This window comes from Hyperoodon ampullatus (genome assembly GCF_949752795.1).
Source record: "Hyperoodon ampullatus genome assembly, chromosome: 6".
NCBI classification, from domain to species: Eukaryota; Metazoa; Chordata; class Mammalia; order Artiodactyla; family Ziphiidae; genus Hyperoodon; species Hyperoodon ampullatus.
This window is the reverse complement of record NC_136919.1, coordinates 86,953,510-87,097,688: the sequence shown is the minus strand read 5'-3', so window position 1 is coordinate 87,097,688 and position 144,179 is coordinate 86,953,510. Positions and strand designations below refer to the sequence as shown.

The 144,179-nt window shown below is 39.4% G+C and overlaps 1 pseudogene across 1 annotated transcript in view; it reads right to left on the bottom strand.

Moving 5' to 3' along the window:
• Nucleotides 1-760, bottom strand: part of LOC307054842 (leucine-rich repeat-containing protein 59-like) — a 1,020-nt pseudogene extending 260 nt beyond the window's left edge. Inside the window, exon 1 of the transcript in view lies at nt 1-760. This exon is cut by the window's left edge and continues 260 nt beyond it. The product of the transcript in view is annotated as a leucine-rich repeat-containing protein 59-like (transcript).
• Between the last annotated feature and the right edge of the window lie 143,419 nt (nt 761-144,179).

The window sequence follows — 144,179 nt, the reverse complement described above, 5'->3', positions numbered from 1 at the left end:
AGCGACGAGCCCGCCAGCCACACGCAACAGCAGCGGCAGCAACAGCCCCAGCACAGCCCAGGATCGAGTGTGGTTCCCGGGTGGTGGCTTCCAGGGCCGAGAGCCGGACTTAGATTTCGGGGCCTGATCTGTTTCCTTCTTAGGTTCCTTCTGCTCCCGCTTGGCTGCTTTGAGGGCGTCCTACTCCTTTCTCCGGCGCTCCTTCTCTTCCGTCTTCTCCCGCTTCCGCAGTTCCGCTCCGGAGCCTCCTTAGCTCGCTACTTGGCCTCCCACGTCTTCTCGGCCTCTCGATGTATTTCCAGCTGCCGCTGCCTCTCTCGCTCCTGATCGAGCTGCACCGCCTTCGTGTGCTCTAACGCCCTGTTGGCGCACTGCTTACGCTGCTTCTCGTCCAAGCAAGACAGGATCCAGGGGGTTATCCTTCAGGCCAGCCACTTCAGACTCCTGAGCTGAGCAAAGCTGACCGGCAGGGTGACCAGCCTGCTGTTGAGGTCCAGGTGCTGGAGGTTGACCAGGAGGCCGAAACCCGCTGGCTGCTGCTGCAGTTTGTTCTTACTCAGGTCCAGCTTCACCAGGTGTGTGAGGCCACGGAAATCCGACAGAAGGGTACTCAGTTTACTGCAGGACAGATCCAGTATGGTGGCCTTTGGGGGGCAGCCAACTCCTTGACCGGGACCTCATTCAGGTCGCTGAGGCTCAGGGCCAGCTTGTTGCTGTCCAGCTCGCGGAGGTTCCCGCCCTGGCTACCGGTCTTGGTCATGGTGATGCCGGCTGAACGGGGCTTCGACGGGCAAGAGAAGGGGTGAGAAGCCGCTCGGCGGACTCGCACCCAACCGACAATGCCTGCGTCCCCTGCCACCTATCCGCCCCCCAGTTGGCACTCTGAGCCTCACGCCCCATTCCCACCGGTGCAGCCGCGACAACGATGATGAAGTAACTCATCCCACCAAAGTCATTCAACTAAAATGTTCAGTCACCATGTGCACCTAGGTTTTTCTTTTTTTTTTAACAGTTTTTTGAGATGTAATTCACACACCATCCAAGTCACTCATTTACAGCCACTATGGAGAACAGTATGGAAGTTCCTTAAAAAACTAAAAATAGAACTACCATACGACCCAGCAATCCCACTGCTGGGCATATACCCTGAGAAAACCATAATTCAAAAAGGGTCATGTACCACAATGTTCACTGCAGCACTATTTACAATCACCAGGACATGGAAGCAACCTAAGTGTCCATCAACAGATGAATGGATAAAGAAGATGTGGCACATATATACAATGGAATATTACTCAACCATAAAAAGGAACGGAACTGGGTGACTTGTAGAGACATGGATGAACCTAGAGATTGTCATACAGAGTGAAGTAAGTCAGAAAGAGAAAAACAAATATCGTATATTAATGCATATATGTGGAATCTGAAAAAACTGGTATGGATAATCTTATTTACAAAGCAGAAGTAGAGACATAGATGTAGAGAACAAATGTATGGATACCATGGGGGAAGGGGGTAATGGGATGAATTGGGAGATTGGGATTGACATGTATACACTATTGATACTATGTATAAAATAGCTAACTAATGAGAACCTACTGTATAGCACAGGGAACTCTACTCAATACTCCGTAATGACCTATATGGGAATAGAATCTAAAGAAAGAGTGGTTATATGTATATGTATAGCTGATTCACTTTGCTGTACAGTAGAAACTAACACAACATTGTAAAGCAACTATACTCCAATTTTTTAAAAAGTGTATGATTCTGTGGCTTTTGGTATATTTACAGTTGTGCAATCATCACCACAGTCAGTTTTAGAATATTTTTACCACCCCAAAAAGAAACCCTGTACCCCTTGGCTGCCAGCTCCCAATTCCTCCATCCCTCCAGCTCTAGGCAACCATTAATCTGCTCTCTGTCTCCATATATTTGTCTGTTTTGAACATTTCATATAATGGAAGCATACAGTATGTGGCATTTGTGACTATTTCCTTCAATCAGTGTAAGATTTTTAAGGTTCATTCATGTTGTAGCATGTATCAATACCTCATTTATTTTCATGGCAGAATAACATTTTATTGTACAGATATGTCCCATTCTGTCTATCCATTCATCAGTTAGTGGACATTGGTCTGTTTCCACCTTTTGGCTGCTATGAAGAATGCTACTATGAATGTTTATGTACAAGATTTTGTGTAGACATATGGTTTCATTTCTCTTCGTTCTATACCCAGAAGTGAAAATGCTGGATTCTATGGTAACACTATGGTTAAGCTTTTGAAAACTGCCAGTTTTCTAAAGTGGCTGAATCATTTTTCATTCCCACCAGCAGTGTAGCAGAGTTCCAATTTCTCCACTTCCTCACCTACACTTGTTATTATCTGACTTTTTGATGATAGCCATCCTAGTAGGTATGAAACAGTATCTCATTTTGGTTTCTATTTGCATTTCCCTGATGGCTAATCCTAGGCTTTCTTTGAAGTGCATCTTAAAATATTTGTTACAGTTATTCAATTCAGTGTTAAAATCCTTGCTCTTAAAGCAATTCAAAAATCAATGAGAAAAAGGAGTGAATGTAAGCTGATAAGAATGTGTGTGCATATACATATGCACATGTGTGTGCCTCTTGCATGCATACATTTATTTACATGTAAACATGTATGTCTCAGAACTATGAAAGTGTGGGCTCTCAAGTTAAATTGCTTGAGGTCAAATCCAGGCACTGCTACATAGTACCTGAATGACCTGGAGTAAGTTGATTAATTGCTCTAAGCTCATTTTTCCTATCTATAAGTAGGGACAATAAAAACAGCATACATAATTTGCTTAGCATAGCGCTTCTAGATAGTTGATTTATAAATATTAGCTCAATATTTCTGTACTCATTGACTCTTTTACAATTAGGAGGCGTTTCATGTACTGCGCAATTTAAAAAAATCAATGAGGTTTACATTTTATCTTTGCACATACTTGTTTCTAAATATTTCTAGCCCACATTTTGGTTTAGCCTTTAATAGATTCCCTGTCGTGGATCAGTGTTCCGCCTTACCTAATTTCTCACCCTCCCCTTCAAAATACAATTATAAATTCCCCATACAAAAAAAAAAAAGAAATATCTTTATTGCAAAATAGCACCATCAGTTCTCATAGTAAAATGCATCCCATGTTGATACAGTTCTAAGAGAGGTCCCAAGGCAACCAAAAGAGGAAGAGGAAGCCCTCAGGGCCGGTGAGAGCATGTGCCCTTGAAGGGCAATAGAACTCTCCTTCCTTTCTCCTCCAAAGCCTCATGATTTAGTCCTTATACTCCCCACTCGTCAAACCAGGGGAGCAGTGGAAATAAGCAGCACAAATTACCAAATAATGCCCTTTATTTCCATATAGAAGCAGGTGCATTTTCCTCAGGATAAGTGGTGTGATGACACTGATCCACTCTGACAGGCCAGCTGATCTAAAATTACTCAGCACACAGCCCCTGGCTGGGGAGGCTTCTCCCAAGAGCTTATTCTGAAACTCTTCAATCCCCCAGGTACTAATTAAAATTTACTGGATAATATTTGCAAAGCTCAATGGCCCTAGTTACAGCAATTATCAGTTACTAAATGTTAGTGCCGGGGGTGTCACCTGATGATTGGCTTTTTTATTCAAGAGGATTGTCCCTCTTCCCCCACCCATGATTCTTTCCCTCCACTTCTTCAAGAATCCAAATGGGCTAAATGTTTCAAATGGCTTGAGAGGAGGAAAAAAATCATCATCCTACACTTAAAATAATTCTTTTTTCCTTGGACCACTAGGCACTGAGGGATCAGGGTTTTAAACACAAGGATCCCACTGTGGAAGTGAGGGGCTAAACTGGAGTTTCACCTCTGAGCCACCATCAAGGTGTACTCCTGGCTCATCCATTTGCCTCAGTGATTGCATCAGCAGGTAGACCAAAGGCCCTGACCAAAGCCCGCTAATCTTATCAGGTTATTGCAAATGACTGCTCTTGAAATGGGAGACAGTATGTCTAAACAAAGGAGAACCGACCAATTTATGGAGTTGGCACCAAAGGAGCCATAGGACAAGGACTCAGCCTGGTTACCATGCTCTGGCCCCGGCTTCTGCAGACCACACGAGGAGACAAGTATTGCAATGACATACAGAGGCATTTCCTGGGTTTAACTGAGTTCAAAATGTGCTTGATGGCCTTCATTAAGCAGATGAACTGTGACAAAAAATAAGATGGTCCAGATACTCTCTAAATAAATGACCTTAAAATTAATAGTCAAACTTCTTTACGTTCTAATTCAGGAAAGATGTCAGATCCAAGACCAGTTTAACTCAACCCCCTGATCTGGGGGCACCAGCGGCTTTTGCTCTTTGCTCATATACCAATGGCAACTTTTTACTAAGACACAGTGTTCTCAATTGTTTCTGTGTTTGTTTATTTGTTTCCAGAAGAACACTTTTCCAGAGTTCTCTTCCAAGAGAACTAATATTTGTGGAACATCTACTATTTGCCAGACATTAATGCTCGGCACGTTAAACAACCACATACAGCTTTCTTTGTCTTGGCCCAACTATAATGTCAGCTCTTCCCCTTCCCTTTTAAATAAATCTATTTTCAGAAGCAGAGGAAAAGATGATGGCCCAAATTTTTGATAGTCAGGGATATGTGTAAAAGAAATATAAAACAGTAGAAGAAAGACCAAACTTTGTGAGAGAAAATCCAAGGTTATTAAAAAACTCTTCCCCTTTCAATACCTCTGGCCTTCTCCAAGGCATTGAACATTCTGAGCCTAGAGGCACCTCACTGGGTCAAGATTAGACACTGCACGTGAAGGAGCTCAGAGAGAGGTGAGATGCTGTATAAAGTAGGAAGACTCTTACTCTAACCAGGAGGTCAATAGAAGTGAAATATTGAAGATCCTCACAAACACTTGCAATGCTCATAGAGATCAAACCAAAAGGTTACTGAGTTAAAAAGGCACAGCTGTGTATATCCTGCAGCAAATGACGATCATCAATAGTTAAAGTTGTTTCTGGTCCTGGCTGCATAAGGTTTTCTTCAGAACCAAGCAGGTTTAAAACTAACTTGCAGCAACAATTAATATTCTAGACCATTCTATTTCTTTCATTGTACAATATCATATAGAAACAAACTTTGCATCCTTTTGAAGTTTTATAGGAAATACATTGGGGTAAGGAAGAGAATGTAAGTTTGTTGTACAGTATATATAAGCATTCTCCTCCCTAAGCCCCCAATAAATCTCCTATAAAGTTTTGAAAGGATGAAACATGTCTAGCAAATGTCTTTTTTAAAGGCTTGGGGTCAAACATACTTGATTTTCCACTAGGTTAAAATAATTTTTGTATGTCCAATCTATTAAACCAAATAATGAAAAAGATGTACAAAGCAGCAATTTCATCTGCATTTTCAATAGCTGTTTCCCTGGGCTAACTTGTTGGCAAAGCAATTTGCATGAACATTACTAGCCTCAACCAGAAAACATTCAGCAAGTGTCAGATATTCGCTGGGAACTTCTTGGTACTGACTGATCTACAAATCATTTCAAATACATGGATACCTGAAGGATGGGAGGAAGGGACTTTAGCCAGGAAAAAGGGTGAGGAGGAACATTTCAGGAAAAGGAAGTAGCACATGCCCGTGGGAAGGAGAAACCGTGGCTGGAATAGAGTGAAGGGTGGGTGAGGTAGGCAGAGGTTAGATCATGCAGGACCTCAAGGTCCTAGGAGGAAACACAACTTATTCAGATGGTTTAATAATGAGATTTTAACAATAGGGATACTTTCAGATGTGTAGACAGTATTTCAGGAGTCAGCACCCAGAGAAAGCATAACAGGAAGCTCTCACCATCCCTAGGACAAGAAGGAGGAAGAGAAGTATTGGAGTCTGGTGGGAGCTGGAGCTGTGGAGGTGAGGCTACCCACACCTGCTGGCAGAGAAGAAAGGCAGAAACAGGGAAGCATCAGGAAATACCTCCAAACCCTCCGACTCTCCTAATGCTCTGCCAGTGCATCCCATCCAGTGTCTTTCTTGGGACACAGAGAAATTAGGGGAGGAAAAGATGGCAACCAGAGAATAACCAGCATACCGGACTTTTTATTTCATCCTAAGAAAAATGGGAAGCCTTTGAAAATTTTTAATCTAGGGAGTGAAGTGGTGAAATTGACAGCTTGGGTCTTTTCTGTTATAGGTTTTGTGAAACAGCATTCAAATGCACATTTTCTTCCATACTGATAATCGCTAGGCAAAAAGACGGGGGGGAGGGGAGGGAAAGAGAGGGAGGGAGAAAGGAAGAAAGAAGTGTGAGATGTTTCAGGTTTGTTACAAGTTTAAAAACAAATAGGAAGAGACTATCAAAACTAAAGGCAAATTTGGATACTCCAGGAACAGCCACAAGTTGACACTATGAAAATCTGTGGGTGATTCGTAGGACTTACTTAAGAGAATGGCAATGAACTCAGTGAAAGATCATGCTGAAGATGAGAGATTTCATTTATGTTCTCTTTTTCTGAGGAGTTAGTATTGCAAGTTTTCATCAAAGGATTTGCTAGAGCTCAGATGTTTCCTGTTTTTGTGAACTTGCAATAAGAGTTACAAAAGCTATTCTTTGGGGGCAGTTTTATTTTTCTTCATTGGGTAGTGTTGAAAGCAAAAAAGAGATGGACTCTTTAAAACCATTTAGGTTCCATGGATATAGGTTGATTTCCTGCTATAGTTAATTTTTGTGCCTTATTTCCCTAAAACATTTGGGATCTAAAAGCATTTTGAGGAAAACTCTAGACCTTTTAGTAAAAAAGATAGAAAGAAGGAAAGGAAGAAAGAAGGAAAGAAAGAAAGAAGGAAGGAAGGAAGGAAGGAAGGAAGAAAGAGAAAGAAAGAAAGAATATATAGCATGCATATTCTATAAATGAAGGAACCATGAAAAATCCAGTAAGTTTTCTAAATCAGATATCTTGCTATGTGTCCTCTATCATCTAGGGAGTTTTTTGTTTTTTTTTTTTTGCAGTACGCGGGTCTCTCACTGTTGTGGCCTCTCCCGTTGCGGAGCACAGGCTCTGGACATGCAGGCTCAGCGGCCATGGCTCACGGGCCCAGCCGCTCAGCAGCAAGTGGGATCTTCCCGCACCGGGGCACGAACCCGTGTCCCCTGCATCGGCAGGCAGACTCTCAACCACTGCGCCACCAGGGAAGCCCTAGGGAGATTTTTAACATTGTAAATTCCCAAGGGCCCCTGAAAACCAACTGAAATGAAATCTCTGAGTAAGACCTGGGGTTTTGCATTTAAAAGAAAATGTCCTCTCTGTGATTCTGACATGCAGCTATCTTTGGCAATCACCATAGATATAATTTAAGGTCCAAACCATGTTTATTTTAAAATTCCAGATAATTAAAATGCTGGTGATGTTAGTTTAATGAGTTTCCAGGTCCTTCCACTTACATCATTCTATTACTCTTGTTACTCAGTTTCAAATTTAAATGCATAAAGTCAATTCCTAGAATTGACTTGACCTCAATGGATTTTTTCCATGTTGTACAATGCCAGTGTGCACTTTTGGTAATGGGCTTTTTAAAATAACATATAATACATGATTTTAACTGTGTTTAAGTTTTGGTTTTTCATTATGAATATATTTTAAGTGGTTTCTGACATTCTCTGAGTACCTAGACTCAGGGTGGATACACTGAGATGGCTTAAGAAATAAAATGATTATTATTTACATACCACAGGAAATTTCTGGTCTAGTGCTTTACTTCAGAGCTACTTGCAATCTTCTCTGATGAAGGCTCCAATGGAACCTCAATCATTGTCAATAATCAGTATCCTGAAATCAACCAAAATCCTGTTCTTCAACATGGTTATTTTCTTCAAACTTCTTTCCTGGAATCAAATACTCATCTGTGTCCTGTGTTTTTTGGAAGAGGTTTTGTGTAAGAAGAACTGCTTGACTCATTCTGAAGAATTTCTCTGATTTGTATTCTAGCTCATTCTTTTTTTTTTTTTTTTTTTTTTTTTTTTTGTGGTATGCAGGCCTCTCACTGTTGTGGCCTCTCCTGTTGCGGAGCACAGGCTCCGGACCCGCAGGCTCAGCGGCCATGGCTCACGGGCCCAGCCGCTCAGCAGCAAGTGGGATCTTCCCAGACCGGGGCACGAACCCGTGTCCCCTGCATCGGCAGGCAGACTCTCAACCACTGCACCACCAGGGAAGCCCCTAGCTCATTCCTTATTATACAGTTGGCTCTCTCTCTCTCTCTCTCTCTCTCTCTTGGCTAACCAAGGACCAAACATTCAATACTCAACTTGGAATACAAATCAATTTCTGGAAATCTCATGCTTACCTTCCTACACCTGTCCTCTCACTATAATAGCAACACCAGAAGTAGACACAAACCATCACCATGTGTTTCTGTATAAACTACTTCTGACGTTTTTATTCTACAGTTTATACCCCTGCAACAGTATGATTTTCATTGCAAAGCAGAGTGGACTGATCACAAGCAACCACTTCCACCCTAGTCCAAAATCATTTGAAATGAAACCAAAGCTGTCTAAAATATTTTATGTTATTGAAAAACAAAAAAATTTGGTGAATTTCTGAAGAACAGAAAACCAATAGGAATGAAAGAGGAACTGAAAACGACATACAATTGTAATGAAAATACAGAGAGTAAATAAATGGTGTTGAGATCAGAGTAGGTTAGGAGGACACTGAGGGTCAAAGGATATAAGGAATGATAATGGAGCTTTAGGTAACTATCAACTCAAGCTGTCACCTTGTACAAATATCTTGAGAGGATACAGTAACTGAGTTTGCTTCCAAAAGGTATCAGCGAACAGAGCACTAAAACCAGAGAATTCCAGGTAGCTTGAAGGCACAGAGAGAGATGAAGGGGATGCTTTCAAAACCAAATTATAGGTTGCTGTCACACCATGTTCTTCAGTATTCATATCTCTCCAAAGACAAGCTTCTTTAGTCAAAACATGCATCCATAAGCAAGTAAGCAGGAAATAGTTCTGAAAATATGAGCAGATAAACTAAGAACCAGAAGATATCTGAGGAAAACCAAAACTATTAAAGAATGAACTCCAATTCAGTAAGTAGAAAACTAACATATGGAAAAATATTTAATGGAGCAAGTTAAGACTATAATGAGATTATGTGGATTTGTTTACCATTTCTATAAAACTAGAAGAATATTTATGAAAAAATCTGGAGAAGTTGTTAAGAAAAGTAGGTTCAAAAGGTGAGATGAATAGCAAAATGAATTAGGCTGAAGAGTAAATTAATGAGCTTAGACAATCACGCGAAAGGACTCACAGAACATGGTGTGAAAGGAAAAAATGATGGAAGATGCAATAAAATAAAGAGTTGCAGAGAAAAGATCTATTAGACCCAAAATCTATTCAATAGAATCATTGGGAAAAGGAAAGCTAGATAATCGAGAAAAATATATAATCAATGAAATAATAAAAGATTTTACAGAGCAGAAGAAAAGACCCAAAGGTATCAATCTGGAGAATGAGCACAAATCTACAACTAAACACATCAAATTCCACAAGCCAAGGCTTAAAAAATAACACTCCTAAATTATTCCAAAGAGAAAGAACAGCTTCCCTACAAAAGAAAAAGAATCATATGAACATCAGGCTTCTCCTTGACCACAATGCATACTTAAAGACAATAAAACAAAAAAATGGCAAATTTCTAATAAAAAAACTCCATTTTAAATATAATTGATTTTTATCTATTTTGAAAAGTTATAAGTAACTTCACTATCCACCAATGTATTAATAATAAGTGATGCTGAATAAGTATTATGAAATACTACTATATGACTTGATAAGGGGACAGCAATTAGCACTTGCAACAACTTTTCTCAATATGATCCTCAATTCCAAAGGCAGTGGCTGTACGATTGAGAAGCTGAGCAGAGCCTTCAATAGACTCACAGAGCTAAGACCCAAAAATGGCACCCAGGGCCTGCCAAGCAGGAGGGTCCTTGTAAATACCCAAACTTTTGAGGGGCACAGCAAGCAATGTTAAACCAGAAACAGCCTGGCCCTAACAGGAAACAAACTCCAGGTTCAAACAATTCTAAACCCTTTGGGGTTGAGGTGACCTGGGACTGTTAGTGCCCTTAGAATAACAGCCAATAGAAGCAAAGGGAAGGCTCACTGGAGAAAGAAAAGGGGTGGGATAGGGAGGGTGGGAGGGAGGCTCAAGAGGGAGGGGATACAGGGATATAGGTATACATACAGCCGATTCACTTTGTTGTACAGCAGAAACTAACACAGCATTGTAAAGCAATTATACTCCAATAAAGATTTTTAAAAAATCATCCCAAGCATTAGATTACTTCTAGTTTTTCATATACAATATTTAGCATTGTGGGGGAAGAAAAACAGGCAAAGGGAAACGCCAATCAGAACCACAATGAGATATCACTGCATACCTGTTAGGATGGCTGTTAACAAAAAGACAAGAGATGAGAGGTGTAGGCAAGGATGTGGAGAAAAGAGAACCCTTGTGCACTGTTGGTGGAAATGTAAATTGGTGCAGCCACTATGGAAAACAGTATGGAGGGCCCTCAAAAAATTAAAAATAGAACTACCATATGATCTGGCAATTCCAGTTCTGGGTATTTACCTGAAGAAAACAAAAACACTAACTTAGAAAGATATCTGCACCCCTCTGTTTATTTCAGTACTATTTACAATAGCCAAGATATGGAAACAACCTGTGTCAATTGATGAATGAATGGATAAAGAAAACGTGATATAGATATAGATATATAATGGAATATTATTCTGCCATAAAAAGAAGGAAATCCTGCCATTTTTGAAATATAATTGAGGTCATTGTGCCAAGTGAAGTAAGTCAGATAGAGAAAGATAAATACCATGTGATCTCACATGTGAAATCCAAAAGCAAAAACAAAACAAAAAAAATAAACTCATAGATACAGAGATTGGTTGCCAGAGGCAGGGGGCTGGGGGGTGGGCAAAATGGATGAAGGGGGTCAAAAAGTACAAACTTCCAGTTAAAAAATAAATAAGTCATGAGGATGTAATGTACAGCATGGTGACTACAGTTAAGAATACTGTACTGTGTATTTGAAAGTTGCTGAAAGATCTTAAAAGTTCTCATCACAAGAAAAAAATGTAACTATGTATGGTAAGTAATGTTAACTAGACTTATTGTGGCAATCATTTTATAATATATACAAATATTAAATCATTATTTGTACACCTGAAACCAATATAATGCTGCATGTCAATGACACCTCATTAAAAAAATCGTTTAAAGGTGATATTTAACCCAAGAACTGATTGGAGTAATCAAGTAGAATACCAAAGCCAGACAAGGACACTACTACAAGAAAAGAAAATACCCCTGATGTACATATGCACAAAAATCTTCCACGAAATACTAGCAAATAGAATTCAACAGCACATTAAAAGGATCATATACCATGGTCAAGTGGGATTTATCCCTAGGATGCAAGGATAATTCAACATATAAAAATCACTAAATGGGAGGCACCAACCACATCAATAGAATAAAGGATAAAAATATTATCATCTCAATGGATGCAGAAAAAGCATTTGACAAAATTCAAAATCATGTCACATTAGAAACCCTCAACAAATTAGGTATGGAAGGAATGTATCTCAACAAAATAGATGCCATGTACGACAAGCCCACAGCTAACATCATACTCAATGGTGAAAAGCTGAAAGCTTTTTCTCTAAGATCAGGAACAAGACAAGGATGCCCACTCTTGCCACTTTTATTCAACATAGTACTGGAAATCCTAGTTAGCCCAACTGGGCAAGGGAAAGAAAAAAGCATCCAAATCAGAAGGTAGAAGTAAAATTGTCTGTTTGCAGATGACATTATCTTTTTTTTTTTTTTTTTTTTTTTGCGGTACGTGGGCCTCTCTCTGTTGTGGCCTCTCCCGTTGCGGAGCGCAGGCTCAGCGGCCATAGCTCACGGGCCCAGCCGCTCCGCAGCATGTGGGATCCTCCCAGACCGGGCATGGACCCGCGTCCCCTGCATCGGCAGGTGGACTCCCAACCACTGCGCCACCAGGGAAGCCCGACATTATCTTATATAGAGAAAATTCTAAGAACTCCACCAAAAAAAGCTGTTAGAACAAATAAGTGAATTCAGTAAAGTTGCAAGATCCAAAAATCAGTATTAAAAAACCAGGTGTGATTCTATACACTAACAACAAATGATTAGAAGAGAAATTGAGAAAACAATCCCCTTTATAATAATATCAAAAACAATAAAATACCTAGGAATAAATTTAACCAAGGAGATGAAAGATCTGTACACTGGAAACTATAGACCTTAAAAACATAGAAAACAAGAAGATACTGATAAAAGAAATTAAAGAAGCACAAACAAATGGCTATTGTTCTTGAAGAGGGATGAAATATAGGACAGGCTGCTGTATAGTTTACTCTGTTATTGCATCTCCACGTCTCTTTCATGTCCCTGTATTCTTCTATAATATTCTCTTTCATACTGAGAATACATTCATATAATTTGGGGACAATTTATGTCCTGAAAAGTGTGCAAAAAGTAATTTTAAAATCTGCATGTTATTAATTAAAATATCAGACTCCCATGGTCTTAACTTTCACTAGAAGATATTACTTCATTTAATTCTAAATGTTCACATCATTTTATAATATGGAAAGAAACCAAAAGCAATAATGAAATCTACAAGTAAATGGATTTAAATTTTAATACAAAGTTAGTAAAATAAGCAAAACAAAATTTGTTTATGTATCATAATCAATCTACATAAAAATATGTGTCAGTGTGGATAAAACCAGGAAGAAAGCAAAATGAAAAGGGTTTTGATATCAGGCAAATAAGACTTTTTGCTATGGTTTTCTCCAAATTGTCTTTACTCTGGTTTACTCTTCTTATAATTAAAGATTCCATGAAAACAAAATGTGCAACATATTTTATGAAAGAAAAATAATGTCCTCCATTTTTATACCATTCTTACTTCTAAAAGTCAGGCATGAGATTTGGGAAATTAAGTGACATGAAGAACTTCACACAGATGGCTGTTAGTGAAGAATAAGAATTAGGTCACGGGTCTATTTAACTCATAGTGGAAAAAATTCAGTGTTTCTCCTACCTGCTAGTCATGCTGAGCAAGTTCTATGTCGGTATCCTGTTTCATACTACCTCATAATCTAGTAGATTTCCTTTATTCAATCAGGTCTAGAAGCTACTATAAATATTCCAATTTTTCGTATACTTTCTAATCTCAACAGAATATGAATTCTCACTAAAGAACTCTCCATTCTTCATGTTGCTGCTTTTACTCTCTACCACGTATCATCCGAAATGTTTGCACCTTTCCTTGTATTGTCACGTTTTGTTGATTTTCATTCTGTTCATCTTTTGACTTGTTGTTGTGATGGAGTGGTGACTCCAGCTCCTTACATAGGTAACTGTTGATTGCTTTTTAGTTTTTATATATACAGTATATACATATATATATATATATATATATATATATATATATATATATGATATGTATCTTTGATCTAGCCATAAAGAACATAGTAGCCCAAAGAGGGAAAAGAATCAGGGCTTGGAAAAGATTCACATCAATTTCAAAAGGAAATTTCCTTGTCTGTAATAAAGATAATTTTCTAAGCCAATGTTGTCATTATCTTCAGTGACATGAGTGTCCTGAATTACAGCTCTGCAGGTCTTAGGAATCCAGAATGAGGGGGTATTTGTGCTTTGTCGATAAATGGAAGGTAGTTAGGACTTCTGTTATACTGTCCACGTATTATGCTTTAGTAGACACAGTAAATTCATTTTAATATATACTCTAGGACCTGTTAACACTTGAATTCTGTCTGGAATTCTCATCCTTTTTATTAGCATAAGAAATCACTTTTCACTGGTGAAATGAGTGTTCAAAATATATGGTTGGTGAGAAGGATTATTCAGCCCCTGAGACCATTACATAAGAAAGGTATAGGAATGTTGCAGGCCTATGCTCTATATGGAACTTTCTAGAGAATGCTACGACTGACCCAAATAGATATTGGCTGAGACTGAGTCCCAGTATTGTGGTTTCTACCTCAGAATGCATCCTTCATAGGTGCTTATGGGATTACTTGAAAACAGAGAAAGTTTTCCCCACGCTTAACTAAAATAGGTTGTGCCTTCTCATTAGTAGGTTATTGTAGTTGGGTCTAAGATTTGTTTCCAATGTAAAATACCACCTGCTGAAGAGACCTCAGAGCTTCCATATATTTCCAGTCTCTTTCTGATATCTACCAAAATGCTTGAAAACTCCTGAAGGGCCAAATTGGCTTATGTCAATTCCTATCGCTCTCTATCTGGAGACAAATACAAAAATATTCCAGAATCTCTGTTTTTGAGGACTTTAGGGTTTCATCACTAGTTTACATTATTTTATTTGTAATTTGGTATAGTTTTAAGATGAGCCTCACTTGGAGGTAAAAGAAGTAACTACTGACTTGCTGGTTCAGTGACAAGAAGATTCCCATGCCATAAAAGTTTTTCCTGAATCAGTAGGTTGATTCTTAACATTCTATCATTAAAACATCACAGCACTAATATGTTTCATAATTGTTTTGTTATTGTTGTTTTTAAGCAGGAAATCTTATCACCAAGAAATAGATTTCTCTGGCAGTTTATCGTGATTGTTAGCTAAACAATTCTGTGTTATTTGTAGAATATGCTGTCCGCTGAGAGAGTTGTCATCCACAGATGTGTGTGTATGAGTGTGAATGTATGTTTTGGCTCTCACTGCGTTTGAAGAGTATTTGAAATAGTTATAAACACTAAAATTCAGAAAATTTCACATAAAAATTAAGATTTTCATGCCTACCCTAGAATCACTGGTCCTATGGATTCATATCTCATTTACTTAAACTCCCCCACCCTGCAATTGGACCTAGCCATTCTTTAAAATAGGGTGCATATAAAGCTGCAGTCCTTGCCTTAATTTTTCCCCAAAGAGGACACACTGCAGACAGTTCCATTAAATGGCCTGGCAATGTGGAACAGGACAGGGTACAAACATGTTCTACAGCAGAGGTTAGCATGTAGTTTCAATATCCATCCTGCCTGTTTCTTTCCCAGTGCCATCCTCAGACTGAATGCTCCTAAACAAGTTTCTTCCAGCCTGGAATTAAAGGGTTTCCTATCTGTGTCAATTTGCTTTTTATTTTTTGTTAATTCAAATGAAATCAGTAGTTTGATGGACTCTGTCAACAGAAAATAGCTCTGGTGCCCTTTTCCCCTTTCTATTGTGAAACATACTCAAAACAAAATAGTTCATTTTTGTACCAGGAAAGCCATCTTCAGATACATAAAATTAGCCATTCTTTACTCCCAGGAACTCACACATTTTAAAAATCTAGTGCCCAGCATCTTGTAGGAATAAAGTGGAAAAACAAGCCCAGATGAAAGAATCAGAAAGCTGGAATAGCTGACAATTATCATCAGAAGAGAGGATGGTGCTGGTTGAGGGTCTCAGGAGCCACTCACTCATCACCAAGGAGATGCTCCTTGGGTGTGGCCTTATCATAAGAGGGAAAGCAGGATACAGTGATCTTTGCTGGTCCTTTGTCATCTCTTTGAGTTCTTAAGTTGGAGTGTTGTAGTGCTCAGTCCTTAGGCCTCTTCTTTAATTACAACCATTTCTTTGATCATCTGTTGTAATCTCATGACCTAAAATGCCATCTGTACACTGTGTATCTGCAAATTTAGAATCCCAACCCACACCTTTCCAGTGAACTCAAGACTTGCGTGTACAGCTGCCTACACAACATTTCCCAGTGGATGTCTAACTGGCATCTCAAATTTATCCTCATGGATATTTAAACTCATGGCCATTACTCCTAACATTGCTCCTGCGTTTTCCCCCACGTCACTTGACATCATCTTCATCCTTCACTTCTCTCTTTGTGTTACACCCCACTTCCATCCACTGGGAAAACACGTTTGCTTTGCTTTCACTCTGCTCCCAGCCACAGGGCTGCCTTATTGTACCCTGAACACACTAGTCGTGCTCCCAACACAGGGCCTTTGCTGTTGTTTCCTGTGTCTGGAAGGCTCTTCCCTTAGGTATCTATGTGCTGCCCCTTCATCTCCTTAAGTCATTGTTCAGATGTTACCTTCTCAACGAGTTCTTTTTCAACCAACTTATATAAAATGGTAATGCCCATCTCCCTTATACTCTCTATTCTCTATCCTTGATTTATTTTTCTCCAAAACATTTATTGATTTCTAACTTGCCATATAATTCATTTTTAATATTTTTTATTGTCTCTTTCCCTTCAAAAAGAATGTAGGCTCTATGAGGCAGGTATTTTTGCCTGACATATAGTAGATGCTCAGTAAATATCTGCCGAATGAAGAAAGACTCAGAAGGACCCTAATCTCAATTTGACCTAAAACTAGCTGTGTGACCTTGGACAAGTCATTTGATCACTCTGGGCCTCAGTGTGTTTGCCTGTAAAAATGAGAAGACTAGATTAGGATAGCTTGGAAGTGGGAATAGCAGTCATGAGGGAGTAGAAACAAAAAGATCAGTTCCAGGGCTTCCCTGGTGGCGCAGTGGTTGAGAGTCCGTCTGCCGATGCAGGGGACACGGGTTCGTGCCCCGGTCCGGGAAGATCCCACATGCCGCGGAGCGGCTGGGCCCGTGAGCCATGGCCGCTGAGCCTGCGCGTCCGGAGCCTGTGCTCCGCAACGGGAGAGGCCACAACAGTGAGAGGCCCGCGTACCGCAAAAAAAAAAAAAAAAAAAAAAAGATCAGTTCCATCGAAGTCTCTGTGGCGTTGAATTTGCTCTGAGTTTAAGAAGGAACCAACTGGATTATGAGCCTTGGTGCCAGGCACTTGAGTAGTAAGTTGAGGCTCTCTGTGGCATTACAGGCAACAGGGCCAAGCTGGCAGCATCCCAGTGGTAACAATTCCCTTCTTATTTTCCTCAAGGACTGGTTCAGAAGCTGGCAGCCTCCCCTGATAGACATCACCAGAGTGAGCAGGAGAGGAGGAGACCCTGAGATACGGTGGCCAAGAGAACTGTGTTCAAATATACAAGAAACATCCCCTTAGGTCTCCTAGAAACAGTTGGCCAGGTGGGGAAGGAGAAAAAAGAGGGTATAGTTCCTGCAGTTTTAGATAGGGTTGAGCCAGAGAAATATGATTTGGGTAAAAGCATGATCTTATTTATACTCCTCGGATGGCATGGCCTGGAGAGACATTGCCTAAGGCTCATGGCTTCTTTCATCCTACCCCACTGCTCTATTAAATTCTGTTCCCTGCACCTTCAGAGCAAATCATTCCACATAACACTGTCTGCTTTCTTTGATCCGTGTGCCTGGAAGGATGGACCGTCAGCTCCCCTCCCCCACCAACCCCGCCATGGCCCAAGGCACAATCAATTTTAATATGCAGGGGAAATAGACCACACAGGATCTATGGCCTCCCAACAGGGACCTGACATATTAACTGTTGTAATACCTCTAATTCAGTCTATTTACTTTGGGAGAGGCCCGTCTTTCCTGCTCATCATCTTAACCCATACATCGGCTGTGTCATGACTATTTAGAGTGATGGGGGTGATGCTCCGGGCATAGTCATGAGAAGCCTGACGAAGGCACAGCTACAGCGAGCCCACATAGCTTCAGGGTAATGATGACTAATTCTGTTCACGTCCCTCACCCCTGCCTCGAAATCTTCTCTTGCTTTTTAAATTGGCGTCTGTCGGAGGGAATGAGTCTGCCGGTGTCACCGCTTGGTGCACTGACCCGGAGAAGGAACTCCTTCTTGTCACAAAGGGATGCAAGCGAGAGGAGTAAAGAACAGCAGGGGAGGGAGATGGGGGCCCCTGGGAGGATGAAAGATGAGCAGGGAGAGAAAGGGGGGAACCTCTTCAACCAAATGCCACTATTTTGATTTGAACACTTTTACAGCTTTTGTGACACAGAAGCGGATTATTGAGATGATCTCACCACATGTATGTCACAGCCCTACATAGCTCAAGTTGGTGTATTTTCCAGAAGGGATCTCTATGAGAAGCAAGTAAACGTCTCAGCAGGTGATTCCATACAGGCAACCATTCTCTTTAAACTGCTTAGAACCTACAACAGGGTTTTGACCCTTGATGCATACTTAATTAGCTACAGTGAAGGGAAATCTTTCCACTCAGTATATCTCTAGATCACCAATGTTGAGCTTTTTAGTGATGTAGTTAATTGTCTTTAGATAACAAATGACATGCTTGAGGTCACACTTGAAAATGGAAAAAAAAAAAAAAAACACGTAAAAAAACGCTTCTTCCGGGCGTCCCTGGTGGCGCAGTGGTTGAGAGTCCGCCTGCCGATGCAGGGGGTGCGGGTTCGTGCCCCGGTCCGGGAAGATCCCACATGCCGTGGAGCGGCTGGGCCCGTGAGCCATGGCCGCTGAGCCTGCGCGTCCGGAGCCTGTGCTCCGCAACGGGAGAGGCCACAACAGTGAGAGGCCCGCGTACCGCAAAAAAACAAAAACAAAAACAAAAAACGCTTCTTCCACTTTAAGTTGTGTCTCAATTATTTTCTTTTATTAGAGAGGGTTTTTTTCCCCTTTTACTTTTGTTTTGTTTAAACTCTGAACACCTGTAGGTTTTAGAAAACAAGCAGATTCAAGCTCTAGTTTGGCAGAATCTTCTATCCTCAGATGACATGGTAAAATGCCTTTAATTAATTTCACTCATCTAAGAATGTTTACGTCCTTTTAAAAGGAATGATCAAACATTGCGATGTTCTTATTACATGAACAAATCTCTGGGATTACCAAAAAAAAAGTTCCATTAATTTTGATCTAAGAACCCACTAAAGAAAGCCATGGTTGAGAGAGCTGGTTAATGTTTGGGTGATCCTTTCCTCACCTCTCATCTTGGAATAGGTTCTGGCTCAAAACCGATTCCCCAGCAAGACCTGAAAAGGCCTGAGGGAGTCTGGCCCAGCTCCCAGGCATTTTGGTTGGGCAATTCTCAGGAGGCCAGGGTGTTCCTGAGGATAACCCAGGCAGCTCACTGCTGGCCAGGATGAGTTCTGAAATCGTGATCTGGACTCATGCCTGTCAGTCCTGGAGAAAACCCAAAGCCATAGATCTGCTTTAGAATGAGTCTGATCTTCTGCCAGCAGAGAGAGCTGAGGTCAAGGGCAGGATTTTTGAGGTCTTTTTGCCCTCGGAGGAACTCCCTGCCCTCCTTCAGCCCAGACAGAGCCTGGCCAGGAGCAGGAAGGTGTAGATAAGTGACATTCTGCCACTGCCTGACCTGCTTAGGTGAAGGGCTTGAGTTCACGCCCCTTGGCTTGTGGCTCTGGCACACTCAAGACAATAAATAATGACAATATTTATTACAATTACTGAACAGCTTCTCTGCCAGGCACTGGGCTAGCTTAATTACAAACAACAGTCATGGTAAAAATTATTTTACCTTTGTTGTTGGTTTTTCCTGTCTGGACGGTAAACTCTTTGAGGAGGGAGTATTTTTTTTTTCTTTTTTTTTTTTTATCAGAGTGTCTAGTAGGAGGAGGAACTCCATAAAGATTCAATAAGCTTGAGAGGGCCACAAAGATACCCACGTTCACACAAGTAGCAAATAGCAGGGTCAAGATTCAAACCTAGGTTATAGAAAAGCAAAGTGGAAACTACCCACCTGCACTTCACCCTTATCCTGCCTCTGCCCTGTGTGGGCTCCAACAGGCCACCCTGACTTAGGTGCCCAGTCCTTGAAGAAGACCTCCAGAAAAGTGAAAAGGAGTGAGCTCACAAAGATACCAGCAATTCTGACAATATCAGTACTTCTACTGTACCCAGAACGGAGCCAAAGAATTGTAACTTATCCAAAGGTTGTAGTTCTTCTTCTTTCTCTAAACATGGAAAATCTGAAGAGAAGGGGAAGCTGTTGGCTGGCAAAGTCACTCCTTTTGGAGTTTTGGTTTTCTCTTGAGCAGGAACACTCAGATAATTATTAACATATTCACTTAAGCAACTTATTTCTCACTACTTCTACAAAATGATTAGCAATAGGATTGAGTCATGTTTATGAGTCCATAATGATTATGATGAAAATATTATATTTTCAGTCTTTATAACTTACAAAGAACTTCCACATGTATTTTTTTACCATTAGAACTATAGGCATGGAGAGTATTATTATCCCTATCATATGGGTAAGAAAACCAAAGTCCAGAGAGAGGGAGAGATTACATGATTCATTTGAAGTTACATGGCTAATAAAAAATAGAGGGTCAAAGTTCAGATCCTGATTCTAGTTTACTGTTCTGTTCACATTGGGAACAGAACAAGAATGGCTCCCAATCCTGGCTGGGTATTAGGATGATTCAAAGATTCTTATTTAATTGGTCTGGGATCAAGCCCAGGCAACAGTATTTTTGAAACAAACCCAGATATTTGTGCAGCCGGGACTGGGGAACGACCCCGTTATGATTCTGTCTGTTAATGATCAGCACACTTGCCCAGGCATAAACTGGGACCTACCATTTTGTCACTCTAACAGAAGCATCTCAATTATAAACTAATATTTGCAGAATTATTGATATAAGACATTAGTTTCACAAGAGCTATTGATTTTTCAAGGCACCTTAAGGGTAGTTTGCCGTTCTCTAGCATTTGTAAGACTGAAGATTTAATTACTAAGTTTATGATCATTCCCTCCATGACTAACCACACATAGAAAAATTTCCTGAGGCGAGAAACCATGTCTAATTAACCTAAGGGTTATTTAGACTAAAGAAAAGAACACTGAAAAGCAACTTAATGAGTCCAATTATATCCTTCAAGCCCAGGAAGGGCATTACCAACATGCTTCCCTTGGACACGAAGCAGGCAGACCTCCCTCTCAGCCTCTTTGCATTCTCTCCCCCAACAAACTGAAGCTTGGCTCAAGAGAGAGTGAGGTGGTGACTACTAATGGTGGTGGTAGTGGTTTTTATATGACTTTTCCAGAAAGTGAAAAGGATATGCCGAGTTAGAGTTTGTTCATGCAGAGAAGAGCCAAGAGAGTCAAGATGAATAGTAGAATACTGTTGATCGGATTAGTCAACATAGCTAGGCTATGCAGCAGTAGCAACAACACAAACTTCTAAATGGCTTAATATTCCTCAGGCACATTATGCGGTCCCTGTTGGTTGGTGAGGGAGCAGGGGCAGGGGCTCTGCTCCAGTCATCCTGTCACGCAGAGGGCCACCTTCTTGTGATTGGCCATCTGGAAAGTGCAGCCTTCTTGGTCGCCATGTTAGGGGAAAAGAGTAATAGATTGGAAATTATTCATGGACTTTTCACTCCTTCACTCTGTAATTGACACACATATATGGTCATCCTTTGTCCCTCAGTATCTTCAGGGGATTGGTTCCAGGACCGCCACAGAAACTACAATCGGTGGGTGCTCAAGTCCCTGTATATAAAGTAGTGTGGTATTTGCATATAACCTACACACATCCTCTCCTATACTTTAAGTCATCTCTAGATTACTTTTAAGAACGAATAGAATGTAAATGCTATGCAAATATTTGCTGGCAGAAAGTTCAAGTTTTGCTTTTTGGAACTTCCTGGAATTTTTGAAAAAAATATTTTCAATCCATGATTGGTTGAATCCTGGGATGTGAAACCTGTGGCCATGGAGGGCCGGTTGTACTGTTTTATTAAAAACATGTTTCAAAGTTGAAAAGGGAAAAAATACCTTAATGAATATGCTATTAAGTTTTCATGAAAAGCAGGAATTAAATCTTTTGTGCAGCCCACATGAGTCTAGGTTGGCTCCCTAGGACACCTCAAAAGGAGAACTTTTCTGCCTTTTTTAGAAGGGGGAGCAAGTCCCTCCCCAGTCACTTATCCTTAAGAGGGGAGTCGTAGAAGAGGTGATGAGAGGACCACTGTTGATTTCTACCCACTAAGAATAGACTAAGTGATGAAATACTTATCCTATTGGAAAAGGTGACTACACAGTGGCCCTGGTGCCTTTCATGTCTATTTGTTTATTCATTTATTCATTCATTCCTCATGGAATTTCCCCTAGAATTTAATAAATGGGTTTGCATTGCATGACTTATATACAGTCATGCCTAGATTTGGTAGCCTCTGGAGTGCCCTTCTGATTCCACTAAAGAACTGGAATTAGAAGATTTTTTTAATGAGCCAGGTTTTGCAAAGTTGAAGAAAATGTATAACAAAGAATAAACTAGAGAATTTTGAAAAGAGCATTACATTACTTTCCCTAGAATGCTGGAGGCTGCATTCTCAGGAAGCTCTCTGCTTAATGAGACACCCTTAGGAGAAAATAAGAGATCTTTTCCATAGTCTTTCCTTTTGGCAACACTTGTTCCCAGCATCCAAGTTTCTCTTCATAGAAGTAAGTGGGCCAACAGAAAGCAAGTAAGCCAATTTGATAACTTCGAGATGGTTTCTGAAATACCCTACCATTACGATGAGCAAGTCTGAGGACAGATCCTCTTCCAAAGCTATTCATGGCAGTTTTTTCACCATGAAAATTAGGCCCAAGACCTTTATTAAGGGTTGAGAATTCCATATGGAAGAGAAAAATAGAGTTGGAAAAAATTCAAATGACACTGATCAACTTTTAGTTTTGAAGAAAGAGTAAGACTTTGTTTTCTTATCAATTCATACTTAAAGGTAACAAAATCTGTATCCCTGCAAATAAGCAAGATATTTAAAAAATTCTGTGTCAGCGTGCTAATGATGTTGTTGCATGCAGTGCCTTGTAGGAACTAAGTCTTTGATTACTATAATTTATTAAGATATACTTTGAAACAATCTCACACAGGAAAACATTAATAATTTGGTGAACTATTTTAAAAGAATCAATCCATAGCAACACTGAGCATATACAAAATCTAGGTAAGCTATTCCATCAAAACTTTTTCTTTTTAATCAGAAATAGGATGCTTTACACACATAACATGTTCAAAACCACCTAGTTTATTGATAACAGTGGTTCTCATCCCTGGCTGCACATTAAAATCACTGAGGGAGGGCTTCCCTGGTGGCGCAGTGGTTGAGAGTCTGCTTGCCGATGCAGGGGACACGGGTTCGTGCCCCGGTCTGGGAAGATCCCACATGCCGCGGAGCAGCTGGGCCCGTGAGCCATGGCCACTGAGCCTGCGCGTCCGGAGCCTGTGCTCCGCAACGGGGGAGGCCACAACAGTGAGAGGCCCACGAACTGCAAAAAAAATAAAATAAAAATAAAAAAAATAAAAAAAATAAATAAATAAAATCACTGAGGGAGCTTTTAAAATTTAGTGCTGATTGAGTCCTGCCTAACCCACTTGAGTCAGAGTCTCTGGGAGGGAAGTCCAGACACTGATATTTTTCAGTGCTTCCCCCAGTGATTCTAACTTGCAATCAGGGTTGGCAGCCACTGCCACAGAACGCTTCTTATCTCTCCAGGCTGCAGCAATATTACGTTCTCCAAACTTCCTGTTTTTATACTTTCTCCCCTTTCTAAAAAGCAGATGTGTGCATATCGCTTCACCTCTCTTAAAGAGTAAGTTTCTGGAGGGTGGAATCCATTCCCCTGGTTTCTAGTAAGGCACTGGCAGGCGCCATGCTGAATAAGTATTAGATGACTGAGTGGCATACTATCTGATCATCTGCATAAATCTAATTCCAGATTTTTAATTTCATAGACTCTAGGGATCCTCTTTCAGTGGAGTAGGAAAGTAATGATCCATGAGGAAATGAAAAGTAAAAAATTAAGATTAGTAATTTGGTGACTCTTGTCCAGATAACACCTGAAATTTAATTGCAGGTGATTTTTCTGACATGTTCTTGGAGATAAAGAAACAAATGCTATAATGGTTTTCTTCGAAGACATTCTGTATAGCAAGTTTACAGTTGTCCTTAAAGCAATAATATCAATGAATGGAAAGGAGGTATTTAGGAGCTAGATAAAATCACTTTTTCCCTTCAGAAACTATAATAAAAAAGTGTTTAATATATAGTTGTATTTTGCTATTGTAAACTAAAAATAATAAATAAATGGATCAAAATTGACCAAAATGAAAGTAATGTTTATTTCTCAGTTACCCTTCAATTTACACATCCAAGAATCTGCTCTGTTTTTTACCACCTTCCATCTTGTTCAGGCAACTTACTTGTAACACAGCTCACAACTGGTAACCCTAACCAAATGAACACCAACCTAATGAACCAGTTCCTCAACCAAGGCAGCTGTATGTTCCTGCAGCAGGGGCAACTACTCTCCTACAGACTTATGGCTGAAGAGTTACCAATCCTTACTGCGTTATCAACAACAGTAGTTTTGTAGGATAGTCGTTCAAACACTAAGTTATCCAAGCACCATATTCAAGAATTTTGCCATATATTCACAATCTCTATACTACTTATAACTCGTTTATATTTTTAAGACAATTCACTTTTTTTAGTTAAATGGATTTCAGAAGAAAACTTCAAATTGCTGTCATAAATTGAAGGTGTTTCTAATAGGAGATACATAAATATTAAAATTAAATGGTTGTTCATCTTGTGTACCACCAATAGTATAAGAACCATCACACAATGGGAAATACCAGCATAAGTAAAATTACATTAAGTATCAATTGCATCCTATGCCAAGATTCATACCATTGCAAAAATACCTGAATTTAGAAATGCCTCTAAATTTTAATTAATACTGGGTAAACTTAGATGGGTAGATGAGAAGTGTAAGCCCCTGCCTATTTCCAGACTCCTGAAGAGGTAAGTAATTAAACTTTAATAAATTCTATGAAAAGGAAGACCACAGAACTCCCAACATGCTCCTTTGGAGGCATTTTACTGATGACCAAGCTGAATTTATAACATCCAGGCAGATATCAGAATATGAGCATTTTAGCATTTATCACAGATTGTAATCATTTATTTACACACCTAGTTTTATTTTGTTCACTGGTTTACTAACAATTCCTAGACCACCTCTAAGTTCTATGAGAGCAGGGACCACATTCAGCATTGGAGTTCCACTGGTAGGTACATAGTAATTGCTAAAGTAATGTTTATTACATAAATGACTAAATATTCTCTTTCACTCTCTAAAAATCTCCACTTCCAAAGTGAATGTCTTTTTTTTTTTTTTTTTTGCGGTACGCGGGCCTCTCACTGTTGTGGCCTCTCCCGTTGCGGAGCACAGGCTCCGGACGCGCAGGCTCAGCGGCCATGGCTCACGGGCCCAGCTGCTCCGCGGCATGTGGGATCTTCCCGGACCGGGGCATGAACCCGCGTCTCCTGCATGGGCAGGCGGACTCTCAACCACTGCGCCACCAGGGAAGCCCCTAAAGTGAACGTCTTCTTTACTCACATTCTGGTCTGATCTGAAATATATAACTTTCAACTCTACTCAGGTACATTTTTATACATCTCTTACAGCAATACCAAACTCATACTGTCACCAGCTCCCAACTCCCCACGGCCACCTTCTTCCCCACCTATAAAATCCTCACCGGCTAGGTTTGGTGTTGCATTACCAGTATGGCAATTTACTTCTCTACTCAGGCAAGCTTCTGTGAGCACCTGGAGACCCAGATCTCAGACTCTCAAGAGGCCATGCCATGGGAGGGGGTAACGACTGTAAAACACATTTTGTCATCTTACATTATAATCCAGGACAGCAGAAAACACAGGATTGGCTGGGCTTTCTGATGTCAAGGAATACAAATGATACAAGACTTGGCAAGTACCCTAAGTAACTTAGCAAGGCGCTTCCACTGCTGAAACAGTATCTTAAATGTTTCTTTCACCACTCTCTTTCCATTCATCCTTGTTCTGTCATCAGCAGCATCACCCTAACAAAGAGTCTAAGGAAAGTAGGGCAAGGGAGAAGCACTAACAGAGAGGGGGAGAGAGGGAGAGAAGAAGAGAGGGAAAGGTGGAGAGGGGGAGAGAGGGACAGTGGTGGGGGGAGAGAGAGAGAGACAGAGACAGAGAGAGAGGTGGGGAGGGGACATGAGGAACACCCTGCTATCCAACACCCATAAAAAATTTGTTTTTAATTCCCTGACTATCACAGATGGAGGCTGCTGCTAGCATTTAAGATAAGATTAGTTGGTGTTGTGCTATCAGCACCTCCACATTTTCCCTGCAGGGATTCCTTCTGACAGGCTGAAGCTGGAGGCATGTCTCAGGATTAACACGAGCTAATGATTATACACTAAAGCTTTGGAACTGTTGGACTAATAGGATTAAGCAATAGCAGATGCAGGTCCCCGTTCAGGTTAAAAATGCACTTTTTACATTACAAAGTCAGACAGATCCCTTTGAACATGCAATGAATATGGATGTTTTCAATTATCACAGTCTTCCAGGGCTATACGATATGGTAAATTAATCCCTTTAGAACATCGGAAACAGGACAAAATAGCCTTCTTGAAGCTGAAATCCCTCGTTTTAGATTTTCTTTCATGGGGATAAGCAGCGGTGCACCTCACATAATTAATCTTATTACAAACAAAGAGAAAGAAAAAAAATTTTTAATGTGTAAAAATTGTTTAAATATTTGAGAAACTGAGAAAAAAAGCACTTTGAAATCAACATCTCTTAATTAATATCCAAACAGTCAAACATACAAACATAAGGCGTGGCAAGCAAATGGCCGGATGTGTGTTGGGATGGGTTTGTATTTCTCTATGCCTCAGGCTGTTAGTGCAAAAAGGGGGAAGGGAAAAAAATTAAGGTCACTTAAAAAAATGAACAAAATAATAACTGCCAGTAGAAAGCACTATTTCTAAGATATTTGAGTTGATCTGATCTTATGTTCCAGGTCCTGGGAGGAAAGGGGAAGGAATAGGGCATAGTGAGGTATTTACATTTTGCTGCCACATGAAAGGGTCTCTGCTTCCCAGCAGATAAAACCATCCCTCAGAAGAGCTGGAATGTAAATCCCCATTATTGCAATTAAATGGGGCTGGATGTGGACATTAGTAGGGGGGTGAACCTCAGGAGTTTCACGTGTTTGATTGACTTAGAGAGGATGGAGGGGGGAAAAAACAACTATGTATAGGGAGGGCTTCCCAGAGAAAGCTGTTGGAGCCACCAGCAGGGAATGGAAGTCGTTTTACAACAATCAGAATAGAGCAGGCTTACCAGCATGGGTCTGATTCTTTGAAAATTCTAAAGCCAAATATCTTTATATTTGGCCTGAGCAGTTGGTATTAACCTTCATTAACAGGCCCTAGAATCATACTGCCTAATATCACTCCCCACTTCACAATGAGGACAAACTAACTGCATGGGTAGTTTCTCCAACAAACAGGAATCCCAGTCTTTCTTTTAATTGCAAAATGAAAGAGAAAAAGGAAAAAGGGAGACCATACCAGGTCCTTCATTGAGTCCATTCTTTGGTTTTTATTATGCCTGACATAGTTTGTTTCTAGGAAACTACTTGGATACTTCCACCCAGGATTCAAATAAAATCTGAATCAAACAGTTATGACAACTGAAGAAAAGCATGAGGTAACTATGGAGCATTCACTCAGATTCCAATATTCCGAGTCAAAAATACCCAGGTGTTGGGCTTCCCTGGTGGCGCAGTGGTTGAGAGTCCGCCTGCCGATGCAGGGGATATGGGTTCGTGCCCCAGTCCGGGAAGATCCCACATGCCGCGGAGAGGATGGGCCCGTGAGCTATGGCCACTGAGCCTGCGCGTCCGGAGCCTGTGCTCCGCAATGGGAGAGGCCACAACAGTGAGAGGCCCGCGTACTGCAAAAAAAAAAAAAAAAAACTCAGGTGTCAAACTCCTTCAGTTTCCCAGATGGTCCAGTACAACTAGATTGACCAGGACTTTCTATGAATATCAAAAGTCTAATGTGCCTGCTCTGTAAATACTACTTGGACAGACTAAACTACCTAAACTAAAGATGCTAGCAAACTTCCATAAACATTCATATTTTTTAAACTTTTAATTGAAAAAGTCACTTCTTGACAGAATGAAATAAATTATTATTTGAACTGGACTATTTGGCATTCCTTTTTTTTTTTTTTTTCATTGCTTCTCTGTCAACTGCACAATAAATTCAGAGGCTATAAACTAATTTTCAGATTTTAAAAAACTGCTCTTCCTGTGAAAGGCATCAAGAAAGCTGTTGTGTTAAACATGTACGTCTTCTCCTTTCTTGGAAGAAAATAGCGATTGATAATTTTTTCAAATGGACTTAATCTTCCATAATCATTATGCATTTTTCAATGACATACAGTAAGTCCCCTACATATGAACTTTCACGTTGCAAACTTTCAAAGATGTGAACGTGCTACTACCCAGACATCACTGGATGGGTTTTTCAAGAGGGTAGATAGAATTGAATCCAGCAAGGAGCAGAACCTGTGCCATCAATGTCAGGCATGAGTGAAACTGCAGCTTGCCCTCCGTCTCCTATTACTGACGATCCTTCAGCTCTACCATCTCCCACCTCCTCTCCCTCCTCCAGTCAGTAACTCTTCTTGTCTGTTCACTCGATGCCAGCCCCTGTATGCCAGTTGTTGTACTATACTACTGTACTTAGCAAGGTACTGTACTATAAGATTTAAAATGTTTTCTTTATTTTTTGTGTTTGTTTTTTACGTATTATTTGTGTGAGAAGTATTATAAACCTATTATAGTACAGTACTATACAGCCGATTGTGTTAGTTGGGTATCTAGGCTAAATTTGATGGACTTATGAACAAATTGGACTTACAAACGTGCTCTCAGAATGGAACTCGTTCGTATGTAAGGGACTTACTGTATGTTAAGATAAGTGCTACTCAGTTTTAATGTGCTTGGGAATCACCTGAGATTATTGCTAAAACGGAGTTGCTGTTGCAAAAGTCTGGGGTAGAGGCCTAGAGTCTGCAATTCCAACAAGCTCCCAGGTAACAGAAATGGTGATGGTCCAGGAGACCACACTTTGAGTAGCAACTCATTAAGATATCAAAGCCACTTAATGAATGATGTGTCACTCAGACTTGAGGAAATCACACATGCCGACTCCACACATTGCTCTTCTAGCAAAGTATAATATTATCAACTTAAGAGTGAATTTGATCAAAATCAAAACACCCCATTTCTTGGCCTTTTTCCTAAATATCAATCTCTTGTCCATTCTACCAGGCATATTAATTGGTTTAGTTATTCACCCTCCAAAATGATGTTATGATAGATTTATCATTTGAATAGCTTCTAAACCATCATCTTAATTAATTACAAGTGCATTATAATTTTTATTCCTCGACCATCTTAAAAACTGACGACACTGATGCTATCATTTTCAAGTGAAGTTGTTAGAGTACTACTGCATTTAGAGTCATTTTGTATATTATGCCAGTTTGATCTGCAAGACACACACTAAATATCCCCATGAACTGCTGGATTATTTTCAACAGTAAACAAACTTTAATTCTGATATCGATACTGAACCTTATTCCCTCTGAAATTTTTAAATAAAACCTAATTTTTCTCCCAAATTTGGTCCATTTAACAATGCGTATTAGGTGTTACTTAGCCATATATATATAGATATAGATATAGATATAGATATAGATATAATATGGCACTGGAAGGAGGAGGGTAGAGAAGGAGACAATGCTATAGCAAATGCAGACCTCATCTTTGCCATCCCAACAGTTCTTGTACTAGTAGGAGAAACAGAGAAACACACATTTATAAATCAATGTCATATATGCAATAATAAAGGTGAAACCAAAGCCTAATCAGAACACAAACAAGTAAATAAATAATTGTTGAGTAGAGCAAGAGAAAGGTATTGAAACGTTTTGAAGGATGAACAGAAAAGAAGTCCAGGGAAACGAAAATTGAAAGCACATTCTGTTAATATAGAAAACACAAAAATGCATCAACCAACATTGGGTAAGAAGATCAGGGTGGCTTCGAAGTGTATCAGGCTGCATATTTCAGTCCAGCACAGAATCCCTGCTGCAACACAGGTTTTCAGTAAAGAAGGGACAAAATAGATAAACAAATTCTGCTTCATTTCCTCTGCTTGGCTCCCTAGGGAACAGTAATGTGGTCTGTAGATTTAGGCCTATATCTCCCTGCTCCTTTGGCTTCACCATGAGTCTCTGTTTAAAGCACTCATGTTGCACAATGCTTAGCACGCAGAATGTCCAAGTCAGTTTGTAAAGTTTCATAATCGCCAGAAAGACTGGCCTGCCAAAATATGGCACGTTGGGAACCGCCACGGCATGCGCTTCCTTCCTATAATCATACCTTGTGTCCACAGGATGGGTGGGGAGTGAGAAGAATCATAGTGTCTTCCTCCTGCCTTAAACTTTGGACTCTGTGACAAACAACAATAATAGTAATACAACTTGGTGTTACACTCAAGGAGCTCAAAAATGACTTTAAAAATTCATTCATCAGCCGCCAACCACATACTCAGCACGATTCTTCAGCAGTTTGAGGAGGTAAAAGGGAAGAAAAGAAATGAGCGCCGCCTTCAAAGGAAGTGCAGATTAGCTGTGAAGGTAAGACACGAAGATACGAAAGAGGATTCATGATAACAGATTGGACCGTTATAATTTGGAAAGACCAGACATAAGAAATGGACACCACAGATGAAAGTCTTTGCCTACGCACGAACACTGCACAAAGTTTAATGTAAAAGCGGAAATAAGTCATTATATCTCTCACAATAGGCACGCACTGGATATAATGACAATCACTGAACAGTGAAAAGAAAGGTTATGTCAGAGAAAGTATTATTAGCGTCCTTGATATAGATGCAGGCACACAGTTAGAAGAAGAGCTACGCTCAACAGCTTGAAACCCTGCAGTTGCAGCATGTCCTCCTGTCACAATCACTTGCAATGCATGTGGTTTTTAAACAAAGTTTTATTATGAACCAATGTGCCATATTCCGTTTCCCTAACTGCCATCCCATTCTACTCTCACACTTCCCTCTGCATTCTGCTTTGCTTATTGTCTTTGAACTATGGGCCTTGTCAACATGAATCTTGTGAAGGTGGAAATGACTGGGTCCTCAATGATTTAAAACCCTCTAAACCCTATCTTCTCTGGCGCCTAAATCATTCCTTAAGTGGATGGCAGACACTTATTTCCAATCAGAGGTGTTCATTAAATAAGTGATTAGAAAGCATGGTAGATGTGGCTAATTGTTGAAGGGCCAAGAAAGGGACATTAAACACATCTTATCTGAAGCTTTCATCGATTGTTAGTAACGCATTAAATGTTGCCCTGCTGTCTCAAACCAGTTAATGGTATTAGCCTTGTAAGTAGAATGGCTCTGGGGAGAAACTAACTCGATATTTTTCCACAGGACTCAAAACCTTTGCACAAAAGCCAGCCAAATGTTCCTAATTCTAGGGAACATGTTATTTTAGCCTTCGTGATGATGACTCAACATTGAGCCTTGCTGCTCAGTAAGATTCCAAAAGAGATGACATTTTGCAATCCCCAGCAGCAACATGTCCCCTGTCTGGAGGCGAACCGAGAAATAGTTCACTTCAAATGGGCCTCTAAACAGCTGTCAGGTCAGAATAACTTTAAGTCATTACCTATCTGAGCCATGTTCAACCAGTGACTTTTAAGTGGTGAAAATCTCTGTATCATGTTACTAATCTCACTGGCCAGCAGTGGTTGTGTCAGCAACCAAAGTTCCCTCTTAGTAAGCAGGAAAAAATAATACACTGCCCATGATTTGGAAGTTAAAGGAGCAGCTGAGAGGGTGAAAAGTTCAGGAAGTGAGGAAGTCGAAAACACGCCTCCTCAGAGCTTCTCCTCCACAATGATTCACGACAGCCTTTAAATCACGATGTGCCACAAAAGAATTCATTCCGACTTCTGACCTGCTAATGTTTAGCCATGCAGACCTTCCCCACAAAGACACATAAGCTGCCTTCCTCTAGTCATCATTAGCTTGGATGATGAGCTTGGACCCAATTTCCTGACCAATTAGCAGCTCAAGGGTCTAAAAGTAAAGAAATAGGGAACAGCTGTAAGTCTCTAACTATGATTACTTATAAACCCTTCAAGTCTAGACTCAAATAGCTACCCTATAGTTTTGTTCAATTGATTAACTCTGACTGGTTTATCACTACACCATTCATTTACTTTTACAATCCACTAAAGCCTTAGATAAAATGCATTTCATGTTCCTTCTTGGGCCTTTAATAATTAGCTGTGTCTACCATGTCTTTTCATCTCTCATTTAATGAACGCCTCCAATCTTTAATAATTTAAAAGGATATCAAGCCAAGTATCAATTAAAGAGAGCTATTCTAGGCAGCATAAACAATAAGTGTTAAGTCAGTGGAGAAAAGCACATAGAGCCCTGTGGCTTTCTACTTCAAGAACACTTGAAAACTATGGGATTATTTCAAAACATTACACTTCACTGCTATTTATTTTAGTTATCTTACAGGCAAAATTAAATATAAAAAAATGAGCGTGAAACATTTTGTACAGATTCAAGAGAGAATCATACAGCGCAATATCCAGCCTAATTCACTTCTAAATATATTCCAACTTGCCCAACTCACCTCCAGTGGCCGAGAACGCTAGGTACCTTCAGCTACAATTTAACTACTGTTTTTAACCCTTCCAATTTCCTGACCTACCTTAAAACTCTTGATTGTTCCAAATAACTAACCCATGGAACTGTTTCAAACTACCTTAAAGGACAAGGCTTCCACAGCCATTTTTGGTATTTGTAAGAGATCAATGTTGGACCATTGGTATTTCCTCATTCCTGGAAGATCACTGGAAGAAAGTTAGCTAAAGGGGTGTAGCCTTTTTAATACACCTGGAAAGAGCCCAGGTATCCCCAACCAAACTAAACTTCAGTCACCTGAAGGAGCCTTTGGTAGGCTATTCACGGGAATAGGCACAATAATGCCTTCCCTATGTCATGATCTTTACAATGTGGCTTGAGGTGGAGTCTAGTTTCACACCCCTTGAATCTGGGCTGACCTTGTGATCTTCTTTGATGAAAAACACATGGCAGAAGTACAGTTGTGCCAGTTCTGAGGCCAGGCCTTAAGATGCCTTGCACATTTCTGTTCTTCTCCTGGACACCTGCCCACATGCCTTGTGAACAAATCTGAGTGACTCTGCTAGAGGATGGGAAACCGTGTAGAGAAGTTAACTGTCACAGCTAAAGGCCATCCCAGGCAGCCAGCCTCAGCTAAGCCAGCAGCTGACCATAGATATAATGAGAGAGCCCCAGTCCCAAAAGCAGAAGAATCGCCCAGTAGAGCCCAGTCCAAATTGCTGACCCACAAATCATGAGCCAAATAATTGGATACTGTTGCCTTAAGCATTTAAGTTTTGGGGTGATCTGTTATCCAGCAAAAGCTACGTGATATAATGTCACAGATTTTACTAGTTGGCCTCCTGGGAATTTTCTGTATAAAGCAAGGCCCCAAATCACCCAACACTAACAAAACCAGATTTCCAAAGGTAGACCCAAAATCTCCACGTTACTCCTCACTTTGGGGTCATTATATCACTGCCTTCAACAATTTCTCAACTACCTCTGAATATGATTATCATACACATTTCTATATATCCCAAGATATTCACAATAACAATCCTGATTGCTATAAAATCTGAAGTCCTATCACTTCCTCCAAATGAAATTTCCTCCATTAATCCCACGTATGTGTGATAGGAAAACACTGATCGAAAAAAAATCATTATCCTTATCAATCATGTTAAGATGCCACCCATAATCATTTGGATATCTCAGTAGCAGTCAGAGGATGTTTCTGGAGCTCTCAGACCAATAGCCTTCTCGGCATCATTCAGGTACACATGTAGATTACACCATCAATGCCTTCACAAGCAATTGACTCACAAGATAATAGGAGGAGTAACTCATATGCTTCTTCCCTAATATACCTACTTCAATAAATAACTACAACAGAGTTCTGACACTTTCTGATGACATCAGGAGATAGGCTGAGCTTGCTCTGCGTGTCGCTACCCCACTGATGTCATCTGGTTTCTGCCTACTGCTGGAGATAACGATGCTGAGATGTCAGTCTTGATGTCTGTATCTTAATATGCTTAAGCATTGATATCCTTAAGCATGGGTCAGAAAAGGAGAGCATGGAACGGGATGTGGAGGTAAAAAAAATTGTTTCTTTGTTCCACCCAGTCCTGTGAGTCCAGTGGAAGAAAGACCCGTTTCCCTTATCTCTAAATCCACAGCTGCAGCAACACTGCCCCACAGGCCTCTGCCTGTATCTTTTCCCTCATCTGCATAGCATGCAATCACTTCCAAAAGACCAACTCAGATAAACTACACCCTGCATTCATATTTTTACTACGAGTCATTTAGAATACAAATTTCTGAAACTGTCAAAAGTCTCTAAACACTGTTTTGCTTGGAAAGCTAGTCATTATTTAGAGCATCCAAAATACCAATCTCTTCTGAACACAGATATTAAACTGTACAGTCCAACTTTGTTTGGATTCCTTCTTGCATGCTCTAAGAAATAAATATCATTTTCCTATTTGTTTAGAAAATTAGGAACTCTTAACAGGTTACTTTTTTCTAAAACAGAATTAGCCCTCTTGATATTTCCACAGGTATAAAAACAACAGCCATTGGTAATCTCACTGTAAAGATGAGAACATAGAATGATACGTGTGGCCATGTGTAAATTAGAAACATTATAATGGAGGTTCGTTCTGAAATTCAGTCTCAAAATAATCATTATCTCTTTAATAAGCCAAATTAAGGCAAGAAAAATGCCAAATTTACTGCTCTGACAACCAAACATAAGCCTATATTTGAAACAAGAAAAAGGTTCAGATCTCCTCAGTACTGTATCTCTACTATTTTTCCAGTTTTGTAAAAATGAGTATACTTTTACATCATACAAACTGTAATATTAGTGAAACATATTCATTGAATACTTACCAGCACATACCCAAGCACTGTGCTTTGCTTGTCAAGCACATTTAATTGTCTCATTTAATTCTAATAACAATCCTGTGATATAACCATCATTATTTCTGTTTTCTGGACAATAAAAAGTAATTAAAAGAAAAACAGAAATTGCTCACTATCTCACAGTCAGATCTTCTGACTCCAAACGTTCCTTCTTAATGGTGAGGACACTGAGCACATAAGAACATTAGTGCTTTTGCAAGTAGATAATACAATTAAAAATGATTTATTTTGCTTCCTATAATGTTGTTGTATTATTTTCTAAAAAGAGTAATTTCTAAAATCCACTTTTCTAATCTCTATGGAAAAAGATAAACCAAATCATTTTCTTCTGAACACTAAACTCACTGGTAGTGCTGGCATTGGTTAAAGTGCAACTTTTTATAACACCTCATCACAAGCTACTCGTTGGCCCAGGATGACAGGGGCATGGATGAGTTATAGTTTTATTCTAAGCTCAAGAGGTCTAGCACAGATGTCTCTGAGAGTCAGGGGGATACCATCATGTCTTGCCTCTTCGATTTCCCTAATTGTATTCCCAGACACTGGATTCCCACAAGATTGGCTAGGACATAAAGATTCTTAAAATAATAAAATGGTCAAACAACTCAGGACACAAATGGTACATACAACATTAGGAAATGTCCCCATTCCTCAACTCACATAACCATTATACTATTTTATAGACTGCAGGATTTTAGAGTTGCTTTTAATAGCATAGAGAAAAGGGTTTTCCAGAAGCAATTTTTGCAAGGATACTCTCATCTCAAAGATTATTTATGGGGCTTCCCTCATGGCGCAGCAGTTAAGAATCCCCCTGCCAATGCAGGCGACATGGGTTCGAGCCCTGGTATGGGAAGATCCCACATGCCGTGAAGCAGCTAAGCCTGAGCGCCACAACTACTAAGGCTGTGCTCTAGAGCCCACGAGCCACAGCTACTGAAGCCCGTGTGCCTAGAGCCCGCTCTCCACAACAAGAGAAGCCATGACAATGAGAAGCCTGCGCACCGAAATGAAGAGTAGCCTCTGCTCGCCACAACTAGAGAAAGCCCATGCACAGCAACGAAGACCCAATGCAGCCAAAAATAAATAAATTAAATAAATAAAGACTATTTATTAATTACAAAGGTAAACATGTACCATTACAATAAAGAGATGTGGCCATCACCACCTTAATCAAGTGATAAAGCTTAGCAACACCAATAATGGGACAACTTGAAATCATGTCTCTGTTGTGAAGCAGCAAGAAGTACATATGGAACCTGAAGAGTGTTCTCACCAAAAGCATTTACATGAATCTAAACATGAAGAAACAAATACAACATGTGGGACACTTCACGATGCAACTTACTTGGACTCTTTTAGTTAATGACATAAAAAACAAATAAATAAAAATGGTGGGGTGAATGGTGTTCCAGATTAAAACTGACTAAAGGCAAATAATAATCAATGCAATGGGTAAAATGGATTCATTCCTAGATTAGAAATAAGTAGCTATAAGTGACATTTTTCTTCAGGCAAATGGAAGTTATGCAAGGCTGTATATTGGATAATATTACTGAATCAGTAATTTTTGTGTATGAAAATAGTATTGTGGTTAATGTCTTTATTCCTAGCAGACATATTTTGAAATATGTAGGCATGAAATGTTATGTTTAACATGACTTTACTATGGTTCAGGGAACAAAACATCCAGAGAGACAGATGTGTATATAGAGATAAATGTATACATAAGCAAATGTAGCAAAATATTAACAGTTGATGAACCTACATAAGGGAAAGGGACTGCTGATTGTACTATTCTGTCAACTTTTCTGTAGTTTTGAAATTTTTCACTATAAAAATGTAGAGGGAAAAGAGGGAATATCCAAGGTGCTATGTATGCTACATGCTTTCCCTTCTAAGTACTGCCTACCATTTCTAACCACCAAGACACACACACAATGAAAAACAATGAAGGTTTTTATATGACACTAATAATCTGTGACATTTACAGACTCCTGGAATTAGAACTTGGTTATCTTTGGGGACCCTTACTCAGCCTTCCATAAGCAACACTGTGGTTCTGCCAAGCTGCTGTAATGAATGAGTGAGGATCAAGGGGATGATTATATGATAAAACATTGAATTAAACCTGATAAAGAGAGAACTGAGATCAAGAAAATGTGAGGGATAGGAAAATGCAGGGCAGGTTCTCCTAGACTGCAGGATTTTGGGAGTCAATGGACTAGTGTGGTTGAGTGGAAAACAGGAGATGATGGTGAGAGAATGAGATGACTGAAACATTATGGAGGGATGAGGCTGAGGTAGAATGGAAGAGAGAATCCTTGGAGAAGTCAAGGAGCTGGAATTCACCTTTAGGTGAATTAGGAAAATCAGCAGGACTTCTGTCAAAGGTATTTTGGGGAGACTGACAGTGAGCCAGGAGCTAAAATTTGATGGGGGGAAGACAAATTATTTATTTTTATATCTATAGCACACGGGGACAGTGTGATAGATTTAACTTATTTTGAAGTTTATTCATTCTTGTACAGGCTTCTCACATCACAGGTGAGTTCTAGTATAATTTTAAACACTTTTGTTTTTTTAAATAGATTTATTTGTTTGTTTGTTTATTTTTGGCTGCGTAGGCTCTTCGTTGCTGTGGGCGGGCTTTCTCTAGTTGCGGTGAGCGGGGGCTACTCTTTGTTGCAATGCGCGGGCTTCTCATTGTGGTGGCTTCTCTTTGTTGCTGAGCACAGGGTCTAGGTGCATGGGCTTCAGTAGTTGTCGTTCACGGGCTCTAGAGTGCAGGCTCAGTAGTTGTGGCGCACGGTCTTAGTTGCTCCGTGGCATGTGGGATCTTCCCGGACCAGGGCTCAAACCCGTGTCCCCTGCACTGGCAGGCAGATTCTTAACCACTGCGCCACCAGGGAAGCCAAGTTCTAGTATAATTGAAGTACTTCCACCACTAGTCATGTTTTATATTTTAATATCATTACATTATCACATGGAATTAAATTTACTGTAAGCCTTAGACCCGCTCCAAAATAATTTATATTGAAAATCTCAAAGTGACCACTGGCAACACTTATAATGGACTATAATCTAGACAATTGCTAGATTGTCCACAGCATCATCGGCATTACCTAGGAGCTTGCTAGAAATGCAGAACCCCAGGCCCCACCCAGACATCCCCAATGAAAATCTCCATCAGAACAAGATCCAGGCAATTCACATGCAAATTAAAGGTTGAGAAACATTAGTCTAGGCAGTAAAGCTGAGGAATGTGTCAGCAGTGAAGATCCGCAATATTTTTGGCCACATCTGTAGGAGGAAGAGATGAGAATTTCTGTCAGTGAATTTTTCCTTCCCACATTGCAACAATAAAAGTGATATGATTTAAATAATTGCGGGGAGCTGAAGTGTATTAGTTTAATATTTGTCTGAGGTCAAGTTTCAATAATGATACTAGAGCTCAGATACGAACTGGTTAAGTAGTTGTGAAGGGAAAGACTGAACAGTCCTCCCATCAGGGCCTGGCTCGGTGACCTCCCTGAGCTCTCTGAGATGCACAAAGGGGAGGAGGCTGCCCCGCTTCAGAGCATCTCCCACAGAGACACGCCCATACCTCTAGGAAGCGACATCTTTCTCACACAAGTCATTCATTTTCCAGTTTTATAGTTTACTCACCTCCAGATGAACTTAGGCGTCTGCTGTTTGTTTCTTCTTGTTGTGTGTTGCCAATAGATTTACAAGTCTTCGAGCATGCATTTGGATGAATAAAATCGATAAGATACAAAGTCGAGAAAAAAGGTGGTATTTTGCAAAGTTAGAGTATTTACCAATAGGACATTAACGATGGTACATGCAAAATATATTATGATAATATAAGGATTTCACATGTTTTCAAAAGGCATTTTTAGATAGGCAATGGTCTACTGATGACTCTAACTCTAGTTCCTGAAATCTAGTCTGGTTGGAATTTTCTCCGTAGCTTAAAGGCTATTTTACCTATTATTGCTAGGCCAAGGTATTTATCCCAAAAGTGAAGACCTTTCATTCTTTCATCCATCATTCTGAACTGCTTTATCATAGGCTTAATATGAAAGTTATCTATTAATTTCTATATAATTAGTGTTTTGTTGTCATAAAATTTGGGAGCTTGTATGTCAATAATCTTTGCACAGAGCATTTAAATTACAAAAAGAAAAAAGAAAAATAACACATAAATTTACTTCTTTAGTGTTCTTCTCATCAGCATGAATTTCATAAAGTACATGGCGACTTTGCTATACAGGTTATTTACAGTTTACACACAGTCTGTTATCAAAAGTGATATGATGATTATAATAAATGATACATTTATAGAAATATCATTAAAAGTGGAACAGATTACCAAAATATTGAAAATCTGGAGAGAGATGGGAAGATAGGCATATTAAAAATATTAACTCATATACTGTTCAAAAGGGAGAATTAAATCTTATTTGGGGCATTCTGGCAACTTACACATAATGGGAAACACAATGGACCAAATAGCTTAAAAAAAAATTTTTTTTTCTTATACCTGATCATTATCTCCCTCAAACTTTCAATTTATTGCATAAGTCTATTGTAATATTATTCATTGTCTCTAATAAGGTCTCTGATAATGAATAAAAAGGATAGAAAGTACTTTTCTCATAGACTGGTACTAGGATGTTCCACATAATTGATCATTCATTTTTGTGGCAATTCTTTATCATCATTAAAAGCAGACCGCACTCCTAAGGCATAACATACTTCAGGGCCACACCTGCTCCTGGGAGGATTCTTTGGAAAGGACATGTTTTGAGATTTAGTGACTAACATGACAGTTTTAGTGAATAAATTGGAAGATGACAAGAATAAGAATGGGGTATCTTTTGAGTCACGTTTACTTCAAATAAGCCTAACTTGAACCTTTATAGAGCAGAGATTTTTGAAACACTCTGACTCATAAACATTGCTTCTTGAAATCTTTTCAAAGCTGTTGAATAATGTTGCTTAATACTTTTAAAATGTTCATCAAATGATGTTTCACGCTCATGAAACAAGTAAAAATGATTGGGAAGAAATCTGTTTTATAATTTTCATAATTGGCTTAAAGTCTTTTTTTAAAATTTTGCTCTAAATATATTTAGGTTTATTAAAACTAACGAGCAAACGCAAAGCTGTAAATTGTAGAACCTGTACTTAATCCCAGTACTATTCAAAAATTAGAGAAAACATACAATGATTTAAATAATTATACAGAATAATCGCTGGGGCACTGTTTAAGTTGGTTGAAGGTGCTTTTTAGTTCATTTAATTACAGATACGTTTTCCATTTCAAAATGAATTTCATTTTTGTCCTCACCTCCACAATCATGGCACCAGTGACACATCAATCTTTTGTAGCCAGGTAAACAATTATTGTCCCCACCTTAACATTCTTCTGGGAAGGTGTATTTGTCTTAACTCTCCACCTCCTCCAATTTTCTGCTCAAAGCTAACTCATGTAGAGCTCCAGATAAAAATGTTAACCAATGTTCGATTAGCCATCTAGACAGGGCATTCTGTGCTTAGCCAGGCTGAATTCCATTCCCTCATTTGAAAAATAATAAGCCATGTTAAAACAGTAAAGAAAATGTTTAATGATTTGGTATTTTATTATTATATAAATTCACTTGGGCTGTTAGTTTTTTTTTTAGTTTTTTTTTTTTTTTGCTGTACGCGGGCCTCTCACTGTTGTGGCCTCTCCCGTTGCGGAGCACAGGCTCCGGACGCGCAGGCTTAGCGGCCATGGCTCACGGGCCCAGCCTCACGGGTCCAGCCGCTCCGCGGCATGTGGGATCCTCCCGGACCGGGGCACGAACCTGTGTCCCCTGCATTGGCAGGTGGACTTTCAACCACTACGCCACCAGGGAAGCCCGTGGGCTGTTAGTATTTTAAGTAGTGGCAAGTGTGTGAGTGCCAGGAGATGTTTACCTCCCTGGAGACCCATAAAGTACCAGCTGGTAAGTCATGGAGACTGCAAACCTGTCTGATTCTTGGTCTCCTTAGGGGCAAAGACTGATACATTCTTCCTCAGACAGAGAGAGATGAGGAACTCCCTGTCCCTGAACTTCTACAGGATGAGAGGCATCAGCAGGTATTCCTGGAGCCACAAGGGGACAGAAGCTTGTACTCCATGTATTTTGAAAACCACATTCCCAGAGCTCTGTTGCTAGCGTCTAGGCTGACTGCTATTCCAGAAAGGAATGGAATTCCTCAGGCCCAGTCACCTCCCTTGCCCGCCCTCTCCCTCCCTCACTGTGAGTGCTGAAGCGTTCTCACAAAACTCTCAGGCCCCAGCAGCTGCGCAGCTCAAGACTAGTTGGGGATTGGATGGGAGTTGGGAAGGGAAGACTCCAGCCGTGCATGAATGGACCACCATCCCCCCAGTCACCCTAAAAACCAAAATTCTGCCTAGAAGAGCATGTTTTCCATTCCCCAACTATTGGTGTGGATTCGAACTTATACCTTCCTATTTTTGGTCAATTGTGCGACATTGCCCTCTCTGCAAAATTGTTATAGAGCACCCGACTTGAATTCAGCATTCCAGCACAGATCACTGGAGTGTAAAAGAATCAGGGTAAGGAATCAGAGGGTAAAGAATCAGACTACACCCCTTGCTACCCTCTAAAACAAACCCCAAAGTGCCCACTATGTTAGGGTACTAGACACAAGTTTCCAGGGGTCAGAGATTTATATTGCGCCTTCCTATGAATTCTGATTGAATATAAACACATTGGAGTAGCCATCACCTTATAAACCTTCAGACAAACAGCTATTTCTTAGACTAGTCTGATTGATTACAGTCATCCCATATCGAAACCAGGAACTAAATATCTCATCCAAAAATCCACTCCCTTCCACCCCACTTCCTGCACACATAGTAATACAGGAAAGCAGCAAAGTATAAATCACAGTTGCCTTCAAAGCTTTGAAAAATCTGTGAAAATTCATAGCCATGATTTCTAGATCATATTTTTAACCTGATTCTGAGAACTTTAAGTCACTTATTCAGAACTGATGTGGGAACAAAATCACTTTTCTAAACTTGGAAAAGTTTTTTTCTTTTTTTAAAAAAATAATCCAACTTTCTTCCAGCTTGGAGGAGCCTAATTTACATAAATCCCCTCACCTCCCACCATACCTCTGACAGTGGAATTCTAAACAAAGCAATCAGGCTGGCAGATGAGTCAGATTTGCTTATTGTATTGTAAGTACGCATGTTAAAAAATGGTACTAGCTCTCTCTTGTTATTTATTGGTGTCAAGAGGTACAATTTAAAAATCCTGATTTTTTTTTTCCTCTCCTATGACAGGCACATTGCTTCCCCCTATACCTCCTTGAGAGCTTACTAAATATTTGAGCACTAAGAAACCCTAATTTTTCCTCTTAAAACTAACTAGAACATTTATTTTGATTTAACTTTTTAGACAAAGAGAACCCTTTGATTTGGGGGCTTTCAGGTTTTGGAATAAAATGATTTTAGGTAAATTAGCTGCTAAAATCAGTTATTATGCTCATAAAAGCTGCTAAAAACAATCAGTTCATAGGGCAAAAATTTCATATACTATAGCATTTTCTTCCTGACACGTATTTCAGAAATCCAACTCACGAAATATAAGTAAGCAATAACAAATTACAAGTTACAAGTTGCTTTCTTTTTATTCTAAACATTTTTTTCTTTGTTGAGCAAATGTGTCCCTTCCTGGATTGCATCCTGGCCATCCCCTACCTCTTCTCAATCCCCTTTAGGGCAGCAGCTATTTAAACATGAAAAATAGAGTCTTTCCAAAAGACAAGTCTTTGCTCATGTTTTCAAGGATGGAGGCAAACACTGGCAGCAAACATGAACAGCAATGAAAAAAAGTCATTTGGAATTTATTTTTCTCACATTTAGAATCAGCAAGACATTGGTTGGTGCAGCCACTATGGAGGCAATCACAGCAAGGAAGTGCATCCTGATGGCACATGCACATCATTTTGTGTCGGAAAGGGATTCTCAGAAGTTGTTCTGCTCTTTCTCCTGTGCCTTGGTGTAGGGTGGCCAATCTACTCTTCATTTCCAGAACATCAGCTGGCTGCCTTTTCCTTTTAAATATACCAAAAAATGGGGGAGTGAAACCTTGCTTTATAATTTATTGCAACATTTCCCCATCCAGAGATTGAAGAAACTCTATTATTTAAATCCCATTTTTGTCAGTTCCAGCCTTTTCCCTCTGTCTGCTGAATAAAAACACAAACTTGGTGAAATACAAAAAATTTTTAAAAAAAGAAAGTCTAGTTAAATGTGGTTCCTTTGAATTCTTTAAAGTTGCCTTATATTTGTATAATACTTTGTAACATAAATATTATTTCATATACAATTTCATTTAACTCTACTAACAGCCTCCCAAGTAAGGCAGAAGAGATATCGTCCCCAGGTGTAAATAAAGAACCTGAGGCTTTGAGAAGTTCAGTGACTTGCCTTAAGAAAGTAACCACCTGAGTTCTCAGTCAAGACTAGTATTGGCTATTAACTAAATCCCAGGCCATCTACACCAGCAAATTGTCTTCCTTCCTAAGTCCCATGTGGTATTCATTTTCTTTGAACTTTCTCAAACTTCTTTCACTTTGAATAGAAAACCTGGAGCAGAATATGGTGGCTTTATATAAAAGCATTTATGTAGGGCTTCCCTGGTGGCGCAGTGGTTGAGAGTCTGCCTGCTGATGCAGGGAACACAGGTTCGTGCCCCGGTCCGGGAAGATCCCACATGCCGTGGAGCGGCTGGGCCCGTGAGCCACGGCCGCTGAGCCTGTGCGTCTGGAGCCTGTGCTCCGCAACGGGAGAGGCCACAACTGTGAGAGGCCCGCGTACCGCAAAGAAAAAAAAAAAAAAAAAAGCATTTATGTAGAAGAATGTACATATTGCTAAACAATGACCTTATACTTTGGTACCATAATGCCTGTAGATATTTTTCTACCTTATCTGTATATTAATTGTCCTTCAGTGATCAACAATCTTCAAATTGCATTTGTTTGCTTTCCTCTCTTTACAATAAATAGTGTTGGTGTGGATACGAATGGCAGTTTCAGGAGGAGAATGAGAGAGGTGTCACTGAGAGGGCTAGTTTTGGTTTAATTTTACCCTGTGTAATCAGAAAACATATATATGTGAATAGAGTACCTTTCCTAGGTATATGTTTTTACAGACTCCCCTTGCAATGCCCTACAGAGATAAGGGATCCTTTAATGAAATGGAGATCCACTCTATGCCTTCACAGCTGTCTTTCCATTTGGTGTGCAGTCAACTGTATATTTAATACAAATATCGCTTCAGGATTTCCAGAGCAGATAAGGACGCTGCTGATGTTAGAATACAGTGCAGAGAGAATCTGCACACAGGTAGCCCAGTGAAATTTAGCTTGGTGAAAAATTACCATGATGATCATAATTAATAATTATCTTGTGCCAGTGGAGAATTGTACTAATTGGTAATCCCTTCTCTTAAAAGTCCTAATATTTTATGTCTGCTTATTGCTAACTATCAAGTGGAATGCTAATGGAAATGCAGATGACTGGTATTGTAATAATTAGAACTGTAATCACATTCAGCAGCTAACCTCTAATTAAAATAAATCAGATGATGTAGCAAATTGGCTACATACAGTTGTGTTTCCAATAATATATCTTACTGGGAAAAATTATTTTCTCTCACAGAAAGCCTTTGAAGATCAGATTAAAAATTATGTGGATGTTTTCTGCAGTAATAAGTAGGTTAACTGCATATGCATCAGGTGACAGAGTTTCATGATAAACACAAGTTAGCATGTAATAAGGACCACTGTTTCTAATGGAATTATAATATTGTTACCTTGCAATTATATGCAGGTCATTCTTGGATGTTCAGCTAGTAATAAATATATGTATATAAACCTGAAATTTCTTGACTGAACTCTGAAAATCAGACAAAATTATCCATGTGATCTTTTTTTATACAGCAGGTTCTTATTAGTTATACATTTTATACATATTAGTGTATATATGTCAATCCCAATCTCCCAATTCATCCCACCACCACCACCCCGCCCGCCCCCCACCACTTTCCCCCCTTGGTGTCCATACATTTGTTCTCTACATCGGGGTCTCCATTTCTGCCCTGCAAACCAGTTCATCTGTACCATTTTCTAGGTTCCACATATATGCGTTAATATACAATATTTGTTTTTCTCGTTCTGCCTTACTTTACTCTGTATGACAGTCTCTAGATCCATCCACGTCTCTACAATTGACCCAATTTTGTTCCTTTCTATGGCTGAGTAATATTCCATTCTGTATATATACCACATTTTCTTTATCCATTCCTCTGTCAATGGGCATTTAGGTTGCTTCCATGACCTGGCTATTGTAAATAGTGCCACAATGAACATTGTGGTACATGACTCTCTTTGTTATGGTTTTCTCTGGGTATATGCCCAGTAGTGGGATTGCTAGATCATACGGTAATTCTATTTTTAGTTTTTTAAGGAACCTCCATACTGTTCTCCATAGTGGCTGTATCAATTTACATTCTCACCAACAGTGCAAGAGGGTTCCCTTTTCTCCACACCCTCTCCAGCATCAGTTTTTTGTAGATTTTCTGATGATGCCCATTCTAGCTGGTGTGAGGTGATACCTCACTGTAGTTTTGATTTGCATTTCTCTAATAATTAGTGATGTTAAGCAGCTTTTCATGTGCTTCTTGGCCATCTGTATGTCTTCTTTGGAGAAATGTCTATTTAGGTCTTCTGCCCATTTTTGGATTGGGTTGTTTTTTTAATATTGAGCTGCGTGAGCTGTTTATATATTTTAGAGATTAATCCTTTGTCTGTTGATTCGTTTGCAAATATTTTCTCCCATTCTGAGGGTTGCCTTTTCATCTTGTTTACGGTTTCCTTTGCTGTGCAAAAGCTTTTAAGTTTCATTAGGTCCCATTTGTTTTTGTTTTTATTTCCATTACTCTAGGAGGTGGATCAAAAAAGATCTTGCTGTGATTTATGTCAAAGAGTGTTCTTCCTATGTTTTCCTCTAAGAGTTTTATAGTGTCCGGTCTTAACATTTACATCTCTAATCCATTTTGAGTTTATTTTTGTGTATGGTGTTAGGGAGTGTTCTAATGTCATTCTTCTACATGTAGCTGTCCAGTTTTCCCAGCACCACTTATTGAAAAGACTGTCTTTTCCCCACTGTATATCCTTGTCTCCTTTGTCATAGATTAGTTGACCACAGGTGCGTAGGTTTACCTCTGGGCTTTCTATCCTGTTCCATTGAAATATATTTCTGTTTTTGTGCCAGTACCATACTGTCTTGATTACTGTTAGCTTTGAAGTCAGGGAGTCTGATTCCTCCAGCTCTGTTTTTTTCCCTCAAGACTGCTTTGGCTCTTCGGGGTCTTTTGTGTCTCCATACAAATTTTAAGATTTTCTGTTCCAGTTCTGTAAAAAATGCCATTGGTAATTTGATAGGGATTGCATTGAATCTGTAGATTGCTTTAGGTAGTATAGTTATTTTCACAATATTGATTCTTCCAATCCAAGAACATGGTATATCTCTCCATCTGTTTGTATCATCTTTAATTTCTTTCATCAGTGTCTTATAGTTTTCTGCATACAGCTCTTTTGTCTCCCTAGGTAGGTTTATTCCTAGGTATTTTATTCTTTTTGTTGCAGTGGTAAATGGGAGTGTTTCCTTAATTTCTCTTTCAGATTTTTTATCACTAGTGTAGAGGAATGCAAGAGATTTCTGTGCATTAATTTTGTATCCTGCAACTTTACCAAATTGATTGATTAGCTCTAATACTTTTCTGGTGGCATCTTTAGGATTCTCTATGTATAGCATCATGTCATCTGCAAATAATGACCGTTTTACTTCTTCTTTTCCAATTTGTATTCCTTTTATTTCTTTTTCTTCTCTGATTGTCGTGGCTAGGACTTCCAAAACTATGTTGAATAATAGTGGTGAGAGTGGACATCCTTGTCTTGTTCCAGATCTTAGAGGAAATGCTTTAAGTTTTTCACCATTGAGAATGATGCTTGCTGTGGGTTTGTCATATATGGCCTTTATTATGTTCAGGTAGGTTCCCTCTATGCCCACTTTCTGAAGAGTTTTTATCATAAATAAGTGTTCAGTTTTATCAAAAGCTTTTTCCGCATCTATTGAGATGATCATGTGGTTTTTATTCTTCAGTTTGTGAATATGGTGTATCACATCAATTGATTAGCATATATTGAAGAATCCTTGCATCCCTGGGATAAATCCCACTTGATCATGGTGTATGACCCTTTTAATGTGTTGGTGGATTCTGTTTGCTAGTATTTTGTTGAGGATTTCTGCATCTATGTTCCTTAGTGATATTGGCCTGTAGTTTTCTTTTTCTGTAGTATCTTTGTCTGGTTTTCGTATCAGAGTGATGGTGGTCTCATAGAATGAGTTTGGGAGTGTTCCTTCCTCTGCAATTTTTTGGAAGCGTTTGAGAAGGATGGGTGTTAGCGCTTCTCTAAATGTTTGATAGAATTCACCTGTGAAGCCATCTGGTCCTGGACTTTTGTTTGTTGGAAGCTTTTCAATCACAGTTTCAATTTCATTACTTGTGATTGGTCTGTTCATATTTTCTATTTCTTCCTGGTTCAGCCCTGGAAGGTTATACCTTTCTAAGAATTTGTCCATTTCTTCCAGGTTGTCCATTTTATTGGTATAGAGTTGCTTGTAGAAGTCTCTTAGGATACTCTGTATTTCTGTGGTGTCTGTTGTAACTTCTCCTTTTTCATTTCTAATTTTATTGATTTGTGTCCTCTCCCTATTTTTCTTGATGAGTCTGGCTAATGGTTTATCAATTTTGTTTATCTTCTCAAAGAACCAGGTTTTAGTTTAATTGATCTTTACTATTGTTTTCTTTGTTTCTATTTATTTCTGCTCTGATCTTTATGATCTCTTTCCTTCTGCTAACTTTGGGTTTTGTTTGTTCTTCTTTCTCTAGTTCCTTTAGGTGTAAGGTTAGATTGTTTATTTGAGATGTTTCTTGTTTCTTGAGGTAGGCTTGTATTGCTATAAACTTCCCTCTTAGAACTGCTTTTGCTGCAATCCATAGCTTTTGGATGGTCGTGTTTTCGTTGTCATTTGTCTCTAGGTATTTTTTAATTTCCTCTTTGATTTCTTCAGTGATCTCTTGGTTATTTAGTAACGTATTGTTTAGCCTCCATGTGTTTGTGCTTTTTACGTTTTTTCCCCTGTAACTGATTTCTAATCTCATAGTGCTGTGGTGAGAAAAGATGCTTGATATGATTTCAATTTTCTTAAATTTACTGAGGCTTGATTTGTGACCCAAGATGTGATGTATCCTGGAGAATGTTCCGTGCACGTTTGAGAAGAAAGTGCAATCTGCCATTTTTGGATGGAATGTCCTATAAATATCAATTAAATCTATCTGGTCTATTGTGTTATTTATAGCTTGTGTTTCCTTATTAATTTTCTGTTTGGATGATCTGTCCATTGGTGTAAGTGAGGTGTTAAAGTCCCCCACTATTGTGTTACTGTTGATTTCCTCTTTTAGAGCTGTTAGCATTTGCCTTATGTATTGAGGTGCTCCTATGTTGGGTGCATATATATTTATAATTGTTATATCTTCTCCTTGGATTGATCCCTTGATCATTATGTAGTGTCCTTCCTTGTCTCTTGTAACATTCTTTAAAGTCTATTTTATCTGATATGATTATTGCTACTCCAGCTTTCTTTTGATTTCCATTTGCATGGAATGTCTTTTTCCATCCCTTCTCTTTCAGTCTGTATGGGTCCCTAGGTCTGAAGTGGGTCTCTTGTAGATAGCATATATATGGGTCTTTTTTTGGTATCCATTCAGCGTGCCTGTGTCTCTTGGTTGGAGCATTTAATCCATTCACGTTTAAGGTAATTATTGACATGTATGTTCCTATTATCATTTTCTTATTGTTATGGGTTTGTTTTTGTAGGTCCTTTTCTTCTGTCTTTCCGACTTAGAGAAGTTCCTTTAGCATTTGTTGTAGAGCTGCTTTGTTGGTGCTGAATTCTCTTAGCTTTTGCTTGTCTGTAAAGCTTTTATTTTCTCGGTCAAATCTGAATGAGATCCTTGCTGGGTAGAGTAATCTTGGTTGTAGGTTCTTCCCTTTCATCACTTTAAGTATATCCTGCCACTCCCTTCTGGCTTGTAGAGTTTCTGCTGAGAAATCAGCTGTTAACCTTATGAGAGTTCCCTTGTATGTTACTTGTCATTTTTCTCTTCTTGCTTTCAGTAATTTTTCTTTGTCTTTGATTTTTGCCAATTTGGTTACTATGTGTCTTGGTGTGTTTCTCCTTGGGTTTACCCTGCCTGGGACTCTCTGCACTTCCTGGACTTGGGTGGCTATTTGCCTTCCCATGTTAGGGAAGTTTTCAGCTATAATCTCTTCAAATATCTTCTTGGGTCCTTTCTCTCTCTCTCTTCTCCTTCTGGGACCCCTATAATGCGAATGTTGTTGTGTTTAATGTTGTCCCAGAGGTCTCTTAGGCTGTCTTCATTTCTTTTCATTCTTTTTCTTTATTCTGTTCCACAGCAGTGAATTCCACCATTCTGTCTTCCAGGTCACTTATCCGTTCTTCTGCCTCAGTTATTCTGCTATTCATTCCTTCTAGTGTATTTTTCATTTCAGTTATTGTACTGTTCATCTCTGTTTGTCCTTTAATTCTTCTAGGTCTTTGTTAAACATTTCTTGCATATTCTCGATCTTTGCCTCCATTCTTTTTCCGAGGTCCTGGATCATCTTCGCTATCATTATTATGAATTCTTTTTCTGGAACGTTGCCTATCTCCACTTCATTTAGTTGTTTTTCTCGGGTTTTATCTTGTTCCTTCATCTGGTACATAGCACTCTGCCTTTTCATCTTGTCTTTCTGTGAATGTGGTTTTTGTTCCACAGGCTGCAGGACTGTAGTTCTTCTTGCTTCTGCTGTTTGCCCTCTGGTGGATGAGGCTATTTAAGAGGCTTGTGCAAGTTTCCTGATGGGAGGGACTGGTAGTGGGTAGAGCTGGCTCTTGCACTGGTGGGCAGAGCTCAGTAAAACTTTAATCTGCTTGTCTGCTGATGGGTGGGGCTGGGTTCCCTCCCTGTTGGTCGTTTGGCCTGAGGCGACCCAACACTGGAGCCTACCCAGGCTCTTTTGTGGGGCCAATGGCGGACTCTGCGAGGGCTCATGCCAAGGAGTACTTTCCAGAACTTCTGCTGCCAGTGTCCTTGTCCTCACGGTGAGACACAGCCACCCCCCACCTCTGCAGGAGACCCTCCAACACTAGTAGGTAGGTCTGGTTCAGTCTCCTGTGGGGTCACTGCTCCTTCCCCTGGGTCCTGATGTGCACACTACTTTGTGTGTGTCCTCCAAGAGTGGAGTCTCTGTTTCCCCCAGTCCTACAATCAAATCCCACTAGCCTTCAAAGTCTGATTCTCTAGGAATTCCTCCTCCCGTTGCTGGACCCCCAGGTTGGGAAGCCTGACGTGGGGCTCAGAACCTCCACTCCAGTGGGTGGACTTCTGTGGTATAAGTGTTCTCCAGTTTGTGAGTCAACCACCCAGCAGTTATGAGATTTGATTTTATTGTGACTGTGCCCCTGCTACCATCTCACTGTGGCTTGTCCTTTGTCTTTGGATGTGGGGTGTCTTTTTTGGTGAGTTCTAGTGTCTTCCTGTCGATGACTGTTCAGCAGTTAGTTGTGATTCTGGTGCTCTTGCAAGAGGGAGTGAGAGCACATCCTTCTACTCTGCCATCTTAAACCAATCTTTCCATGTGATTTTTAAAACTTTGGGCTGTGTGATTATGGTGTGATAATTTTTATTTATAATTCTTAGCATTTTCCAAAATGATGTCTACAATTAACAAATATATACACTATATACATATATGCATGTGTGTATCCCAAATATCAGTTCAAGCTATCTTTAATCACTCACCATCAACTAACAGCAAGAAAGCTGACAATAAATGCTTATATGCCTATCTTCATGTAGATGGAAACAGAGGGCAGGACAATCTCTTGAAATGCCAAACCTGAGTAATAACAAAATTCAATATTTTTAGAAACATTTTGTGCTGATCTCTCATCTTGCATCTCCCTGCTACACAGCATTTTCTCATTTATTCGGTCAGAAAATTTTTCTATAAAGGGCCAGTTAGTATTTTAGGCTTTGTGGACCATGCAGTCTCTATTGCAATTACTCAACTCTGCTGTTGTAGAAAAAGAATCCATAAAAGTATATAAAGGAGTGGGTGTGGCTGTGTTCCAATAAATCTTTATAAAAACAGGTGTTGTATCTTTTCCGACCACAATGCTATGAGACTAGACATCAATTACAGGAAAAGATCTGTAAAAAATACAAACACATGGAGGCTAAACAATACACTACTCAATAACGAGGTGATCACTGAAGAAATCAAAGAGGAAATTTAAAAATACCTAGAAACAAATGACAATGGAGACACGACGACCCAAAACCTATGGGACGCAGCAAAAGCAGTTCTAAGGGGGAAGTTTATAGCAATACAATCCCACCTTAAGAAACAGGAAACATCTCGAGCAAACAACCTGACCCTGCACCTAAAGCAATTAGAGAAAGAAGAACAAAAAAACCCCAAAGCTAGCAGAAGGAAAGAAATCATAAAGATCAGATCAGAAATAAATGAAAAAGAAATGAAGGAAACGATAGCAAAGATCAATCAAACTAAAAGCTGGTTCTTTGAGAAGATAAACAAAATAGACAAACCATTAGCCAGACTCATCAAGAAAAAAAGGGAGAAGACTCAAATCAATAGAATTAGAAATGAAAAAGGAGAAGTAACAACTGACACTGCAGAAATAAAAAGGATCATGAGAGATTACTACAAGCAACTCTATGCCAATAAAATGGACAACCTGGAAGAAATGGACAAATCCTTAGAAATGCACAACCTGCCAAGACTGAATCAGGAAGAAATAGAAAATATGAATAGACCAATCACAAGCACTGAAGTTGAAACTGTGATTAAAAAACTTCCAACAAACAAAAGCCCAGGACCAGATGGCTTCACAGGCAAATTCTATCAAACATTTAGAGAAGAGCTAACACCCTTCCTTCTCAAACTCTTCCAAACAATTTCAGAGGAAGGAACACTCCCAAACTCATTCTACGAGGCCACCATCACCTTGATACCAAAACCAGGCAAGGATGTCACAAAGAAAGAAAACTACAGGCCAATATCCCTGATGAACATAGATGCAAAAATCCTCAACAAAATACTAGCAAACAGAATCCAACAGCACATTAAAAGGATCATACACCATGATCAAGTGGGGTTTATTCCAGGAATGCAAGGATTCTTCAATATACGCAAATCAATCAATGTGATACACCATATTAACAAGTTGAAGGAGAAAAACCATATGATCATCTCAATAGATGCAGAGAAAGCTTTCGACAAAATTCAACACCCATTTATGATAAAAACCCTGCAGAAAGTAGGCATAGAGGGAACTTTCCTCAACATAATAAAGGCCATATATGACAAACCCACAGCCAACATTGTCCTCAATGGTGAAAAACTGAAACCATTTCCACTAAGATCAGGAACAAGACAAGGCTGCCCACTCTCACCACTCTTATTCAACCTAGTTTTGGAAGTTTTAGCCACAGCAATCAGAGAAGAAAAGGAAATAAAAGGAATCCAAATTGGAAAAGAAGAAGTAAAGCTGTCACTGTTTGCAGATGACATGATACTATACATAGAGAATCCTAAAGATGCTACCAGAAAACTACTAGAGCTAATCAATGAATTTGGTAAAGTAGCAGGATACAAAATTAATGCACAGAAATCTCTGGCATTCCTGTACACTAATGATGAAAAATCTGAAAATGAAATCAAGAAAACACTCCCATTTACCATTGCAACAAAAAGAATAAAATATCTAGGAATAAACCTACCTAAGGAGACAAAAGACCTGCATGCAGAAAATTATAAGACACTGATGAAAGAAATTAAAGATGATACAAATAGATGGAGAGATATACCATGCTCCTGGATTGCAAGAATCAATATTGTGAAAATGACTCTACTACCCAAAGCAATCTACAGATTCAATGCAATCCCTATCAAACTACCACTGGCATTTTTCACAGAACTAGAACAAAAAATTTCAAAATTTGTTTGGAGAAACAAAAGACCTCGAATAGCCAAAGCAATCTTGAGAACGAAAAACGGAGCTGGAGGAATCAGGCTCCCTGACTTCAGACTATACTACAAAGCTACAGTAATCAAGACAGTGTGGTACTGGCACAAAAACAGAAAGATAGATCAATGGAACAGGATAGAAAGCCCAGAGATAAACCCACGCACATATGGTCAACTTATCTTTGATAAAGGAGGCAGGAATGTACAGTGGAGAAAGGACAGCCTCTTCAATAAGTGGTGCTGGGAAAACTGGACAGGGACATGTAAAAGTATGAGATTAGATCATTCCCTAACACCATACACAAAAATAAGCTCAAAATGGATTAAAGACCTAAATGTAAGGCCAGAAACTATTAAACTCTTAGAGGAAAACATAGGCAGAACACTCTACGACATAAATCACAGCAAGATCCTTTTGGACCCACCTCCTAGAGAAATGGAAATAAAAACAAAGATAAACACATGGGACCTAATGAAACTTCAAAGCCTTTGCACAGCAAAGGAAACGATAAACAAGACCAAAAGACAACCCTCAGAATGGGAGAAAATATTTGCAAATGAAGCAACTGACAAAGGATTCATCTCCAAAATTTATAAACAGCTCATGCAGCTCAATAGCAAAAAAACAAACAACCCAATCCAAAAATGGGCAGAAGACTTAAATAGGCATTTCTCCAAAGAAGATATACAGACTGCCAACAAACACATGAAAGAATGCTCAACATCATTAATCATTAGAGAAATGCAAATCAAAACTACAATGAGATATCATCTCACATCAGTCAGAATGGCCATCATCAAGAAATCTAGAAACAATAAATGCTGGAGAGGGTGTGGAGAAAAGGGAACACTCTTGCACTGCTGGTGGGAATGTGAATTGGTACAGCCACTATGGAGAACAGTATGGAGGTTCCTTAAAAAACTAAAAATAGAACTACCATATGATCCAGCAATCCCACTACTAGGCATATACCCTGAGAAAACCATTATTCAAAAAAGACATGTACCAAAATGTTCATTGCAGCTCTATTCACAATAGCCCGGAGCTGGAAACAACCTAAGTGTCCATCATCGGATGAATGGATAAAGAAGATGTGGCACATATATACAATGGAATATTACTCAGCCATAAAAAGAAACGAAACTGAGCTATTTGTAATGAGGTGGATAGACCTAGAGTCTGTCATACAGAGTGAAGTAAGTCAGAAAGAGAAAGACAAATACCGTATGCTAACACATATATATGGAATTTTAAAAAAATGTCATGAAGAACCTAGGGGTAAAACGGGAATAAAGACACAGACCTACTTGAGAATGGACTTGAGGATATGGGGAGGGGGAAGGGTAAGCTGTGACAAAGCGAAAGAGAGGCATGGACATATATACACTACCAAACGTAAGGTAGATAGATAGTGGGAAGCAGCCGCAGAGCACAGGGAGATCAGCTCGGTGCTTTGTGACCGCCTGGAGGGGTGGGATGGGGAGGGTGGGAGGGAGCGAGATGCATGAGGGAAGGGATGTGGGAACAGATGTATATGTATGACTGATTCACTTTGTTATAAAGCAGAAACTAAAAAAAAAAAACAGGTGTTGACCTGGATTTGGCCCACAGACCATAATTTACCAACTTTTGATAGATTAAAAAATATTTATGAGCACTTTTATGCCAAGTGCTCTTCTAAGTACAAGGGGTAGAGCGATGAATAAGAGAGAGGACTCCTTTTCTCATCCAGCTTCCATGCTCTTAAAGAAAATCTACTACATGCACAGCAGTATGCTGGTGGATCTAACAGGGAATGAATTATTTTCCTTGCCTTCTGGAAGATTAGAGTTCTGTAAAGGAGTTAGTGTGCATACAGAGTGTTAGGAGAGTAGAAGGAAGAAAGATATAAACCGTGGAGCAAGACTTCGTCAAGATGGTGTCATCTGAAGACCTTCAGCAATAGTTACATCAGGCAAAGAACCATGAGCGATGAGAGCATGGTTGAGACCCAATGAGCTTTCAAGGAGAACACTAATTATAGAAGTAAGAATTAATGACAATGAGCCTGGAAAGGGAGCTTGGACTGGACTGTCACCGTCCTTAAGCACCATATTAAAGACTCTGGGCTTTATCTGTGCTGACTGGTATGGAAGAAAGTAGAGAATCATAATATGTTTTATGTGTTAAATGGCACAATAAGATCTGAGGGTCTAAAGAATGAGTGTGGGGACAGAATGGAAAGTAGACTGGAGGATGAGGGCTTTGTGGGACTAAGGTTAAGACCTCTACTCAGACTGTAATATAATAACCCTATAAGGTACAGTGAGGACCTGAACCAGCTCTCTGTCCAGGGATATGAAGAAAGAGATGGCTTTTAGGGGCTTCTTTGAGAAAATCTCGGCCTAAAGCAACAGAGCATCATCTGATCACAGTCTGTCTAATGCTCACAGTTGAGTTCAGCTGTCATAACATATTCATTGTTAGATTTAAATGAGAGAAAATGAATAAAGAGTAAGTGATGGCAAACAGCCCTTAAAGATAGATGCAAAACTTAACACACCTGTTTCCAAGTCTGATTGGGAACAAGAAAGAGGGTTCCAAAAACTAGTATGTGCCATCCATTTTTAATATTTCCTTCATTCCTAAATGCCAGAGTGCATCTTCACCCCCTTTCCACAAAAACCAAGTGAAAAACCAATTGGATACTCTTGCCAACTGAGGAGAAATCTGCATGATCTGGGATCATTGGATCTTGAGGTTAGCTTCAGAAAGGAATCTGGCACCTAGACTTGTAGACACTGTGATCTTTAAAATTCTGCAGGCTTGCGTGGCTGTTGAGCTCTGGAAGTATGATAGAGATGGCTGACAATCAATGATAAAATTTATCCTACAGAAAAGTAACCCAACTGATGATAAACCATGGAAAACCATATAAGAAAGTGATACAATATTCAATTTCAACAGATTTGTATTCAGGTACTGTTGTTTGATTACATCTATTCATATCATCAGATTATTTTTATTTCTTCTCTTTGTTCTCTGGGAGTCAAAAAGCCCAAAGTGTCATATTAACGTGGAAAATTGGCCAAAACGGGTATAATTCGTACTCTACAAATATATGGTGAAACTCCTTCCCATGTAGATACATATACCCAATGTTCATACAAGTTTTGTTTTTTAAAGAGAAAAATTGGGAACTACCTAAATTTTAATCAGTGGGGCCATCATTATATCTTACAGGGCTATTATACTTTGCTCTGAATTGTGGTCTTAACCCTAGTCCCACAAAGCATTCCTCTTCCAACCTACTTTCCTACTATCCTTACACTCACCTTCTGATACTCAGATCTTGTGCCATTTAATGCTTAAAAACATCCTGTGAGCCTCCACTTTTTCCCACACCAGTCACCACAGATAAAGCCCAAAGTCTTTAATGTGGCATTTGAGGACTTCCACAATCCAGTACAAACTAACTTTCCAGGTTCACTGTCATTAGTTATAAAATGGAATAATATACAATACTTAAAAGACATGAGCCAGGTATCTATCAACATGGATAGATCTCAGAAAAACATAGCATTAAATAAAATGAAGACAAATTACAGAATGCCATATTTGACACCATTTATATAACTTTCAAAGCACAATGATAATATTCTATTATTATCCAGACATATAGATGAAAGTGTCTGCAAATTATTTAAAATTTATGAAAGTAATTTCCTTTGGGACAAGAGAAGGGAACAAGCTTGAGGATGACTCCAACTTTATCTGCAGTATTTTGTAACTTTTTATTCCAATGAGATTTGAAGGAAATGCTAAAAAATTAGCAGATCTTTGTGGGATTATTCTTTGATCACAGAGTTCTTAGCAGCAAGAAAAACATTTTCAACCGTTAAAAAATAATTACGTTTTAAGAGTGTACAAGCTGATTTCAAGCCAGCTTTGTGTAATATATTCTCTAAGTTTGTATTTATTCAATTTATGTCATTGTATTTACATATTTTATTTAAATATTATTTATTAAAATAGTATTTTGATTAAACATTGTTCAGTTAAAACTTCTGTAAAATAAAAAACGTTTAAGATCAATTTTTGACCAGGACTATTTACCTAGAAATTTGCAGTTTGCCTCAATAACATGGACAGTGCTTTCAAATCTATTGTTAAAAAGAAGCCACAGATCAGTGGTTAAGAATCTGCCTGCCAATGAAGGGGACACGGGTTCGAGCCCTGGTCCGGGAAGATCCCACATGCCCCGAAGCAACTAAGCCCATGCACCACAACCACTGAGCCCATGCACCACAACTACTGAAGCCCACGCACCCAGAGCCCATGCTTCACCACAAGAGAAGCCACTGCAATGAGAAGCCCGTGCACCGCAAGGAAGAGTAGCCCCCACTTACAGCAACTAGAGAAAGCCTGCGGCAGCAACGAAGAGCCAACGTGGCCAAAAATAAACAAATTAAAATAAACAAATTAAAAAAAAAGAAGGAGAAGAAGCAGCAGCCACGGGCCCCAAATGGAGTCACTTATGCTAAACCCTGTATCACCAAACCGAAATTTAACTTAATTATAGTTTCTGCTTTCCCAGAAACGGAATCTTAAATCAATCAGGAATCACCTGATCAGCATTAGTTAGGTCATCTGCCTGATAAACCCCTGCTTCCCCTAAAGGAAAGAAACCACAACAACCAACCCACTTTTTTACCTAGTATAATTTCCTTGTTCCTGATCCCTTCTGCCTATAAAAGTCTTTCATTTTGTACAGCTCCTCAGAGCTCCTTTCTATCTGCTAGATTGGCTGCTGTCCAATTCGAATCAATTGTTCCTCAAACTTGTAAAAATTTTCATATGCCTCGGTTTTTCTTTTAACACTGTGGAAGTGGAGTTTTGCCAGTACAGTCAAGTTATATTTTGCTCTCAACTGAAAAATACACCTAGAGGGCAAATCGGCTGAGTACACCTAAAGCATCAGCCAAATAAAAGCACCAAAGCACTAACATCTGTGAATAATTATATATGTGTGTGTGTATATACATAGATATATAATTATATTTTTTCTTTGAAATCATTGTAATGGAGAAAATCAGAACATTGTATTCCCAAGCATATAGTTTACACGTAGTTTTTTAATTTTGAACTTCATATGGTTTGTTGTTTTCTCCCATAATCTTTTCAGTGTTTGGGACATCTTAATCCAGTCCTACAATGACTTTTTTTTTTTTTTTTTTTTTTTTTTTGCAGTACGCGGGCCTCTCACTGTTGTGGCCTCTCCCGTTGCGGAGCACAGGCTCCGGACACGCAGGCTCAGCGGCCATGGCTCACGGGCCCAGCCGCTCCGCAGCATGTGGGATCCTCCCGGACCAGGGCACGAACCCGTGTCCCCTGCATCGGCAAGCGGACTCTCAACCACTGCACCACCAGGGAAGCCCTACAATGCCTTTTGACTTTTCAACTCTACTTAGGGAGAGACTCTTCTGGACTTTTCCAGATATCTCTGGAAAATGTCCTCTTGTTAGGAATCAACTATCTCTGTCTTATATCAGAGTCCAAACTCAGCAAAGGAATGTGGAGCGGGCTGTGCCCACAGGCACTGCAGGAACGGCCTCTAATTCATGGAGCTGAAGGGAGGTCTGCAGCGCAAAGCCAAGAGGATTGTGGGAATAATGAACGTGAGCCAAATGTCCCATGCAGATGCCAATTGAAAGGCAAAGAAGCTCTTCACCAAATGATGCACCCCGGGAAAACAGACACTTGAAATGTTTGACTCCAGTATGTCTGTTGACCACTTTGCTTGATATCTCATGGAGGCTGCTCTTTGTTTTTCCGTTGGAGATGATGCGGGAATCAACTGCCAAACATGCCTTATACCTCCATGCCATCTAATTATAGCCTGTAACACTCCGGAGTGCTGACAGTGCTGAGCTATTGACTCTTGACACTCTCTAAAGCTCTTAATTATCTTTTCACGTAAGCCCCTTTCAGACCTGTCAACTTCTTTGTATTGTTTATGAAGGGAAAAAATAGTAGCATATTGAGATTTCAGGACTACGCACTCAGAGGCAAACTTGCAGTTACACTTATGAGTGCTCTTGAATGTCTCTGCACTCATATACACACAGACAACTGAAGAGGGTTTCAGATTGTGGAATACCGCTGCAGGATGACAATTCTGAAGCCAATTTGCAATAGGGATAAGTAAACTTATCAGGCAAAATGAAATTAACCCAAACCTTAAGCAATCTGCCACAGAAGTCATTTTTAACCTTTTTCTCCTGCAGTGTTAAAACACACACACACACACAAACACACACACACAAATATATATGACTGAACGTATAAAGTGTCTGAAATAAGTTTTTAAAAATTCAAAAACTCACTAAGTTTTTAAACTCAGCATGGGACTTGGCAAAGAGACACCCACGCTTTACCCTATTTCAGAAGTTATTTTTATGTAACTTAAATGTATAAGTACTTAGAAACTACGTGCACAATTATTTGATCTTACTGGTTATTCAAATAACCCTGAGAGACACAGAAAAGTGGACATTACTACTAACTGTGACAGCTTCAGATGAAGACATTGTAGCTCAGAGAATTGAAGTGACCTGCCCAATTTCCTCTAGTAAATGGAGAAATAAGACTGTTTTATCTTAAAAGGGTTTAGGTTCTAAAGTTAACATGTACAGCAAAATCATAAATAATTAAAATTACCACTGAAACCTCTTTGATGTCATCCATTGTTATGGGTCAAATGGTTGTGTTCCCCCCACCCCCCAAATTCATATATTGAAGTCCTAACCCCCAACATGATGTTATCTGGAGGTGGGGCCTTTGGGAGGTAATTAGGTTCAAATGAGGTTATGAGGGTAGAGCTCCAATAATGGGAATAGTGCCCTTATCAGACGAGGAAGAGACACCAGAGCTTTCTCCATATACGCAGGCACTGAGGAAGGGCCATATGAGCACACAGTGAGAAGGCAGGTATCAATAAGCCAGGAAGGAGGCCTTAACCGAGAACTGAATCTGCTAGCACCTTGATCTTGGACTGCCAGCTTCCAGAACTGTGAGATATAAATATCTGTTGTTTAAGCAACCACAGTCTATGGTATACTATTATTACAGCCTGAGCTAACCATGACATTCATAAAACATAGTATACAGATATACTATGTCCCAGCAAGTCCAACATGGTCTATTGCTGGTGTTGGCTTACATGCGGCTGCTACTATCATTTCGCCCAGTACTGGAACTGACTGCCGCCTCCTTGGTAGAAAACCAGATGAAGTAGCTGGTTGGCCTTTTAGCACCATGCTATATACAAAAGATATCTGCAAACCCAAAGAACACTCTTTAAAATGCTATGACGCTGACACCATGAGAGATTACAGGAACTGAGTCTGACTGAAGTGGCAGGAGATTTACATTTCATAGAGCACCCTCCTTCTGAAGCATATCGTCACCCTCCAGCATCATTTAAATTATTACTTTTCTATTTCTCATTTTTCCCTTTGCTGATGTGGATGGTTGAAGTCAAGTAAGTTAAATGGACATATCATACCCCGATAGCATATCAGGCCTTTGACTGTAATTTCAATCCTCTCTTCATATGCTCTTGCATTCATCTCTACCTTGTTGCATTAGGGAAGGAAATGGAATAGAATCTGACACTAAAAGAACAATACCGACTTCTCAGTTTCTCTCACTTGAACAGGAAAATAGTGAAACTTTCCAGTGTCCAGCAATCAGCATATCAAATACTTCAGGTCTGGAAGTAAAAGTGGAAACAGGACAGCAAAAAGAGACTAGTGGCCATGAAATATGGAGGAAATACTCTTTTAAAGGATTATGATTTTTGAATTGGGGGAGACAACTTCTTATTTGAAAGAGTTATTTCTAGGTTGATGATTTAAATCCCACTTGAATGGAAACCAAGGAGCCTTAGCTCAGATAACAATTAGTGATAATAATTAGTGATTGCCTAAAGTCTGGGTCCTTGGGTGGCCAAATTGGGGCACAGTGTGACTAGATAGCCAGCATAGAGCAAGGAGAAGGGGGACACGCAGACCTAGGTATGAACAAAGCTCAGACTTTCACTATGTGCTGTTCAACAAATCGTTGAGCTCCCTAAGCATGTGTTCCCATCTGTAGATTTAGAACGATGGTACTTAGTTCACGAGCTTGCTGCAAAGATCAAACATGGAAATTTCTATAAAGCACCGGGAACACAAGGTTTGGCAGTGTCAATTCTCATGTGCTTTCACCAAAATCTTGCCAGAGTAAAAGGGACACAGGAATTCAAGATCAAGTGACCCGACTATCAGATGCATCAACGTTAATCTTACAGTTACATTTAATACTTACTGAGAATAAAGATAATTCTACTGACATAATAATAACCACATTATGCTATAATGGGATTAAAATTATAAGAATTATAAGAATGGGATATAAAATTATAAGGTCATTTTTGTTGCTTACATATAAAATGCATCTTTTATGAAAAGAGGAGCAGTCATATTTCAAGGTCAGTATCAGATTGAGTCATCAATCCTCTTATTTGAGACACAGTTATGGAATCAATTTTCAGACATTTTTTAATTTCTTGTTGGTTTTGAGAAATGCCATTTCTTACTTTAAAACACTTGTTGGTTTAAAAATCTTTAAATTGTAGTTAATAGCTATAATTATTATTTAATTTTAATCTTAAGGCAGACGGGTGACAGTCCCACTGTATAAAGCCATAAGATGTGAATGTGTGTGCCCACATGTCCGTACCTGAACACACATGTGTATATTTTCCACTCCAACCTTTCTATGTCCCTTCAGGTTTCTCCTTCCTTGCAACAGAGATAATACACAGTAGACTTCAAAGAGGTAAGCCCTGCTGTAGCTCTGCCTAGAAAAATTCACTCTTAGGGGGATTTTTATATCCTGAGTCAGAAAAAAAAGAGAGGATGACCCCAGGCAGGAGGTAGCAGTAGGGAGGTAAAGTAGAGAAGCAGCAAAGCTCCAAGGAACAAATGGTTGGGCGGAGAAGTAGAAACCTCAGCGTTAAGGTTACTTCTACCACTCAGGCATCAGCTCCCACTGGATCTCAATGGATAAGAAATGTGGCACTTTCTAGGGCCACTTCCTCACAGGGTCACACCATCTCCAACAGTCTCACCTTCAATAAGCTGCTTCATATGGCATTGGGTAATCTGGCTTTATTGGGAGTCTGATATTAGGGAGGTATATAACAATATACATCATATTCAGAATAAGTGAGAAGACCAAATGTATCCGTTGGGATAATGGTCAACAGAGACAAATGGTAGATATTTACTTTTCATCTCACAAACAAGATATTTTTATATCTCTGTAAATCAGTGTTTCAGAATTAAGAATATTTTTTCTTACAGAAACAAGATCATGAATAATGGTAGTTTTTGAGACTTACCTCCAAAGATCTATTTTACCCACAATCTAACATTCTTTTGCAATGTACACAGTACAGGGAACAGTACAAGGAACTAGGATATAAGGATAGGTCTGGCTTAATTCAAATGTTTTGTTAGAAATTACTCTAAGTCGAGAGACTTCCCTGGTGGTCCAGTGGGTAAGACTCTGTGCTCCCAGTGCAGGGGGCCCGGGTTCAACCCCTGGTCGGGAAACTAGATCCTGCATGCATGCCGCAACTAAGAGTTCCCATGCCACAACCAAGAAGTTCACATGCCGCAAGTAAGAGTGTGCATGCCACAGCTAAGGGCCTGCATGCCGCAACTAAGAGCCCGCATGCCGCAATGAAGATCCCGCACGCCACAAGTAAGACCCAGCGCAGTCTAAATAAATAAATAAATATTTTTAAAAACAAATTACTCTTTGGTCAAAATTTGTTAAATTATGCATTTCTAACTTGTAGAATTCATCATATGTCAAAGTTCAATAAAGCTGTTTTTTTAAGTCCAAGAAGAGTTAAGAAGCCCCATTCCTCCCAGCCTCCTCCAGTCTCAGACATCACATAATAGGAGCAAAGATAGTAAATTTCAATTTGCCTTGTCAGTGCTGAAGTTAACTTAATGAAAGTTACAGAGGTCTTTGTGAGCTGAACTCAAATCAAAATAGAATTTAACTTGTCATCTTTATCTAAAAACCTGGTCTAATTTATAATCAACATAATTGCCTATGAATCAGTCTTCTTTTTTTTTTTTTTGCGGTACGCAGGCCTCTCACTGCTGTGGCCTCTCCTGTTGTGGAGCACAGGCTCCGGACGCGCTGGCTCAGCAGCCATGGCTCACGGGCCCAGCCTCTCCGCGGCACGTGGGATCTTCCCGGACCAGGGCACGAACCCGTGTCCCCTGCATCGGCAGGTGGACTCTCAACCACTGCGCCACCAGGGAAGCCCTATGAATCAGTCTTGTTCAGGATTTGAGAATTGGCTGTATTTGTTCAGCAACAATTATCTCTTTTAATTTGTTTACTAATCTGTGTTAATTGTAGAACAAGCAGAAAATAAAGATGCGCAGGGAAAAAAAATCACGCTTAATCCTGCCTCTGGAGATCCTCTTATAATCAACTTTTGATTTTTTAACTCTAATTAGACAATATGGTTACAGACCATTCAAAGTGGTATGAAAGCCAAAAATAATCTATATTTGGTTTTGGAAATTCCCTCGGATTTGACTTCTGAATATCAGGAAATCATTCAGACATCAATTACTATTATCTTCCTACCTTGAGAAAGTAATTATTTCATAATGAAGGGATGCTTTTCTAGCTCCTCATGGAATAGAATACAACTCTAGGTCCCCATTATTAAGTCTATAAATAAGACACAACTTTAATATGATGATTTTCTCAATTCAGAGTTTACTGTCTGTATTCCTAATAATAGGAAGATATAACCCTACAAAGATCCTCACCGCCCCCCCCACACACATACACACTTATGGATGGGTGCCCTACCATCTTGTTTGTTAACTTTGCACTACTTAGGACATAAGAAAGGATCACTGAATGGTGACTGTGCTTTTATTACAAAAATATATATATTTGGAAATGAGTTTTATCACTATCCCTCCCAAAATTTTACTGCCATGATTTTTTAAATCTTCTGGTGTACAAGAAAGGTAGTGTTAATAAAGCAAAAAAAAAAAAAATCACAAATTGTCTCTATTTCTCCCTTCACTTTGCTTTGGTTTCCCTTGTTACTTGTCCTTGCCTCATTCATTTCTTTGCCTTCATTATTTCCTCTTTCCTTTTCCTTCCCTAGTATAAAGCCTATTAGCAAAAATCCCTGTTTGTTCATGTACTCAATTACATGATCTTTTCTGACTTTTACCTCTAATCTACTGCCAACACCAAAATTTATTGAGGGTATTCTCTAATCTTATCTTCTGTTCATCTCAGAAGATGAAAAACCAGTGGAAAACACTGGTTTGGATTCTATTAGGGAAAGAGTACTTAAATTGGAAAGAGTGGGCTCTGAGATGAAACAGACTTGGATTGTAATCCCAATTCTTTTGTTAACTAATTACATGGATCAGTCGGTACTTTAAATGCACTGATCCTCAGACTCTGCATCTATAAAATGGGTAAAGCACTTACAGGTTTGCTGTTCTTCCTGTTATTCATTATAACACAATTTTCCATGGGCTTTAATTTTCACTGAAGTTTATGACCTGCTGCTAAGTGAAGGTCACCAAGAGTGAGAAGTGAATTTAACTGGAAAGGTTCTCAGTGCACAAAATTATTCTCTGACCACATGTATGGGTTTTCTTCATGTAAAAAAGTTACATTAAGGGCTTCCCTGGTGGCGCAGTGGTTGGGAGTCCGCCTGCCGATGCAGGGGACACGGGTTCGTGCCCCGGTCCGGGACGAATCCACATGCCGCGGAGCGGCTGTGCTTGTGAACCATGGCCGCTGAGCCTGCGCGTCCGGAGCCTGTGCTCCGCAACGGGAGAGGCCACAACAGTGAGAAGCCCACCGTACCGCAAAAAAAATAAATAAATAAATAAATAAATAAATAAATAAATAAATAAAAATATGGGAGCCTACAGCTAGCAAGACTATAGTGAACACTGTATATTTGTTTATAAAAAATCTGGGTTGAAATGCACTTACGTGGTACTTGGAGGCGCTTATAACTCAGAGGTAGGATGCCTTTCATTCTTGCGCCCAGCACAACCCAACGGGCCAATTTTCCTTAGTTCACGGTCCTCTCGCATCATCAGTCCTGACATCCACATACCTTCAGGAACCACAGAATCATTTATTCATTAACAAGGCATTTTCTGAGGCTAACCTGTGACCATGAAATCTCTGTTTCCTGAAAGTTAGACCATGAGATTACTCTCCACATAAAAATGGTCTTATGGTTCACATTTCTCCCAGAGGAACTAGGAAAGTTAACCAAGACAGGGAAATCAGCGGAGGCTGTGCTTTCTTATAGACCTTTTCACCATATTCCTGGAGCAGCAATTTTCCAGAAAGTATGGCTGGCCAAAACAAACTCAAGTGACCACTGGGTATCAGGGCTCTCCCTCCCACATGGAGCCCAGCCAACTTAGCTGGCCCCTGTGAGAAGACGAAAAGGAAAGAGAGCGTCTCTGAATCCACGCCAGCCCCTGCTTGTGCTTCTCACAAGCACACACAGGCCCACCACTGCCCAACACAAGCTTTTCTTAATGCCCTCAGGGTATTTCTGAAAATTTTGGTCTTTCTATCCTCATTAACTGATAATTTAATCAAAATGATCAATACAACTGTATTATAGACTAGATATAGTGTGAGTTGTTTTTCAGACTCTCATTTGCAGACATTAGCTAGCTGTTTCCCCAACTCCATTTCATCTTCTCCCCAGGCACAAAAATCAACTGCATTCCCAACCATACTTGCAAAGAAGTATGGCTATAAGCCTGAGTTCTACCTGATGGAAACTGAGCAGAAGGGATATATACCATGTCCAGGGCTGGCTCATAAAAACCTCCCATGCCGTATCCTGTATGTTCTTTCCCTTTCCAATGGCTTCGTATGTAGCAGTGTTGGAAGCCATGTGTTAAAGATGATGAAGCCAGAGCATAGAAGAAACCACGTCCTTGAATTATCCCTTGGAGGAGAACAACCCACCCATAAGGAATACCTATTTTATATGCACAAGAAATAAACTTCTATTCTGTTAAGGCACTGCAATTTTAGGTTTATCTGGTATATTGGCTAGTTCTGCCCTAACATGTAAATCTATCTTAGGAATAAATCACAGGTTGGAAACAAACCAGTTACATTCACTAGACACTGAATCCCCAAAAACATACTTCCAATTCAACTGCAAAAAAAAAAGAGGATTTTAAGGATTATTATTGAGAAAAGAGTTCAGCTTTAAAATAAAGGTATCCTTGGCAAAAATTTACAGATCATCTTCACACTGTCCTCAGGTAGGGTTGACAATGTTCCCATTTTCCAGATAAAAGAAAACTAAGGCCAAAGGAGGCAAAGTGACATTTCCAAAATAAGCAACATGACATCCAAAATGATGAAGGAAGGAGCTAGCATTCAGACCTTGGTTAGGGTTAGGGTTAGGGTTAGGGTTAGGGTTAGGGTTAGGGTTAGGGTTAGGGTGTACTTTCCCCCAAACCAATGTTACCCTTTGCACTCTTGATGAAACGTCTTATAGCCACTTCTCATGGAGAACAAAATCAGGTCAACCTTGTTTGTCATTGGCAGATATACTAGAGAGCACCCCTATTTGATCTCATGGTCTATTTGTAATTTGAATAGAGAAACGAAGAAGTTGGGAGTTTTCTGCATCCTGCTAAAAGTGGATAAGGCCCTACTTCTGAAACAGATGTACACTGTGAAGTTTCCAATGCTGTCTTCAAAATCATCTGCTCTGGTCTGAGGCTCCGAATTCCAAACTCTGACTCTCATATCATACTGAACTTGCTTCTGACTAACATTCTGATTCTAAACCTATTTCATTTCATTTAACCAAGTTTTCTGAGTTGAAATTATCAGCTTTTGAATAACTTTTCTCATGTAAGAAGTCAGAACAAATTTAAGCAAACAAGTTTGTTTTGCTGCGAACCAGTAAAATGACCATGGCAGTGTTTGTTCCCTGATTTTGGACTCAGAAAAATGTCTCTCAGTCTGTCACTCATTTTGTGTTTTCTATAAAATCTGCTGGCGAAGGATTAGATGTTAGTTTGTTTTGTGCCACAGGCCTTTTTCTTTTAAGCCCACCAGACTTTCTCTCTCTGAGCTGTATTACTTCTCAGCTGACTCTAGGGCAACCCAGCCCATTGGAACACCCAGCCTGCTTCTCAGTGTGAGAGCAGCCATGGCATGCCAGCGCTGTCATGATAATAATTTACAGTTGAGGTTGTTGCATCCCCAGCTCTTTTAATGTGACTGTGTGTAGAAGTATAAATACACCAGAAAAAAGGGAAATATGTTCAATTATTTTATTGCATTATTTTATAACATATATCATGTCTCCCCAGGCACTGAAAATAGCCCAACTAAAACACAAATAAAGATAAATCTTGTGATCATCAAAACAAGGACCAAACCCAAAATATGCATTTGGTTTGTGGTTGAATAGGTTTGGGGGGAAGATTATTGCCTTTTTCATCTTAAGTCTGTTTCTTTTATGCTATTTTTTAAATTAATTACACATGGAAATATTTCTATAATGAGATATGGTGATGATTTCCTGAGAACAAAGCTTGGTGGAAAATCATAGATTTATTTGGGGAGACATGTGATGCAAAATTATGCCACCTTTTACTTGGTTACAACCCTGAAATCTAACAACAACAAAACAATGCATGTGGTCATTCTCAGTGTCAATCTTGTTTGTGGAAGGAAGGGGGGGGGGGAAATAAAAAAAATAACTACAGTAATGATATAAAGGTCAAATTTAAAAATTGTTATAAGACCCAGGGAATTTGTGAATTGCCAATCACAGTTCTTTTCTATTATATTGTCACTTATTAAGCATCCTTAACTCACAAGATGTTATTTACAATATAAGAAAGATATGAATACTTTCCACATCTAAGTGTAATATAAGTACCTACTTTATGCTGTATAAATACATTTCTAAAAGTATTGGGTCCTACATTGAAATGCTGATTTGAGCCATATATGAGGTAAACATTAATTTCTAAGATAAAGAGACAATGCAGTGTATCCCACAAAAGTTGGCCCTCCCAGAAAAGATGATCAGAGAACCAGCCAGGACACTGAATCAGTGAGAAAATGTCCAAGTATTTTTTTTTAATTAATTCTTATTGGAGTATAGTTGCTTTACAATGTTGTGTTAGTTTCTTCTGTACAGCAAATAGAATCAGTTCTACGTAGACATATATCAACTCTTTATTGGATTTCCTTCCCATTTAGGTCACCACAGTGCATTAGAGTTCCCTGTGCTATATAGTATGTTCTCAATAGTTATCTATTTTATACAGAGTATCAAAAGTGTATATGTGTCAATCCCAATCTCCTAATTCCTTCCAACAGCCCCACTTGGTATCCATACATTTGTTCTCTATGTCCGTGTCTCTATTTCTGCTTTGCAAATAAGATCATCTATACCATTTTCTAGATTCCACATATATGCGTTGATATACAATATTTGTTATTCTCTTTCTGACTTACTTTACTCTGTATGAAAATCTCTAGGTCCATCCACATCTCTACAAATGACCCAATTTCGTTCCTTTTTATGGCTAATATTCCATTGTATATATGTACCCCATCTTCTTTATCCATTCCTCTGTTGAGGGCCATTTAGGTTGCTTCTACGTCCTGGCTATTGTAAATAGCACTGCTAAGAACACTGGGGTGCATGTGTCTTTTTGAATTATGGTTTTCTCTGGGTAAATGCCCAGTAGTGGGACTACTGGGTCATATGGTAGTTCTATTTTTAGTTTTTTAAGGAACCTCCATACTGTTTTCCATAGTGGTTGTAACGATTTACATTCCCACCAACAGTACATGAGGGTTTCCTTTTCTCCACACCCTCTCCAGCATTTATTGCTTGTAGATTTTTTGATGATGGCCATTCTGACCAGTGTGAGGTGATATCTCATTGTGGTTTTGATTTGAATTTCTCTAATAATTAGTGATGTTGAGCATCTTTTCATGTGTTTGTTGGCCATCTGTTTGTTTTCTGTTGAGAAATGTCCATTTGGGTCTTCCACACATTTTTTGATTGGGTTGTTTTTTGATATTGAGCTGCATGAGCTGTTTGTATATACTGGAGATTAATCCTTTGCCAGTTGCTTCATTTGCAAATATTTTCTCCCATTCAGACGGTTGTCTTTTTGTCTTGTTTATGGTTTCCTTTGCTGTGCAAAAGCCTTTAAGTTTCATTAGGTCCCATTTGTTTATTTTTGTTTCCGTTTCTCTAGGAGGTGGGTCAAAAAGGATCTTGCTGCAATTTATGTCATAGAGTGTTCTGTCTATGTTTTCCCCTAAGAGTTTTACAGTGTCTGGCCTTACATTTAGGTCTTTAATCCATTTTGAGTTTATTTTTGTGTATGGTGTTAGGGAGTGTTCTAATTCCATTCTTTTACATGTAGCTGTCCATTGTTCCCAGCACCACTATTGAAAAGGCTGTCTTTTCTCCATTGTATATTTTTGCCTCCTTTGTCATAGATTAGGTGTGTGGGTTTATCTCTGGGATTTCTACCCTGTTCCATTGATCTATATTTCTGCTTTTGTGCCAGTACCATACTGTCTTGATTACTGTAGCTTTGTAGTATAGTCTGAAGCCAGGGAGCCTGATTCCTCCAGCTCCGTTTTTCTTCCTCAAGATTGCTTTGGCTATTCAAGGTCTTTTGTGTTTCCACACAAATTGTAAAATTTTTTGTTCTAGTTCTGTGAAAAATGTCATGGTAATTTGACAGGAATTGCATTGAATCTGTAGATTGCTTTGGGTAAAATAGTCATTTTCACAATATTAATTCTTCCAATCCAAGAACATGGTATATCTCTCCACCTGCTTATGTCATCTTTGAATTCTTTCATCAGTGTTTTATAGTTTTCTGCATACAGGTCTTTTGCCTCCTTAGGCAGGTTTACTCCTAGGTATTTTATTCTTTTTGTTGCAGTGGTAAATGGGAGTGTTTCTTTAATTTCTCTTTCTGATCTTTCGTTGTTAGTGTATACAAATGCAAAAGATTTCTGTGCATTAATTTTGTATCCTGCAACTTTACTAAATTCATTGATTAGCTCTAGTAGTTTTCTGGTGGCATCTTTAGGATTTTCTACATATAGTATCATGTCATCTGCAAACAGTGACAGCTTTATTTCTTATTTTCCAACTTGGATTGCTTTTATTTCTTTTTCTTCTCTGATTGCCATGGCTAGGACTTCCAAAACCATGTTGAATGAGAGTGGCGAGAGTGAACATCCTTGTCTTGTTCCTGATCTTAGTGTAAATGCTTTAAGTTTTTCACCATTGAGTATGATGCTTGCTGTGGGTTTGTCATATATGGCCTTTATTATATTGCGGTAGGTTCCCTCTATGCCCATTTTCTGGATAGTTTTTATCATAAATGGGTGTTGAATTTTGTCAAAGGCTTTTTCTGCATCTATTGAGATTATCATACAGTTTTATTCTTCAATTTGTTAATATGGTGTATCACATTGATTGGTCTGTGTATACTGAAGAATCCTTGCATCCCTGGGATAAATCCCACTTGATCCCTTTAATGTGTTGTTGGCTTCAGTTTGCTAATATTGTGTTGAGGATTTTTGCATCTATGTTCATCAGTGATACTGGCCTGTAATTTTCTTTTTTTGTAATATCTTTGTCTGGTTTTGCTATCAGGGTGATATTGGTCTCATAGAATGTGTCTGGGAGTGTTCCACCCTTGCAATTTTTTGGAAGAGTTTGAGAAGGATGGGTGTTAGCTCTTCTCCAAATAGATAGAATTCACTTGTGAAGCCACCTTGTCCTGGACTTTTGTTGGAGGACTTTTAATCACAGTTTCAATTTCATTACTTGTTATTGGTCTGTTCATATTTTCTATTTCTTCCCGGTTCAGTCTTGGAAGGTTGTACGTTTTTAAGAATTTGTCCATTTCTTCTAGGTTGTCCATTTTATTGGCATATAGTTTCTTGTAGTAGTCTCTTATGATTCTTTGTATTTCTGTGGGTTCATTGTAACTTCTTTTTCATTTCTAATTTTACTGATTTGAGTCCTCTCCCTTTTATTCTTCCTGAGTCTGGCTAATGGTTTATCAATTTTGTTTATCTTTTCAAAGAACCAGCTTTTAGTTTTATTGATCTTTGCTATTGTTTTCTTCATTTCTACTTCATCTATTTCTGCTCTGATCTTTATGATTTCTTACCTTCTACGAACTTTGGGTTTTGTTTGTTCTTCTCTCTCTAGCTGCTTTAGGTGAAAATTATTTGAGATGTTTCTGGTTTCTTGAGGTAGGATTGTATTGCTATACACTTCGCTCTTAGAAATGCTTTTGCTGCATCCCATAGGTTTTGTATCTTCATGTTTTCACTGTCAGTTGTTCAAGGTATTTTGTGATTTCTTCAGTGATCTCTTAGTTATTTAGCAGCATATTGTTTAGCCTCCATGTGTTTGTATTTTTTACAGTTTTTTTCCTATAACTGATTTCTAATCTCATAGCATTGTGGTTGGAAAAGATGCTTGATATGATTTCAATTTTCTTAAATTTACTGAGGTTTGATTTGTGAGCCAAGATGTGATCTATTCTGGAGAATGTTACATAAGCACTTGAGAAGAAAATGTATTCTTCCACTCTCAGGTGGAATGTCTTATAAGTATCAATTAAGTCTATTTAGTCTATTGCATCATTTAAAGCTTGTGTTTCCTTATTAATTTTCTGTCTGGATGATCTGTCCATTGGTGTAAGTGGGGTGTTAAATTCCCCACTGTTATTGTGTTACTGTCAATTTCCCCTTTTATGGCTGTTAGCATCTGCCTTATGTATTGAGGTGCTCCTATGCTGGGCACATAAATATTTACAATCGTTATATCTTCTTCTTGGATCGATCCCTTGATCATTATGTAGTGTCCTTCCTTGTCTCTTGTAATAGTCTTTACATTAAAGTTTATCTTGTCTGATATGAGTACTGCTACTCCAGCTTTCTTTTGATTCCTATTTGCATGGAATATCTTTCTCCATCCCCTCACTTTCAGTCTGTATGTGTCTCTAGGTCTGAAGTGGGTCTCTTGGAGAAAGCATATATACAGGTCTTGTTTTTGTATCCATTCAGCTAGTCAGTGTCTTTTGGTTGGAACACTTAATCCATTTATGTTTGAGGTAATTATTGATATGTATGTTCCTATTACCATTTTCTTAATTGTTTTGGGTTTGTTATTGTAGGTCTTTTTCTTCTGTTGTGTTTCCTGCCTAGAGAAGTTCCTTTAGCATTTGTTGTAGAGCTGGTTTGGTGGTGCTTTATTCTCTTGGCTTTTGCTTGTCTGTAGAGCCTCTGATTTCTCCGTCAAATCTGAATGAGATCCTTGCTGGGTAGAATAATCTTAGTTGTAGGTTCTTCCCTTTCATCACTTTATAAATATGTCCTGCCACTCCCTTCTGGCCTGCAGTGTTTCTGCTGAAAAATCAGCTGATAACCTTATGGGGATCCCCATGCAGGTTATTTGTTGCTTTTCCCTTGCTACTTTTTATATTTTTTCTGTGCCTTTTTCTTTGTATTTAATTTTTGTTAGTTTGATTAACATCTTGGTTTCTCCTTGGGTTTATCCTGCATGGGACTCTCTGTGCTTCCTGGACTTGATTGACTATTTTGTTTCCCATGTTAGGGAAGTTTTCGACTATAATCGCTTCAACTAATTTCTCAGGCCCTGTCCCTTTCTCTTCTGCTTATGGGACCCCTATAATTCAAATGTTGGTGCGTTTAATGTTGTCCCAGAGGTCTCCATGACTGTCCTCATTTCTTTTCATTCTTTTTCCTTTATTCTGCTCCTCGGCAGTTATTTCCACCACTGTATCTTCCAGCTCACTTAACCGTTCTTCTGCCTCACTTATTCTGCTATTGATTCCTTCTAGTGTATTTTTCATTCCAGTTATTGTGTTGTTCATCATTGATTGTTTGTTCTTTACTTCTTCTAGGTCCTTTTTAAACATTTCTTGTATCTTCTAGATCTGTGCCTCCATTTTATTTCTGAGATCTTGGAACATCTGTACTATCATCCCTCTGAATTCTTTTTTGGGTAGTGTAGATTGCCTATTTCCTCTTCATTTATTTGGTCTTGTGGGATTTTACCTTGCTCCTCCATCTTCAACGTATTTCTCTGTTGTCTCATTTTGTCTAACCTACTGTGTTTACAGTCTCCCTTCTGCAGTCTGCAGGGTCGTAGTTCCTCTTGCTTCTGTTTTCTGCCCCCTGGTGAATGAGGCTGGTCCAGGGGCTTGTGTAGGCTTCCTGGTGGGAGGGACTGGTGTCTGTCCTCTGGTGGGTGGAGTTGAGTCTTTTCCTTCTGAAGGGCAGGGCCGTGTCAGGTGGTGTGTTTTGGGGTATCTGTGAGCTTAGTACAACTTTAGGCAGCCTGTCTGCTGATGGGTGGGACTGTGTTCCTGTCTTGCTGGTTGTTTGGCGTGAGGTGTCCAGCACTTGAGCCTGCAGGCAGTTGTGTGCAGCTGGGTCTTGATGTTTACATGGATACCTCTGAGAGTGCACATGCTGATTAATATTCCCTGGGCCTGGGAATTCTCTGGTGGTCCAGCTTCCTGGACTCCGTGCTCCCACCCCAGAGGCCCAGGCCAGACCCCTGCCAGGGAACCAAGAGCCCTCAAGCTACATAGTGTGGCCAGAGTAAAAAGAAAGAAAAGAAACCCAAGACAAAGAGCAAAAACAATAGCAAACGAACAGAAGCAATAACACAACACACACACACACAAAATAAAAAAATAAAATAAAATAAAAAATAAGAAAAACATGAGAACAAAAGAATTCAAAAATGAGAATAGCCAATAAGAACTAAACTAACAAAAACAAAAAGTGAAAAATAAAACAAAAACAAACCACAAAAAAGCAAAGAAAACATAAAATGTGCACATAAAAACAATCAAAAAATAAAAATAAAATAAAGAACAAAAAGAAGAAAAAAAAACACAAAACAGCAAAAAGTAAAGTAAAAATAGAAAAATTTAAAATTTAAAATAAAAACAAAAGATAAAAAACAATAAAAGCAACAACACCAACAACTGAACAACAACAAAAAAATGAAACAAAAAAGAATAATAGTAATATTTTCCTGGGACTTCCTCTCTCAGTGGCCTTGCTCCTGCAGTGAGTCACAGCCAATCCCCACCTCCCCATGATGCCTTCCAGTACCTCTAGGCAGGTCTCTGGACCTGCTGTGTGCACTGTGGGGCCAGCTCAGACTCTGATCTGGCCTGACTCCCGTGTGTACTTGCCCACAAAGTGCACTGCTGTGAAGCCTAGACCAGTCTCAATGGTGGGAACAATCGTTGTCTATTCAGGTATTCCACAGATGTGGGATTTACCAAGCCGATCTCCGGGATTTAAACCACGGCTTGTGCAACTGCACAGAAAGATTTCCATTCCTTCTCCTTAGTCACACCGCCCCTAGGGCTCAGCTTTGGTTTTGACCCCACCTCTGCGTATGCGCCACCCTCAGGCGTCTGTTCCTTGTCCAGGCAAGAGGGAGCGAGAGCAGTAGCTGCTTGGGGCACACTTACTCACTCAGGTTGGGGAGGGGTACGGCGGCCACAATGAAGGTGTCTGTGAGTTGCCTGCAGCAGTGGGGACCAGCAGGCAGCTGAAACAAACTGTGGCGAGCTCACTCTGGTGGGAGTCCCTCCCAGTGCCTGCGGAGGCAGGAATAGGTGTGTAGGGGCAGTGGTGGCCCCGTCCCCCATGCACCTCTCAACAATGGTGCCTCGCTTTCCAGGTAGACCATGCTTCCTGTAGGGGCATTCCTGGCCACACATTCCCTTACTCCCGTCCCCTCTGCTGTATCTGCTCAGCCAACAGCGCTCCTCTCCCCAGATCTGTTCTCCCAACCCCATGCTTTAGCAGTCAGCCCCTACCAGCATCGGCGGACTCTTGTCCCAGGCAGGGGTGCCCATGGCTGATTCCCAAGGAGCCTTTGGGATGGGCGGTGCTCAGGCTTCTGGAGCCCACACAGGTGGAGGAGACCCCGGCTCAAGGGGTGGGCGGGCCCACTCAGATGGGAGCCCCTCCCAGTACCTACAGAGGCCGAAGAAGCCGGCGGGTGGGGAAAGGGGTTGTAACGATGGCTACGCCCCTTGCACACCACTCAACAATGACACCCTGCTTCTATGGTGTCCTGGCTTTTTCCGCAGACTCTCCCAGCTGTGGAGCTCCTTATTCCTGTCCCTTCAGGGTGTCCCTTTTCACAGCCAACAGCTGTCTCCTCCCTGGGTCTGTGTTCCAAACCCCACTTTCCAGCACCCAGCCCCCCTTCACAACAGGCAACTCACGACTCAGGCTGGAATGTGGAGAGCTGCAGTGTAGACCATGCGTGCAGTTCTTACTTTGTCCTGCCTTCCACAGACCATCTCCTGCACTCTCCTTTGATCCCCTGAAAGTCCCTTTCTGTCCCAGCTGATTTCCCCACCATGAGGGAGTTTTTCTGAGTGTAGGGACCTTCCCTTCCCTTCAGCTTCCCACCAGGGTTGCTGGTCCATTTTTTTTTTTTTTTTTTGCGATACGCGGGCCTCTCACCGTTGTGGCCTCTCCCATTGCGAGCACAGGCTCCGGACGCGCAAGCTCAGCGGCCATGGCTCACGGGCCTAGCCGCTCCGCGGCATGTGGGATCTTCCCGGACCGGGGCACGAATCCGTATCCCCTGCATCGACAGGCGGACTCTCAACCACTGCGCCACCAGGGAAGCCCCTGGTCCATTTTTTGATTCCTCTTTTATTTTCTTCTTCTTTCTTTCATCCTACCCATTTTTTTTCTTGTCCTTTTAGGAGTCCGAAGTCTTCTGCTAATGTTCAGCAGGTACTCTATGAGACTTTTTCCATTTGTAGATGTATTTTTGAGGTACTTGTGAGGAGTGACAAACTGCACATCCTCCTATTCCACCATCTTGACATCTCCCCTCTGGGAAACTGTCCAAGTATTTCATTAGTATATTTCCTTAAATACCATAAGCAATAAAGAGAATAATAAGAATTTCTAGAAGTTTTAAAGGAATACAGGTGTGCAATAACTAATTGCTGAATAGATGAATGGAGGGATGAATTAATAAATGATTGAATGAAAATAAATGGATTCTTGCTGCTGGGTGGATCCATGTCTGTGTTAATGTCAAATGAGGTCACAGACAGAAAGAGGTGTGAGGAAACTTCCTACAAAGACCTTGTTGTGGGGGAAGAAGCCCAACTGTGATGGAGAACATCAGGACGGAGGTCTCACAAATCTAAATAAATTTCTACTCACAATGCTAACTACTGCTCCCCTACAGGACTCTAGAATGACATCCTGGGAAAAGAAGCCTCATGAAGCAAAGTGGAAGAAGAGGTGGAAGTGTGAGGAAGGGTGAGATTTGGCAAGTGTTTCCATCAGAAATATCTATGAGACCACAATGAGATACTACTCCATACCCATTAGGATGACTATTTTTTAATTAAACAAACAAAAAAAAAAAAACCCCAGAAAATAACAAGCATTGGCAGGGATGTGGAGCACTTTGAACCCTTGTACATTGATGTTAGGAATATAAAATGGTGTAGTTACTATAGAAAAAGGTATGGTGATTCCTCAAAAAAATGAAACATAGAATTACCATTTGATCCAGCAATTCTACTTCTGGGTATAGCAGCATTATTCACAATAGCCAAAAGATGGACGCAACCCAAGTGTTCATCAATACATAAATGATAAATAAAATGTGGTATGTACATGCAATAGAATATTATTCATCTTTAAAAAGGGAAAGAAATTCTGAGACATGCTACATGAGTGGAATAAGCCAACCACAAAAGGACAAATACTGTATGATTACCTTATTACGTAAAGTGCCTAGGGTAGTCAAATTCATAAAGACAAACGGTAGAATAGTTGTTTCCAGGGACTGGGGATTTGTGAGAATGGTGAGATCATGTTTAATGGGTACAGAGCTTCCTTTAGGGAAGAAGAAAAGGCTCTGGAGATGGATGGTGATGACGGTTGCACAATAGTATGAATACACTTAATGCCACAAAACTATACATTTAAATGGTTAAAATGATAAATTTTGGGTTATGTGTATTTTTATCATAATAAAAACAAAGAGATATCCATGAGAGCAGAAGCATAATGGTGCAACCAAATGCCGTTATCCTAGAAGAATCCCAAAGACTAGAATTCGATGACCTTGGGTTAACACTTTTTCTCTTTAGCTACATTTATTAACAGAAAACCCCTAAAACTCTAATGTCTTACGTGCTGATCTTTAAGAGGAAAGAAAATAAAAGACTGTTTTCAACACTGAAGCAAGAAAGAAAGAGGTAGAAAATGGTGAAGGAATTGATAGTTGCTATTATGGCCAAGAAGGAAAGGAAAACTAAGACCAGAGTACTATGAAAAGAAAGAAAAAGCACTGGATTTCATTGTTTTACATGGCTTTTCAACAACAATCCAGGAACAGTCTACAAGAGACCAAAGCTTAAATGATTAAGAAAAAAGGGAAGCACTGAAAAGGGCACTGAAGAAGCACAACAGAAAACAAAGTTATCACAGATCCACCAGCTTTTGTTTTATCTCAGTGATTCTCCTACGATGAATTATACTTAAATACACTTGTGCAGCTCTTCCTGAGAGTCTTGAAATTCTTTTGTCATGTAGTAGTCATTCAACAAACATATACTGAAGAAATGCATGATGAATAAGTACACAAATATGCTAACATCAACCAGGATTCAATTCAATCCATAAAACCTTTTAAGTGTCTATGATGTGCTGTGAATATCCTTTTCCAGGAATGGTAGCACAGCAGGAAAGTCAAATATATAAATAACTGTAGTGGCTGACTGTGATAAGTATGCAATAGAGTTGAGAAACAATGAAAACAAATGGGAAATACAGGAAGGCTTTTGGGGAGAGGTTAGATTTCAGCAGACCTTTGAAAAATGAAGTCTGGTAGGTAGCTAAAAAAACAATTAGAATTCCAAAAAGAGGACGCAAACCAGCTTAAGAATACAGAAGCAGGAAAAATGCAAGCTGTAGTTGGAGAACACCAAAATACAGTTCTTAGTCCTGTAGAATCGAGAATGTATTAGTGATAGTCTTTTGGGAGTTTGGGGAAAATTGTAAAAGTCAAGTCACAAGTCTGAGGGACTGTGTATTATTTTCCATTTAATGGGAAATGATTGAAGGCTTCTGAAGACAAAATAGACTTGGTTAGCATTAAGTCTGGAGACGATAACGTTGGAAGCAATGTAGACTATGCATTTGCAAGAGGGCTGACTGGAGTTAGGTAGAAGAAAAAGGAAGATGTTTCAAACACCTAGTAAAAACATCATGAATGGGACTTCCCTGGTGGTCCAGTGGTTAAGAATCTGCCTTCCAAATCTAGGGACGAGAGTTTGATCCCTGATTAGGGAACTAAGATCCCACATGTCACAACTACTGAGTACGTGGGCCACAACGACCAAGCCACAACTAGAGAGAAGCCCACGCCCCACAATGAGGAGCCCAGCAAGCCACAACGAGGAGCCCGCGCAGCGGAGGATCCCACATGCTGCAATGAAGACCCCGCGTACCAGGACTTCCCTGATGGTACAGTGGTTGGGAGTCCGCCTACCAATGCAGGGGACATGGGTTCGAGCCCTGGTCTGGGAAGATCCCACATGCCATGGAGCAGCTAAGTCCATGCGCCACAACTACTGAGCCTGCGCTCTAGAACCCGCGAGCCACAACTACTGAAGCCCACTCACTTAGAGCCCATGCTCCGCAACAAGAGAAGCCACCACAACGAGAAGCCCGTGCACCACACTGAAGAGTAGCTCCCGCTCACCACAACTAGAGAAGGCCGGCACACAGCAACGAAGACCCAATGCAGCCAAAAAAAAAAAAAAAGATCCTGCATACCGCAAGTAAGACCCAACGCAGCCAAAAATGAAATAAACAAATAAATATTTTTTAAAAAAACTGTCATGAAGGACTCAACTAGGGCATGCAGTGGTGATAGGGATGGATATAAGAGATACCTGCAATTGTGCCTTCTGATTGGTTTTAGAACTTTGGGAAGCAAATATAATGAGCATGACCAGCTGGTAAGATGGGACATAAAGTACATAAGAGGAAAAGCTTTAATTAATATTTTTAAGTTATAAAATCATTCTATCCTCAGAGAATCACCTTTGGGCAGCCCATTACCATCTTTTGATAATTCTTTTTTTTCATCTCCTATTGTCTCTGCACTGACGCCATCTAAATATTTATCAGTTTATCAGCACTGTCTTTCTAGGAGAATCTAATCCATCTGCACGGATCAGAAAGAGCTGTGGTCATTTTAGTCTCGAGAACATGAACATCATCAAGAACCAGGACAGTGCCTGGGGTGCTAAGAGGACTTAGCACAGGATTAAAGAAAAATGGGAACAATTCACCAAGGAAAGGAGGGAGGTTTGGAGAAAGGAGTTCTAATAAGTGGGCCAGAAGGATCCTGGTTTGGCTCCTTTATCTTTGCTAAACTTCATTTTCTCATCTGTAAATACTTACAGTCTTTACCTCAGAGGGCATTTCAAGCAAGACTTTTTAAAAGTTCTCTATAAAATGAAAAAGACTTGTAAGTTGGTATTTTCATTGTTCTAGGAGAGGGTCATGAGAGTTTCTGAAAGATCTCCCATGGAAGAGACGTAAGACATGTTCACATCCTCTTAGAAGGCATAGGTAAGACCAGAAGCTCTAAGACCAACAATGGAACAAACTTGGTGTGACAAGACTGCTCTGAAAAATGTATGGTTTGTTTCAGGTTATGGTTAGTGGTCTGATGTGCATAAGCATGGCAGTCTTTTGACTGGCGGAACGGAAGCATCAAATGGGGAAGTAGACTATGTCTTTCTTAGACCCCATATTCTATAATTCTAAGAAACGTTTCTCTCTTGTTATGACTGAGCAATGCTAGATGTCACTTTAAAATGGGAAGCCACACAGGTTTCAAACTAAAAAGTAATGTCAAACAGCTATTTTCTTAACAGTGAAACAAAACAAAAATTTCTCTGTGAGAAGCTAAAAGAAGAAGTCAAGTTTCCTAGTAGTTCTTCAATCTGGAGAACTTGAATGCCAGTCCCTTCTGATGGATAAGAGAGTAAATGAAGAAAATGGAGATCACCTCCCCCACCTTCCTCTAGGATAGTTTTTCCTAGGATATGCTATGATTTGTATGCCATATGTCAGTTTCAAAGGCATAGTGAGATGAAATAGATAGGGCTTGGCTTTGGAATTTGCAGTGCTGCTCACTGGGTGTGAGGATCTAAGCAAGTCCCTTTAGGTTAAGGCCATGTTAGCTCAACTATAAACATCAGGTAATAATCCATAACCTGTAGGCCTAATATAAGCATGGCAAAGCAAGAGAAGTGTCCAGATTTGAGCCTTAGTAGCATTCATATATAGCTTGTCTTGTCTAGTAAACAGTTGGCCAAGCCTTCCATAAGCACCCTGGAGTAGAGGCTAAGGAGCTTCCCGTGGAAGAACCCAAGCTCAGTTCACCACTAGGTTCAGATACACAAGGACACACTTGGTGAGCTGGGGAAGCTCGTACAAACAAAATCTCTTTCCAGAGAAGCCAAGACTATTTCTTGGAATGAAAGACTCATGCTAAATGGGAATGGAGCCAAGACACAAAACAGCCAAACAATAAAACAAACAAACAAATAAATAAATAAAAAAAGATAGTTAATACATCCGTCACCTCACATAATCACCAATGTTTTTGTGTATTTTCTGTGTGAGAACATTTAAGATCTGTTCTCTTAGCAACTTTCAAGTTTATAATGCAGTATGGTTAACTATAGTCACCATGCTGTACATTTCATCCCCAGAACTTATTCACCTTAAACCTAGAAACTTGTACCCTTTGACCAACATCTTCTTATATCCACCATCTCCCAGCCCCTCATAACCACTCAATTTATACAATGTTACATGTCAATTAAATCTCAATAAAGCTGAATAGATAGAGAGAGAGAGAGAGAGAGATAAAACAAGGGAAAAACCCTCAATTCATGGAATGGAGGAATGAGATGGGGGCCCCCAAAATCTATTTGTAGCAGCAATTAAGAGCTTCCTGGGGGAAAAGTTACCTTAATTAGCAATGAAGCAAAGGACTATGAACTGACTCACTAACAAATCCTGTCTTCCGAACGATGCCTGATATTCAGAGTGCCTCCTGACTTAACAAGAGGGGTGGTGGGAGGGATTAGAAACCAAAATAACAATTTATTTAAAAGCCCTATCCTATATCTGGCGAAACATGGTAAAGCAACCATGCTTTATGATATTTTCAACACTGTGCAACCCACAAAGGAGAAAGATTTTATCCCACTTTGCCATGGACTGCCATGTAGCTTCAGCATCACAAGGACTCCCAGAACCAGCATAAAGACACCTAGTGGGTAGATGCCCAATGGGGGCCCAGGACCAAGAAGGTGGTGCCCTGAGGGAGCCTCCAGGGCCTGGAAGAGGAGTGGAGTGCTGGGAAGTGTACCTTGACCATGGCAGAAGGGGGCACTGTCCTGTAAGAAGTCTCTGTGTAATAAAAATATTCTTTCAAACCCTTAATGCATAATACAGTCAGCATTCAGAAACCAAAAAAGAAAAAGTCACAAATCAGAGATAAGAAGCCACAAAATGTTCACCATCATTTCAGAGAGCATTTTGAGATTATACTAATGTATGCAGCAGATGACTGACAGAACTAGATGTCCTTTCATAATGCAATGTTCCAACGGAAGTTGGCCGGGTCATGCACAACTGACAGAACCAGAATAACTAACACACGAAGAAACCCCAGGGTTTCTGGTTCTTGTGTTTCATGTGACCTTCAAGTTTAACTTCAAGTTTCAGATTTATGTGAGCTTAAAACAGATTCATGAGTTTCATTTTTAAGTCACTGTGATTTTCATGGGTTTCTTAAAAAGACATTAACAACAAATCACCCAGGGCTCACTTCAATCATACCTCACTCTTTTGATAACTCTGGAGCCTAAAGAAGTAAAGGAATTTTGGGGAATCATGTTTTAATGTATTTATATTTTTGCCTGCAGACATGGCATGGGCTGGGAGAAAGTAGTCAAGTTCACGATTATATGACCACAGTTTTAAAGAAATCTAGCTCTTATTACAGTCATGCAGGAGATTTATGTGTTGATAAGACTTCACTGATCAAAAGCATACTTTAATTTATTATTTAGTGTGAGAATCTGCAAATAAGCTCCAGATGTGTTTATGTGAGCCAGACACCATGGTAACCAGACTGTGAAATAAACCTGCTTAGGCGATGTCTAGGTGAGGCCAAAACAACTGGTTGATTCAAAAATTTCAATTACCAGACAAGACCTTGAAAAAATATATATATCAATTCATTGCTAAATTTAGCTGGCCAATTTGGTCAAAAAGATTTTTTTTTCAGACACAGCCTTTGAAATATGAAATTTCTAAATAGAAAAACAGTAATAAAATATTACATTTCTTGGATAGCCAGAGAATTGCATACAATGCAGACACAGCTCTGAAACAGAAAACATAAAATGCCTAGCAATTTCCAGGAATAGCACCAACAAGTTCAGTAATTTCTAGAGAAGCAAACTAAATGAAAAGACTTATGAAAATTATCTAGGTAAAATCTAGAAACTATTTTGTAGCAGTCCTTGATTAAAATAGTACTCCACGGCACAGGGCCAAGAAGAGAATGCATTTCCTAACTCCAGATATCTCTCCAAGTCCTAGTTTTGGAGATTTAATGAATGGAAAAAAGATATTCACTTGCAGCAAAAGGAAACTCCATTTAACTGGCTCTCTGTTTATTTATAAGGAGATTCTACTCCTTGGGTAACATGTGGTCCATGGTGGGCTTGGTACTGGTAGCCAGCAGGTCCCTGTAGCACACCTACCCACATCTGCTATCATCTGTTGATCTGCATGTTTAATAAGAACCAGTAGTGCTTGTACCCAAACCTATTTCAGCTAGTTTTAAAAAGATGAAATATGAGGACAATCACAGAATTGTCATTTCTCTGAAAACTAAGTTGAATCCTTAGTAAAAACTCAATAAAATGAGCTACTAAAAAATGTTATCACATTAAGTATGAGGAAGAAAATTTGTAAGGTTTCCTCTCTTAAATTGCTCTGCAAGTATCTTTAAGTTCTCATTAATCTTTAAATAAGTCAAATGTGGAAAATGTATGTAATGGATTATAGGCATGATTTACCTAACAAATATAACATTCTAACTGATGATGCCAAATTTCAATCATGGCAATAGAAGAAGTTTGATTAATGCCAAATAAGAACTTGAAATGTATTTGCCAAAACTTACATTAAAATAAAATGCGTAAGATATGTGTGTACACTGTATAATAAGATGTGCATATATACTTATATTAATGTATGAATAATATTGTAAGATTACCCACTTTAATTGGTACTTCTTAGCTGGTCAAATACTGAAGGCAATTATTTATAATAAGAAGACTTCTACAGGGTAATAATGTACCCTCTTAAACTACCAGCCTAAAATTGATAGAAATTCAAGAAATTTTTGAGACCTAAAACAATTTTTGTAACTCAAGTGATATTTGTTCCCAATTTAAAGGAAACAATGGAAGTAGCACGGAAAAGGACAGCTTTACCCAACCTTGTTCCAACACATTGTAGAGCAGAACTGTGTACAAAAATACAAACAAGTAACAAAATACAAAATTTGAGAAAATTCAAAGATCAAAAAGAAAATGTGAGTATAGTAAAACTGAAGAAATTGTAATACAGTGTAATTGAGTGGACAGGTGAGAGCTCAAAGAACAGAGTTTGAGTAGCAAATCTCTTATATAAGTACATATATATATACACATTATATAATGTTTGTCTTCATAGTGTGTGCTTGTGTGTGTGTACATATACAAATATAATAAAGATGATGTAAAATTCTAATTTAATATAGAATATAATTTATAAGATGATGCAGTCCTTATAAGAGCACTGCATGCTACTTGTTCACAAAAGCTTCTGCCTTCAGAATGAGATACACAGAAAACTTAGAAGTCAGTCAAGTCAGAGTCTCATAAGGACTCTTACCTCTTGAAACTAATGAAAGAAAACAATGAAAGAGACATAAGTACTAAAATTTTAAAATACATGTGTGTATAAGTTTGTGTGTGTGTGTGTGTGTATGTAAGTGTAGAGATATACATGCTGAACATTGGCTATTCGAAGGTGCAGACATTGGTCAAGGATGTGAAGAAGTGAGGATGATGGAAATTATTAGCTTTTATCAATATATTTCTGCATTATTTAACATATTACACATATAATCCTAGTTTAATTTTAAAAATTCAATGTAACAAAATGAATAGAATACAATCCAGATATTTCTACACAGTGACAGACTTGGGCAAAGTCTAGTTTGGTATCTTGGGGTTGCAGGAGAAAATAGCTTTTCTCATATTTTAAAAATTCTTAGGGTGTTCTATTGAAGTAATGATACCCTGGGCATTTCACATCAAATCTCCCACTGAGAACAACTTGAAAATCTGGATAAAATATTTTAAAACTATTTGAATGCAATGGAGAACTAACATTTCAGTGAAGAATTATGGTGGCATGATCTGAGAAGAAGAAAATCTTAGAAGTTGAACTCAGCATTTGAGATTGCTTTTCTTCTAGGAGTACCCTCCAATTTCAGAAAAGATGACTAAAAAGCTAAGCTGGGGGCTTCCCTGGTGGTGCAGTGGTTGAGAGTCCGCCTGCCGATGCAGGGGACACGGGTTCGTGACCCGGTCTGGGAAGATCCCACGTGCCGCGGAGCGGCTAGGCCCGTGAGCCATGGCCACTGAGCCTGCGCGTCCGGAGCCTGTGCTCCGCAACGGGACAGGCCACAAGAGTGAGAGGCTCACATACCGCAAAAAAAAAAAAAAAGCTAAGCTGTTGAGCTGAGTGACCAAACTCTCACAGGTCTAGGGAGATATGAATTAAAATTTGGGGCTTGGCAATGGGGTGGGGGAAGCAGATTCCTGGAAGACCTTCCTAGCTTTCAATTAGGATTTGGAAGACCATGCACTCCCTATCAGCAAGGGTAAACCAGAAATAAACTAATCTTGGCAAGGTCCAAACTTATCTTGAGATTATCTCAATTCTTGATTCAGTGAAAGTGAACTGGGATGGCTAGTACCCCTAGCCAGCCAACACCTAGACACAAATGTAATTCTTCTCAGGACTAAGATACCATTAACTAGGACTCAATTTATCTCTTTAATTTTTCATATACAATGTCTAGCACTCAATCAAAACTAAATAGTACATGAGAAGACAGGACGGTGTGATGGAAAATCAAGAGAAACAGAGAAACTATCGAAACCCACCAACAAGATGATGTCAGACACAAATTTTGTTGAGCTCAATATGTTCAAATATGTCTAAAGACTTAAGAATTTCAGTGGAGAACTGAAAACTGTTTAGCAAAAATAATTCTTTGTAAAATAAATTACTTTCTTTTATATTACATAATCTTGTATGACTTTCAAAATCCTTTGAAATAATCATGTCAATAACTAGGAAACCAATTAACCCAAACTTAATGACCCTTATAATGCTTTTATCACAGTATCTCCTTTCTCAGACATTTTTACATTTGGAGAACCCAGAATTTTATTAACAATACTAATTTCATATCTTCCAAACATTATGGTTCTTTATGATCACTCTATATTGTGGAAAAAAAGCTTTACTCTTCTTGATATGTGACTCATTTCACTAATCATCAGTATCTCCCTTCTTATTCCCACACATTTTTCAACTTGGTCCCCTTCTTACTGAAAAAGCCTTCTAACACTTTCCTAATTAGAAGTATTATGAATGTAAATGAGTAGCTACAGAAGAGTTATATATGTACTACAGAGAATATACTATTAAACTATAAAAACTGAGAACTTAATGACAATAAGCAATTATTGAAAAGGCATAAAATTACATGAATATAAATTAAAAATTAAAATCAAGCTTATTGGGGGCTTCCCTGGTGGCGCAGTGGTTGAAAGTTTGCCTGCCGATGCAGGGGACATGGGTTCGTGCCCTGGTCCGGGAGGATCCTACATGCCATGGAGCGGCTAGGCCCGTGAGCCATGACCGCTGAGCCTGCGTGTCCAGAGCCTGTGCTCCGCAACGGGAGAGGCCACAACAGTGAGAGGCCCGCGTACCGCAAAAGAAAAAAAAAAAAAATCAAGCTTATTGTTTCTTCTATTTGGAGAAGAGCAGTTGTTTCTGTGTTATCTTTATTTGAAAAAAATTAATTCTGTATTGATATCTCAGCTTTATATATGTATGCATACATACACACTCATCATATCTATAAATCATTGGAACACACGAAAAACAAGACAAATTGACAGAGTTTATTTTTTCTTCCAAAATACTCCTCTTTCACCTGAAATCAAAGATGGAGAATTTCATCCAAGAAAAGCAAATTCTAAAATTATGAAGTTATGACACATTTGGAAGTACAGATTTCTTAAGAGGATTTCCTCTTTTCAAATAAACTAAATAGATAAAATTTAGAAACAACCATATTTGAAAGAATACCAAAATGGAAATCAATATTAACAAAGCAATCTTTGATAATAAATCATATGTAAAAAGGTTGACCAGGAACTTCTACTTTTTCCTTGATGCTATAGTTTATAGCATACCAGCATTTCTACAGAAAAAATTTAAAAGTCCCATAAAATACAAAACATCTGTTTGTAGGCATTAGAGTGTTACTGTGACAGAAAGTTTGAAGAGCCCAGAATGCAGAGAGAAGGAAAGATCATTGAAGATAACTCAAATTTCTGCCTGCTGATATATCCTAGGACATTTGCTGAGCCCAAGTATGGGGAGATGGGTTGGATAGGAAGGCAAAGGGTAGCTGATATGTGGTGGAAAGTACTTCAGGCAATCTCGTAAGTCAGGGGAAGACAAAGTTTGGAGTTTAAGGATGCCAAGGAAGCCAGATATTGAGGAAACAAAATCCAGCAGAGAAGTGAGGAACAGAGAATTAAAAGCCTGACATTTGGAACTTATTTTCTTCTTGAGTCATTTGTTGATTAATCTGAGGAAGGCGAAAGGCTACAAAGCCTAAGATTAAAATGGTTGAAAATCATGAGATATTTTTAGTCACTCCTTTGTGCTAGGAAGCAAAAGTTGGAGAAAGTTGGACAGGCCTTAGAAGCTCCACTGAAGGTGGATGAGTGGAATAAAAACAAAAGTAGAATGATCCTTACAAAGATGGTCAGCATGTTCTGAAACAAGATTGAGTTGATCCAACCTTCTGCTGCATGCCAGAGATAGGATAAATCCTCTCTGGAGGAAGACTACATTATTCAAAGCCTCTATAATTTTTCATCACAATGTCTAACAGTTAATCAAAATTACCAGGCATACCAAGAAATAAGACTCAGAGACGAAGACATAGACAATTAAAATAAACCCAACGGAAACCTAGATGTTGACAGATACTTCAAAATAACTAACTCATATGTTTCAGAAAATAGAAAATAATGTGGATAACCTCAAAAGAAAATTTTAATGTATGAAAAAGAATTGAGTGGATGCTAAAGAAAAAAAATAGTACAACAGCAATTAGGAACTCAACACACGGTTATAAAAGCAAATTGATCACAATTAAAAAGAGATTTGAGGACTTCCCTGGTGGCACAGTGGTTAAGAATCCACCTGCCTATGCAGGGGACACGGGTTCGAGCCCTGGTCTGGGAAGATCCCACATGCCGTGGAGCAACTAAGCCCATGCACCATAACCACTGAGCCTGTGCTCTAGAGCCCACAAGCCACAATGACTGAGCCTGCCAGCCACAACTACTGAAGCCCGCATGCCTAGAGCCCGTGCTCTGCAATAAGAGAAGCCGCTGCAATGAGAAGCCTGCTCACTGCAACAAAGACCCAACAGAGCCAAAAATAAGATTAATTAATTAAATAAATAAAGAGATTTGATGAGCTCAAGACAGTAGAAAATATTACAAAATTTACATACGTAAAGTACAGAATTAATTTTGGGAAAATTGCTGTAATACTAGATCATAACACAACTTATTCTCACTGTTTCTTACCTAAAACCACTCTGCTGGTAACTGGCTACCAACCAGCTCTTCTGTTTGTTGTGCCAAAGCCAACACACCATCACCTAAATCACTTTGCTTATTTGTGTCATTATTTACACTGTGCTTGTCAGTGACAGTAGCTAAATATGTCACAGGCTTAGAAGAGCAAGTTAAAGAAATTAAAGATATTATTGACTAGACAGAGACAAAATAAAAATTGGTTGGTGCAGATAGAGACTTTAACTATAGGTTCTTAAGGTTAAATGTTTCCTAAATAACCTTGATGGCAGCACTGCAAAGGGAACCTGAATCATTTTACACTTTGCAATCAATAGCTCCTCCTAGTTAGACTATTCTAAAAATAAGGGAAGAGGGGCTCTGAAATTTGTCCAGGTAAAATAAAACAAACTTCAAAATACCGAGTGCAAGTTTTTCCATTAAAGTGGAATATCACCACATTATGAAAGGCTCTGCTTTTCACTTGACATTCTACTTGTTGATATTTAAAATGAGTATTAAATAAAATTTGTTAAGTGGGCACAGCAAACTGCTTCCTCAGACTATTTCTTCCATGGTATTTGCCTTCACATCAGATATCTAGAGTCTTCCTTCTTCTTCTATCCTCCATGCTCTCTGAAATGATCTGAAATTAGACATCTGTACTTCAGAAAGAACACATTTATGATACTGAAGTCAGGGGCCCTATACTATATCTTCTGTTTTTCCCTCAGTGAAAATAACTGCCAGTGGCTTTTTGTGTAGATAGAAATAAAAAGTCATATTGTCGTGTTACGTAAGTAGTACCATTTGATAAAGAGGAGGTACACAGAATAGGGCCTGGCCTGGGAAAAAGCAACATTCATTTGGGTTAACAAACAAAAGTATTCATTGTGGAATAAAGGACTTTGGGAAAATGAAGGAAAAATTTATCAAAGGAAGTCAGGAGTATTTCCAGGAGAGAAGAGAGTTATATGCAGCAAATTTGTTCTCCCTAAGATTTAGAGTTAAGGAGATAGGAGAGGACTGCCACAGCTCAACAAATATCTAGTGGAAAGGAATGACAACTTCAAAATAAAGCCACTCTGTAAGTTTTGTGTATTGAGAAACATGGTACCAGTGGCCTTCCCTCTGATCACAGCTGCAACTAGAACAGTTCAAATCCACTAGAAGAAGCTACTCGTAGCACTGACTAGAGGAGAGGAGTCAACTCCAGACATGGCACTGTGACAACCAACCTTCATGGACCAGCTCCACCATGGACAGCGCCAACTCACCAAGCCTCAGCTTCATGACATAGAAAGTGCAGCCAGCCGACCCTTCTCCTTGATGCACACACAGCTACACTCAGCCAGCAGAGACCCTGCCACCTGCCAGGGGTGACTCAGGTTCCTCTGCCAGTTATATAGCTGCTTCTTCCCAAGGCAGGAGCATGCTCAGTGTATTTGTTGAGCATCAAGGAGGCCAAGTAGTCAGGACAGACAATAGGAGATGAAAAAAAGAGCAACAGATAAGAGCCAGATCTTATAAGGCTTTGTAGTAACCATATAGATTTTAGCTTTTATTTTGGGTGAGACGGGAGGCCATTGGCAGTTCTGTCCATAGACATGACATCATATAGTTTAACAAGGTTATTCTAGCAGTTGTGCTAAGGATAAATGACAGGGGAAAATAGTAGAAGCAGAAATACCAGCTTACAAGGTAATACACTAACAGAGATAAAATACGATGATAGTTTAGAATAAGGTACTAACAGGGAAAATGTTAAAACCAATATTCATATTGTATAATGACTAGAGCTTTTTTAGTGTATTATGATATCTGCTATCTATGCTTACTCTTAATCATTTCTAGATTTATGTTGATGCATTTTTCTTCCAAATGAACTTAGGAGTCAGAATATTTTACACACAAAATATCGTATCTGGTCTTAATTAGAATTACCTTGAATTTGCTTAATTTGGGGAGAACATACATCTTTACATTAGTGAGGCATCTTGTTAAATTATATAAATTTGTGTTGATAAAATTTTGCAATTTAAAACAAGTTTTGAACACTCTGAGTATATTTATACATGAATGTATTGATTGTTACATGTTGATTACATATCGAACTCTAGATTTTTCTTACTGGTTTTTAATAGTTTTAACATCAATTCTAGGGTAAATATAGATTACCCTTTTTTTTAACATCACAATGACCACCAATTACATAACAGAAAAAGAATTGAAAGAAATTATTATATGTTTAAGAAATTTAAAAACTTCCAAAAAATTTTTTTTAATTAATTTGTTTATTTAATTTTTTTTTGGCTGCACTGGGTGTTCATTGTTGCATGCGGGTTGTCTCTAGTTGTGGCGAGTGGGGGCTACTCTTTGTTGTGGTGCGCGGGCTTCTCATTGTGGTGGTTACTCTTGTTGCGGAGCATGGGCTCTAGGCCCGTGGGCTTCAGTAGCTGTGGTTCGCGGGCTCTAGAGCACAGGCTCAGTAGCTGTGGCACACGGGCTTAGTTGCTCCATGGCATATGGGATCTTCCCAGACCAGGGATCAAACCCGTGTCCCCTGCATTGGCAGGCGGATTCTTAACCACTGCACCACTGGGGAAGCCCTAAATTTTTTTTTAAAGATTTAATTTTATTCTTATTTTTGGCTGTGTTGGGTCTTTGTTGCTGCACACGGGCTTTCTCTAGTTGTGGCGAGTGGGGGCTACTCTTCATTGTGGTGCATGGGCTTCTCCTTGTAGTGGCTTCTCTTGTTGCAGAGCATGGCCTCTAGGCGTGCAGGCTTCAGTAGTTGTGGTGCAGGCACAGTAGTTGTGGCTTGCGGGCTCTAGAGCGCAGGCTCAGTAGTTGTGGTGCACGGGCTTAGTTGCTCCGCGGCATGTGGGATCTTCCCAGACCAGGGATCGAACCCATGTCCTCTGCATTGGCAGGTGGATTCTTATCCACTGCACCACCAGGGAAGTCCCTAAAAAACTTTTAATGAATGAACTGATGGAGAATATCAGCAGAGAATTAGGAAAAGTTAAAAAGAGCCAAACGAAATCTGGAGCCAAAATATGTAATACTAAAATGAAAAACCTGTTGAGTAAGAGTAACACTTCGGAAACAACAAAAGAATGGGTCAGTGAACTTAAACATAAACCAATAAAAAATTATCCAATCTAAAGAAAAGATAAAAAATAATTAAATAAAATAAACAGAGCTTCAGTGATCTAACAGTTCACTGTTACATAACAAGCAATGTAATATATGTATAATTAAAGCCCCTGAAGAAGAAAAGAGAGAAAATGTGGAAAAAAATTAATATTGGAAGAAATAATTCCCCCAAACTGTTCATATTTTGTTCCAAAAATATAAGCAAAGAGATTTAAGAATATCAGACATCCCAAGGTAGAGTAAATACAAAGAAAATGACAACTGTATGATTCCAACTACATGACATTCTATAAAAGACAAAACTATGGAGACAGTAAAAGGATCAGTGTTTACTAGGTGTTGGTAGTATGAGGAGATGAACAGGCAGATAGAAGAGGACTTTTAGGGCAGTGGAACTGTTGTGTATGATAACACAATGGTGGATACATGTCATTATACATTTGTCAAAAACACAGAATATACAATAGCAAGAGTGAACCCTGGTGTAAACTATGGACTGTGGATGATAACGATGTGGCAACGTAGGTTCATCAGTTATAACAAAGGTACCACTCAACTGCAGGGTATTGATAGTGGGGAAGGCTGTATGTATGCGAGGCAGGGGATATATCAGAAATCTCTGTACCTTTCATTCAATTTTGCTGTGAACCTAAAGCTGCTCTAAAAAAACAAAGTGTCAACCCATAAGTCTTTATACAGTGAAAATATCAATTAAAAATTTAAGCAAAATAAAGGTGTTTTTAGGTAAATGAAACTTAAGAGAATTCATCAATAGATTTGCCATTCAAAAAATGTCGGGCTTCCCTGGTGGCGCAGTGGTTGAGAGCCCGCCTGCCGATGCAGGGGACACGGGTTCGTGCCCCAGTCCGGGAAGATCCCATATGCCACGGAGCGGCTGGGCCCGTGAGCCATGGCCGTTGAGCCTGCGTGTCCAGAGCCTGTGCTCCGCAATGGGAGAGGCCACAACAGCGCGAGGCCCGCATACCGCAAAAAAAGAAAAAAAAAAAGAAATGTCGTAAGGGCTTCCCTGGTAGTGCAGTGGTTAAGAATCTGCCTGCCAATGCAGGGGACACGGGTTCAAGCCCTGGTCTGGGAAGATCCCACATGCCGCGGAGCAACTGAACCCGTGAGCCACAACTACTGAGCTTGCGCGTCTGGAGCCTGTGCTCCACAACGGGAGAGGCCGTGACAATGACAGGCCCGCGCACCACGATGAAGAGTGGCCCCCGCTCGCCGCAACTGGAGAAAGCCCTTGCACAGAAACAAAGACCCAACACAGCCAAAAATAAATAAATAAATTTAAAAAAAAATGTCGTGAGAAGTTCTTTAGGTTAAAGAAAAACAGTACCAGATGGAAACTAGAGTCTACAGGAAGAAATCAAGAGATCTGAAAATAGTAAATGTATAGGTAGATATAAAAAGCCATATTTCCTTTTATTAATATTTTAAAACAATGTATGATGACACTAACACAAAGGAGGAGAAGAAAAATGAGACTACATTGTTATAAGGGTCTTACATTTTAGAAGAAGAGGTGCAATATTAACTGTAAGTGAATTATGATGTTAAGAATGCATATTTTAATTCTTAGCACTGAAAAAAGAAGGCAAAATAAACAAAAAAATCAAAAAGCAAGTGGGGCAAGAAGGAAATAAATAGCAAAATAATACACCAATATCCACCTATAACAATAATCGTGTTAAATATAAACTGTTTAAACACTCAAATTAAAAAGCAAAGTTTGGAAGAATAGATAAAATAAATATGACCCAGCTATATTCTACCTACAAGAGACACACTTTATATATTTAAAAAAATAGGTAACTTGAAAATAAATGGATGGTAAAAGATACACCATGCAAAGAATAAACTGAAAGGCTGAAGTGGCAGTATTAATATAAAATAAAGTAGATTTTAAGACAAAGAGTAATACTAAAGATACAGAGTGATGTTTCATTGACTGAAAGAGTAAATTCATGAGAAAAACACAATAATCATAACTGAGCATGTGTTTAATAAGAGAATTTTGTAATATATTAAGCAAAAATTGAAAAGAAAATAGAAAAGTCACAATTACAGTTGGAGATGTTAGCATCTGTCTCTCAGTGCTGATAAAATGAGATGAAAAAAAAAAAAAAGAAGATACATAAAAGATCTGACCAAAACTATCAGCCACTCAGCCACCTAACCTAACTGATATTTATAAAACAAGACTTTCAGGAACCAAAGAATATTCATTCTTTTCAAGTACACATGAAGCATATGCTTGGCCATAAACAAGATTCTATAAATTCCCAAATACTGAAAACTTACAGAGTAGATTCCTTGACAACAACAGAATTAATCTAGAATCAAAAGGACAAGCTACCTAGAAAGGCCCTAATGTGTGGAAGTTAAGAGCACATCCAGGGGTTAAAGAAATGTTTTAAATTAAGAAGTATTTCTAACTGAATGAAATATATCAAAATTTATATATAAGAAAGTGAAAAAAAGGAATGTTCTTTCTTACAGTGAATTGTCAACAAATATGGAGAGAGTGATGGAATTAGAATTATCTAAGGCTAAAGGAGATTAAAGAGATATATTACAGATAAATGTGATGCATACTTGTGGGTTATACTGTGGATCAGAAAAAAAAGCTAAAAAGGACATGAATCAACACTCCACAAAATGTCTTCTGTATTAGATAACAATATTGTTATCAGTGTTAAATTTTCAAATTCTGATTAAAAGGTAAAGATTGAGAATTAAAATTCACCAAATGTTTTTCATCAGTGGAAGCAGCCAAATAATTTTTTTCTCATTTGATTTGTTAATATAGTAACCACTTTTTACTCATAATTTTTATGCTGTCCAAACATCTTTGCATTCCTGACATAAAAATATATCATTCAATTAACACATTGTTGGTTTCAACTTACTAATATTATATTTAGAATGTTTCCTTCAACCTTTTAAGTAAGACTGGCTAATGACTAGGTGATATGTACAATTCTGGTCCATATAATGTATCAGTTATGCTAGTGTGGCAGAAGGATTAGAAAAAGCTCCATGCTTTCTCTGCTCCAGAAAAAGTTTAGCAACATGAAAATGATATATTTCTTAAGAATTCAGAAGACATTTTAGTAAAATCATCTAGGTCTGTTACCATTTTAGGAATAATCTCTGCATTTTCAATTTATTTTATAGTTGTTCTATGCAGGTGTTCTGCTTATTGTTGAAGTAAATTTGTCGTTTAATAGTTTCCTAATAATTTATCCATTGGATCCAGATTTTCAATTTTTTTTTTTTTTTTTGCGGTACACGGGCCTCTCACTGTTGTGGACTCTCCGGTTGCGGAGCACAGGCTCCAGACGCGCAGGCTCAGCAGCCATGGCTCACGGGCCCAGCCGTTCCGCGGCACGTGGGATCTTCCAGGACCAGGGCACGAACCCGTGTCCCCTGCATCAGCAGGCAGACTCTCAACCACTGCACCACCAGGAAAGCCCCAGACTTTCAATTTTTTATGCAAAAATATACATAATTTTTATTGTATATCTTTTATACAAATAATTGTGTCTCCTTTCTGTTTCTTAAATACTGCTTTTTGTGTCTTCTGCTTTGTATCATACTTGTTAATGTTTTCTATATTTCATTCATCTTTTAAAATAGTTTTCAGTTCTATTTATCAAATTTTTATTTAAATTTAACTAATTTCCTATTTTCATTTAACAATTGTTTCCTCAAGTTTTAGGCTTATTTCTCCCTAAGTTATTGAGTTGAATGATTAAAACATTTCCTCCAAGATTTCTCATTTTCTAACACAATAATTTCCTACTTTCTAAGAAAAGAATTTCCTTGAATAATACTTTGGGCCATAACACATAACTATTATTACATAGCACCCTTTCTAACCCAATAGTTATTTGGAGGATTGGTTTTTTATTTCCATGTGGATAGATTTTATTCTGCTATATTATGAAAAAATACTGTAAATTCTAGATCTATTTTCTCTGCCTTTTAGCTATTTTTCTTAAGTTCTTATTCTTTTAACCTTTTGAGCTAAATGTGGGATAATTCTGTGGCTCAATATTTCTTTTCAACAATTCACTCTTATGCTGTGTCAGTTCTGCTATAGAATACATCAATTGAGTTTTTGTTTATACCCATGATGATATTGTTTAGATTCTAATTGTGCCTTTTTCATAAAACACTGTTCTTTCTTACAAATTTAAATATTCTTTCATCTGAGTATTACATTAGTTATATTTCTTTTACGTATTAGTTATATATCTTTTATGTTTTCTATACTACCTTCATTGCATTGGTCATTAACATTTCTATTGAGTTTGGTGCTTCTATAAAATGATGTTAATTTTCCTTAAATATTAGTAATTTGTGTGTGTGTGTGTGTGTGTGTGTGTGGCTTTTCTTATTTTGAATCTGATATTCCATGTTCATCTGTTGATGGGGGGCTGTGTGTATCTGTGTGTGTATAATATACTTAATGTATTCTTCAGCCAGTGTCAAGAGAAGTAGTTTATTCAAACAGTCACACCTATTTGAGTTCTTTGTTCAATTATTCTTTAAATTACCTAATCCACTAATGACATCTTGTTTTCCTTATTTACTATTATATTTATGAGATATCTCTCTTTCACAATTTCTAGAGATTTTTATGGAAATGAGTATGCAGATATGTATACCTAGTCTTCCAGTTTGATCCATGCCTTGTATATATGTTGTAATAATCCATCTGTTCCAGTATGCAAGATTTACATCTATAATGCCTAGGGAGTTTTTTGCTGGTTGCTGGGAGACAGAAAATATATAAAGGACTCAGAGTTTAGGGAGATGGAAAAATGTGTAAACAGATAATTATTTTTTTAATGCTGCATTTTTACTTCTTTTTTAATTTTTTTTAAATTTTTTAATTTTAATTTTTATTTTTTTTGTGGTATGCGGGCCTCTCACTGTTGTGGCCTCTCCCGTTGCGGAGCACAGGCTCCGGACGCGCAGGCTCAGCAGCCATGGCTCACAGGCCCAGCCGCTCCACGGCATGTGGGATCCTCCCAGACCGGGGCACGAACCCATGTCCCCTGCATTGGCAGGTGGACTCTCAACCACTGCGCCACCAGGGAAGCCCTACTTTTTTTTTTTTAATTAATTTATTTATTTGGCTGTGCTGGGTCTTAGTTGTGGCACATGGGATCTTCATTGCCACGTGTGGGATCTTTAGCTGCAGCATGCAGGATGTTTTTTTTTTAGTTGTGGCATGTGGGATCTTAATTGTGGCATGTGGGATTTTTAGTTGCGGCATGTGGGATCTTTAGTCACAGCATGTGAAGTCTTAGTTGCAGCATGTGGGATCTAGTTCCCTAACCAGGGATAGAACCTGGGCCTCCTGCATTGGGAGTGCAGAGTCTTAGACACTGGACCACCAGGGAAGTCCCTAAACAGACGATTATAATATAAAGTGGCATGTATGAAGATAACAAAAACATGTACAAAGTATATGTGGGCCAACAATGTGCCAAGGAGATTGGTGGGAAGAATATTATTATTAACACTGCTTAATCATAATAATTAAAGCAGTTTTCCATTATTGTTTTCCATTATCTACAAACAGTAACAGAAACAAAAAAGACTCCTTGCCTGCATGTGTGGCAGACCACTCCCACTGTTCCCCCTTGTTGTGCCGCTTGTGGGGAAAGAAAGACACAGTGGGTGAAGTGTGGAATGAGTATGAAATGCCTGTAGAACATTCAAACTAAAGGACTAACCACCAGTTCTATAAACAGATTCTAAAGTTCAACAAGGTGATCTGGGTTAGAATATCAATCTTGCTTTATTAGCATGTTATAAACCAGTGATTCTCAGGCATTTTAATGTGAGAAGAATAACCAGAATGCCTATTTAAAGACAATACAAACAGACAGGAAAATATATTGTGTTCATGGGTTGGAAGAACTAATATTGTCAAAATGACCATACTACCCAAGGCAATCTACAGAGTCAATGTAATCCCTATCAGAACACCAAGGGCATTTTTCACAAAACTAGAACAAATAATTTTAAAATTTCTATAGAAACACACAAAACCCCAAATAGCCAAAACAATCTTGAGAAGGAAGAAAAGAGCTGGAGGAATCATTCTCCTGGACTTCAGACTATAATACAAAGCTAGAGTAATCAAAACAGTATGGTACTGGCACAGAAACAGACACATAGATATATGGAACAGAACAGAGAGCACAGAAGAAAACCCACACTTATATGGGCAATTAATAACAAAGGAGGCAAGAGTATACAATGGGAAAAGACAGCCTCTTCAATGTTGGGACAGTTACATGCAAAAGAATCAAACTGGATTGCTCTCTCACACCATGCACAAAAATAAATTAAAAATGGATTAAAGAATTAAACGTGTGACCTGAAACTATAACTTCTACAAGAAAACATAGGCAGCATGCACTTTGACATCAGTCTTAGCAATATTTGGGGGGGATATGTCTCCTCAGGCAAGGGAAACAAAAGCAAAAATAAACAAATGGGACCATATCAAACTAAAAAGCTTTCGCACAGCAAAGGAAACCATCAACAAAACAAAAGGCCACTTACTGAATGAGAAAATATATTTGAAAGTGAGATATCTGACAAGGGTTAATAACTAAAATGTACAAAGAACACATATAATTCAACATTAAAACAACAAACAACTTGATTAAAAAATGAGCAGAGAATATGAACAGACATTTTTCCAAAGAAGACATTCGTACGGCCAACAGGCACAGAAAAGATGGTCAGCATCAATAATCATCAGGGAAATGTTAATCAAAAATACAATGAGATATCACCTTACACCTGTTAGAATGGCTATTATCAAAAAGACCACAAATAACAAGTGTGGGTGAGGATGAGGAGAAAAGGGAAGCCTCATGCACTGTTGGTGGGAATGTAAATTGGTGCAGCCACTATGGAAAACAGTATGGAGATTCCTCAAAAAATTAAAAATAGAACTATCATATGACCCAGCAATTCCACTCCTGGGTATTTATCCAAAGAAAATGAAAACACTAATTAGAAAAGATATATGCACCCCTATATTCATTGCAGCATGATTTATAATAGCCTAGATATGAAAGTAACCTAAGTGTCCATCAATAGATGAATGGATAAAGAAGATATGGCATCTATAAATATATACATATATATAATATCTATAAAGGAATATTGCACAGCCATAAAAAATGAAATCTTGCCATTTGTGACAACAAAGATAGACCTAGAGGGTATTGTGCTAAGTGAAATAAGTCAGACAGAGAAAGACAAATACTGTAGGGTTTCACCTATATGTGGAATCTGAAAAACAAATGAACAAACATAACAAAATGGAAACAGAGTTATAGATATAAGAACAAACAGGTGATTGCCAAAGGGGATGGGGAGGGAAGAAAGAAATGGGTGAGGGAGATTAAGACGTACAAACTTCCTGTTGCAAAATAAATGAGTCATGGGCATGAAATGTACAGCATGGGGAATACGGTCAATAATTATGTAACATCTTTGTATGCTGACCTATAACTAGACTTATCCTCGTGATCCTTTTGAAATGTACAGAAATACCAGATCACAATGTCGTGTAACAGGAGCTAAAATAGTCTTGTAGGTCAATTATACTTCAAAAACAAACAAAATCATACAAAAGGAGATCAGATTTGTGGTTACCAAAGGTGGAATGCGGGGGGCAGGAACTGGAGGAAGGTAGTCAGAAGGTACACAGTTTCAGTTATGAGATATAAGTACTAGAGATGTAAGGTACATGATAAATTCTCAGTGCTGTATGTTATATATGAAAGTTGATAAAAGTAAATCTTGAATTCTCATCACAAAAAATTATATATTTCTTTAATTTTGTATCTATATGAGATGATAGACATTCATTAAACTTACTGTGATAATCATTTAATGATGTATATAAGTCAAATCATTGCTGTACACCTTGAACTTACACAGTGCTGTCTGGTAATTATATCACAAGAAAACTGGAAGAAAAAATGCAGATTCTGAGGGCCCTCCTTCAGAAACCCTGATATAGTCAGACCCAGGTGGAACATAGGAAACTGTCATTTTCAAAAGCCTAGGTGATTCTGCTGAGGCTGGTCCTCTGAACACACTTTAATAAAAGCCACTATAAACAATCAAATTAATAGCCCAGACTAAGAGGACTCTCTTCTACATGATACCAGCAGTATAATAAAGTTCATCAACTCCATGAATAGTAATCAGTTGAATCTAGCTCCCTCAGATAGTCACGATCAATTGTCTCTCCACCCCATTGTTTTACACCAGTATTTATAGCTTATTCTGCTGTTTTAGAAACAAGCCACAGTAAATAGGCATATCACATAGTACCTTTTTAATAGAATATAATCAGCAAATAAAGAGTTACATTATTTATTTTGTTCACAAACGAAATATTTGCACATTTTAAATAAGGGCAAAGTGCAAGTTACTAAGAGTCCAGGAAACAAGTACATACCTTACTTTTTTACAGACAGAAAAGAGCTAAGCTTACCAGAATGTATTGGAAGAAATGAAGGAAGCATTTGGGTGTGGGGGCGGGGGGAGCGGTGGAGAGGACATGAGAATTTTAGGTACAGTGACTTGCAAGGATGTGCAGGATTCGAAGTGAGACTGCCGGTATTTTAGCTTTTTCATGTGATTTAGAATTCTTTGCAGGAAGAATTTGAATTGCCTATAAATAAAATAACTTTCGCCCCCTCATTTCCCTTACAAACATCTGTAATGTATCCACAATGAGAGATTCCCCCGAAAATGGCCAATATACAGAAGAAAAGAGATGGATATTGCCAGTGACAGAAATTTGACACACTGTTTTTATTTTCTCAGATACCTATTAAAACTATCCATGGATCAATTTCTTTACTGTGGATTCAAAAAAATAATGTTAAGTAGTGGGCTTTGTCAACTGCGGGGAATCTTCTACCTGGGAAATGTGTTTCTTCGTCCCAAGAAATTGTGGTGCTGGAGTTAGTCTTTAAATCCAAAAGAAAATAACAGTGCTGGGGGGAGGGGGAGAGTTTGAAAATGTGTTTCAAAGAGTTATTTACGTATTCTCCAAAGCAACTGCCTGTGCCTGGCAAAGGAAGGAAGAAGTATTTCTCTCTATTCTGGGGGGATTCATGGGAGGCTTTATATGTTGAATATCGAACTGACCTAAAATAAATAGAGAGGACTCCTTTAAGATGTTCAAAAGGGTTCTTTCTAACTACATAAATAAGGCCAGAACTTGTAGGAAGTACAGCCTACATGTCCATTATTTGAATAGTGCCTTTTTTTAAACAAGAGAACTACAACTGGTTATTGATTCTTCAATTAAAATATGATAGAAATTGAAACTGAATCAGAAAAATAATACCACTGTAGTTGGTACATAATGTCCATGAAGAAATCTTCATGGAACTGTACAATTCAGATTTGAGAATAGAAGGCTAAAAGGAGGTTATCTCCCAATTGCCTTTAGGGAGAGAAACAGGGCTTATTGGTGATCTACTCTCAATATATATTAAAGAAAATGGAACAAACAGAAAAGAGGGGCCAGAGTTATACATGTGCAATGATTTACTAACAAAATGATCATTAGATATTCATTTCACCATGGAAAATCATTAATAACATGACAAAACCATAAACCCTATATTATCCATTGTTAAAGCCTCAGAGGTCATTTGTTTTTAGAGGCAGAAAAAAACTTGCTTTCCATATTCCTTCTAGACAAACATTTTATGATTATTTATAGCACTCTGTAAATATAACAAAGTTCAAGGTTTGTTCCAAAGGTCTTCCATGACCTCCATCCCTGTAACAAGCCAAATGCCCTTCCCTCATTATCGTGATCTTTAAATTTGTCTCGCCTCATTCATCATGCACAGTGTATAGTCAGGGGCATCAATTCTCCCTTCAGAGGATCCCTCTCGTCCAGTTTTCCTTCTCTAATCTACAGACACATCCTAGCTCTTGCAGACACCAGCATCACTTCCCTACCCCCACAGGCCACTTGCAGCTGGCAATGGCATCAACATTCTTCCAGTCACTTGTAAATGAAATATCGAATTAGTTTTGATGTCTTCCTTCCTTTCTACCCACCGCCTCCATATGTCATCAGAGACCAGGTCAGTTTTTCCTTCTTCATGTGTTTTGAATTACTTGCCATTTTCTCTGCATGCAAGTGGAACTCTGGTTCCTCTAATATGGACATTCTTTAAATTGCTATTTAATGGATTATAACTCAAATCTCATTAGAGTAAGTATCACTGAAACCCATTTTATAGCTACAATGGTCTACTCACTTCAAATTATGTATGATAGTTTAAAAAAAAAACAAGTCACAGGATCCCCAAATAATTTCACAATGGAAAAAGATTTGCTCAAAGTCAGAAGTTCTAGATTCTGGGTTTGTTTCTGCCACAAATCAGCTTTGTGACCTTGAACTTTAGAGTACTTATCTGTACAAAGACTGGTTGATAAGCTTCAAGGACCCCTTATCTCTTAAAAGTCCAGGATTGTTTGATATAGGTTCTTAAAACTGGATCCATTAACTCCTGGTATCTGCTTTTCTGCCTCTTCTTTTTATAGCAACCATGTCCCATATCTTTGGGGCCCACTGTCTTCCCATGCCAACAATTTTTCTCAGTTTCTACTTCAGGGTCTTTCTTGGTTTACTTTGGTTTTCTTGTTTTATTATATTTCTCTTCTATTTTCTCTTCCCAGTCTGTGCATACTCATACTGAGTTTGGGCCCTTATAACATCCTGCACATTTATCATAATATTTATCACAGGGTGCAAGGACTATGTCTTACTGATATTCACATTGCTAGTGCCTGGTCCAGTGCTGGAAACATAGAGATGGTGCACTAATTTCTTGTTTAAGGGAACTAGTCCAAGAGGGTAAACGCTATGGTATCACAAATGATTGAGTCTATCAGGCATTGTCAGTTCAAATGGACCCACAGCAATTTTACCATAACATGAAAAAAAGCAGACTGAAAGACCCTTTTTCTCCCATGAAACTTTTGCTGACATTTGATTCGGGGTGATTATTCTTCTCTTCTTTCCAAAGCAATATCATAACAAGTACATTATTTGGAGTACCAAAGGAGGAAATCACACCATAAAACCAGGAAAAATAGTTACATATTCTCAAGCTTGTCATTACTATCTTTTTGCATGTTTTTCTGTACCGTATAATCAGAATTTTTAAAAAACCCTTAAATTGATGTGAGTTCTAGGTCTTTAGATTTTTGGTTGCGATGGGTGATAAGAGAAAGTTCTGTGTTTTATTGGCTGATTATATTACATTATGAGAATAAATTTGGGGAAATTCTGAAAGTTCAGTCTCTTGTTTTATTCTGAGATGTTATTTTTATAATTTTGATATAAGGAATCATCAACTCTTAGGGTTTCAAAGAACCCTTAGGAGTCCTGAAGTATGACATTACCTAAGCTGGATTATTGCAGAACACTTAATTTATAAGATTTGGTAGGTGTTCTGAGAAACATGTTGAATGATTTGAAAAGAAATGAAAGAAATGAAAGTTCTGTGAGCAAAAATATTTGGGAAATGCTAAGTTTTTTTAAATGTTTTATTTTTCTTACTATACTTCTCAGAACCTTTAATATGAAAATATTCCTAGTGAATTTCCAAGACTACACCAGGGATATTATTCAGCATTTCCATGACTTTTTGATTATAGAAACCTTTCTTAATAAAATGCATATTAATATCTTTCAGAAGATTTTTCTAAAGGACAAGCTGGGAAATTCTGAGACCCAGAAGACTGTAGCTTATCTATAAACATATATGATTAGTTAGTAGCAAGGATAGTATTAGAACCCAGAACAATTAGACCCCCTATTCTATGCACTTCCCATGATAGCATGGGTTCTAATAACAATCTGTTCCACTCTCCAACATTTTATACTACTTTAGAGGAAAGCACAATAACCCCAAACAAAACATGCTCTATAACAGGAACCATTTCTAGATAATATTATAAAAATTTGGACCCATTTCTAGTGTCAGTCGTCTTACCTGAAAAAATAAAAAAATGCTCAATTACAAACTCAAAGATTTCTGGCAAATGATTTACAGCATTGGCGAAAAAAAAAACTCTAAGTAACATTTTATATACAATATAAACACACACATACATACACTCTGTGTATATATGTGTGTATGTATATATGCATATATATATGAAGTTTATGAATTTGTCTCATTCCTATTTTTTAAAAGATATAAATTCTTGATTTTAAATTTCAAATTAAAATAGTCAATTATAGAAGCAGTAAGAATCTGTGGTATTTTTCTCATCTCTCACATATTTGTTTTTCACTTTTTTCTATGCTGTGCAGAATAAACCAGTTAATTTACAGATTTTAAAAATATCCTTTAAAGACAAACATAATATCAGACCAAACTTTGAGTTCAACCATAGCATGTGGTTTGAGGCATCTTACTACTCCAAACTTGAATTTGCATCAAATTTCCCAAATGTGAATGTTTAGAAAATGGAATCACAATGGCTTATGGCCAGGAACTTAAAAAGAAATGAAACAACTTTCTTTTTGCAATGGCAAAATGCTTGAAGGCCAATATTAATAAGTAAGGAAAGCTTTCTGCACAGTTGAAGAGAAATGGCAAAGAATTTAGCCACAAAAATGACATGCTTCTCTATGGCTGCAGAAATCTTGCAGACAAGTCAAGTCAGAGATCCTCTTAGCCTTTGACTCCACTGAGTATGGGAGAGAGTTTACATGAATACTGCTGGCAACTCGTCTACATTAGGTAACAAAAACAAAGTATGAGAGACAGAGACTCAAAGAATCCTAGACCTAGAAGAAAATGAGGAAAGAGCATTTGATGTCTAGTGTAAAATACTGGAGAGAAGTATAGATTCATATTAGAACTCTCCATTAAAGTAAATTACCAAGGTCCAGTGAGATATGTTCAGGCAAATATTTGATTGAACAAAATGCCCCACTCATTCCTTGCTCTGGAATCTGTATATAGACCATATGTATATATTGGCCACAGTCCAAAGTCAGACAGACTCAGCCAAACACAGTGGGGTGAGATTGGGGGTATGGAGAATAATTCTTTCAGAGAACAGCACAGGCAAGTGTCATGCAACACTTGTACACAGTATTCATTTATCTAACAAATATGCATCAAACATCTTCTAGGTGCTCTTTTGGAAAGCTTATACTCAGCAAATATTTACTGAGGGAACAGTATGTACCAGACAATATTCTAGGTGTTGGAGATTCAGTGGAGAAGTAAGCAGATGAGGTCCCCATTCTAAAAGAGCTTACATTCTACTAGGAGTGATATTCCATAACCAATCTCAGACAGTGGGAAGTGCTCTGAAGAAAATGAAAGAAGGTGGTTGGAAAAGGACCGTCTGAGGAGTTGGCATCTGAAATGACAACCAAATCACAAGAAGAGTCCGTCCATAAAGGGATTTGGAGGGAAAGTATTCCACACAAAGGGGATGGCAGATGTGAATGATCTAAGGCAGGAACATACTTGATGTGCTTGAGGTACAGGGGAAAGGATACCGGATGGAAGTACAATGAGAGGGAGAGAAGGAGGTGCAGGATGAGGTGGGTGAGCTAGGTGGGGCCAGATTATGCAGGTTTTAAGCAATAAGATTTTATTCTATGTGTGCTAAGAAGGTATTGGATGATTTTATGCAGAGGAATGCCATGATCAGATTTATCTTCTTAAAGAGACCAATGGCTACCAAAAAAAAAAAAAAAAAAAAAGAGACCAATGGGGAACTGACAATAGACAGCAAGAGAAGAAGTAGGGAAAACAGCTATTAAGCAAGTGGCATAATTCATGTGAAATGATAGTTTCGAGACTTAGACTAAGGTGTTAGTAGTAAAAACTGTGGAGAGGAAAATAGATTCCAAATACACTTTAGAAATAGAATTGCCTGGAACACTGATAGAATCAATCTGGGGGTGAGTAAAAGAGAAAAATAAGAAATAACTCCTAGATATTTTGTTTGAACAGCTGAGTGCATGAGGGTTAGAGGTAGCCTTTACAGATAGAGGATGGCCTGGAAGAAGAAGGGGCGTGTGTGTGTGTGTGTGTGTGTGCGTGTGCGTGTGTGTGTGTGTTGATGTGGTTGCTTATCAAGTGATTTAAAAAAATTTTTTAAATTAATTAATTAATTTATTTATTTATGGCTGCATTGGGTCTTCGTCACTATGCACAGGCTTCCTCTAGTTGCGGCGAGTGGGGGGCTACTCTTCATCATGGTGCACAGGCTTCTCATTGCGGTGGCTTCTCTTGTTGTGGAGCACGGGCTCTAGGTATGCAGGCTTCAGTAGTTGTGGCACGAGGGCTCAGTAGTTGTGGCTCGCGGGCTCTAGAGCACAGGTTCAGTAGTTGTGGTGGCTCGCAGGCTCTAGAGCGCAGGTTCAGTAGTTGTGGTGTATGGGCTTAGTTGCTCCACGGCATGTGGGAACTTCCCAGACCAGGGCTTGAACCAGTGTCCCCTGCATTGGCAGGCGGATTCTTAACCACTGCACCACCAGGGAACTCCCTCAAGTGATTTTTTTAATATGTTAAGTTTAAGATGCCTATCAACATTTAAAAGAAGATGTCAAGTGGCACTCAGATCCAGGATCCTGGAGTTATCAGGGAAGTCTGGTTTGAAGATACAAATTTGAAAGTTATTAGCATTGAGATAGATATTTAAAGCCATAGACCTAAAAACATTCACCCAAGGAAATGGTCAAGGCAAGAGGGCTCTATACCAAGCCCTAAAACACCAAACATCTGAATAGTCATGAAGATGAGGAGAAACCAGTACCGAAGGCTTAAAAAAATAAATAAATAAGAGCATTGTACACCCATCTGTGCCTGTGAAGGGAAAGCATGACCAGTCAACAGAAAAACCCACTTTAGCAATGTTCACAACATTGGCTTTGTCTTCTCTAAGCAGTTTTCCAGTTCCTCTCTGAGTAGATGATCTTGGATTTAAGCTTATTACATAGCCCTGGAATAAAGAGAGCTTCCTGGATGGAAACCCATGGACCAATCTAAACAAGACCAGACAACTTGGACACATCCTTATGCTCACCTGGGGAAAAACACCAAAAGTACAAGGGGAGGAGGAAAAGACAGAGGGAGGGAGGGAGAAAAGGAAGAGAGCCTAACACTCAAGGTTGGAGTACTTCCCTGGACTGTCTTTTTTTCGGGGTATTGGGCTTCCTTAGCCCCTGTGCCTTGCTCTATGGTTTCTCTTAAGCTGATTCCTTCCAGACCCAGTAAGCCAGACGAAGGACCCTTTTTGTCATGAAGCCGGAGATACTGGCCAAACATTTTCATGTGATCTGTTGTTCTTACCGTGTTGTTTTTTAAGTTCTCATGTCCTTGAATCAATTTTCTGACAACTAATTAGCATCCCTTTCAAAGTTCAGAAGCTTGGAAAGAGGGTTAGTGAGACCAAACTACAGTGAAGTAGCTAATTTCTGTCTTTTGATTTTCCATACACACATCTGCTACTTTGTGGTCTATCAGATTTCAGGCAGTCCAACTAAGATGTGATTTAACTAACAAGTATCCAACCAAGAAGGTATGGTTTATTCCTGTTCTCAGCTCTGATATTTGAGGAAGATTGTGCGATTAGAAACGTATGATCATACTGATGCCAGAGTAATTCTCTACAACTGTTTATTGAGGTAAAGATTTATGAAAATAATCCATTAGCTTTGACCAGCTCCATTTTCTTTAAGGTTCTTTTGAAGACTGTCAGGAATATTAATGCCTGTTGTCACCACTTACTTCTATACTGTTTCTTTCTCTGCAGCATCCTTTTTGAAATTCACAGGGCAGTCCCTTCTTACCAAATTCGCCTAGAAGAATTGTGATTCTCAGGGCAACAGAGATGTTGTTTAATTAAATTTTCTTATTAACAAGGAGTTAACCCAAAACAAAGCAAACAAAATGGTGAAATGCCCCCTCTTCTTATTTGAAACAGTAATCCAGACAGTGATGTTCCTGGCTGCCTCAGGAAAGCTTTTGTGTTTGATGCTAACAACAAAGGAGGAAAGGGTGGAAGGCTCAAGGCCCAGATAAGCCAGCATTTAGCACTGTAGCCAAAAGGAATTACTCAACCACAGAAAAGAATACCCCATCAGAATAGTTCAAACATTCAGGAGTTTATTTTTCTCATACAGCAAGAAGTCAGGAGGAAGGTCATGGCTGCTGTTGGTTCTGGGCCTAGGCCTTAAGAGATCTTGCAGCTTCTCTTTTGCCCCTTGGAAGCTAGCCATCATGTAAAGAAGTCCTGTCTCCTCCTGCAGGACAGGCCGCATGAAGAGAGAGTCCCGAGGATGAGAAACCATGTGGAGACAGAATCAGTATGGAGGAGACTGAGAGGCCCCAGCCAACAGCCAGCACCAAATCCCACACATGTGAGTAAGGCTATCTTGGATCCTCAGGCCCAGCTGAGCTGCCCAGTTGACTCTATGTGAAGCAGAAATGAGCCAGTCCCCATTGACCCCACCACAGTTCCTCACTCACAGAATCATAAGCAATAAAACGCTTACTGTTGGGGCTTCCCTGGTGGCGCGGTGGTTGAGAGTCCGCCTGCCGATGCAGGGGACACGGGTTCGTGCCCCGGTCTGGGAAGATCCCACATGCCGCGGAGCGGCTAGGCCTGTGAGCCATGGCCGCTGAGCCTGCGCGTCCAGAGCCTGTGCTCCACAACGGGAGAGGCCACAACAGCGAGAGGCCAGCGTACTGCAAAAAAGCCAAAAAAAAAACAAACAAAAAAAACCGCTTACTGTTTTAGGCTATCCAAGTTTGGGGTGGTTCATTATGCAGTAATGGAAAACAGAAGCAGAAGGTTTGCGTAAATTCTTAGAATAATGCACTTCCCCGGTAGATCTCAGTCTTTTATAGAACTCTAACTCTTTATATCAGCAATGCCCATTTACATGTGTGTTTAGTGATAGCAGATCCACCAGTCACTAGAAATCCAGTGTGCATGTGTGTGTACATGTGTAGGTTTGTGCACGAGGCATATGTATGCTTTGAATTAAGATCAAATACCTGTTGATCTAGCAGGGAAAGCCAATAGCAAGGAAAAAAATAATGATAAAGTCCATGTGTTTGTTACACTTTTGTCTAACTTCCTAGTCTCAGGAACAAATGATTTACTTAAGGATTACAATCTTGTTTATATTAGTAGCAATACCTGGCATGTTTTTCTGAAACTTCTCTTCTGCAGGCTCCGCTCTGCATGAGGTAGGCACTCACTAAGTAACACTGATGTCGACGATTAGGCCTTCATACTTTACTTTCAAGCCACTAACTAATGTCTTCTCATTTTTTATTGGGTAGGAAAAAAAAAGGGTACAAATGAACTTATTGTCAAAACAGAAGGAGAGTCACGGATGTAGAAAACAAACTTATGGTTACCAGGGGATAAAGGGAGGGTGGAGGGATAAATTGGGAGACTGGGATTGACGTATACACACTACTACATATAAAATAGATAATAAGAACCTGCTCTATAGCACAGGGAACTCTACTCAATATTCTGTAATGGCCTATACAGGAAAAGAATCCAAAAAATAAAGAGTGGATATATATATATATGTATAACTGATTCACTTTGCTGTACACCTGCAACTAACACAACACTGTAAATCAACTATACTTCAATAAAAATTAAAACAAACAACAAAACAATCTTATCAGGTAGAAAGTAAAGATTTTATTATCCCCATTTTGCACATAAAGCAAGAAAGATATTGGACACGGCAGAATGAATATAAGTATATTTAGCTACTTAACAACAGGCCTTGCAAGAGTAAAGTTAGTCACAAACCTAGATCTCCCCCTTTGAGTGTGGTACCCTTTCACACCATCGTTAGGAAATGGGGCACCTAAGTGTGCTGATGTATCTCATGGCCCTCTTTGTGTTCACAGGAGAATCAAATCCTTCAAAGAACAACCTTTGTAAAGCAACATATGATAAATATAAGCCTTTTACCTCAGTAGGAAATACCTATAAAATAGTTATGATCTGCATCTAAACACTCAGGGTCCAACACAGTTTTAGTACCAAACCAAATCAGCTCAGCCTTACAAAAGCTTTCCAAAACTATTAGACCTGCCAAAATGCTGACCAGCCTTCTGTCAGCAAATTCTGATTTTACCTACTTATAGTCACCCAATTTTCTGCTCTTTCATTCTGTCCCACTACATCTCCAAGCATCCATAAACTTCCAGGGGAAACTCTGACCCCCAAACAAACACAGCTCTAACACAGATTCCCAAAAAGGAAAGGGAGAGACAGACAGGATTAAATTTCCTTTTGGCCCACTGCCTGATTCTCATTAAGCCCACTGTGGTCACATGATACAGACCACAGAATATATAAAAGTTCAGTTTTCATTTTACAACCATGGAGAAGAAACACAGCATTACATTTGTAACCCAGATGTAATTATGAAGATGACCGCTTAAATGTAAAACTGAAGCTTGGTTTTTCACAACTTTATTAGTCGTATGAAGAAAAATGATTAAGCCTGACTTCTATTAAGTTTGTTTTGATTTCTTTTAGGCCCTGGGAACGTGAACTAGTGTTTGTTTTCATGGCTGCCAACGTTTAAACGTTCCAAGCAATTTTGGATTCAACAACTGAACACATTAAACAGCTAATGTATAACACACACCATGTTCCCAGTCGAAAACCTACAGCAACTCCTGAAACATTTTAAGGCGTAGTTTTGTCATGAAACTATTGTAAATCTATGTTTGAAATCTTGTTTAAATTTTGTTTAAACCTTTCTGCAGGAGGACGCCCTTTTAGAAAATGGTTTCTGGAAGTGTTTATAGCAGAGGCACTTATTAAAGCCTGAACCATGGCCATTGCTAGGAATTTAGTAAGGCAAACCACTTTATTTCAATTTTTGGAGGCAGTATTCCTCCATGTACTAACTAAGGTGCTAAGTGGAAAATAAGTCCTCTGATTAAAGAGAATGGAAACAGGATGTGAAAAGGAGAGATTCTCCAGTTTTCAGTGGAATGACACTTTCCTCCTTCTCGCCTACTCCCCCCTCACCTTCTCTTCCACGTCCTCCAGTCTCTGTCACACGGGTCAGATAACAGTGCCCGGAACGGAAGCTGCTTGTGAGAAAAGATGGTCATAAGATTGATTCTTCAGAAGAAAATGGCAGAATGTTGATCATTGCTGAAATTAGCTGAAGGATACACGGGGGCTGTGCTGTCTGAATTTCCTACTTTGAGATATTTTTGAAAAATTCTATCATAAAAAGTAAAAAAAGTTTCCTTAGGCAAAAAGCTGTAAGCAAGGGTGATGCTATTGATGATGATATCTGAATAACAGAATTAACTCTGTTTTCTACTTCCTACCTGATGAAACAGACAGTAAGTTTGGATGTACCTAAATCTGTACTGTCAAAAGCCACAGAAGATTTTAATGTCAAAATGACTTGAAGGCTATTTGGAGGATCATTTGACTCCAAAAGTCCGAGTTAGAACTATTTTGTGTAGGTAACAAGGAATGTTTGTATTTATTTGTTTGAAGATTATTACTTTTAGTTTTGGCAGTACATAAAATGCTAACTTATAATGTGTTCCAGTTATCTATTGCTGCAAAACAAACTGCCCCCAAATTTAGTGACTTAAAATAACAACTATTTCATTTGTTGCTGAATCTGTAGATGAGGAATTTGCACAGCAAGAGTGTCTCAGCTTCATGATATCTGGGGTCTTAGCGGGGGTGACATAAATGACTGAGAATGAGCTGGACGGTACAACTGCGGTTCTAGGTCTGGGGCCTCGCTTATTACTGTTGGTGGGGCTTCTCAGGGCTCCTCCCTGTGGCCTCGCCACGTATCTAACTGGATATATTCACCGCGTAGAGGTATGGGGGTGGTTGCATTTCTTACATGGCAGCAGGTTTCCATAAAGAAAAAGAGGAAAATGTCAGGCTTCATAAAGGCTATTAAGCCCAGAACTGGTATTATGTGATTTTTGCTGCATGATCAAAGGAATCAGAGGGATCAGCCCAAATTTAAGGAGATGGGCGTCCCTTGTTAATGGATGAATCAGCTTGCCCACATAGGGAGACAAGGGACTGTCGGCCGCCATCTTTAAAGACTATCACATATTGTACTTTAGCTGGCCTTAAAAGAGCTTTATATTTGGCATCCATCTTAGATTTAGAATCTTGAGCACATTGGAAAACACCGTTATCTAGAGGCAACATATTCTTATTTTTAGAAGATACCTAAACGCAGAAAAAAGTTTTGGGGTAATGAAACAGTAAATGACCTCAGACTATAAAATAATACCCTTTCTCATAAATTAAAGAAAAATTACTAGACTAATAAAGGCACAGAGTTTAACTCATACTACAATGCAGATGTAGGCAAAAGTGTAATTTTATTATTCAGTCTCTAATCTGGCTTGTTCCCCAAATGCCTACCCACTGGTGAGCAGGGAAAAAATGTATTCAACATGCAGTCTGGCTTAAAGCAATGACCCATGACCTGAACAATCCACTAGGCAATGTTCAGTCTCTTTCCATTCCTCTGTTTATCTTCCAAAGAGCATGTGAGTATATGGAGAGAGACGGGGTGCCTCATGTGTTCCCCTGACGTTGAGGGAACGGAGTTCTTTGGGCTTGTGCTGGTTCTTGGCTATTTGCCTGCTGGAGGGATCGCTCTTCTCTTCCTGGTCATTTTGCCTCCTACTGGCCTCTGGTTTTGTCTGTGGTCCATTCTTTGGCTGTGAGAAATGCTCTGGATGGGAATTCCCCAGACAACGTGGCCTCCCCTTACTCCCACTGGCTCCAGACCCTGACTCTGCTGAGTCCTCCCTCTCCGGACCAGTGAACCTCACCCACCCCAGCTTCTCCTATGGGATCATCCATCCCTCCTTGCACAGCTGACCCCGTGGCAGTCCACGGCCTTATAATGCAGCACCCGTTCTTCCTGAGAACTGAAGGCTGCCAGGAAAGTCTATCATTAGAGCCTCTCTGCCTAACTGCACAAAAAAAGAGTTACAGCAGGCCTGAGACTGCTACCCTAAAGGCCTGCTTGCAAGGCTGGCCCTTGGTTGGTGTCTGTGAACTTGGATTCAGGGAGAATTCCTACCATACTAACTAACCAGAATGAACCAGTGTCTCTAAACTCTTTGTGCAAACAACATGGTTTATGCTAACATCTGCTTTCCTTCCGGGAGTCTGGTATTTAGGTACGTGTGGGAGGAGGATGCCTTCATGACCAGTCCCCAAGAAAAACCGGGGGCACTTCTAAGTGTTCTGAGTCTCTAATGTGCTTCCTGGAAGACAACATTTTACACAGCTGCTGGGGGAATCAAGCACATCCATGTGACCTACTGGGAAAGGACTCTTGGAAGCTTGCATCTGGTCTCCTCCGGACTTTGCCTTAGGTGCCTTTTCTCTTTATTGATATTGTCTTGTATTCTTTCACTGTAATAAATCACAACCAAGAGTATGACTATATGCTGAGTCCTATGAGTCCTCCTAGCAAATCATCAAAACTGGGGGTGGTCTTGGGGACCCCAGGCACATGCTGTGCCACCATGATTACTTTGATGTGGTGGCACACGCTTGAGTACACACACAGGCCAATAATATCAGATGAGTTTCTTTACTTTTCATGTGTTTGTAATTTTACTTCATAATTTTCATCTTTTGTTTTTCAATTTGGAAAAAGAGATAAATTCACCTAATAGGAAGCAAACCCACTGGCATATTTTCCTTTGTAAAGCAGTTTTAAATACTGGATTTAAAACATCACAAAAAGGGGATACTTAATGTTGTACATGATTTAATAAAAATGTTTTACTTTACTGTCCCAAAGGTAAATTTTCTAGATGATGCTAGAAATAATAAGCAGGCTAAGTCATCAGTGTCACCTGGTCCAGGGAGTCTGAATGGTGTGGGTGGCATGAACACTAAGAAAAGGGCACAAAAGTAAACCAACTAATGACAAGCACATTCCCATGATGGCTAGTGGCCACGTCCCTGGGAGAGCACGTAGCCCTGTAGTAATCCCTTCTTTTTTTCCCCAGCTTTGTTGAGATATAATTGACATAGAATATTGTGTAAGTTTAAGGTGTACAATGTATTGATTTGATACACTTATATATTGTAAAATGATTACCACAATAAGCATCAATTAACACCTGCATCACATCAAGTAATTACCATTGTGTGTGTGTGTGTGTGTGCGTGTGTGTGTAGTGAGAACATTTAAGATCTATTCTCTTGGCAATGTCATCCCTTCTTCTGACTCACTCTCTCCTTACCTGAATCCCCTCAGAAACAAGTTTCTCCCCCACTTATTTACCAAAATAAATAAGGTAATAAACAGGACTCAGGCAAACAGGCATTACTTGATTTTCTACTAGGATCACCCAACCCCGAATTTCAATAACATATGAGGTTAAAAAAAAAAAAAAAAAAAAAAAAAGCTGGGTAAGGGTCTTTCAGAGGAGGGTAGTTTGTTCCCATGCAGCATCGTCTGATTTTATTATCAAACTGCTTTTGTTTGGAACGAACAGGAATCCAAAAATAAATGAACTGGCTCGGAAACACTTGATGAAAATAACGTTGAAAGGCCCTATCGCTGGCCACTGTGCCAAGGAACTGAGCCCCAGCCTCCACCTCCCTCTGCGATGTCCCCTCCCACGTGAGAGCAGCTCACGTCTGCTGCTCGTGCCTGTTTAACATGGAATTCTTAAAGTACCGCTGCAAAGCATCCAGCAAACACACCAACTCTAAACTTAGTCTTACATATGTAGCCAGAGACATGGATAAATATAGAGACCTAGAAATACATACAGAACTCCAGAAAAACGTGCTCTCAGCCAGAAACATATTGTGAATATGCAAATATCTCAGTGTCTGGTACCAAAGCTTTGCCCTTTAGCACTTGCCTAACTCCATCTTTCTCTCTTTTTCTCTCTCCACCATGCCCCGCTCCACCAGTATCTTCCCATCTGTTTATTTTTTCCAAACTTCCATTTAAAAAAATATGGTATCACCTCTTAAAAATAAGAAAAATATGGTGCCACAAATACCACTGCCAGGTGTAACATATGATGCTGCTTCTGGGGGTTGGGGAACAAAATGTAGAAAGGAGGCTGCATTCAAATTTTCTTAAAAAGGTTACCGGAAATGGATTTTATCCATTTTGTCTGAACTCTGTTCGTTCCTGGTTAGATTTCAGGTCTACTTTGTACTTCAAAGAAATTGTATAATCCAGGCCTTGTCATCAGCTTTCTTAATTTATTTCCCTGAGATGACAGGCCCGGCAGAGGCAGGCCTGCCTCTCAAATGTCTGGATTACAGTGTAGCTATGGAAACAGGTGTTAAAGTGCCTTGAATGTCAAGTTACACTGGTACTTTGCACACTGCGTTCTATATGGACGGCATGTTATTTTACATGCTGACCAGCGCAACTGCATCCCTCTCCCTGATTTACAGAAGATCGTCATCAGAGAGGAGATTTGCCCATATGAACCTTGAGGTATTCTCTGGGAAGAGAAAGAAGATGGCAAATTTGTTGTGTTCTCTAAAGCTGTGATTGAAGTTCTCTATTCTGCCAAAAAATTAAAATAAAATAAAATTAAATTGGATTAAATTAGATTAGATTAAAATAAATAAAATAAAATAAGAGAGAGGGAGGGAAATCAGAACAAATTTCTTTTCTATGGGCTAATGATATTTCCTTCTCTTGTCTAAAAAGGAGAAAAATGAGAAGAATGTTATAAGAAAAGATCCTGCTCTAACTCATGCCCCCCTCCTCTGTAACTTTCATGAACATTTTTATTCCCAGCATTAAAGATCTAGTGAATTTCAGCATCATTATGTAGAAGGAGCTATTTTCAATAGCTTGCAAAAAGCATTGCGCACCATTAATTTGACATGCTTAGAAAGAAAAAGGAGCAAAGGAATGGGTGGTTCTGGAGTAGCCACCATGTGCTGGCCTAGCGATCAGACATGAGTTATTTTATTTCATTTCATTTTTACAAACAGCAATGCAGGGGAGATATAATCCCTGCTTTATGGGAAGGGAAACAGACCCAGAGAGGTTAAGTAAAATGCTCAAGGCCTCAAGGTTATAAATGCAACAGCCAGAATTCAATCTGAGGTTTGTCTACAAAGCCCATGTTCTCTCCACTGAATCAACCTAGACAACAAGTTTAGGGCATGTAAGGCCAAACTGGCATACCCTCTCCTTGGCATGTTTCCCCCTTCAGTTTAGCTGGTTTAAAAAGACAAGGCTTCATATCTCTGGTCAGGTCACAATAATTAGGTGTGGTCCCCTGACACTCAAATCATGTTGGCCTGGCTCCAGCTTCTATAGTAGCATTACTCAATTGAAATTTTATCCAAACCCTGGTGAGTTATTAAATCAAAGTCTCATTTAAATGGATGTTGAGAAACTCTACACTTTTTAAAAAACAGTGGTGTAAAATCTAATGGATCCTATCTGCTCCCTTTATAAATAGTTATTGTGATTTCTGATGCATCACTGGCCTTATGGTAGGCAAAACAGGAATTAGAGAAGGGATATTCCTAAACTCACCTCTATGTAAAATAAGAAAAAAACATTTTTTAAAGTTTGTGCTTCTGAAAGGCCATGGTGAGATACGTTTGTATTTGATGTAATGTGATCATTTACATGTACAAATTGTCAAATACAGACAAAGCTAAATGACTACAGGTGTCTTTCCTTGTGATCTCATGAGCAGATGAGAAAAGAACTTCAAAATAATGGAACCCAAAAGAATAGCAAGGATGTTGCAAATTGGCTCCTGAAACTAGCAGCAACTGGAGAAGTTACAGCACATTCTGTTAAACTACTGTCGCTGCATACTTAGAGTTTCTTTTTCAAATCTGTACTAATTCATAGGAAAGATGTAAAGCGATATTACTCTTAATGTATTTTGGCTGCAAGTTACAGTATTCAAAATCCAAAAATTTAAATCCTGAGGAATCGTTGCTGCAATCCAGGCAATGTAAATCCAGTTCAAAGATGCAACTGTACCTCTCCAGAAGAGATACCGTTTGTTACATATGGACTTGGCTTGATGTGATTAGATCCCAAGTGAGTTCTTGGCTCATCTTACTTTTGTGCTAACAAGAATGCAAAAAAGCTCTGGTCCTCTCTCCTTATTTCGTCTCTTTCCCCAAAGCTCTTGGTGACCACCAAATCTTCCCCCAGAAAGTACTGATTTCACACATTCCTTGGGCTACATTTCCCCTCCTTCCACGCAACAGAGACCGAACCCCACCAGTATAAGCCATTCAACATGTGTAGGTATCCACATATCAGGAAGTGATGAATACAGACTATATATATATGCCTCTCTATAATACTAGATTATGACAAGTCTATTTACAATTATAATCTCCTTTCCATTTGGTATCTGAAATTCAGTTGGTATCTAGAATAAATTTTCATTCAATCCACTGATACATATAATTGGTATATGTGCCCCAAAAAAGTATCTCTTTCATATTTCTTATAAAAATAAATATCTTGTGATACTATGAATAACATTGAAATGTATCGCCCCGCTTTGTTATTCTTAAAGATCACATGCTCTAGAACAATTATAACTGACTAAGTATGTGAGTGCTGATGTAAAGATGATTTTAAACTCAGCCAGGACATAGACGTGTTAGGTTTCGTTCCCCGGATCCTTTTTTTGTATTTTGAACTGACCACACTTGATTTACTAGCCTAACTTACGAAGTCTTTCCATTTATCCACTACCCTCCAGTCACCCTCAGGTGCTACTGAGCAAACCTTGTCCTTTAAACAGAAAAACACTTTGCTGTCCTGGTCAAATGGAGGCCTGCAGAGCATACTTCGGGTGGCTGAAGTTTTCTCTGAAATGAAATATAGGAGCCATAACTCAGTTTCTCTGGCAATGAACCATAGAAGCCATTTATCAGGATGTGGCAGACACTTATCTCCTCAAATACTCCAAGGCAGATGGAAATAGCATCTAGCCTCCTGTCAGAATAAATAACCCAAATATTGCCCCCCCACCCATGAAAAGACCCAAACAGATCAGCAGCCATAGATCAGCTAGAGGCATACCAAACCAGTCAGCTGTAAACCTGTGCTCCCGCTCCCTTCACGGGCATCAGCAGTCTCCGTTCACAATGGGCCCACATTCTAGAACCCAAGCCTTCTGGCCCCTGGGCTTTTGTTGTGACCCTCTTAAGCTAACGTGTTATTTTCTACTATAAAGTTCCAATCTTGCCCTCTCCCGACTTTATTGGGAAAAGGATTTTTTTCCATTTTCTAACCTAAATACAAACATTTAAACAGTACCTCCTCCAAAGGACAGTTTGGGACAAGCTGCTTCCCTCATTTCAAGGCAAATCAGTCATGTACTGATTTTAAAAATGGTTAAAATAGTAAATTTTGTGTTATGTGTATTTTACCACAATTTAAAACAAATTTTTTAAATTAAAAAAAATCAGTCTTAAACTCTGGAATAGATCAAATTAGTAAGAATGCCAGGTTTTTAAATGTTGGACTTTCCTGATTGTATCATGTTTATAACAGACCTAAGTCCTCTAGAAGACAGGCACAGTGGTTAAACTAGCTTTATTCCCCCCCTATAATGCTGGCCTTGTGTTAAAATTGTTTATTAAGTCTCTGAGGCACTCAAAGCTATCGATACATAGTGATAGTTTAATTTATGAAGTTTATAAGCATGGGTAATTCTAGACCTTGAAGAGGCTAACCTAAGCCTAAACAGATTAACCTAAGAGTTCTACTCAGCCCTTCCTCACTCCATTCCTAAAGAGGATTTTTGATCGATATTTTGCATTTGCAACTTTCAGCTGTTTTTTTTGTTTTTGTTTTTGTTTTTATAATGAGAAAATACTCATTAGACCTTTTGTGTCTGAGCTAAGAAAATCTCTGATTTTAAAACCGAAACGTCACAAATAACCAAGGCATTTCCTTTTATTTTATGTAAAAATTTGGCTTTTTCCCCCAAAAGTTCACCCTACCTTTTTTTAAAGTAGTCCCATCAATGATTCTGAGAGATTATTAACTTTTTAAGAAAAGAAGGTGATGATAGCCACTGTAATACCACCTTCCAGAGCATGCTGCCATGTCCCTAGCAGGTGTTCATAAAGGCTTATTGGATCTATTTGCATTGGCAGGACAACTGAACACTTCTAGAAAGTAATTTGGGAAATGACAAAAGTAAAGGCATTCTCCTAGATGAACTGGTATCCATTTAGTAGTCAAACACTGTCCCAGAAAAGTGAAACATCCAGAAAGATGGCCAGAGGGTTTTGCCTGGTCAGATGCTTGAGCACCTCTTTGTAAAGGGAATAGATGGGTACAAAAAAAAAAAAGAGCTTAAGCATTATCTTCTACAAGTGAACTGGAAGAAATCTGTAGGTGCCCAACTATTCAGTGAAGGAACCCCAGATTATTCCCTTGGAGACTAGATCCTGGGATACTGACTAAACTATTTTCAGCAGTTTAGGGTTTTCACCCTAATATGCCTTTAAAAATTTAATATTGAGAAATGCACACACACAAATGTTCTGAGAAGAGCTTCTTTTAATATGGAGTTTGGAAGCTAAAGAATCATTTGAAGCTGGATTTCTCCTGAAGAGCTAGGTAACTCCTGGATACAACATGAGTATTGAAAATCCTTCAGTGGTCCTCCAGTATCTGTAAGATCAAGTCCAAGCTTTACGCTCTGATTCATGTCCACCTCTCTAGCCTCTTACCTATAGCTCCCTCAATCTGCATCTGTGTTTGTTACTTTCCAAGCAAGCCATATGCTCACACCCTTGTGTCTTTGCACACGCTGCCCTTTTATATACAGTATTCTTTTCAACATTGCCACCTGGAACACACCTACGCACAATTTAACACACACATAGTGGTCTGTGACGCTTCCCCTGACTGCCTGGTGAGACTCAGGGGATCTCTTCTTTATTCTCCCCATGAGCTCTGAGCATGTCATAGCCAAAGCACTTCTCATCATGTGACAACTGTTTGTGCAAACGTCTGTGCCCCACTCCCTCTAGATTATGTAGTATCTACAAGGCCAAGAGTCTATTCCTCACTTATCTTTATATACCCACGAAGGAAGGGAGGAGGGAAGGAGGAAAAGACTCACATATACTAGTGCTAAACAAATGTAGACCATTCATTCATTCATTCATTCACTCACTCTCTTATTCACCTGAGAGACTTCGGTCTAGGATGGCGCTCAGAGGACTTGAGAGAAAGTGCAAGTTGGTGTCTTAAAGCCAAAAGATAAGACAGAGTCAGTGAATCACTGCTGTCGAGGTCAAAATCAAGCTAAAAGTCCAGAAACCCAGAAGGCAGTGAAGAGGCATGAGTCAGGGCTGGATCATGAGTTTAAAGATGAGACCATTCAGCCAAACAGCCCCTACTCACTTCAGATGGGACATGTGTGGTTTTCAGTTTTCTGCAGTTCCTACAACTCCTTAATAATTCATCTACCTAGATTCATTCAATTATATTTCCAATCTAGATTCTGTAGGTGTTTGGGTTTTGGACCTATGACCTAAGGGAGCCATTTAACAAATGATATTTTTGGAACTCATCTGATCCACTGGCTTGGATGCCAAGAATTTAGACACTTCTAAAAGAAAAATTGCTTATTACTGACAATGTTTTCAAGCCACAAAGCCATAAAGCCTTTGGTAATATCTCTAGCTTCATTCATCAAACCAGGCATTCTAATAGTCGCTTGAGGGCAAGGAGCACTTGATGACAAATGACTAGCAAAACACATAAACACACAGACATATGCATGGCCACCACCACCCTCACCACCACCACCACAAGAACAACAAGAACAAAATAAACAGACCCTTTTCCCTCATGCCTCTGAGGTCCTTTATTCTACTCTCTCCAAAGAAAACGTCATAATTTTGTACACTTTACAGAGCTCCTGTACAATACGAGAAAGGGCCTTTTCTTAGTTCTAGCCTAAGAAGAATTATGATTCCGTAGTCCAACACCAAAGTCAGCTGCTGTTGCAGGAGTGTTCATTTTCAAGCAGAGCTGAAAAATGGTTGTGCTTAGTTTTTCTGTTGTTTTTTGATGGGGCGGTGTCTCTTTTGGCCTCCTTTAGAGGCAGGGCTGGAGGAGATTGCAAGAAGTTCTTGAAATCAATTGGCTCTATGAAAACCAAGGATCTAAGTCATCCTTCATTTGCTCTAACCATAATCCACTGGACTTGCATTTTGTGCTCTGTCTATCAAATCTAACCTTCCCCAAGGAAAACCTGATTCTTTTAGGCCCAGTCTGTGCTCTGAGAGCACAAGCCACACGGCCTACTTCAATAAGTCCTCATTACTGCCGACTGCATTGCTTTCGGAGCCAAATCCCATGGGCTCTCAAGATGGATCATTCAATCTTCTGAGTAATCAATCCCGAGAGCCTGCCGATCTGGCCCTGCTCGGCTGAGCTGGGGAGAGGCCTGCCTCGTGGCCTGGGCGGACTTGGACCTAGGGAAGCAGCAGCAACATATAACCTCCAATTTCAAAAGCCTCTCCACAGATACTTGGAAAGGGCAGCAGGAAGGTGTGAAAAACAAAAGCAGGGCTGGGGGAGGAGGCTGGGAGATTTGATCCTAAACAGGTTTCGCTTAAAAAAAGAAAATGGTTATATGACTCTTTGCAAAAACCTCACACTCCGTGGTGCCCTTTGGGGAAACTTGAACCTCCCAACTATGTTGTCACACATGGAACCCACACCCAGAGTGTTAAGTATCATTGGCTCTGGGACAGAAAAATGTCATCATTCCCTCCTCCTGGCTGGTGTCTTTAAATAGCTCCTCTTATTTACGGGTGTACATAGTGTTAATGTCCTTCAGTTGCTCTATTTTCAAGGATGGAAAAGCAGTTGCTAAGCATTTCTAAATGATAGCCCTAGGGTTCATTAAAAATATGGCAAACATTTGCTAAGCTCATTAAGTGCAATTTTTGTGTGTGTGTATCAGATTCCTCCTCTGCATGTTCTGCGTGACCAAACATCTATTAACCCTAATCCCACTGATGAGTCTGATACATTCAAACCTGCAATTAGACAAAACAAAAGGGATATTTATGGAGAAACTCCTAAACGGGCTTTCATATGGGTCTAAGCTGTTTCAAAACGACAGTTTAATTCCCCTCTGTTAATCCCTTGCTTCCAGAGCACTCCCTTTGTTTGATTATAGGCTGTCAGATTCAGGGATTCTGACTGAATCAAAATTTGAGGCAAACTAGAAACACATAATAAGTACGCTATTTAAGCCCCGCTGCCTACTGTATAAGCAGACGAAGTGCTCTATGCATGAAGACTCCTTGGCACAAAAGGGTTCTAAAATGTGCTGCTTGTACAATTAGAAGCTATAGAATTTGAATTAGGTGGTTGTTTCCCCAGATCCTTTAGAAAATCCTCCAGTTGATGAATTTGGTGGTAAAATACCGTGCATCCAATCCGTTGACTAGGCAAAAATATTTTAGGAAGGGCTTCCTCTGCTCTCCCTCCCTCCACCCGCTCACCTCCCTCCGCGACCGCAGCTGTGGACTTGTCTGACCCACAGTGGTTAATCTGAGCGCCGGCTCTCACTTGGCCGTTCCAGCTTTCCATTAACTCAGGGCCACGGTGGAGGTATTATTATAGGCGGAAAGGATTCTGCATCACTTACATGGTGTAAAGCTGGACAAATAAACAGGTACTGACTATGGATGTCTCCCAAATGCACTGGGCCTCAGTTTTTGAATGTGCTCTTTCAAATGGCAAAATGACCCTTCTCTAGCTTGTAAAACCTCTCTTTGTTTTCCCTCAAAGAGAAGGAAACTCACCCACAGGAGTGGACTTTTGACAGAGTTCCCCAGCAGTAACATCATTTTCAAGTGGCTCTTGACCAGCTGAGCTTTTTCAAAGTGTAACTTTTATAGCCACAAAGGATCATGTCTTATTTGGGTTCATTAAATTTCCTCCTACTTTGCAAAGGGCTGACCAAGCTCACAGCTGCCGCGAGAGAGAAGCCAGCCCTTCATCATTCCTCAAGTCGATTCAGCACTGGTCAGGGCTCTATTTGAAAGCTCTACCCAGATTTAGACCTCATAATTTAGTCTCTGTTAGAAAAGAACAAACAAAAAAAGAAGAATTCCCTTGCTCTGGTTAGAGATGGATCTCCTTTTGTTTCTGGCGAAAGTTCAAATGTTGCCAGTGTTAGCGTGGCAATGAGAATCCACGCTGACTTCTGGGAGCGTTGCGTGAGTGAGACCGTGGTGCCAGGGCTCACAGTGAGAAACTTCATCTAGCAGCGAAGAGAAAATGAACCTGAGTTTAACAAGAGTCAGACTGTGAACTCAGAAGCCTCCTCGCCTCCTCTTGCTCTCTCCCCTGGGAACTATAGTTCCCAGAATTCTGTACCGCCAGGATTTGGGGTTAGACGTTCCCAAGGAAAGGTTCCCACTCGGGGTTTGGAAAGCAAAGAGGAGAAGCCTCCTCTCTCCAGCAGCAACTGAGGCCCCAGTGACTTGAGGTCTCAGTGTCCTATCAAAAATCACTTTGAGGCTGCCATAGCTTTCCTCTGCTTCCTACATGTTTAGATTTCTGGAGCACCAGCAGTTCCCTCTTAGCCCTGGCTCCCAGACTTTCTCATAGATGTGCAAGCCTCCAATTTCTGTGTTAAGATATTTCCTGCTTCAAATAACTGGCTGGACCCTGATGGATACCGGTAATAGATGCCTGGAGCTAGGAAAGAGAGCTGAGCTGACTGTGAGGGCATATCACTTTGAAGGATGAGACCTGAAGCTTAGTGTGGGGCGCAATTTCATTCATGTGTGCAAGCATCCTTTCAACAAATCCTCAACTATGCACCTACAAAATCCTAAACCCTCTGGCAGAAAACAGCGATAAAGAGATATGCTCCCTAACATGTAGATCTTACAGCGTAATAATAAGGGGAAGGGGGCAGAGAGCTACAGATGCCATTTATGGGGAGAAGCAAAGAATAACTGACAAGCAAAGAATAATAGGAATGTAATTTAGGGGGAACAAAAGTTAGTTGGGAACCTAATAGACCTGAGTTACAATCTCAGCTCTATCATTTCCTAATCATGTGGCCTTGAGGCAATCAAATGAGTTTACTCTCTGAGTGTCTGCTTCCCAGTTCTCATTTTACAGAACTGTTATGAAATTAGACAATGCAGGTAAAGTACCCAGCATGGTAACTAAAACATAGTAGCCACTCATCCAAGGGTATTTAAACCTTTTTCTCCCCACTAGACGCTAAGCTAGCAGCTGCCGTGTTTCACTGTTTTGGTGTCCCAAGGATTTACCCAGCACAGTGCCTTAGGTTGAAAGATGTTCAGTAACTCATGAATGAATGATGGGATAAGTGAATATATGAATAAACTGTGTGGTACATAATGCATGCTTGGTAATTGAGCTATCTGTATTATAATTAAATATAATTAATATACTGTAGATACATACTAAGCTCAGTGGGAAAAAAGAGAAGGAAGTCTTGGGGGAAGTAGAGAGGGAAGAGAGCATTTGAGCTGAGACTTGAAGAATGCAAAGGAACAGGTCCTACTATTTGGACATGATGATGACACACCAATACAACCTGCTGAAAAGAGTGCCCCGGGCGCTCCCTGCCTGGGCATCTTCTGGCCTCCCATTCTAGATGATGATGGAGCCTTCCTACCTAGGGCCAGGCTGAGCCTCCTGTGACTTTTAACTACTAGCCCCATGGTTCTATGAGCTCTCAGGTAGGAAAACCCTCACATCACACAAGAATGCCCTGTGAGTGACGCAGGCTCTCATTTCTACTGAAGGAAATGAATTCAGAAAGAAAATGATAATCTACAGGGAGTAACACCCACACAGTTATCACTCAAGCGATCCCAAAAGGATCTGAACCTGATTGGAGCGGTGCTTCATAAACTTCCTTTCAAGGGGTTTCTTTGTCACCTCAGTAATTATGAAAGACTTTTATAGTCTGATTAAATATGTTATAATCCCTGTTCAATTTTATACTTATTTTAAAACTATACCTGTTGTTTCTCTTTTTCTAATTTTCTTTTTCTTTCTCTCTTTTTTTTTTTTTTTGCCTATGCAGTTTTAATTCCATGGATTTTCCCCTTTTTTCTCTTTCCCACCTCCTCCTTCTCAAACACCCTCTCTAAATGTCAGTAAAATTCCAAGATCATTTCTAGGTGACGTCTTCATTGGTGGCACATTTTTCCTGATCTTCTTCTGGAGGAGTCTCCGATCAGTGCAATGGCTGCAGGCCTTGCTAATTTCCATGCTCATTCAATCATTTCATCATTCATTCATTCACTCCATAAGGAATGGAGCTCTAGGCTCTGAGGATAGAGCAGTGAACAGATCAAGAGATCAGGCAAGGTGTCTGCTTGTGGGACTTACCTTCTGATAGGAGCACACAGGTGCCCTCTGGATGTATAAAATAAGTGAAGGGAGTAAGAAAAGTTTGCCAATGGAACCTTCTCACTCCCCATTTCAACAGCTCTTTTGTCCTGTGTTGCTTCCTTTACCCTGCTCACTGGCAAAACTTCTCTCTACCTGGATTCCCTGCTGGGTCCTCAGTGGAGGCTCACAGTCAAGCATGCCCACTCCATGTTGGACCTAACCCAACTCACTCAAATTAAGTCAATCTGTTCTGTATCCTAATGCTTCTCAAATTAGGGTATGTGTACGGTATACCAGGAGACTGCAAAACTACAGGAAAAATCTACTGCATTTTCCTGGAGCATAAAGTCCACCAGCTGATAAATAGGATATAGTAGAGGGTAGAATATAAAATTTTAGATATAACAAGGGAAAAGAGACATCATGTGCTTGGTGCTTTGAACTATGTACCAGAGTCCTCAAGAGCAGTAAGAAAGAGACAAATGGGAACAGAAGAGAAATCAGGACAGAGACGGAGGTGAGCTGGGGAGCAGGGAGGTGCACATTCACTCTCTAGATCCCATCAGGAAACCTTTGAGAGCCATGCTGGATGCCAATTCCACGGGGCCTGGATCTCCAGCCTTACAACGGAGCTGCTCTCCTGCTGAAAGCCCTCCAAAGGCTTCCTGTGCTGACAAGAAAACCGTCTCTGCCTGCTCTGCACCATCTGTGCTTGCGCACCTCTCAAAGCTCGTATACTGGGCTTCCCTGGTGGCGCAGTGGTTGAGAGTCTGCCTGCCGATGCAGGGGACACGGGTTCATGCCCCGGTCCGGGAGGATCCCACATGCCGCGGAGCGGCTGGGCCCGTGAGCCATGGCCGCTGAGCCTGTGCGTCCGGAGCCTGTGCTCCGCAACGGGAGAGGCCACAACAGTGAGAGGCCCGCGTACTGAAAAAAAAAAAAAAAAAAAAAGCTCATACACTACCTTTTTCCCCTACATGTCTTTCTTCCGCCACTGGGGCCCTCTTTTCTTCCTAAATGTATCCATCTTGCTCTCTCTCTCTTGGGGTTTCTGCACTAGCTGCGGCTGTCTTTGCTCTAGATGCTCCCCACCTCTCCTGGCCTCACCCACATGTCTTCACAGGGTTACAATCTTCTTCCCTTCTTGTCATTCACTTTTTGCTTAATGACAGCTTCTCTGAGACATGTGATAACACCAATCCAAAGGAGCCTTTCAGTAAATTGCTCCGATGTCGCCCTGTTTTAATTCTCTATATAGCACTTATCACTATCTGAAATGATCTTATTCTCATATTTGTGAATTTAATGTCTATCTTGCCCAACCTAGATTACAAGTCCCATGAAAGCAGAGACCTTGGCCATGTTATTTCCTGACACATGCATTCCCCAAAGTGTCTGTGATAAAGTAGGTACTCCATTAATAGTTGTTTTGTCATTAAAGATTGAGGTAACCGACTGCATAAGCCTTTCCTAAGAGAAAATGAGGGGAATGGTATTTTTTTTTAAAAAAAAGGAGAAAAAGTTGTACAAATGAAGATTCTTTTCCCTTGCTTTTTAGTTTGTCATAGAACTCCACCAACATAGCTCTTTACATGCGCAACTGATCATACGTACAAAGTCCCAAGAACAGCCCATTTACTGTAGTGAACTTTTTAATTTAGATTTCTTGTTCTAGATATTGTCAGGCACTGAAGACCTAGAGATGAATGCTACATTATTCATATCTTTGAGAAAGTAGGTAGAAAGTTACTAACAGTATGGAAAGTGCTTTGGTGAAGTTGTGTACAAATTATTTTGAGCAGAAAGGGGACCAGCTAAGTCTGGTCTAGAAGAGTTGCAGAAACAGCACTAACATACGTTCTGGGTTTGAAAAGATAAGACGATGAAGGGAAAGTTCATTCTAGGTAGAGGGGCAAGAACACATACAATAAAGTAAAGTTTTAAAAGATGCTGTTTTTATAATCAGGTAAAAGCTGAGTGTTTCCCACATGGTGGGAATCCAGGGAGCAGAGAAAGGTGTTGGGAAGGGTCCAGTGAAGGGTCTTTGTTGTCAAGATACAAGCTTGGACAATCCTGTGATCACTGAAGAGTTGTGGAATGGTTTTAAGGGGGATGGTGACAAGATGAGAGCCTTATTTTAGAAAGGCAAGTGGAGGTAGTGTGAAGAAGGCTCATCCAGTGGCCCTGGCAAAAGACCCAAGCCCACTGCACTGATACAAGCAAGAGATGATCAAGGCAGCACACTGGATGCAGAGACATCAACCCAGAGCTAGGAATGACAAGACTCCCTTCCTAATTAGATGTGTGTGGTGAGGAGATGAGAGAGATCATGGATGGTGGTCATGTCAAGAACAGACAAGGAACCTGGGAGAGAGACAAGTTTGAAGGGAATTCTCTCAGGTGCCAATACAGTTGAATGTGTGATGCATTCCAGCAGCCTTGGATTTTATTGGTTGTTAAAGTCCTCTAAGCCTTAGCCAGCAGGTATTTAAAGGCTGAGATAAAAGCATCATGACAGGCCAGCAGGGTAGGTATTTTTAAGACAGGGTCAGAATCCCCAGAATCCCCGTCAGTCACCCAGAGAGACCGCTGCCTTCATTAACTGAACATGGGCCAAGCCTGCTGCCAGCCACCACTAACACCCCCTCCCAACATCTACATTGTCATACATTACAGGTCGTTTCAATCCATCTAACATAATGAGACCACTTTGCAATTCCATTATGATTCACTCTCAAGTTGAAAAGCTATAGTCAAATCTCCATGAAGGAACAGCATTAAGGAAGTGCGGTGACATCCTTTGGGGTTCCACATGCTTCTCTGGCAGCCAGTCCAATCTTCTGAGCGTACCTCTTAAAGGATATTTGCCAAACTCTTTCTCCAAGAGTATTAGTAAAAAACCTATAGCTCTCGGTTGGATACCAAATGAAGTGGCCACATTCCATGCTGGTGCCAGCAAAGTACTTCACATAGGCAGACAGCTTTCTGAGGCTGCTTTTTTTCTGGTCAGGCTTTCAAACCTCACCCCAACAGAAATCTTTTGTATTTAAGCTAATGGCCACAAAACCAGAATGTGTCTTCTGGTAATGTGCCTTTTACGTGTCATACCACGTTTCTTCTCCTCCCTGAATTTTTTTTTAGGATGTAAAAAATGCAGTTGGCTTTTCCTGATGCCACTTTCCCTACAGTCACAAACATCCTAACAGAAGCATATCTGTTCACATTGAGCCTTCCTGTGCCCAGAGAAATGCCGTTCACAATTCAATAACTTTATCTGCCTAATCGCCTTTGAATACAGGCATCCTTAGTTTAAATTTTCTGTGAAGCCACTAACACATTGTCAGAGTCCGATTAGTAAAATGAACCAATAAATCTCTTCTTTTTTCAACAACGCTTTGTGTAGTCCAATTCTCAACCTGTCTGGGGTAATGTTTGTACAGTTTTGAAAGAAGAGCCATGAGCATTCTTCTTCAGCCCAGCACCTTCTTCTACCACCATATTGAAACTGAGGTTATGGGTTTCCAGATCAAAGCTCAGAACTGGCAGGAAGCCTAGCTAATTACTCTGCTGGCACTGAGCCCCTTGGGAGATCAGATAGGCCTTCCTCACCTTCAATACAGCTCAGAAACAGGGAGTTAAATACTGGATAAGGAACTGAGAGGGGTCATTCACTGCAGACAGAGTTGAACAGAAGTGTCTGTTGGAGAACAGGACCCCTTGGCACCATATCTGAGGCTCACAAATGACAAAGCAGATGTGAAACTCTACTTGGGGGGAAAGGATTAGGAAAGACCCGAGGGACCTTTTGGAGAATGCTAAACCTCCCTGAGAGGGTACAGCTCAGAAAACGGAGAAAATTTCCTCCAGCCAGCAAACCGAGCGAATCAAATGTGCAAAACTTTTGTATTTGAATCATAATATTCCTCTAAAAATGATTTTTAAGGGCATTGCTGTAACTCCTTTGGCTATCCCTTAAAGAAAACTCTCCAACATTTAATAAAACAGATTATCTGTTCCTTTTTTCCAATGAACATTTTGTATTGTGCTATGAGGTCTCAAAAAATCACCAAGTCACAGTGCCTGCCCTTGACAGCCTCACAGTCTGGGGAGACAGTCAGCCGCCATATCATTATAATAATGTATACAGAGGTCTTTGGAAGGAAAAGAGGTGGTAAAAATATGGGAAGACTCAAAGGATCTAGGTGTCATAGAAGAGGGGAGATTTGATTTGAGTCCTGACTGACTGATTGATTATTTGGGCTTTAGCTGACAAGGTAGGGAAATGGAAGAAAATTGAACCTGGAAGGAACAGTAAAAGCAGAAGGAAGTATTTGAGGAAGTTCAGGACATGCTGAAAGAATAGTAAGTAGAACTAGTATACGGAATGCGTGCTTGAATTGTGTGAGGAGCAGAAAGTGGGAAATACAAAAGGGAAGGCCACCTTCAACATCTAAGAATTGGGGGATTTCTTCTGTATACAGTGAGGAGCCATTGAGTGGCTCTGAGAAAGAGAAAGGTGTGGCCAGATCCCAGCTATAGGACGACAGTGGGAAACAGTGGGTATACTGGATTGGAGGGGTGAAGTTCTACAGTTAGAGGTAGCATTATAATAATCCAGGCATGAGGTAAGGCAAATCTGATGGTAACAAGATAGAGGGAAATGGTCAAGGATATGTGTGGTAGGCTAAATAATGGCCTTCCAGAGATGTCTATGCCCTAAATCCCCAGAATCTGTGTATGTGTCACCTTATATGGAAAATGGGACTCTGCAGATGTGATTACAGATCTTGAGATGGGTAGATTACTCTGAATTATCAGGGTGGGCCCAATCTAAACACAAGATTCCTTATATGAGGGAGCCAGGAGGATCAGAGTCGGAGAGAAAATGCAAGGATGGAAGCAGAGATCAGAGAGAAGATGCTGCCCTGCTGTCTTTGAACGTGGAGTAAGAGGCCATGAGCCAAACACTCGTGCAGCCTCTAGAAGCTAGAAAGGCAAAGAAGCAGACGCTTCTCTAGAGCCTCCAGAAGGAATGCAATCTTGCTGACACGTTGGTTTAGCCCAGTGAGACCCATTTTGGACTTCTCACCTCCAGAACTGTAAGATAATAAATTTGTGTTTTAAGCCACGAAGTTTGTAGTGATTTGTTATTACAGCTATAGGAAACTGATATGATGTCAGACATATTTCCCAGGTAGTATTAATAGTATTTATCAACTGACTGGATATGAAGAATAAGAAGAATGAAAAATTGAAAATGGCTTAGCAAAATCATTGATAAAATTAATTCACCACTAAGAGAAAGGAAAATTGGGCAGAGGAGAGTATGGTGAGAGAGAATGAAATTCAAAGGGAAAGAGAGTTTAGAATAGAACCTTGAAGAACAGTACATCAGACCTTTAGAATGAGGTTGACAGATGCCTCCAAGGAGGGGAGAAAAGGGAACTAACCTCCTGGGTCCTACACTGTGCCTAAGACTAAGCTAGGCAACTCACATTACTCATCTTCTTAAAGAACTTACAATTAATCATTTGGGGATCTTATAAAACTTATGCCAGGACTATTCCCAGCTTAATTTTCGGTAGATTCCTCAGCATTCTGTGTGTCCCTTTTCGGGAATGCCTCTTCTGATTTATTACCCCTGTTATGTGGGTAACTTAGATTTCAAATTCCCTTTGTCCTTCTTTTCATGCTCACCAAAAAGAACACACCACAAACCGCTTGGCAGTTCTATTTAAACCCATCTGCTCTCTAAACTCTCCACCATGTTAAGTCACCCTTACCAGATCGACCCAGCTCTCTTGGAACCTGTTCCCTCCTACTTGGATGTTCCTATAGGAATCTCCTATCTCTCACCCTTCTGTTAGGTAAAGGAGCACACAATCACCCCACCCCTCGCCACCTCTGAGACCTGGGCATCAGTGGACACTCAGGCCCTGGAATCCCCACTTCATTCCCAAGTGGCTTTTCAAAGAACTTTCCAAACAAAGACCTTCCCTACCTCTAAGGAGGTATAAAAGAATAACACTTCCCCCAGAGCATCACAGGTATATTTGTGGCACACAACCTCCTTTGTGGAACAAGGCTGAGTGCAAATAAATAAGCACCTTTCTTTCCTTGACAAGTAAGTGCCCAGAATTTCCAAGTGCTTCTTAGGGTAGAAATCTGTCTGTCCAGTAATCAGAAGACATTCAACTCCTTCCTTTTCCTTCTGTTGGGAATACAATTAAGTAAATTACAGAATCAACGTATCATTGTAAAACTGAAGACAAGATCACTTGTTCACATCTTTCAAAAACTTTCCTTCCAAATTGCACCCAACTGTCTAAATAAACTGGTTTAGCAACTATCTTCCTTGTGATGGGCTCAGCTGGAAACAGCTGCCTTATCCAACCGGCACTACAGACACAGTGACAAGAGCCTGTGAGCTATTCAAGGACCCATGAAAATGCTGGAGACCTAAAAAAGGGTTATTGTCTCTAAAATACGAAAAGAAGATGGAAATTCAAAATTAATAAATGTTTAACCAAATGCCTATAGAAATCTTATACTCCTATTCACCAATCATTACATTTAATATTTGCACAATTTCACTCCAACTTGAAAACAATCAGTAGCTTGTATTTTCTCACTTAGTGAGAATTTTGAATGCACAATGATTTCCAAAAAATCACAGTCGGTCGTAAAGTAAATGAGTTATTTGATATGAAATAATTTTCAATTATAAAAATCTTGTCTATAATAAAATTTGTATTTCACTTTGGATGTTGAGATATATTAATGTTGGATGCTGTGTGGTATGGAAAACCCCAAAATAAGATTCTTTACGGTTTATGAAGACTGAATTATATTAAAACTTTCTAGTGGCTAAGAGCATGCAGGCTAGTGGGATGTATGGTGTGTAACTGGACCCATTATCATTCCCAGTTTCAAACTTACTTGGACTTTTACGCCATGGAAATGTACAATCCAGACTTTTGAACAGACCCTTACATACCCCAAGGCCTCCATAACTAGAGCACAAAGTATATTGCTTGCTCCCCCTCAGGGCACCCCAGCTCCCAGAAATGCATTTTCTCTGGGGTTCACTGGTATGATTTGCAGCCTTCCAGAACCAGCCTTAGTTTTTGTTCCTGCTTTAATTTTGCTGGCCTGACTTTCTCAAGCACTTGGCAGAGGGAATGTTATAATCCCAGTGGCCTGGGAACCTCCATCTGGATGTTTAGCTTTCTAGTCACTCTCCTGCACTGGCTGCTGTTAAGTGGCTGGCAGGTCTTCTTATAACCCTTTCTCCTGTCTCTCCCCTTCCAGATATCTATTTTTCAGCATCAAAAACAGCAGAGCCTTTTCCCTTCCAAATCAACCTTCATTTTCATAACCGACTCTACATTCCTGAGGTGGTCAGAAAATGCCTGTTTTTATCAGAGGTTTAGTATTCTAGTCAAAGTCTTGCCAGGCTCTTAAGATGTGGATTGTTTGCTCCCTAATTCAGTGGTGGGGCACATTCCATCTGGGCTGAAGAGAGAATTGCCTTTGGATTCTCTCCTGGACTCTTAGTGCTTAAAGGGATTTGAGTTAGCTGACTACCTGTATCATCATTCCTATGCAGAATTTCTAGACTAGAGATATTAAGCTGACTGTGTCCTGGGAGAAAGACTTGCTCTCCCACTCCCCTCCCCCTCCTCCTCCCTCCCTTTGGTCTCCACTTCAACTACTGGAAGAAAACAATAAGGGAAAGGAAACAGCGCTGAGTCTTCTAGGCCAACCAATTGCAAAAGCAGGGAAATAACAAAATCTGTTACATTCGACTCACTCACTGAGGAGCAGACAATCATAAATCAGGCACAAATACATGCATGAAGCAAGGGAGTGATATACTATGGAACATTTTATTGTAAATGAGGCAATTACCAGCAGCTCCAGAAACGGCCTGCAGTGCGCTCCTCTTACGTGGCCAGGACGTGGCCACCTGATGGCATATCTTGGTGAACTACAGGAGGTGGTAGTTACTTAGGGGTCTTATTTTTCCAATGCCGTTGATATGGAAGCTTGTCTAGAGCTTGGGTAATGTTTTCTTGAGAATTCTATATCCTCTATCTTCCATGCCTTTACAGTCTCATCTTTTCTTTAAATATTTGAAAGCTTATGAACCTACTTTCTACAGGCAATCTATTCATCCCTGTAGGGCTTTTCAGAATTGAGATCAGTATAAGTGAATGGATAATATAAAATATACCACAAATCTTAGGCAGTGTTATATTTAGAAATATAGGCGGACTCTCCAAATTATACTAATTTGCATTAAAATGTGAAATGGGCCTTTGTCTAAAGAGCTTCTATGCTCTTTCCACAGAAACTCTTTGGCACTTATTGAAATAGTTAAATTAGGAAAACCTTTAGAGACTCATCCTAATATTGCCAAAAGATTTTAACATCTTATGTAACAGCATCTTAAAACCTTTCCCAAACCCTCAGTACAGTTCCCAAAGCCTAACCCAAAATTATGCTCTTTCACTCATTTTGTAAATGCCAAATTTTGAGGCTAAAAAGAAAAGAAGATGCGTTTAGGAAGTGAATTACACAATGAAACAATCAATGTTTTAAAGTTCTGAATTCCATGATAAAGGAACTCTTCCTTTATGAGGAAATAAAAACACAACATCATGGCAGGTGCCATGAAAGAAATTTTCACTTTATACCCAAAGTTTGGAAACAACATCTTTCTAAAATCATAAGTGCGGAAATAACATGTTAGAAAGGAAGGGAACAAATAATAGGATTTATTGGCAACGTTTTACTGCCAGTGGTGGAGCAGAAACAACATATCTGCATTAAAAGCGCACTGTTTTTAGGCAGCAAGCTGCCAGCCCCTTAGGCCTTCAGGCTCAGTGATTCCAGAGGACTTGGCAGATTTTCCCACTGGCTTACTGAATTTGATGCTAGCAGGAATATCCTTCAACTTGCGTAGCTCTCATTGAAATGCATATCCTATTACAATGGAACAGCAAGTTTCTAGATCTTGACCAGGCTGGCATTTTGCTCCTAAGAAAAACAGAACAAAATGGTCCACAAAGGGGCCACTGATGTTCAACTGGGTCTAGCTAAAATCACAAACGGCCTGTTAGGAGCAGATGATCAGCCTTGGTTTCCTGAGCTTGCGTGAGCACCAATCTGTAAAGGACACGGGGCCAAAGAAAGAGGGGGATGAATGCCAGCCCCTCATCATGATCCTTCTACAAAAGAGGGGCACTGTGTCAATCGTTGCTCTTGCCTTGAGAAAACTTAAACTATGCTGGGGAGTTAAAAAAAAAAAAAGTCTTCGACAACTAGGGCGCCTCCTGGCCGCTGGTGGGGGACTCTGATGCCCAAGGAGACGGGAGGAACCCCAAAGTGAACTGGTAGGACGTAGGGGGAATGAGGGTGGTGGAGAAGAAGTGGAGACCAGACAGGATCGGTGTCCCTGAGGCCAGGGAGATCAGAAGAGGCAGGTGGGAGGGGCCCTCCCAGACAGGAGGAGTAGGAGAGGAGAGGAAGGCATTTGCCCTGCCCACTTCAGCCCAGGAAGCCTCCTGGGCTCCCAGGTGAGGTCGCCCGCTCTCTGAGACCAGGGGTGGGGGGCACGCCTGGGCTCCTTCTGTTCCTTGAGCCTAAGCCCCAACCCCCACAGCCCCCAGGGCCTTTTCCAGCCCTGTGGGTCCTGAGCATTGGCCCCACCCACCACCCAACCCTTGCCCTTGCTTAGGCCCCACGCTCCACAGCCAAGGTCTCCCCCCACTTTTTATTTTTTTTCCTTTTCCCTCCTCCTCTTTTTTACTATTGTGGTACTGATGTACCTTCCGGTTGTTGATTCATCTATATTTTTATTTTTATATTCTTCCTAACATATCTGTTAGTTTCCGAGTCTAATTTTATTTTTTACCTTATTGTTGTGTTTGTTTTGTTTTGTCACCCCAGGCGGCTTGTGGGATCTTGGTTCATGAGCCCAGGGTCAGGCCGAAGCTCCTGCAGTGGGAGCTCTGAGTCCAAACCACTGGACTAACAGAGAACCTCAGACCCCAGGGAATATTCATCAGAGAGAGTTCTCATGGAGGTCCTCATCTTAGCACCAAGACCCAGTTCAACCCAATAGCCTACAAACCCCAGTGTTAGAAGCCTCAGGCCAAACAATCAGTATGACAGGAACACAATCTCACTCATTAAAAAAAGAGATGGCAAAAAAATATGTCACAGATGAAGGAGCAAGGTAAAAGCCTATAAGACCAAATAAATGAAGAGGAAATAGGCACTCTACCTGAAAAAGAATTCAGAGTAATGATAGTAAAGATGATCTAAAATCTCAGAAATAGAATGGAGGCACGGATTGAGAAAATACAAGAGATATTTAAAAAAGATCTAGAAGAACTAAAGAACAAACAAACAGAGATGAACAACACAATAACTGAAATGTAAAATACACCAGAAGGAATGAATAACAGAATAACTGATGCAGAAGAACAAATAAGTGAGCTGGAAGACAAAATGGTGGAAATAACTGCTGAGGAGCAGAATAAAGAAAAAAGAATGAAAAGAATTGAAGACAATCTCAGAGACCTCTGGGACAACACTAAATGCACCAACATTCGAATTATAGGGGTCCCAGAAGAAGAAGAGAAAAAGAAAGGGTCTGAGAAAATATTTGAAGACATTACAGTGGAAAACTTCCCTAACATGGGAAAGGAAATAGTCACCCAAGTCCAGGGAGCACAGAGTCCCATACAGGATAAACCCTAGGAAAAACACACCAAGACACATATTAATCAAACTAACAAAAACTAAATTCAAAGAAAAACTATTAAAAGGGAAAAACAAAAAATAACATACAAAGGAATCCCCATAAGGTTATCAGCTGATTTTTCAGCGGAAATTCTGCAGGCCAGAAGGGAGTGGCAGGACATATTTAAAGTGATGAAAGAGAAAAACCTACAACCAAGATTACTTTACCCAGCAAGGATCTCATTCAGATTTGATGGAGAAATCAAAAGCTTTTCAGACAAGCAAAAGCTAAGAGAATTCAGCACCACCAAACCAGCTTTACAACAAATGCTAAAGAAACTTCTCTAAGCAGGAAACACAAGAGAAGAAAGGGACCCACAAAAGCAAACCCAAAACAATTAAGAAAACGGTAGTAGGAACATACATATTGATAACAACCTTGAATGTAAATGGATTAAATGCCCCAACCAAAAGGTACAGACTGGCTGAATGGATACCAAAAAAAGACCCATATATATGCTGTCTACAAGAGACCCACTTCAGACCTAGGGACACATACAGACTGAAAGTGAAGGGATGGAAAAAAATATTCCATGCAAATAGAAATCAAAAGAAAGCTGGACTAGCAATACTCATATCTGATAAAATAGACTTTAAAATAAAGACTGTTACAAGAGACAAGGAGAGACACTATCTAATGATCAAAGGATCAATCCAAGAAGAAGATATAACAATTATAAATGTTTATGCACCCTATAACATAGGAGCACCTCAATACATAAGGCAAATGCTAACAACCATGAAAGGAGAAATTGACAGTAACACAATAATAGGAGGGGACTTTAACTCCCCACTTACACCAATGCACAGATCATCCAAACAGAAAATAAATAAGGAAACACAAGCGTTAAATGACACAACAGACCAGATATATCTAATTGTTATTTATAGACGGTTCCACCCAAAAGTGGCAGAATACACTTTCTTCTCAAGTACACATGAAACATTCTCCAGGACAGATTACATCTTGGGACACAAAGCAAGCCTCAGAAAATTTTAAAAAATTGAAATAATATCAAGCATCTTTGCTGACCACAACACTATGAGACTGGAAATCAATTACAGGAAAAAAAACTGTAAAAAATACACATACATGGAGGATAAACAGTGCACTACTAAATAAGCCAGAGATCACGGAATAAATCAAAGAAGAAATTAAAAAATACACAGAAACAAATGACAATGAAAACACGACAACCCAAAACCTATGGGACACAACAAAAGCAGTTCTAAGAGGGAAGTTTATAGCAATACAATCTCACCTCAAGAAACAAGAAAAATCTCAAATAAACAATCTAACCCTACCTACACTTAAAACAACTAGAGAAAGAAGAACAAAGGAAACCCAAAGTCAGTAGAAGGAAAGAAATCATAAAGATGAGAGCAGAAAAAAATGAAACAGAAGTGAAGAAAATAATAGCAAAGATCAATAAAACTAAAAGCTGGTTCTTTGAGAAGATAAACAAAATTGATAAACCCTTGGCCAGGCTCATCAAGAAAAAAAAAGGAGGATGCAAATCAATAAAATTAGAAATGAAAAAGGAGAAATCAGAACTGACACCGCAGAAATACAAAGGAATAAAAGAGACTACTACAAACAACTATATGACAATAAAATGGACAACCACGAAGAAGTGGACACATTCTTGGAAAGGTACAATTTTCCAAGACTGAACCAGGAAGAATTAGAAAATATAAACAGACCTATCACAGGTAATGAAATTGAAACTGTAATTAAAAACCTTCCAACAAACAAAAGTCCAGGACCAGACAGCTTCACAGGCAAATTCTAACAAACATTTAGAGATGAGCTAACATCGATCCTTCTCAAACTCTTCCAAAAAACTGCAGAGGTAGAAACACTCCCAAATTCCTTCTACGAAGCCACAATCACCCTGATACCAAACCCAGAAAAAGATATCACAAAAAAATAGAAAATTATAGATCAATACCACTGATGAACATAGATGCAAAAATCCTCAACAAAATACTAGAAAACAGCATTCAACAGCACATTAAAAGGATCATACACCATGATCAAGTGGGACTTATCCAAGGGATGCAAGGATTCTTCAATATACACAAATCAATCAATGTGATACACCATTCCTTAACAAATTAAGGAGTCAAAAACCATATGATCATCTCAATAGATGCAGAAAAAGCTTTTGACAAAATTCAACACCGATTTATGATAAAAACTCTCCAGAAAATGGACACAGAGGGAACCTACCTCAACATAATAAAGGCCATATAAGACAAACCCACAGCAAGCATCATACTCAATGGTGAAAAACTGAAAGGATTTCCACTAAGATCAGGAACAAGACAAGGATGTCCACTCTTGCCACTCCTATTCAACATAGTTTTGGAAGTCCTAGCCACAGCAATCAGAGAAGAAAAAGAAAAAAAAGGAATACAAATTGGAAAAGAAGAAGTAAAGCTGTCACTGTTTGCAGACATGATACTGTACATAGAAAACCCTAAAGATGCCACCAGAAAACTACTGGAACTAATCAATGAATTTGGTAAGGTTGCAGGATACAAAATTAATGCACAGAAATCTCTGGCATTCCTATACATCAACAATGAAAAATCAGAAAGAGAAATTAAGGAAACACTCCCATTTACCACTGCAACAAAAAGAATAAAATACCGAGGAATAAACCTGCCTGAGGAGGTGAAAGACTTGTACTTAGAAAACTATAAAACACTGATGAAAGAAATCAAAGATGACATACGATGGAGAAATATACCATGTTCTCGGATTGGAAGAACCAATACTGTGAAAATGACTATACTACCCAAAGCAATCTACAGATTCAATGCAATCCCTAACAAACTATCAATGGCATTCTTCACAGAATTAGAACAAAAAATTTTACAATTTGTATGGAAACACAAAAGACCCCAAATAGCCAAAGCAATCTTGAGAAAGAAAAACGGAGTTAGAGGAATCAGGCTCCCTGACTTCAGACTATACCACAAAGCTACAGTAATCAAAACAGTATAGTACAGGCACAAAAACAGAAATATAGATCAATAGTACATGACAGAATGCCCAGAGATAAGGCCACGCACATATGGGCACCTAATTTACAACAAAGGATGCAAGAACATACAATGGAGAAAAGACAGCCTCTTCAATAAGTGGTGCTGGGAAAACGGGACAGATATATGTAAAAGAGTGAAATTAGAACACTCCCTAACACCATACACAAAAATAAACTCCAAATGGCTTAAAGACTTAAATGCAGGACCAGACACTATAAAACTCTTAGAGGAAAACATAGGAGAAACACTCTATGACATAAACCACAGTAAGATCTTTTTTGACCCACCTCCTAGAGTAACGGAAATAAAAACAAAAATAAACAAATGGAACTTAATTAAACTTAAAAGCTTTTGCACAGCAAAGGAAACCATAAACAAGACAAAAAGACAACCCACAGAATGGGAGAAAATATTTGCAAATGAAACAACAGACAAAGGATTAATCTCCAAAATACACAAACAGCTCATGGAGCTCAATATCAAAATAACAAATAACCCAATCCAAAAATGGGCAGAAGACCTAAGTAGACATTTCACCAAGGAAGACATACAGATGGTCAAGAGGCACATGAAAAGATTCTCAACATCACAAATTATTAGAGAAATGCAAATCAAAACTACAATAAGGTATCACCTCACACAGGTCAGAATGGCCATTATCAAAATCTAGAAACAATAAATGCTGGAAAGTGTGTGGTGAAAAGGGAATCCTTCTGTGCTGTTGGTGGGAATGTAAATTGATAAAACCACTACAGAAAACAGTATGGAGGTTCTTTAAAAAACTAAAAATAGAACTACCATATGACCCAGCAATCCCACTACTGGGCATATACCCTGAGAAAACCATAAGTCAAAAAGAGACATGTGGGCTTCCCTGGTGGTGCAGTGGTTGAGAGTCCACCTGCCGGTGCAGGGGACACAGGTTCGTGCCCCGGTCTGGGAAGATCCCACATGCCGCGGAGCGGCTAGGCCCATGAGCCATGGCCGCTGAGCCTGCGCGTCCGGAGCCTGTGCTCCGCAATGGGAGAAGCCACAGCAGTGAGAGGCCCACGTACCGCAAAAAAAAAAAAAAAAAGAGATATGTACCACAATGTTCATTGCAGCAGTATTTACAATAGCCAGGACATGGAAGCAACCTAAGTGTACATCGACAGATGAATGAATGGATAAAGAAGATGTGGCACATATACGCAATGGAATATTACTCAGCCATAAAAAGAAATGAAATTGAGTTATTTGTAGTGAGGTGGATGGACCTAATGTCTGTCATACAAAATCAAGTAAGTCAGAAAGAGAAAAACAAATACTGTATGCTAACACATATATATGGAATTTTAAAAAGCGGTACTGATGAACCTAGTGGCAGGGCAGGAATAAAGAGGTAGACACAGAAAATGGACCTGAGGACATGGGGTGGGGTGGGAGGGCAAAGCTGGGGCAAAGTGAGAGTAGCATCGACATATATACACTACCGAATGTAAAACAGTTGGCTGGTGGGAAGCAGCAGCGTAGCACAGGGAAATTGGCTCGGTGCTTTGCAATGACCTAGCGTGGTGGGATAGGGAGGATGGGAGGGAGGCTCAAGAGGGAGGAGATATGGGGACGTGTACGCATATGGCTCACTCACTTTGTTGTGCAACAGAAACTAACACAGTATTGTGAAGCAATTATACTCCAATAAAGATCTATTTAAAATATTTTTTTAATTAAAAAAAATAGTCTTCAAATTTTCAGCCTCATTGCTAACATCGAATAACGTTTTCTGCAGCATTTGTTTTTTGCTCTTTACCAAGTATTCTGGTTGAAGTAGCATTTCTGTGATGTGCTAGGCAGCTTCACAAATATTATCTTGTGTCACCAGCCAGTAAAACTATAAAATAGGTTCTCATATTCCTGCTGTGTAGATGAAATATAGAATTTCAAAAAGATTAAATGGCCTGCCCAAAGTTCACCACTAGCAAATGATGGGATCAGGGTAGATCCTGTGTCCTTAAAGCCAAGTCCCATGTCCTTTCGTCTATGGCCCAACTACCTCTCGATGTCAGTGTACCAGGACACACAAAGCTGCATCAGCAATATTTGAGTCCCACCAGTCCTGCGGGTTGTAAACTGTCCAGAATTTTTACAAAAAACTTTCCTCAGAGCTCCCATGGATCTCTCATGCTGTCACAGAAAACACAAAAAGTCTTGGATTAGAATTCCAGCTGTGGCACTGGCCTTCTGTGGGTCTTACTCAAGTACTTATCTCTCATGCACTTCAGTTTTGTTACCTTCAGATCGGGGATAATAATTGTGACTAGATAGGGTTCTCTTTATCCCTCTGTCCTTTTCCATTCTCACACCTGGTATAGAGAGGGTTTGCAATTTACATATCCATGCTAGGCTGCGTAAGGCAGCAAATATAAGAGAAGGTTTGTTTGTTTCATGCTTGAGACTGTGAGGACCCTCCTGATTATAATAAAGCAACTGTGAAAATATTATGAGACAACACAGAAATTTGAACACTACCTTTGTATTTAATGTTATTAAAGAATTAGTGTTAAAAATTTTTAATGTGCAATAGATTTTATTAATATAAATTTCCTGGTTGTGATACTGCACCATGATTATGCAAGATGTTACTACTGGGGAAAACTGGGTAAAGGATATACAGAATTTTTTTGTACAATTACATATGAATTTATAATTATCTCTAATTTAAAATCGTTCTAAAAATTTAGATGAGATAATGCTATTATGGTTATACTAAAAATCTTTAACTTTTAAAGATAAATAATGAGGTATTTGTGGATGAAATAATTTAGAAATACACATTTGGCAAAAAAAAAAAAAAAGAAAATTTAAATGCTGTTTTCACATGATATACCAAAATAAGATCTGATTTTTAAAAGAAGGAATTAAAGAAAATTACTAGTATAAACATCTACCAAACTACTAAAAGCTGCATCATAATCCTAAAAATAATTCATGCCTTTGATCTCAGTGTTCCCATTTTTGTGAATCAATTGCAAACAAACATTATATATGTGTACATATACATATATATATAGGAATATACATATTTATGAGAAATGTATATAGCACAAATATAGAATCAATCTACCATCATTTGCAAGTATGTCAAAATAAAAAGAAAAATAAGTGATATGTGAATAAAAACAGTGTACACTTTTTTATCGACAGTACGATCAGAAATGTTGAAAAGCAAAAGCAAGCGTATAAAAATATATTTCAACAAAATTTTTTTTAAGAATTCAAGGAAAATGAAATGAGACTTGCTGGCTCAGCCATGAAGTGGTGGCAACTTGCACTTTGGTTTCAGGGAAGAAGGGAAAAAACAAAAGAATCCAGGCTCGAAACTAAATGTTTTATATGAATTATCCTTATTTAATCTTTACAATAGCCCCAAGAGGTAGGTAGTACTACTGTTACTCCCATTTCACAGATGAAGAAACTGAGACATCAAGAGGTGAAGTAGGGCTTCCCTGGTGGCGCAGTGGTTGAGAGTCCGCCTGCCGATGCAGGGGACACGGGTTCGTGCCCCGGTCTGGGAAGATCCCACATGCCGCAGAGCGGCTGGGCCTGTGAGCCATGGCCGCTGAGCCTGCGTGTCCGGAGCCTGTGCTCCGCAACGGGAGAAGCCACAACAGTGGGAGGCCCACGTACCGCAAAAAAAAAAAAAAAAAAAAAAAAAGAGGTGAAGTAGTTCACCCAAAGTTACAAAGGTAGTAAATGATTGAGCTGGGATTCAAACCCCAAGCAGTCTGGTTTCAGAGCCTATACTGACAGGCAAGATGGCTAATATCAGCAAGAGAAAGGTTTGCTCATTCTGTAGGGTCTCATCTCAAGGATATGAAAGGCTTAAAGCTTCTTTCTACAGTGCACATAAGGATATTGCATTGTAATTTAAACTAGAATCTATTTATCAGCTGAAGTAGAAATTTCCAATGGGAAGATGAAGCACACATACAATTAAGGACTCTGTGTCTCCCAAATCAATAAGAATTGATTGAAAAATAAGCAATTGTCCTTTATCTGTTACAGTCAACTGCAGTCCCTCTTTCACTAAATGGTAATGAGAAATTTAGATTGAACTCGATGGTTTCTCAGAAAACAGACACATTTCCAATGTGAACTGGGATGATGGAAACATAGGCAACCCACTTTGAGTGCTAACTGTCTCTGGCTAAGTTTCCACTGCAGAGAAAGTCAGTAAAGCCTTTCCAGAAGGAAGGGAGAGACAAGTTCCTAGTTCCCTACATTTACTCACCCATTCATCCGCTTTGATCCTATACAAAAGTGTGAAGTAGGTTAAGCGTCCATCCAAAAATGAGGCCCTACATCATTTAGGCGCTGTAGGAACACTTGCTGGTTTTATTTAATTTCTCATTCCAGAGCTATCGTTTCCTTTGTGTTTTGGGGGTCACCCCTTACATAGAGGCCCCAAAGTTTCCAATATTTGGATATTCTCTCCACCTTACCACCATTAAAATCTTGCTCACAGGAAATTCTCTGACCAGGCCACTTATCCCAACCTGCAACTAACTTTTCGTATGTTTGAACATTTTAATAATAAAATTGGGGGGGGGGTATAAAAGAGGTTTCCAATTTAAAATATTATCAAACACAGGACACTTCTGGAGCTGCCAATGGTCAAATCTGGGTCACTTTGATCTGGGTCACAAAATAAATAATAATTGTAATGAACATCTGTGAGTGCATACTGTATAAATAAATAGTTGTATAAGCAAATAAATGGAGAAGAAGGGAAAGTTTTCACTACAATAGAATTCCAACAAACAGATTTAGACTGAATGATGAAAATTTAAAAATCACCAATTCAGCAAACACCACAGTAATAAATGCTTCAGGCAAGATTAATCAATAGGCATTAAAACCGGTGTCAGTACCATCATTGATGAATGCTAATATTAGCGGGCAAAGAATGCCACTAAGTATACTGACATAGTCTCAAAGTATCTCCCTCAAGACACTTATTAATTACAAAGAGAAAAACAGTCACTCTACAGTGGAGAAATCTGGAAGACACCATCTTAAC